Below are 144,179 nucleotides of genomic sequence, written 5' to 3' on the forward strand. Positions count from 1 at the left end.
CGAAATGCAGGGGAGTCAGGCTTCTGCAGACTCATGGAGCCAACTTTCTGTCTGCTTCCTGGTTGGCAAACCTCCTGGAGAGAGGGATTTGGGCAGTCTCATTTCTCAGAAGTTTCTGATTTTATTCAGATAAGAGGAGCTCCAGTAAGACTTCTGTCTGTGTGTGTTGATTTTTCTTTTTTGTCTGTAGCTAGTTTTACAGCAAATTGACATATTAAGAAACCAAAACTAGCCTTGGCCTGTGTGGCTCAGTTGGTTGAGTGCCATTCTATGCAATGAAGGGTTGCTGGGTAGGGCATATACCCAGGTTGTGGGTTCGATCTCTAGTTGGGGTGTGCACAGGAGGCAACCAATTGATGTTTCTCTCTCACATCTCTCTCTCTGTCTCTGTCTCTCTTTCTCTCTCCCCATCTCTCTCTCTAAAACCAATAAAAACACCCCAAAAACCCAAGACTATAACTAATACTACATCAATGCTTTCCAAAAAAAGTCTGAAATTTTTACTATCTGGGATAGCAAAATAATAGACTATGTATTTTATTTTTTGTTTTGTTTTGTTTCCTTTTTATTGAATGTATTGGGGTGATATTGGTTAACAAAATTATACAGGTTTCAGGCACACAACTCCACAACACATCATCTGTACACTGTATTGTGTTCACCTCCCCAAGTCAGGTCCCCTCCATTGTCATATATCCCCCCTATAACCTTCTTCACTTCCTCCCACTCCCTCCCCCTGTATCTGTTGAATCTTTAGCTCAAAATAATTATGCCAAAGTATCATGTCTTGGGGTGGTATACTCCAAACCCCTCCATTTCCCTATTTGAGTAACTTTAAAAAGTTTCATATATTAAAAACCAAGTTGGTAGCTGATGTAAAAGATTCAGGTTCGAAGCTGGGAGATGAGATCTGCAAAGGAGGGAGAATATAGATAGGAATAAGCAGAAAAGAACAAACTTAAGCACACTGCCCAGAGGCTTACTGAATCAGTCTCAGTCTGGGCACAGGCCAGGGCAGTTCAACAGCTGCTCTCATTTCGGGTGGCCTATGCTGAGCCTCTCCTGACAGGCCTGTGCTGCTGTCAGGTGGAACAGACAGCACTATGGGCAACGCTTGTAGCCCTGACAACAGTCATTTTCAGAGTGGCCCAGGGCCCCCCAGTGCTGGCTCAGGCATGGCCTCAGGGCTTTGGGCAAAGAGGTGGTGTCACTCCCACGGGTTGTTACTGGAGCGATGTTTTGCTGCCAATATGAATAAAGCATGTGCTGCCTCAAAGCCAACCTATGATGCACCAAAGTTCCTTCACTCTGACTTCAGTGTCTCTGGCCAAAGGGTGTTGAATGGCAGAACCACATTGCTTAGGGAACCTGGGCAAAGATAATGGGCTTTGAAGGAGGGGAGCCCTGAGGACAAGGCTATTTGTCTCTGACCTGCGGGCCTCTGTCTTTGTGCTTTGAGGTTAGTTGTTTTGTTTCCTAAATCTCTTGACTTTATTGGCACAGGCCTGCAAGCCGGGAAATGGTACAGAGCTGCACAGAATAAACAGTTCCCCCAATTCCCACTCTCAACCCAATGTTTTCTCAATCCCCCTTAGGAAGAAAAAGAAAAACAAAGAAAGAAAACAAAAAGCTTTGCTTACACCAAACACTGCCTCAGCAATGGGCTAGTGCCACAGAAGCCATGCCCTGGCAGTTCACTCAGAGTGCTGTTCCTGTCAGCATGCCCTCTCTTGGTGTTGTAGTAAAATATAGAAATGTTTAAAAATGTTTAAAGAATGTTAGGAAAGTTTTAAAATGTTTGAGTTAACGTTCCTTAAAACTTAAAGTGTAATATTAAAGACACATTCCCCACTGCCTTGAAGCGTGTGTACCCCAGAGATAAGGATTTGAACTGACGAAGAGTGACTTGTCAAGATAACCCCTTGCCTGAGTGACGTACTCTCCTTAACCCCCTCACCCAGTTTGAGATTAACATATGTGCATTGACGTAAATCATTGATAGCCACCTGAGCTGCTACAGGTACAGACAAGCTTTAAATATGGACCCCAGCCAGCTAATGTTGCTCGCCTGTTGAGACATCACAAAGGCCCGTCCCTTTGTAGGTTTGACAAGCGACGCTGCTCCATGCTCCTCTTCCTGCCAGATGACAGAAGAACGACCAGTAATCCCCGATTGAGATGTGACTGAGCTTTTGGGAGAGGAACGCCGGCCTCCTACACCCAGACCAGACCAGCCCAGCTGCCAGACCCCAGAGGACAGCACCATGGGAATCCCTAACTAAGTTAGTACCTGCAGCCACTCAGGAATTTGTGTGAGTAATAAAAAGCTGTGTGATTTGCAACTGCATCTGTTTCATGTGGTGTAATTCCTCTGGCAGTTAATTGAATTATTTTGTGTATGCTTAAAATTTAAATTAAAGCTTCTGGTCCCTCTGGTCCTAAGCCTGCCACTTGGTCCTGCTGGCATAGAGTAGTCCCTTCCTACCAACTACTTGAATGTCCCACACCTGCACGGTTAAAGTTTATCTCAAGTGACGCCTTAGATAAACACCCCAGATCCTTTCCTGGGATCTACTTGGGACACCTGGTCCAGTCCCTTGGGCCATCTTCTGACTCCCAGAGCCTGAGGCCCCTCCAGTCCGTCCCAGGACTCCAATCCCTTCTTCCTACTGAATGCTTTCCCAGCTCCCAAAGGATTTCCTTTCCTGAAACTGGTTCCCTGATTTTTGTTTTCACTCACACCACTTTCATAAAAGGCCTCTGCCCCATTCTCTTATAAACATTTAAAGAACACATTTTGAGCAACTCTTATTTCAAATACAATTGCCATCTCATCATCATTAGTGAGTTATTAATATGAATAAAGAGAAGAGAGCAAAGGGAAGCCAGACATTGTGAGCATGGTCGCCTGGGAAGCTTCCCCAGGAAGCTACAGCTTCACACACACAGCATTGCTCCTCCAAGGGGATTCCCACCCCTCCCTTCCCCCACCCAGTACTGGATTGTTGGGGGGAGAACAGGGAGATAGGCATATGTACAGTAGAAATAGGAGTGGTGCCGGGGAGTGCTGGATCATATGGTAGTTCTATTTTTAATTTTTTGAGGAAACTCCACAGTTTTCTATAGTAGTTACACCAATTTACAATTCCTCCAACAGTGCACAAAGGCTCCTTTTTCTCTACATCCTCGCCAACACTTGTTGTTTGTTAATTTATTGATGACTAGAGGCCCAGTGCATGACATTCGTGCACTCGGGGGCAGGGAGGGCAGTCCCGCAGCCCAGCCTGTGCCCTTTCGAAGTTAGGGAGCCCTCAGGGGATGTCTGACTTGGAGGAGCGGGCCTAAGCCATCAGTTGGACATCCTTAGTATTGCTGCGGAGGTGGGAGAGGCTCCCGCCACCACCACTGTGCTCACCAGCCCTCAGCCTGGCTTGTGGCTGAGTGGCGTTCCCCGTCCCACCCCTCAGATCACCGTCCCCTCTCTCTGCCTCCTGGCACCTGCCTTGGCTGGCCTGGTGCTGCTGCTTCTCTGGCCCCGCCCCCTGCCGACCGGTCATTCTGCCATTCGGTCAATTTGCATATTAGGCTTTTACTATATAGGATAGCCATTTTGACATGTGTGAGGTGCTATCTCATTGTGGTTTTAATTTGTGTTCTGCTGATGATTTCTGATGTTGAGTATCTTTTCATATGTCTGTTGGGCATCTGTATGTCCTCTTTGGAGAAGTGTCTATTTAGGCTTTTTAAAATTGGATTGTTTGTTATTTTTGGTGTTAAGTTGTATAATGTCCTTGTATATTTTGGATATTAATCCTTATTGGATGTATCATTGGTGAATATCTTCTGCCATTCAGTAAGGTTGTCTTTTTGTTTAGTTGATGGTTTTCTTTGCTGTGAAAAAACTGTAGTTTGATGTAGTCCTATTTTTATATTTTTTCTTTTCTTTCCCTTGACTGAGGAGACATATTTAAAAAAATATTACTAAAAGCAATATGAAAGAGTTTACTGCTGGAAGTTTTATTGTTTCAGGTCTCACATTTATGTCTTTAATCCATTTTGAGTTTACTCTTGTGTATGTTGTAAGAAAATGGTCTTGTTTCATTTTTTTTTGCATGTATCTGTCCAGTTTTCCCAATACCATTTATTAAAGATACTGTCTTCACCCCATTGTATATCCTTCCCTTTTTTGTCATGGATTAATTGACCATGTAGGCATGGGTTTACTACTGGGTTCTGTCTTCTGTTTCATTGATTGATGTGTCTGTTTTTATACCAGTACCATGCTTTTTTGATTATAATACCTTAAGAATAGCTTGATATCAGGTAGTGTAGTCCCTTTTTCTCAAGGTTGCTTTGATTATTCAGAGTCTTTGTGGTTTCATATAAATTTTAGGATTATTTGTTCTATTTTTGTTAAAAATGCCATTGGTATTTGGATAAGGATTTCATTGAATCTATAAATTGCTTTGAGTAGTATGAACATTGTAATGTTAGTTCTTCCTATTTATGACCATGTTATAGCCTTCCATTTATTTGTGTCTTCTTCAATATTTTCTTCAATGGCTTATAATTTTTCTAGTACAGGTCTTTTACTTCCTTGGTTAAATTTATTCATATATACATATATACATAATTTTGATGCAATTTTAAACTGGGCTGTTTTTCTAATTTTTCATTCTGATCATTTGTTATTAGTGTATAAAAATGCAACCAATTTCTAAATATTAATTTTGTATCTTGCTACTCTACTAGATCCATTTATTAGCTCCCATAGTTTTTTGGTGGATTCTTTAGGCTTCTCCACATATACTATCATCTCATCTGCAAATAATGACAGTTTTACTTCTTCCTTTACAATTTGAATGCCTTCTTTTTCTTATCTGATTGCTGTGGCTAGGACTTCCAATATTATGTTGAATAAAAGTGGTGAAAGTGGATATCCTTGTCTTATTTCTCTTCTTAAAGGAAAAGCTTTTAGCTTTTCACTATTGAGTAGTGTGTTAGCTGTGAGTTTGTCATATATGGCCTTCATTATGTTGAGGTATGTTCCTTCTATCCCCACGTTGCTGAGAGTTTTTTTTATCATAAATGGATATTGGGTTTTGTCAAATGCTTTTTGGCATCTATTGATATAATCTTATGACTTTTATCTTTCATTTTGTTTATGTAGCGTATCAACCTAATTGATCTGTGGTTATTATACCAGCTTTGCATCCCACATATGATCAAGTCCAAGTTCTTTTCACTGGGAAACACTGCCCCTTGATCCTCAGATGCAAATATGTATAAGATCATAGAAACCTGTGATGTGACCCTTGTGAAGTGAGCATGATGGTGGGACCCTTCTCGCAGGGAAGGATGGCTGTGTCCCCTTCTGACCAAGACACGCAGGATAGAAACTTCTCTGTAGGTAGCACGGGGCAGTTAAAGGAGTGCTGAGCCTGCATGGATCCGAGTTCAGGCTTTGATAATTAGCTGTGCCTCTTTAGCAGCTGCTCTGAGCCTCAGTATTCATCTGTAGACTGACGATGGAAATGTGGTCAATTTAGGGCCATGAGCTCTGTGAGCACCAAGATGAAGCAAGGTTCTGCTAAGCATTTGTAGAAACCACGAAGGCCCATGTGATTGCAGCCTTTGATGTTGGCCATGTGGGTGTGAAGAAAAGCTGTTCACTTAAGTAACTGGATGGGTTTTCTGCCCTAGTAAGTGATAGGGCTTCATTTTTTCTATCAGAGGTGAGTGGCCAGCATTTCCCTGGACTGACACTGGGACCCTTGCCTTGTGGAGGAGCCAGAAAAGGCATATCTTGGAGCCCAGCGTGGAAACGAGCTTCTTTCTCCTGGGAGGAGTGTGGTGCCAACTGTGCTCAGCCAGGAGGAAGGGCGGGGCCTGGAGGAAACCGGAGTGGTTGGGCCCATCTCCTCCCCCATCTTTGCTGGTTTCACTGGTGCCAGAGGCAACTGCTTCTGTGTCCATTAAATCTATGCTCCCAGGGTCAGCAATGCCTCCCAGGTCTTATCAGTGATGAGTGACACTGGAGGACAGACTGTGACAGAGGATGGTGAATTGTGTGAAAGAACAGGATGGAAATGTTTGGAATAGGCTGCCAGGGCCGAAGGCTCAAATTAATTTTCCCAAGTTGTTGTTATTAATGGCAAATGCAGCGTGGCATGCATGAGGATGCGCACTCCTGGGTACTTTAACCTGTGGCCTTTTCCTCAGCAAGCCCTAGATAGGACAGTCAGAGTCACCATGAATTGAGCACTTAATCTATTCAGCACTTTCTATGCATTTTCAATGGCGTCTCTATTTTAAGGTGGTGATCTGCCCTGCAATCCCAGCTTTTCTTTTAGCTTTCTCTCACTGCTCACATGAAAATAAAGCCACTTTCTTGGTATATGATTATTTTCAGATTCTCCCCTGCATGAGGACTTGGTGCATTAAAGACAGATCTTAACAGTTACCAGAAACCATGCAATGGAAGGGCAACTAGGAGAGGCATTACAGTTACAGGAACTGGCCTGCAGAGGCTCCAAATTCCAAAACAGCAGTGGGAGGAGGCGTGTCCTTGCTTGATTCAGAGTGACCTCCTTGTCCTATGTTGTGTACTATGGAAGTTATGGTGTTTCAAAGCAGAAAGAGGGTGTTGAACTCTCCCAGACGCAGCATCAGAACATGGTGTCAGTGGTTGTTTAAGGACAGCTCTGATCCATCGGGCATGCTGGAGCCACCACGGACCTGCTCATGGAGAAGCAGTTGTTCACCTTCTAGGATTCTTGTGAGCCAGTTGTTAACTACAGCCATTTAAAAAAATAAATAAATTAGCCCTAGCCGGTTTGGCTCAGTGTGTAGAAGGCCTGTGGACTGAAGGGTTCCGGGTTCGATTCCGGTCAGGGGCACATGCCTGGGTTGCAGGCTCAATCCGCAGTAGGTGGTGTGCAGGAGGCAGCTGATCAATGATTCTCTCTCATCATTGATGTTTCTATCTCTCCCTCTCCCTTTCTCTTTGAAATCAATAAAGCTTTTAAAAAAAAGTAAATTATATAAACACACAGTTAATAAACCACATTAAAACAAAGGTAACAATTACCCCAAATACATCACTTTCTATTTTACAAATTTTCATTATTTATGCTCTTAAGTTTAATTTTACTATTTTTGTCTATGTGGCCAGAATACTATATAGTGGTGGCTTCTGCATATCTCTTCCCTACTGTATTCAGTGCCATCATTTTGGTAACCTGGCCACAGTGGGAGCATTTACACCACAGAAATCAGCAAACCCTACAAATTGGGATTTTATTTTTTGTTTTCTGGAGTGCCAGTTTTCAACATTGATCAGCACCACTGCCTCCACCCCAAGACTATGCATCAGAACGTCTATGAATGGGCCTGGACTTCAGTCAAACCCATTAGGCAGAAAAAGAATAAAATAAAGGGAGAGGTGCTCCTAATTGAGTGGTGAAGGTGTAAGAAATGTTTTCTCCACAAATGGTGGGAATGCAAACAGATGCAACTAATCTGGATGATGAGTTGGTAATATCTACAGTCATGTGCAATACCAATGGCCATATAGTTTGACCCAGTAAATTTCCTTCTAAGAATTTATCATAAGAAATAACAAGTGATCCAGGATATGTGCATACTGATGTTCATGATGATGATTAAAATATTAAAAACAGAACTGACATGTATTGGATACACTGTTTAATACATTTTACACTATATACAGGTGGGAGTCTATGTGATGGTGATGCAGAGCTGCACATTCCAGAAGGATGAAAAGATTGGATCATCCAAAGCCAATAGCATGGGTGATGAGAACAAACTTTAATTCTTATATGTGGGAAAACTATGTTGAGTTCGCAATTCTGATGAATTTATGAGAGAGAAAGCAGAGAGGAAGCCACAGCCCTAACACTTTCTGAAGGGCAAAGCCTCAGGGGTAGGAGCTGTTGGAGGTTCCTAGCTCAGGGGTGCGAGAAGCTGGTGGAGCCACCCAATGTTCTTCAGGGAGTTTTAATGTGGAAACTGCATCTGAAAGCCCCAGCTGGTCAGCCCCTTCCTCAATGAGATACTATCTGTGGGGCGAGGGACAGAGCAACAGGCACCCCTACACCCAGTAGGGAGGAGTGGGAAGAAGGCAGCGTTCTTATCTCAACTACATCCAGCACCTGCAGTGCAGCTCCTGCTTTAGGCTAAAGTCAGCACAACAGCCGAAGGGAAAAGATCACCAAGTGCATAGGTGAGCACATTGGCCCCATGAAAGACAGGCATTGGGCTCAACCAATAGAAATGACACTTGAGGAAAAAGAGCAAACACAATGTGATTTTGGCATGTGTGCACGCGATACAACGTAATAATGGCATATGGTGAAAGTAGCTTTTCAAATACGTGGGGAATTTTGGTATATTCAATAATGATACTTCAATTCAATTACAATACTTAGATATACCTTTGGGGAAAATTCAATCCTTCTTATATCTTATATTATTAATATTTGTGGAATGTATTTTTGAGAAAGAAGTATAAAAACCAGTCTGTATTTGGAATGCATATAACATTGATATAAATAAAGTAAATCCATAAAAATTATTATGAAAAAAGTGGAAAGTTTGGATTACATAAAAATAAATAAATAAAATTTCTTTATGATTAAAGGCATTATAAACAAAGTTATAAGAAATTATTTTCCCAGTTTTTACATTTTATATGATACCTACATGATATACACATTTAATACAACTATTAAAAAAAGTTCAAAAATTATTTTACTCCCAACTTGTTGGCTCAGTTGGTTGGAGCATTGTCCCATACACCAAAAAGGTTGGAGGTTCATTCCCTGGTTGGGGTGTGTACAAGAGGCAGCCGATTGATGTTTCTCTCTCACATTGATTTTTTTTCTCTCTCTCTTCCTCTTTCCTCTTTAAAATGAATGAAACATCCTCAACTGAGAATTAAAAAAGATTTTAATTTGCACCTCTTGGATGTGATTAGTAGCATTGAGCATTTTTTCATATGTCTCTTGGCCTTCTGTATGTCCACTTTGGAGAAGTGTCTATTTAGATCCTTTGTCCATTTTTTAATTGGATTGTTGTCTTCCTTTTGTTAAGTTGTATGAGTTCCTTATATATTTTGGAAATTAACCCCTATAGTATGTATTATTGCCAAATATGTTCTCCCATAAAGTGGGCTCCCTTTTCATTTTGATGGTTTCTTTAGCTGTACAGAAGAAGCTTTTTATTTCGATGCAGTCCCATTTGTTTACTTTCTCCTTGGTTTCCTTTGCCCTAGGAGATGTATCCATAAACATATTGCTATGAGAGATGTCTGAGACTTTGCTGCCTATGGCTTCTTCTAACTTTTTGTTTGTTTCATGGCTTACATTTAAGTCTTTTATCCATTTTGAGTTTATTATTATATATGTTGTAAGTTGGTGGTCTACTTTCATTTTTTTTTTTTTGCATGTAACTGTCCAAACCTGGAGGGTATTATGCTAAGTGAAATAAGCTAGTCAGAGAAATACAAGTACCACATGATGTTACTCATATGTGGAATCTAATAAGCAAAATAAACTGATGAACAAAATAGATCTGGAGACATAAAAGCGTGGAACAGACTGACAGATCTCAGAGGAAAGACAGGGGTGGGTGGGGAGAGATTAACCTGGTGAACTTATATACATATATGCATAGCCCATGGCCACAGACCCTAGCGTGGTGAAAACCTGGGAGGAGCGAGTGTGTGGTGGAGGGGGTCAATGGGAAAAAAGGGAGGGCATCTGTAATACTTTCAACAATAAATTTTAAAAAATGATTTTAAAGGCTAACAACATAGGGGCCAGGATATGTCTGAGGTATTCACAGTAGAGGAAACTCACCAGCCAATGTAAACATCACTGGTGTTCAGGGAAATTCAAACTAAGGCCACCATGAGATAATAATTTTCACCTCTTGGTCTGGGAAACAGTAAATGCATGATGATTCCACATGTTAGCAGGTGTGGGAAAACAGCTGCTCCAATGGGAAGAACAAATCAGTACAGCTATTTTGAGGACATTTTGATGTATTTATTAAAGTAGAGAATGCTCACAATCTTTGACTCATCAGTTCTACTTCTCTGTGTCCACTCTGGAGAAAGCAGTATATGCAGAGGCCTCAGGAAGATGTCCACTGCAGTACTGTTTACCAGCATGAAATCACAGCCAATGGGGCATAAGTGAATGTGAGGCCCATGGGGAGGGGACTCTGCTCATTTTCATGTTGCTTGAGTCTTTTGCAATATATTCAGGTACCGATTAAGAAATAAATTATAAATTGCTAGGTGTGAAAAATAGATTACAGAATGAACTTACTTTTGTAATAAATTTATTCATTTTCTATCTTTTTCCACACAAAGTAAGGTTTTCTCTATACTATATAATTTCAATGCACATCATTGCTCAGGGACTGTAAGCACCCTGGTTCACTGCAGAGCACTGTGAGCTGTAGGAGTGATAGAGTTATGGGCAGACCTGGCTCAATGAGGGAAAGGCCGAGGCAGGGCACCAGAGAGGGTGCACCAGGGACACTGGGGGCTGTAGGATATCCAGACCCAAGTTCTCTGCCTGAAGCTGTCCTGCTTCCTCAGAGGTTAGGGCATCCTCTTCACTCCTTCACTTGGGGTCTGTGTGGGGACCACCTGCCTGTGCATTACACAGACTCCCTCCCCACCCCCTCACACCAGGTTCTGCCAAGGTCCGTTCTCTTGAGGGGTCAAAAATGCAGTAAAGCCAAAATCCAGGGTGAATATTCCTGAGGTGATAAGGACCCTGGCAAACAAACACCTGGCCGTATCCACCCCAGTGGCTCCCTGATGGTGGGTTTGAAGGGGGATGTCACCACCACCTCACTCACTCAGCCCTGTACCTCCTGGGGTTGTTGCTGGAAGCTTGGAGGTTCTATCTGCCAAGGCCTCTCAGCAGGAATCAAACAGAGGAGAACTGGACAAGGTGTTTAAAAGTCACAACCTGTGGTGAGGAGGACCTTGTCCCAAGATGACTATTTCATTTGCTGAAAAGTCTGGCCAAAGGCTTATGGGGAGTTTCAATCACCCAAAGGGAACCCAAGACCCCAGATCTGCTGTGATTCCAAGTAGTTTCCACTTCTTTTAAATGTGAGCCTTCACTGAGTGTCCACAGCTGGCCAGACAGATGTGGCATTCACACTCCCAAGAGGCAGGAAACATGGCTTAAGTGGTCTCTGGATGAAGCGCAGGCCTCTGGACTCCCGCATCCCAGAGATCAGAAACCACCACTAAAATGTATAACAAAAGAACACATTGTTTTGGGTCTTGGACAGAATTCTAAGTATTATGACTTCAGAAAACAGCTGAATCCTCTAGGGGCTTTATGCAGATGGGCTGTGTTAGAAATAGGGGTGCTAGGACAAGACATCTGCTTTTGTTTCCAGGACCAAGGAGATTTTCTGAAAACCAGAGCCATGGTCAGGAGTGTGATCAGGAACAGAGGCTGATCTCTTACTAAGTGAACCACTATGGGTCATCCTGCACCATGGGAAGTAATCAGTGAAACTCGGAGGCTAACTAAATCTAATCTTTTTTTTTTTTAATCCTCACCCGAGGATATTTTTCCATTGAATTTTAGAAAGAGTGGAAGAGAGGGAAAGACAGAGAGAAATATCGATGTAAGAGAAACACATTGATTGGTTGCCTCCTGCAACCAGGGCCCAGCCGGGGAGAAGCCTGCGACCAAGGTACATGCCCTTGACCGGAATCAAACCCAGGACCCTTTGGTCCGCAGGCCGACACTCTATACACTGAGCCAAACCAACTAGGGCTAAAACTATATAGAGAAGATTTTTCTCAAGTATTAACGCAAATTACGAACAAATGCAGTGGCTCAAGTAAAGGTGTATATGTGTCCCAGGGAATGTGAGCTGTGTGCTTAGAGCTGCTGATTCACACCCAGCCACTGTCAGCCCTGGAGATAGCAATCACAAATTCAGCAAATTCTTCTGAAAAACACAGGGTTGGACCAGAATGTCCTGTGGGGTAGACCAAAGGCCACTTCCATGGTCCTTTGCCAAAAGGTGGAGCCCAAAATTTCAGACCAAATTTAAGGCCCTGACCCTGGGACTGATTTTGCAAACTACAACCGAAGCTCTGGAAAAGCGGACGGCGAGGCCGGAGGGGAAGCAGGGGGTGGCAGAAGTAATGTGCTGCCGTGCAGGGCCTAAGTGGCCAGGGATGACTTCCAAGACCAAACCCTCCCTATAACCCTCAGTGAAAACTCAGCCCAGCCTCAAGCTGCGATGCAGACGTACCAAGTGGCCCAGCTCCACTGGCGTTCGGCATGTGGCTATTGTGCGCTGATCATGTTGTTATGCAGGGAGCCGCCTCTGCAGCCTGTTCCCTGCTCCCGTTCCGTTCTCCTCAATGGAAAGACTACACACATCTCTTTCTTACATTAGTCTCCTAGAAAATATTTGTGTCCTCCACTTCTTACAGAGCAGTGACCCAAAAAACAACAACAGGTATAAGAGCATAGTGTTGGTGACACAGGCCAAAAACTTGGGAGGGATCCAAGCAAGTGTCTCAAGAACTCTGTCTCTTGTCTGTAAGATGGGTTTGCAAACCTCATCTCTGAGGTTGTGTGTGGTGACCGCAGGCAATGAATGCCAACTCTGGTTTAGACTGAACTGTCCAGCAGGAATATCAAGTCAACCCTGAGGGTCAAGAAGGGTGTGGGTCAACCCCCTGTACCTATTTCACTCTCAGGAGACTTCTGCTTCTGCAATCACTCAGACATTTCTTTCCTTAAGCAGGTGTGAAAGCAAATCTCAAAGCTAAGGACGAATAGTGCTTTAAAAAAGCTTGGGAAGAAAAGCATGAGACCAGGTGCCTGGGATGGTGGCTGCTCTTAGCCCAGAGATTCTTGGTCTGGTGGCCTGATGGCAATGACATCTCTCCACCCTCTTCAGCCCACTGCAGACGTTCAACCAGAGGCTGCACAGAATACTGTGATCAAAGCTTAGGCCAGGGAGAGCTTCCTGACAAGCAGGATGGCCCCACACATCTTGAATTCATCATGATTCCATTTGCAGACATTTTCCTCACTACTTTCACAAAAGCCACAAGTCAAGACAAAGCACATGGGTTGTTCCTCTTGAATACCTGGTCAACCGACTTGACAGATAATTTCTGTATAATTTCCCTGGGGCTGAGAGACCGAAGAAAGAGGCTGACAACTCCACCACTACTTAATTGAGTTTATTAAGGGAACTTATGTTATATACAAGGCACGTCTTGGATGGTGGCAAGCTGGCATTGATATCTTATGCCCCACATGGCAGGTGTGAAGGAGTTCTATAGGACAAGGCAAGATGGATAGAAGTACCGGGGCACAACTCACCCCAGATAAGGGGTGAAATGTCTTACATACTTGTCCAGAGCAGGGTGAGGGCCAGTTCCAGGAACCAGCATACCTTGGGCACAGGGCAGAGGTCAGATTGTCTCTGAGGAGATTTATTTCCTGTTCTGGCCCGAATCTAGCTGGATCTAGCAGGAAGGTCTGGCAGTGGTCATGTCATGGAACAGCCTGTCCTCCACACCAATATTCTGCCTGCCCTCTGTGAGCAATGTCCCCAGGCTATTATAACTAGTCAGGAGCTAATGAACACATGTGCACAAATGCTATAAACTCTTTAATAATCTGCACATTAGATGTTAGAAGATGCTTGTTCACCTAGGGCAGTGGTCGGCAAACTGCGGCTCGCGAGCCACATGTGGCTCTTTGGCCCCTTGAGTTTTTAGCAAAGGCCAGCTTAGGAGTACCCTAATTAAGTTAATAACAATGTACCTACCTATATAGTTTAAGTTTAAAATATTTGGCTCTCAAAAGAAATTTCAATCATTGTACTGTTGATATTTGGCTCTGTTGACTAATGAGTTTGCCCACCACTGACCTAGGGGATTGCTTAGGGTAAGGTTCAGTAGTGATATTTTAATGCTAATTTTATTTATTCACTTTTTAATGTTATAAAGTATTTCAAACATTACTGAAAAATACATCAAGCCCTCACCAGTGTGGCTCAGTTCATTGGGCATTGTCTCATGCACCAAAAGGTAGCTGGTTCGATTCTTGGTCAGGGCACATGCCCAGGGTGCAGGCTCTATCCCAGGTGGGGGGCATGCAGGAGGTATCGAATTAATGTTCTGCTCTCACATTGATGTTTCTTTCTCCCCTTCTCTGTCTCTTTTTCTCTAAAAAAATCTTAAAGAGAGGGGGGTTCTATGGAAAGTAATCTCACAGGATGATCTGATTATAAATTCCTAACTGGGCATGGTGAGTAGTCATAGTCACTCCCCAGAAATATAACTTTTTTTGTACAAGGTTTATCTTTGTCTTAAGCAAACCCTGCCCATTGTTTCTGTGCATCTAGGTTAACACACTTTTGAAATAAGCCTTAACCACCCTCAAGAAAGCACATAATCTTATTAACTATCCTTTAATCCAATCTCCACTTTGTTTTCTCTCACCTTCATGTAACCTTCCTTTTATTCCTTCATTAATTTTAAAGGCATAAAAGAAGCTGAAAAACCATTATTCTTGGGAGCATTTGCAAACTTGCTCCCCTGAATATGTTATCAGTTTGGTTCAAATAAATTTTTATAAAAATTCTCTGCATTCTTACATTGACATTGTGCAACCATCTCCACCACCCATCTCCAGAATTTTTTAATCTTCCTAATCTGAAACTCTGACCCCATCAAACAGTAACTCTACATTTTACCCTCTCCTCAACACCATTCATTTTTTTTAAGATTGTGCCTCATAAAAAATATACATCAAACTACAAAGTTTTGTACAGCAAAGAAACCATCAACAAAATGAAAAGATAACCTACTGAATGGCTGAAGATATTCACCAATTCTATGTCCAATAAAGGGTCAATATTCAAAATATATAAAGAACTCATACAACTTAACACTCAAAAAACAATCTGATTCAAAAATGAGCAAAAGCCCTAAATAGACATTTCTCCAGAGGAAGTACTTAGGATAGAAGCGAGAGGAGAGAGCCTATGCATTGTTGTTTTGGTTCTCTAGAAACGTTATAGGAAAGAAGTGAGCCAAGGCTGAGCTGCTCTTAGCTCACTGGGAAGTGAAAGTCATATTGACAGAAGTGAGCCTGGGCCTGCTTTAGCTTGCTGGAAAGTCAGAGAAAAGGGGGCCTTGGAGACAGGTTCAGCGGTTAAGCCTGGGACGAGCTGTTGTTCATTTTTCTAATGGTTGTAAGTTTTGAGGGGACTTTTAGAATTTAGGAGAAAGAAAGCAAAAAGTCTGTGTATGAGAAGAGGCACGGGCATGTTCCAGAGAGAGCCTGAGCTGGCATTCTTGGTCTTGAGGGTTTTATCCAGCTTCTGCAGGCGGGAATCCTAGGGGAGGTCCCAGGGGAGGGTCTTAACAGAATCGTCATTAGTTTTCCTTCAATAGGTTGATTCATCAAAATGAGCATACAGGGAAGTTTGGGATTATTCTCTGATTAGCTTTACTGTTTTACTTTTATCTTGGGGTCTGTCTGGCTCGAATCGGTTTTTCTGTTATTTGCTCCCCTGATTTTATCCGTCCTTGGATTTGGCTGGCACAAATGGCACTAATTGGGTCTCTGTTGCCTATCTCCCTGACCAGGGTGATTCAAGCTATAGTATTCACTGGTGTTGGAGGAGAGGTATAAACCATTTGCTCTCAAGTGTCCTTGGTTAGGGAAGATAAGGTCTTTCGATTTGCTAGCCGGCTGTAAATTAGTTAAATTGTTTGGCATTGTTTAACTAACTTTTCTCAGTTTCTCCATTCCACTTGCCAAGGAATTTTTCTAGCTTTTCCCTAACCCTAACCCTAACCGTAACCCTAAAAACAAAATAAATAAACATGGAAAATAGAAACAAACTCATAGATACAGAGAAAAGATTGATGGTTGCCAGATGGGAGGGGGGTTGGTGAACTGGGTGAAAAAGGTGAAGGTATTAGGAAGTACAAATTAGCCCTGGCCGGTGTGGTTCAGTTGGTTGAGTGCTGTCCCATGCACCAAAAGGTCGCTAGTTCGATTCCTGGTTGGGTCACATGCCTGGATTGTGGGCTCAATCCCTAGTAGGGGGTGTGCAGGAGGCAGCCAATCTATATTTCTCTCTCACATTGATGTTTCTCTCTCTCTTCCTCTCTAAAATCAATAAAAAACATAAAAATTTATAAAGAAGCACAAATTAACAGCTAAAAAATAGTTATGGTGATGTAAAGTACAGCTTAGGGAATTTAGTCAAGAATATTATAATAACTATGTATGGTATCTAGTGGGTACTAGACTTATCAGGGAGATCACATTATAGGTTGAATTAATGTTTAATCACTATGCTGTACACCCAAAACTAATATAATATTGAATGTTAACTGTAATTTAAAAATAAAGAAATAAAAAAGACTTAAACATAAAACATTTAAAAGGATTTATACACACACACTTGTAGCATGTTAATTTTAGCCACTGTGCAGTGGTCCACTGTATGTGTATATCACAATTTACTTGCTGATTTTTGTATTGATGGATTTAGGTCATTTCAATTTTTAATTGTTGCAAATAATGCAAAATGCACACACATGCCATTCACATATCTTACTGTTCATGTATTTCAGATGTCTATATCTGGATCATCTAGAATTTAAATTGCTGAGTCATGGGCAAATCTAATAGTCAACATTGCCTGATATTTCCAGTGACTCTTCAAAGCTGTTCTTCAAATTTCTACTCTCCTTAGTAGTGTCTGAGAATTCACAATGTCCCACCAAGTCCCCAAAATTTGTCAATGTGGTATTAGACTTTTTTCAAGTTTTTAATTTCATATTAATTGATTGTAAATGGAAAAAGCCAATATTACCCTCCTGTGAGTCTTTCTCCTGTGTGTCCCTTTATTCTCACATTACCCCACACTCATGCAAAGACAGAACACTTCGCTTCTGATACTCTGGTCACTAGATGTATGAGTTTACCCCCCTCCCTGCTAAGTAATTTTCTGCAACATTAGTGGCGTGTCCTTTAATTTAACTCAATTCTGGCACCATCTACCTGGAGACAGTGTCAGATCCCGCAGATTAAGGGCTCAGTCCCACAAGTCCACTCCCACCCACTTCAGATGCCCATCACTACTAGTAGTTTATCCACAACTTCTGTCTGATTTGACTACCCCTTTCTCCTAATTTGCTAGAGCTGCTCACAGAACTCAGGGAAATCCTTACTTACATTTACCAGCTTATTAAGAGGCATGATAAAGGATACAGATGAACAGCCAGATGAAGAGATACATAGGGTGAAGTCTGGGAGGATCACCAGTGCAGGAGTTTTGGGCCCCGTGGAGCTATGGTTAGGGTGTCACCCTCCTAGTACATGGATATGTTCACCAGCTGGACGCTCTCCAAATTCCATATTGTTAGGATTTTATGGAGCCTCCCTCACATAGGCATGATCAATTAATCCTGTTTTTAGCCCCTGTCCCCTTTCTGGAGTGAAAATTCCAAGCTTCTAATCATGGCTTGGTCTTTCTGGTGACCAGCCCCCATCCACTAGCCCACTCAGAGTCATCTGAATAGAACAAAACATTTTTCTAGTGTTCTTATCTCTTAGGAAATTACAAGGGTTTCAGGAACTCTGCAGGAACTGAGGGCAGAGACCTATATATATTTTCTATTATCTCACACTAACAATTAGGGCAATTAAGAATTTTTAACAGCTAACACAACTGTATTCCTATTTCCATTTCCCATTGTTCTAATTGTCTAATCTTTTTGTGTGTGTGCTGGGAAGGTGAATCTGATTTTATTTTTGTATATTTTACCTTTTGGGGTGAGTGTATGTTTAATGCAAATTATCACACAAACTTTGAAGGTTCTGATGGGCGTATAAAGAATAAATGGGAGAGATAAAATATTCTGAATTATAAATTATTTAACAGAATCAGAATCATAAATTAAGCCAAAGCACCAGGATATGACCTGAACATTTTTACCTTCTAAATGCTTCAATACAATTGGATTTGCTGTATAAATATTTAATTTTCACTTCATTTTGGTCATTCTTTCATGTCTTTTTTTTTTTTATATTGGGGTCACAGGAAGAGCAGGAGGTGTGGTGTGATAAAGAAATGATCACATTGTCATCTGTTCAGATGCTAGGAGGTCCTAGGTGGTGCATTAAAATAGGGAAAAAACAAGAGGAAGTGTAAGGATGGGAAAGTGTGTTGGTTACACCGCTTAACACCACAAGCAAAAAGGAACACTTGACTCAAACGGGCCTGAGACAAAGAAGGCATTCTTCCAGCAGCTCTGAGCGTGGGCTGTGCAGGCCCAGGCACACTGTGTATCCCGAGGCCCAGGGGGACCCTATAAGCAGGTGCAATTAAGGCTTCATGTGCAAGCACAATAGCTCCTGTTTTCACCCACAAGGCCTATTTCCTTATAATGAACATCTCTGATTTAGGGGATAAATAAGATTAGTTATTAGAAAAAAACGTAATAGAAACAAAACTTTAGCTTTTGCCCAATCCAGCCCGAGGCAAGAGCTTGGCTCATTGCATGTTGTGCGAATGTCTTCTGAGTCACCCTGGACAACTGGCTTCCTGAGATAATCTCGGAACAGGGATCTACAGGAACCATTATTAGGACTAGTTAGTAACTGGCTCTTAGCAGAACTTATTCCACAGCTCACTTAACTGACCCATATTTATCTGGGAAAATTAAAGGGGTGAAGTCCCCCACCTCGTCCTGTGCCATATTCCAAGTGGGGAGTGCATACGGCATGGGGAAGGCAGGACGATGTAGCCTTGGGGTGGTTTTTGTGGCCAGACAGTGATGGGTTGGAATTCTGGAATGACTACTACACCTGGGTGTCTGTGGGCAGGAAACCCTCATTCCCAAAACTGTTGTTTCTGTATCCCTGTAGTGAGTTATCAAATCTAACCACCTCACAGGATTTGTGTTAAGGAAACAAGGATGACGATGCAAGGAGAAAATGGGCAACCTGTAGCACAGTGCCCCACAAATAGGCATGGTGACAATAAGAACAGCCAAGATGATGGAGAGCTCATTGTCTCTTTTTTGAATTGGCATAGACAGAAATTTGAATCCTCCCTCGTCCGTGCTCCTTCCTCCTTGGACACACAGGCAGGCAGCCACCACAGGTATTTTCTCATCCCCTTGGATGTCCTGTGTGAGCTGCTTCTTAAGATCTGGCCCGTGCTTTTAGAATGCGGTCCTCTGAGCGTTCTGAAATACCTCTCTGAGGTGGTGACCCCACAGCTCTTCGGCCTCCTTTGGGGGGAAGGCTGTGGGAGCATGTGGAGGATACTGGGGGAGGCAGCCCTGACCCAGAACCTCACATCTGCTCTCGTGACTGACTCCTTTCAGGAAAGGCTGACTTATCTGGTGTTTCAGTTGATGGAAATCCCTGCTACCTGGTACAGGAGACCCTGGGGCCTGACCAGGTTAGTAAAGACTACTTCAGACATCCTGAGCTGATGAGCATTGTTAGGTGGTTAGAGTTTTTTCCAAATACCAGTTTTAAATCCACCTCTTACAGGGAACGCTGATAACTTTGGTTGGTATTGCTTTTTTACTTCTCTAGCTTTTTAAGTACTTTTCTACTTGACACGTCATTAGTGACCTACTGTATGTGCAATGATTCCGTTGATCTTTGTGATTTAATGTTACATTGGATCAAATGCGGTAAATGTCACTGCAGTAGAATCTGTTGCTGTGCTGCCCATGTCTCCTCACCATCAACACTTCACCAGTCTTCTGACTGCTTGTATGGGCATTTCTTTGCCGGTAGACTTTCTCTGGCCGCCTGAGACAGCTTTGCTGGCCACAGACAGGCCCAGGAGCAACTCTCAACCCCCAGCTGAAGGGAGTGGGTGTGTAAATCCCCCAGCTCTCTCATCTCTCAGGGTTATATCAGCTGTCTGCTTTACACTGTTTCTTAGAGTTCCCCAGAAGAATTGTACCCCAGTTGCCCTCACGGTATCTTGCTTGATGAGATACCCTTTATTTGCTGCCTTCTCTTCTTGAATCAATTTCCCACCTCCCCTACCTAGGCTCCTGGGCTTACCTTCCAAATAAACTTGCACTTGGAAAAATTAAAACTATCATTAAAAGTGGGCCCCTATAATTCCATATATGAGCCCCTATAATTCTATCCTTCCAGTAAAGAAACCAAATGGAAAAAGATAGAGGTTTGTACAAAATCTCAGAGCTATAAATAAGCTAGTTATTCCCAGACATCCTGTGATTTCAAATCCACATACCTTGTTATCAGCCATTCCTGTAGACTGCCAATATTATTTGATAATAAATTTATGTAGTGTTTTTTTCACATTCCAGAAAAAAGACAGTCAATACCTTCTTGCTTTCCCCTAGATAGATTACAAGTTCACATGGACGGTATGCCCCAGGGATATATGAAGAGTCTCAACTAATGTCTTTAATACTAAAAATTGATTTAAATGATGTTAAATTTCTTAGAGATTTCACTCTAATCCAATATGTGGATGATTTCATATTATTCTCTAGAAAATTACTAGACTCCCCAAAGGACACAATGTACTTATTACAGTAGCTAGTTATAAAGGAACATGGATATTAGAAATAGGCTCTAATTCTGTTTAGCCCAGGTAAAATATTTTGGTTACCTCATATCTAAAGATGGGCTACTAATTAACCCTGGAAGACTCAGAAGAATCCTAACTCTTCAAAAACAAAAACAAGAAAGCAGCTTTGAGTATTCCTGGGTTTGACTGCATATAGTCACAATTGGGTTTCAATTTTTTTTATTAATGATCCAGCCTCTATATGTCTTAAAATCAAACTGATCTGATCCAATTCAGTGGAACCCAGAAGGAAAACAAAGTATAAAATCTCTAAAGAATGATTTAAAGCTTTCCCTCTGGGACACCTTAATTATAAAAATTTTGAGTAAAAAATATAGATCATCATGCTATTGTGATCTGAGAAGATGCTTGATGTGATTTCCATCTTCCTGAATGTGTAGTGACTTAGTTTGTGTCCTGCCATCTGGTCTATGTCCCATGTGCACTTGAGAAGATTGTATATTCTGCAGCTTGGGGTAAAATGTTTTGTAAGTGTCAATTAAATCCATCTGATCTAGTGTGTCATTTAGGGTCACTGTTTCCCTGTTGATTTTTTGTGTTCAAGTCCCCTGCTGTGACTGGATGGCTATTGATCTCTCCCTTCAAGTCCTCCAGAAGTTGATAAATACATTTAGGTGCTGCTATATTGGGTGCATATATGTTTATCAGGGTTATAGCCTCCTGTTGAATCAATCCCTTTAATATTATGTGATGACCTTCTTTGTTTCTTTTTTGGTCCTTGGTGTGAAGTATATTTTTTAAAATATAAATATTGCTATCCTCCTTGTCTTTGTTTCCATTTGCTTGAAAAAATTGTTTCTATCCCTTCACTTTCATCCTGTGTGTTTCTCTTGTTCTGAGGTGGGTCTCTTGTAGACAGCTTATATATGGGTCATGTTTTCTTATCCATTCAGAGTTATCCTATGTTTTATGATTAGAGCATTTAATCCATTACATTTAAGTTTATTATTGATAGGTACTTATTTATTGTCATTTTTATTCTTTATGCCTATGTTCCCCTTTTCTTCTTCTTCTTCTTCTTCTTCTTCTTCTTCTTCTTCTTCTTCTTCTTCTTCTTCTTCTTCTTCTTCTTCTTCTTCTTCTTCTTCTTCTTCTTCTAGACCCTTTAACATTTATTGCAAGGCTAGTTTGTGGTAACAAACTCTTTTAGCTTTTTTTTTTTTTGGTCAGGGAAGCTCTTTATTTCACCTTCTATTTTGAATGATAGCCTTGCTGGATAGAGTAGTCTTGGTTTCAGGTCCTTGCTTTTCATTACCTTGAATATTTTATGCAAATTCCTTATGACCTGAAGTGTTTCTGTTGAGAAATCAGCTGACAGCCTTATGGGAACTCCTTTGTAGGTAACAAATTGATTTTTTCTTGCTACCTTTAAGATTCTCTCTCTGTTGCCGGGCTGGCGTGGCTCAGTGTTTGAGTGTCGACCTATGAACCAGGAGGTCATGGGCTTGATTCCCTGACAGGGCACATGCCTGGGATGCAGGCTTGATCCCCAGTGTGGGGCATGCAGGAGGCAGCCAAGCAAAGGTGTCCCAGTCTGCTGGTATTTATTTAGCTTATTAATAAGGGAACCAACAGGATAATAAAACTGATTCAAAAGATCTGAAAAACGAATAGAGATAGTAGATAAAGGGACGATGAAATAAGATAGTAAAATTAGATACAAAATTGGTTAATGGCCCATAAAATAGTAAAACCCTTATCTTTGAGGTAATCTACTTAGCCAGAATAATTTGCAATTTATCAGTATTCATCAAGTTACCATCTGCTTTATGAAGTTTATTCTTAATCAACAGTAAGTGTAAGTCAAACAAATTAGTCATCTAGTGCTGTGTAACAAAGCACCCCAAACTCTGTAGCCTAAAACAGGAACGTTAACTCACAGTTTCTGAGTGCTAGGAATTTGGAAGCAGCTATGCTGAGTGGTCCTGCCTCAGGATCCCTGAGGAGGTTGCAGTCAAATTGTAAGCTGGAGTTGCAGTTTCTGGAAGGTGCCAGAGGACCCACGCCCAAGCTTACTCAGGTGGCTTTTGGCAGAAGGCTCCAGTTCCTTGCCACAGGGTCTCTCGATAGGGCCGCTCACAAGACCGGGCAGCTAGCTTCCTCGGAGGAGAGTGATGAGAGAAAGAGGGAGAGGGACAGGGACAAGAAGAGAGGTGTAAGAAGGAAGAAGGAGAGAGAGGGGGAGGGGAGAGGAGGAGAGGCAGGAAGAGGGAGAGAGAGAGAGAGAGAGAGAGAGAGAGAGAGAGAGAGAGAGAGAGAGAGGAGGGCAGGAGGGCCCTAAATGGAAGTCCTAGTCTTTTTATAATCTAATCTCAGAAGTGACATCCCATCACTTCTGCTGTGTTCCCTCTCCAGGAGCGAGTCTCAGGACAGCACATTCTAGGGAAGGAAAATTAAGCTTCACTCTTTGGGGAGAAGGGTCATCAAAACCAGCACATTACCTCCCCTGGAGAGTCTGATGCCCACAGGCAGGCCTCTAGACAATGCTCTGGCATGATTTTCAGAGAATCATAGGCCAACCTTTTGACTTATCTCTATGTTTTGTTCACTTTTTGTAGCAATGGCCTCTTTGGGGAACACCAGGTGGTCCAGCTGGGCTGGGCTGAAATGTGCTCCCCATACCAGCTGAGGCCCTGCCTGTCACTGGTCCCCAGTGTGGCTTTGTGACCTGAGAAGGCCTGGCAGCCAACCCATCATCAGGTCAGTGTGTTAAGAAGACAGGGTATATCGGGCCTCTGCACAAAGGGAGTTGAGAAACCAGGGAGAAACCTTGGCTGTGGAGCCTGAGGGAAGGATGTGGTGGAGGGAGCCTGGGAGCTATGGAGGAGAAGCTGGCGTTAGAATCACCAGGCACAGGGGCTGTCCAAGTGCTGTTGAATGTCACGGAGGGAGGGGATGACAGAGGAGGATGGCACAGGATGGCAGAGGAGGATGGCACAGGATGAAGTCAGTGGAATAGCTGGTGTCTCACACTGCCAGCCCAGGGCCTGCCTTCATTTTTGTACAAAGGGTGAAGGGAGGGGGAGCCATGAAGTGTGTCTGGGCAGCTGACTGAAGAAGTCCCAGATGGTCCAGACTATAAATGTGCTGATACCTTGAACTCAGGGATTCTAGAGTGCGCCCAGATTTCCTCCTCCCTCAAGGGGGAAGGGAGGGTTTGAAGGGCAGCGATTTTCCTGGGGTGAAGGGTCACAGAAAGTTCACTGTGACTGGAGAGCTACTTTGCCCCAGCAGCTGGCAACCAACAAGCACCCAGCAAGGCACTGGTACCAAGACCCCAAGGCTTGGGTGGAAAACACCAGGTGCTGGCAGGCTGTGGGCAGGGGCAGGAAGTTTTGTCTTGTAGATAAGGTGGAAACATTTCCTGCCAGAGGCAGACAACCGCTTCCCGCCCCGGCACATTCTGGAGCTGGTGGCACCTTTCCTCCAGCTGATGGAATTCCACCTCCCCAGTTCTGGTGCACATTCCTCCAGAAGATACGGCGGGAACCACTGTGAAGCCACAGGTAGCACATTCCTCAATTTTTATTTCCGGAGGAAGAAGAAGCTCATATGGTCGTTCAGACCACACCGCCAGGTGTCACTGGGAAGGAAGTTGTGCCCACTGGACCTGATGGTGTGTGTCTAACTTGGTTATTCTGCAAGCAGACCCCAGGGAGAGCGTTGGGGCAGGTAGTGCACCTGGGGTGGTTCCAGAAAGCAGGAAGGGAAGGTGGGGGAAAGTGAGATGGGATAGGGAGAGGGGCCAACATGGTAGGGAAGGTGTATGAGCAGGAACTTCGGGGCCTGTGGACAGAGAACTGGATCTCTGTTCCCCATCACATGTTGTTCATCATCGGTCCACCTGAACCACATGCTTGCATGGGCCTAGCACTGGGAATGTGCCTGCATTTTTATTATTTTATTTTATTTTATTTTATTCATTCAAAATATGTTTATCTACTTCTTACTGCCCCTGATGTCTAAAAGTGTTGTTCTCTCAGAGTTAGAGTGTAAATTGTCAAGTTTCAAGTTCATTTCTTGCTTTCCTTCACTTACCCCATCATCTCATTGTCAGCTTTCTGGACAATTAGGATAATCTTGAAGAATATCTGCTCCTCAAGTGCTGGCAGACCTAAGCGGTGTGTGTGTGCACATGCAATGTCTATATGGCAGGGAGAGCATGTGAGGAGGCCGGGGGTGGGGAGGGGTAGAGAACAGGAGGCGCTTCCTCCACAGACACCTGGGAAATAACACCCCAGGCCTGACCATGGGGTCCTTTTTCCTCCTTACTCAGGTAGCAGCATTTGTTTGCTTTGTCTGACATCTGAGGTTCTAACTTGGGTATCATCTGGCCCTTTAATCAAAATATAACCTCCAGGGATTTCAGGGCCAGGCAAGAGCAGGTAAGGAACAGGCAGGCCAGATCTCAGGTGAGGTGATGGCCAGGGAGCACAGGTGGGCTTCTCTGGCTATGGTCTGGCTCTGGACAGCCCAGAGTATGGTATCACATGTGGCTTCTTGTGGCCACCACTCAGTGGAACCACCTGGGCCACCATGATCCCTGAAAACCTAAAAACTCATCTCTAATATATTAACATTATATATATATATATATATATATATATATATATATATATATAAATATATACATATATACATATATATATATACACACACATGATATTCTGTATACATGACACTGAAGTAATATATTAGCTGATAATCAAACATATCTATATCTATAATAATAAAAGCATAATATGCAAATCGACTGAACAACCAAACAGCAGAATGACCATCCGGATGACCTATCAGACGATCACGCTATGACATGCACTGGCGCCAGGCCAGCCAAGGTGGTGCGATGGGATTGGTCGGGGGGGCCCTGCCATCACCCCATGATTGCCCCGCAGAGGGAGGCTCAGGCCACCCTCTGTGCAGCGATTGGTCATGGAGCCCCGGCCAGGTGGGCAGGGCCTCCCTCTGTGGGTGATTGATCTGGGGGCCCTGCAATTGATCGCCCCACAGAGGGAGGCCCAGGCCACCGGCCAGCGACACTGTGGTGGGTATGCAGGGCCGGCCAGCAATCGCCTCGCAGAGGGAGGCCCAGGCCAGCCAAGCGATTGTACCCCATGCCTGTCGCCTGCAGAGGGAGGCGACCAGTGGCGGGGGAGAGGGGGCAGCGCTGCACAGATGGCAAGCAGTGGCAGTGGTGGGGGCGGGGCCAGCTGCCGGCAGCTTGGGGAAGGAAAGCCCTGATAGGCCCTGATCATGGGCCAGGCCTAGGGACCCTACCCAAGGGGTCCCGAATTTAGAGAGGGTGCAGGCCAGGCTGAGGGAACCCCCCCTGTGCACGAATTTCATGCATGGGGCCTCTAGTATATATATAAAAGCCTAAGCGACCATTCGACCATTCAACTGGTAGCTATGATGTGCGCTGACCACCAGGGGGCAGATGCTCAATGCACAGGCATGGAAATATGGAACAGACTGATGAATCTCAGAGGGAAGAGGGGAGAGGGGAGGGCGGGAAGAGATTAACCAAATATCTTATATGCATACTAGAGGCCCAGTGCATGGATTTGTGCACCAGTGGGATTCCTCCGCCTGGCCAGCAGAGATCAGGCTGAAACCAGCAGTCTGACATCCCCCAAGGGGTCCCAGATTGCGAGAGGGTGCAGGCCAGGCCGAAGGACCCCATCGGTGCATGAATCCGTGCACTGGGCCTCTAGTATAAAATAAAAAGATAGGAAAAAAAGATGGCGGCGGAGGTGAAAGGCTGATCTGTTGCCTCGCATGGCAGTTTCGGAAATACAACTGAAACATGGGCTGGTGAGGGTGGCGACTGCTGCTCGCGTCTCCCCAGACTGGGCAGCTGCTCCTCTCAGTCAGTACCGCAGCCAGGGCCATGGACTCGTGGGCGCCGTGGCGGCTGCTGTGGCGGCTTAGTGGATAGAGCATAGGCCTGCGGACTGAAGGGTCACGGGTTTGATTCTGGTCAAGGGCACATGCCTGGGTTGGGGCTCTGTCCCCAGTAGGGGGCATGCAGGAGGCAGCTGATCAATGATTCTCTCTCATCATTGATATTTCTATCTCTCCCTTTCCCTTCCTCTCTGAAATCAATAAAAAAATATTTTTAAAAAAGGATAGAGCTTAAGGACATACCTACTCAGCCAAAGAGGACTTCCTGTTTTTAAGTTCAGGGATTTTCTTTAAAAACATAAACCAATGGAAGTTATTTTGGACTCCAGTAAATATTCCCCAAAAGCATTTTGCGTGAAACATGAATAAGCAACATATGGGCTAAGCTTCCTTCAAAATACACACACTTAAGAGGAAAGGGGCTTAGAAAAACACATCCTGGGCTTTTGCTGAGTGGAAAAATATCCGGAAAAATCACTGGACCTGATTTTCATATTTTATTTTGTCCGGTGGTTAAATACAGCATCTAACCTCAATTCTGAGGCTGGCATACCTGGGATGTCCATGTTGAAAACCCAGTCTGTGCCCTGTCCTCATTCCCCTGCAGGGTTTATGTTTGCTGCTGGCAAAGCTTGGCGTTGGTCCTAGAATCCAGGCCATTTGGAACTGGTGGGAAGGAGAGATCCACTTCCTGATTTTCAAATTGAAGAGAGGGACGCCCAGGGGCAGTGCCTGGCCTAGAGGGGAGAAGGCAGGGTTTGGTGGCCACTGAGCTGGTTCAGAACAAAGCCACTATTGTTTGCCATGTTTCAGCAGCCACACAATCAGGAAGACTGGCAGGGGTCAAGTTCTCCAGGCCAAGAGAGCAGCATAGCAGGATTGATAGCATAACAGGCTCATATGGGCCACAGTCAGGACTGCCAAGTGCCAGGCAGAATCCTAAAGTGCAGAGACATAGCCACTCAGACAAAAAAACATGTGTCCTTGTGCAGTTTATATACAAATAACCCAAATCAGCCCTTGTGGCTTAAAAGACATTCACTGTTTACTCATAAGGAATTCTGGAAGTGGGCAGTCTAGATAACGTGTGGGCCAAGGAGTCAGGTCATCTCCGTCTTAGGTTGCCCTATCCTCAGGTTTGACCTCAGGGATGCAATATGACTGTACTCCTGTCCCCAGGTACCATGGCCAATGGCAAGCAGGCAGAGAGAGAGCTCTCTGGAGGTAAAAGCCCTTCCCAGGAAGCACTCCACACCCCCTCTCCTACCTCCTGGCCCCCACTAGCTGCAAGGCAGTACAGCAGACACGTGTGGGCATTTTAGCCTCTGTAGTTGCAGGTGGAGCTGGAAATAGAGACTGGGCATCAACGGAGAGGGTCTGCTACATAGGAAAAGTGGGCGTTCTGCCTCATTCACTTTGGGGGAGTGAAGAGCCTGATTTGGGGTAGCAGGAAAAGGAATTGGATGCTTGGCTTGGTGTCAGCTCAGTGGGCAGGGCCAGTCGTAAAGGATGGACTCACCTCCATTCTCCAGCCTGAGACCCGGCATCTGTGAGGTCCGCCCGTGCCAGTGAGGTGTTCCCTGAGTGTCAACTTAATTTCCATGCGGCACTGACTCAGGGCTTCAAAACAAAGGGAGCTCTTGCACCAATGAGCTGTCAGGTGTCGGGGCTCACTCTTGCTTTGGGGCTTCCTGTGACAGCAGCACTGAGCTGAGGGAGAAGGCTGGAGTGTTCATCAGGAGTGCTTAGCAGAGCCCCAAATGTGACTCAGGCTTTGTCTTCCTGCTTTTGGCTAAATGAGGGGCCAGTTGCAAGATGAAAGAATTCTTCAAAGTAGATTTTAAAGTTTGAACAAAAGTGTCCTTTTTCTTCAAGCAAAAATGATAGCAGGCCTACTAGTGCCTTTGCGTTTCTCCAGTGTGTAGCATCCTTGATGTTCCTGAGGGTGATATCTGGTCCTACATTTTATAAACATTTGGATTTCCCCTAATAAATGAATACTGTTACTCTCACCCATCCTCTCAGCACACTGCTTGTTTGACATGACACAATTTAAAATATACCAGCATTCATTTCAACCCCAAAGTTTGAGGCCATTTGTTGGAGAGGAGATGAGGTTCTGAGGACCTCAGTGCTAGATCTGGGGCCTTTGGGAGGGGTTCTTTAAGGAGTCAACTATGTTTTTCCAATCCTGTGAAAAGAAGAAAGTGACAGCCTTGACTACCTCTTCCTTCCAGGCTGTTGTCAGGATTGAGTGCACTAGTGAGAGATGAAGGATATAGGGCTTGGTAAAAAGAAAAGGCTGCTCATTAACTACCCACTTGCCTGACTTCCCAAACCTTCCCAGCCTGAGAGCACCCCTGAGTTTTCTTTTTTTGTTTTTGTGTTTAAATGTGACTTCTCCTAACTGACCCAGTTGGCATGGAAAAGTGTTCCTTATCTGGGGATTGAAGCAGAGGCCAGTGGAATTGCAACTAGCAGAAATTAAAGCAAGCAAAGAAGAAAATTCACTGTAGAAATTCCGGAGTGTTTGAATCAATAGACATCATAACCTAAATATTAAAATTTACTATTTTAGGTTCTCAATTTTATCCAATTATTAGTTTCATGGGAAAGACATAAAGTACTTTGTAGGTACATCATGAGCAATGAAGCTTAAACCAGGAACTCTCGGCATGTCCTGAACTAGAGGCATCACATCCCCAGGGACTTGTTTGAGATAAAAATTCTCCTGCCCCGCCCCTAACCTGCTGAGTCAGCAGCTCTGACTTTGGGGGATATGGGAGCACAGATAGGCATTTTAATCAGCCCTGCAGGGGATTCTGATGTGCACACTGTAGTCTGAGCACCACTGGTTTAAAGAATGACAACATATTATCAAACAGTAGAAGTGTGTGTGTGTGTGTGTGTGTGTGGGTGTGTGTGTGTGTGTGGTGATGGGGGAGGGTTAGGGTACCATGCAGTCAGGGTTTGCCCCTATACCTCTGTTAAAGCTGACTGTCTCTTCCTCCTTTCTTTGTTGACTTTGCCCTTGGGCCAGCTCCCCTTCCAGGTAAAGATGGCTATCAGCTGCAATCAGGATACAGTGCTCCTTTTCCATGGCTAGTGGGGAGAGAATCAGTCTCCCAAACATGGAATAACAGGCTCTCCTTCCAGTGGGATTGGCCAGCTGGTCATGGCCTGCCTAGACCATGGGAGAGGGTGCCATGCACTGATTGGTCAAAGCCCAGATTCACAAGTCAATCAGTGGGGAGAGGAAGTGGGCTCCATGTTACGGATGAGAACCAGTCCTGGGGGCAGGTGGGGTAGAGCCCTGAACCCATTGGGTTCCAATGGGAGAGAGGAAGGTGGTGTCCTGCTGTGTGTGAACATCCATGTCAACTTTAGTACCTGGGTTTTTTCTTTCATAAAGTAACCCTCCCAGCAATTAGGAAATGGTTGCGATGATTGCCCCTTCTGCAGATGGCTGATCAACTTGCAAACAGCCAGCAAGCCTGCACTGCTCTCAGGCAGAGTGCAGGTGGAAAGGGAAGGCAAGGGTCAAGATTCCCGACCTGTGGGAGCTTGTAGTGTAGATGGCAAAACAGAATACAGGTGCGAGTGAGTGGAAAGTGGGTAATGCGGGTCCTGAGTGCCAGAGGATTGTCAGCAAAGAGCAGGTCTCTTCAGGTGGCCAAGTCAGGACTCACAGGGAGATCCAACCCACAGTGGGCACAGTCGCACTGAATTTGAGAAAATGTCTCATAAGCATCAAGACAATCCATATGTTTTAAACATTTTGGAAAGTGTAAAAAGAAAGTGCACATCAGACATACAAGCATGTGGCTTAAATTTGAAATGTGAAATTGGCTGACTGGCTAGTTTAAATTGGTAAGTACAGGGGAATGTGATAAAGTTTGTAAATCAGCACTGCAATGCTTAAGAGATCATTAATTTTCTACAGTTCTAAGTTTGACTTATTAGATTTAAGAGGGCTAAGTACTCTGTTAGTTTTTCATCGCTGCTGTAACAAATTATAACAAACTTAATGGCTTAAAACAACAGAGATGGGTTATTTTCCAATTTTGTAGTTCAGAAGCCTGGCATGGGTCTCACTGGGCTAAAACCAAGGTGTGGGCAGGGCCAGGTGCCCTTCTGGAGGCTCTGGAAGAGAATCTGCTTCCTGGCCTTCTCCAGCTGCTAGAGACGCCCCCAGTCATTTCTTGTTTGGTGGCCCCATCCTACCATCTTGAAGCAGCAACACGACATTCCTGTGAGCCTGCTTCCACCGTCCATGTCCTCTCTGACTCCTCTGTGTCCATCTTCGCTTCTAAGGTCCATTTTGTGGTACTATGTCATAAAAGTGGGATATTTTGTGGTACTATGACATTTATGATGTCATAAAACAGATTGTTTTATGATTATATTGGGCCCACCCAGATACCAGGGTGCTCTCCCTGCTTTGTGGTCAGCTGTTTAGCAAACTGAGCTTCATCTGCCACCTCCATTCCCCCTCTTCTCTTCTCTTCTCTTCTCTTCTCTTCTCTTCTCTTCTCTTCTCTTCTCTTCTCTTCTCTTCTCTTCTCTTCTCTTCTCTTCTCTTCTCTTCTCTTCTGCCCTCCCCTTCTCTTCCTTCCCCTCCTCTCTCCTCCTCTCCCTCCCCTCCCCTCTTCTCTTCTAATTTTCACCGGAGGGTATTTTTTTCCCCATTGATTTTTAGAGAGAGTGGCAGGGAGGAGGAGAGGCACAGAGAGAACATCCATGTGAGAGAGACACATGGTTTGGATTGGTTTCCTCCCACATGTGCCCTGACTGGGCCCGGGGATCAAGCCTGCAACTGAGATACATGCCCTTGACCTGAATGGAACCTGAGACCCTTTAGTTCACAGGCCAATGTTCTAACCACTGAGCAAAACCACCTAGGACTCCATTCCTCTTTTCAATGTAACCTAACATACAGGTTCTGGGGATTAAGATGTGGACATCTTGGCGGGGGGCAGGGGGGATTATTTTACCTACCACAGGCTCTTAGAAAAAAAATGACTGGGGAATTTGCAGTACGACCTGGACAGTTATGGGAAGTGTGGTGTGGTAACTGCTGTGGTTCTGCAGGGCTGTCACTGGGTGAAAAGAAGCAGGAGTGCGCAGCACACAGCCGGCAATTTTATGACCGTGTTAAACCAATTTGTCATCTCACGCCCAGGAGAACAAGCAGATGGTTGGAGAAAACAAGCAACAGATTCTTATTGCAGCTTCTAGAATAAACAGATTGTTTTATTAGACATTTTATGGACAACTATTACTTTCTTGATGAGTAGTCAAATAGCAAAGGGTTTTCTATTTATCCTGACAGCACACATTCCAAGCTGATATCATCCTTTCAGTATGAGTGTTGTCACTCCAGTCTTCATGGACTGTCTTAGGCCAATAAATAAATACATGAACAACAAGGAAAGAGAAAACGAGAACCCGCTTCCTAGAGTGGGCATGACTGACGTTGATGTCCTGGCACTTTTTGTGAGATGTCAAGGGTGATGATGTCCTACAAAGAGCTTAAACTTCTTTGTAGCAAAGTTTGTAATTATTCCTGCTCTCTAGAATTACAAGCAGCAGGCATCAGTAGCTGGCATGTATTATGGAAGCTGAGAGTCCTTAAACCACTACCGAGGCAAAGAGAGCTGGAATTTGGGCTATGAGCTCAGGCTTGGGTCTTAGCCACAGGTGTCACTGGCCAATTTAGCAAGTTGACCTCTGACAGCCACAAAGTGGGATATTTTGTGGTACTATGTCAAGAAGGACTAAAAGCCCTTGGTCCCAAACTCCCTGCAGAGGAGAATGTGAAAGTGCCTAAAATGCCCACCCTAAAAAATGCTTTTCAACACAAACCCCCAAGACTCCTGGGAAATTCAAATGTTATTTGGAAGAAACAACCCACCTACTGATGGCCACCTATTGACACCTGAGCTTGATCAGTTCAAAACTCTGAGCACAGTATGGATCCCAGGATGGGCTGTGTTTTGGATGGGGTTGGCGTCAGGGAGTCTGGGGTGTGTGCTCAGCCCTGAGGCCTGGCATGGGAGTAGAATAGGGGTGCCATGACTGCCTGAACATACCCTGGGCTCTTGGCCAGATCCTGCTCTACTCAGGAATGACCCTTTTCATTCTCACTCCTTAACATCATCTCCCTCTGAGCCCAGCCTTCAAGGAGGCTGAGTCCCCATGTGTGCAGGCCCAGAGGGAGATGATGTGAAGGAGTGAGAATGAGAAGGGTCATTGAGGGAGAGACCTTGGGTGGTGTGCCCTGGAAGGCTCTCTGAAAGGAGAGGAGTGTGCCATGTGAAATACGAAGGGGCGCCTTCCTATAGGCAGGGCAAAGCCCAGGGCCTAGACAACTTTGTTGGGCTGTGGAACACAGTAGCTGCAAAACAGCTCAATGGGTTATAGTTTAATTATGATACGAGGTGTTCTGGCAGGGCACCCCCTGTGTTACAGCTCCAATCAAGTGAACAGCTCCACTCCCCTCAGACTGCTCTGCCTTGGTGTTGCAGCTCAGTCAACATTGTAGCTCCAGTCTGGGAAGCTCAATGAAAACTGAAAATGTACTCCACTGGGACAGAGAAGAAGCTGGCCTATAGGGAGATGAGTGCCCACCCCCGAGTCTTTGATTGGTCCATTGCTATGCAAACGAGGAATCTAAATTGTCATAGTTTGATCGGTCCAAAAATTACTGTCCTTGTTGGTTGAATAGTGCTGCTCTGATTGGTAGGTGAAGATGCTAATGAGGATATAACTGCATAATTCCAATTGGATAGGGAAGTCTCAGTCCTATTGGTTGAAATATGATCCTAGGAGCTCTCTTATATGGTTAGACTCAGACAGCAAAAGCACAGTGCACGAGTGTTAGCAACCCAGTTGTGGTTTTATCTGATATGCAGCCCACATCAGGGACCTCTGCTAACAATGACTATGAATGAATTTTGCTATGAATTAACCATGAGGAGTCCTTCTTGGGATCAACAGAAGCCACTGAGAAGGCTCTGGATTTTATCATAAATCCAATAGGATGGATGCCTTGGAGGGTTTTCATAGGAAGAATGAATGGCATGATCTAATGTATGCTCATAAAGTACCAAAGTTAGGAGGAGGAGACTATGAGAGGGAAGAGGAGAAGCAGAGGAGAAACCACTGGAGGTGACTGGAACAGCCCTGGGCACAGGGAGAGGACCAAGGCCATCTCTGCAGGCAGTGGGATGGGGTTCCCCTGTACTAAATCAGGTCTGTCTCCCTGTCTGGCTTTGCATTGTCTCTGACACCAAGAACCCTGCTCCTTCAAGCTCTAGGGCCAGGACCTACATCCCTTCCCTATCCCAGTTCACCACTTGAAAATCAATTCTCATTATAGTTTCCATTGATCAAGCACTGGGGATTTTATATTCACATGTTATTCATACCTACCTACTAAGATCTGACAAATAATGAACACTGTCATCCTCTCACAGGTGAGAAACCATGGCTTGGGCAGCTCATTACCTTGTCCAACATAACACAGAGAAGCCATGGTGGAGGTGACAATGGAATTCAGATAGGTCTGGTCCCAAACACCCATCTTCTTCCTACAAATTGGTCTAAGACTGGTGGGGAAGTGTGTGAGGGGTGCAATTTTGAATGAGGCTGGGACACGTATACCCCCATCCTACACCCCATTGCAACTCTACCTTGGCATGTATTTCGGGTACAAAAAACTATCCAGTGTCAAATTGAAAAGTCATTTATTCTGATATATGTATAAATATGTATAAAATTGCTTGTCTAGTATATGCGTGGAGACCAACAAGCTCTAAGGTGCCAGGCCCTGGGAGGCCCCCATTCTATCAGGGATCTGCTTTGGTTAACTTCCCTTCACATTTGTTCCTGGAGGATAGAGCCTCCCAGCAGAAATAGTCACCAGGTTTGATGGCACAATGAGAACCCAGTGTCATGCACTGAGGGTAGGGATGAGCCACTGTAGAGATGGATTCATCAACTGCATCCATCAGAATGAGCAGATGACCCCACCACACATAGGCAGCATCTTATGCTTCTCTGTCAGGTTGGAAATCCCTTCTTCATGGGAATTCCACTGGCCAAAACTCCTTGGAAGTCCCATACCCCGAATGGTGGCCCCAGGGGAACTGTTTCTACCTGTGGATGGGGCCCTGTGCCACACCTCCCCTGCGGTGTGTGTGCAGCACAGGGTGGTGGGCATTGGAGATGGATCTGGGGGCCTTGGTTACTGCTTACCTCACCAGGGCCACCGATGGCCAAGGGGTCCATTCTGGCCTCCCCCATCCCATTACTGCCCAGATGACAGCTGTTTCTCATTATGTTTTGTGGAAGCATAAACCTGGATGCATTTTTCAAAGTGAGATTTTCAAATGTAAATCAATGAGATGTGGCTTGATTTATAACTGACTTTCTTATAAATATTGGTGAGCTTCACCTTAAAAAAACCTTGTACATGAAAATGCAGACTCATAAGAATAGCCAACATTAATGAACACCAAATGTTTGCCAGGCAGCATGCCAAGCATCTTTCATGCTTTTTCTCATTTTGTCCTTTCAGATATCCTGTGAGATACACATCATTATTGCCTCACACCCTCCATTTTTTTCAATGAATCCGGTACCTGCCAGGTGCCCAGCATTGGCTCATGGCTGGCCCATGATGTTAAGTAGTATGGCAGGATACTTGTCTCCATGTTATCAGGGAAGATAGACCAGGACGCTAGGTCTTAAAGTACAAGTCAGCTGCCGGGGTCACATAGTGAGAATTTTAATCCGGGCTGCTGGCAGGCCATAGACCACCCTGTGCACACCTTGGCCTCACTCTGGGCCCCCTTGGAATGTTACAAACTGTACAAGTCTCTAGTGTATGAGCTGAGAACCACTCCCCTAAGCTCAGCCATGGGTGGGATCTTTTTGTTTCTTGTTAATAAATAGCATAAAACTGATGAACAAATTTTCCAAGTTGTAAAACCTCTAACCCATGTCTGACAGGCCGGGCTAGAGCCCCAGGGAGATAAGAAACCACCCACAGCCTCTCAGAGTCCTCCAGCCCTCACCCCAGCAGCTCCCTCCTCCCAGGCTGAGCAGCCTCAGGCCTGAAGCTGCACTTCCCAAGCCAGGAGAAGAGGGTTCCCCAGGGAGCAGGAGGAGAGACAGTGGCCGTTGAGGTTCCCCTGTATGGAGAAGATCTTCCATTTGGGACGCATGCTCTTGGGGACAGAGCCACGGTAGCCAGGGTTTGGAGTGGGCCGGGAAGCAGCTTGGGCCAGGCCCCTGTGCTCTGTGGCAAGGGCCTCTCAAACCGGGACACGCACACGCGAATCATCTTGTCATAGTGCAGATTCTGCTTCCCGGGGTCTGTGGTAGGGCGAGGGTTTCTGACAAGCTGATGGATATTCTTGATATCTGATCCATGTGCATTTTGAGAAATAACTTTCTAGAGAATGCACAAAATATGTAAGAAATCTGTCACCCTCTGCAGGATCAGACACATGGCTAGCTATATGGACGTCAAGTGGCCCTACCTCTGGATCTCTAGGAGAGGCAGGAGGACAAGAGGAGAAGGCTGCAGAGGGAGTATCAGCCTGGCGCCTTCCTCTGCACAGTCAGGTGGGGTCAAAGAAGAACAAATCCGGATTTAGGGGAGGAGAGACTTCACAGGAAAGGCCTACTACAGTAGGGAGATGGATAGGCCCTGAGGTCTGCAGGCATCTCCAAGGGCAGGCAGAGACATTTGTTTTTTGAAAGGGAGGAGTAAACAGGACTAGAAGAAGCTGCATGGGAAGGTGAGTGGGATGAGCAGGTGGTGTGAGAGGACAGTGGAGCAGGAATGTTTTTCTTTCAGCCAATTCATGGGAAGAAATGAGGAGGCCTGGCTGTGGGAAGGGGAGAAGCTTACCTAAACTTGGGGTAATTCAAGGGAGCGTGTATTTTGTCTAAGCGGTCAGTGGCGACAAGCAAGTCAACTGATCCTTTACGAGGCAAGGAATGGGAATTTGGAAGGTCTGTGTGTGGCCTAGTCACAGGTAAACAAGACCGACATTCTTGCATCTGACCTAAGTAATGTGGGCAGGGCGGTTCTTTGTAGGGAGAAATTCCAGGAACAAAGGGTGGGGGATTTCTTAATGGTGAAACTCTGGGCTCAGGTAGAGCTTGGCATTGTTGGTGCCCATTTTCTTTATCGCGTCTTTCCTGTCAGTGTTGTCTTTAAAGCATTAAACATGAGACTCATACAAATATAGAATGAACTCCCAATATTGTATCTGGCTCATTAGTAAAGGAATCAGTAAGGTGGTGGGGCTGATTCAAAGAGAAGTAGAGGGCCAGGTTCCAGCCCACCGGAAAAAGTATTCTGAGTTAAGTTTGCTGATATAGAGCCACCGCTGGTTGGCTAATGTCCTGGGGTAATGAAACTGTAATATTTGGGTTTCTTCTTCTACAGGACAGAAATAACATGCATCTGTACTAGGTTTGGTCTCTAATTGATCATGTAATTCACAGTGTCTAACCTCACATAATAGTAAATGGTGGCCCAAGCACAGGTGTGTGTGTCCCTGAAGAATCCTAGGTTGCTCTTGCTTAAACATCATCCCGGTATGGTAAGTGAAGGTTGTACCACCCACCCTTTTTGGCATTCTTTCCATATTCTAAATACTTTCTTAACACGTCCAAGCATTTACAAAGGGCCTGCTTACGAGCTGACCAGTTCAAAGAATATCCACACTGTAGCCCTTTTCCAGACAAGCATTGCAGTGAAGGAGCTTGAGCCCTGGTTGTTTATACCCACGGACAGCAGAATGCTGATCATGTTCTTTTGTTATTTGGTGCCCCTAAATCTTCCATGGGGACCATTTTGGGAAACTTTAAAATATTAAGGGGGAGAAAAACCTGTTTCTATTAACATCACCCCACATAGCAAAAACAGCTTAGTAAGCTTCAAAACAAAAATATTTTCCCGAGGGCTACACAATACCAGGTATCAGAAGCCAAACGTGTGGAGGCTCCGAGGGGAAGTGCTTCCAAATGGAGCTATTATTAGTTCTCCTGTGAGCCAGAAGCCCTAGTCTGTACATCCAGATGAGCCCACATTTCCTAAAACCACGAAACCCCGCTCCAATGAGAAACTCGTGAGCCCAGTTACTTTGGGTCTCCAATTTTTGCCTCTGATCTCTGTTAACTCCATTGAATGTTATGTAGCAGGAGAAGTCCAAAGATTTCATTAACAAAAATAAGCCAACTTATCAGGTTTTAGCAGTCAGATTGAAAAACAGGAATTGTTTTTAATCTTTCCAGTTAGAGTGGGAACAATATGATGTTTGTTCTTGGCAACTCCTTAGGTTTTCTAAGTAAGTTAATTGCCAGTGTTATTTATAGAGAAAGTGTGTTTTTTGTTGCTGTTTGATTTTTTTTTTTAATTGACAGGAGACAAGGATGCTTCCCTGAATAGCTGAGCTCAACTCTACTAGGTATGGAGGGATGCACACATAAGGTATTATCACCAAAGGGAGATAAAGAGAGAACACGGGCTTTGCATCCGAGAGGTGACTGGCAAGTGAGGAAGTGGGGAGGGAGGAAGAGAGTGGTTTTGAGTTTTATTTCTTGCTTATTCATCCTCACCAGGCAGACTATTTTTTCACTTATCACCATCCATCTGGAATGGGAACTCCATGAGGGCAGACATGTTTAATTGTTTTATTATGGGTGTTGGGACCTGCCAGATACACAGCAGACTCTCCATGGATGTTTGCCAAATACTAAACAAAAGGAAGAAATGAGCGAAGCCATTCTCTGGAGTAAGAACCTAGAACTGGAAGTGACCACGTGGATCTCTGGGGATGGGCAAAAATCTCGAGGAGCTTGTGGCACTTGGGGTTTGAACCAATATCTGGGCTATGTATCAAATAAGTTGTTTTTATTGAAAAGAAAAAAATTATTTATAAGCCTGAGACAACCCTGGGGACTCTGGAATCAGCGCCGTCCCCCCTACTTCCCCCTACCTCCCCCTACCTCCCCCGCCCCCCTGCCCCGCAACAGCTGTGGCTCTCCCTATTTGTGGCTGGAGTGTTCAGTCCTGTCTGGTCATTTCACATCCTCAGTTAGGAGTCCCCCTCCTCACCCCTCCATCTGCCTTGCTGGACAGATGGGAGAGCTCTGCATTCCACACTGTTTCCTAATGTGCAGCCTCCCCTTCTGTTTAGAATAGTCTTTCCCTCCTCACCCGGTTGAAAAGACCTCTTGTTGAGACTTCAAAGCCTGGCTGTGAGTGGCCCTTTTGACCTCACCTGAATGGCTCACACTCCCCTTTGCGCCACCCCTCCGTTCTGTATCTTTGCCTATTAATACTGCTCAGAGAATAATTCCACTGCAAGTGATGGCAAAACCTCCAGATACCACTTACCAAGCCCTGCTGTGTGCTGGGCGCTGCGCTGTGTCCTTGACATTTGTCTCCTGTACTCCTCAGAGCTCCACTTCCTCAGGAGGTAGCCAACCTAGCGACACTTGACAGATGGCAAACCTGGGGTTCAAGGAGATTGAAAACTTACACATAGAGGCGACCCAGTTTGCAGGCAGGATCTGAAGATGTGTCTCACAAAGACCATGCTAGTTAAAACATGATAATGCTAAGTCCCATTTCCACCAGTCTCCCTGCCTGCCAGGATTGTTGCCATTAAGATTCACTCCAATTCCAAAGGCTCTTACCCCACCAATTATTGTAGGGTGTTGGCTCCTTCAAAGTCCCTCTAGGATCTCTGGGCGGGGGCGGGGGGTGTGTGTGTCAGAGGGTCCCTTACATGTGCTCATGAACTTGTCAAATCCCATGGGCTGTCACTGTTTCCTGCCACACACCTGCTGGGTCCTGTGGAGTCCCCATGTGGGCATCTCTCAGTTGGTCCTGGCTGTCGGGCCCCGGGTCTCCACCAGGTGTCATGCTTTCTCCTTCTAGGCACTGCTTCCTACCACTGGCCTGAGGTCTCCTTCAGGCACTTCCCCTTTATTTCACTCTGGGAAGAAAGGTCTCAATCTCATGTTTATTCCATCCTAATATTTTAGAGTAAAACACCTTTTCCATTTTATTACCTCACTGTTGATTGATTTCCATAAGACTCATACACATGCCCTGTTGTGAGGGCATGCCAGCACGTCCAGTGTTGCCATAATGAACAGAGAGTCCCTTGCCCCCATGGTGGTGGCTGACGTGTGGTTCCTGGGTGTGCTCACCAGCCCAGATCCTTGGCTTTGGGACGGACAGCCCCCAAGCAACACATCCAATTGCCCAGACTTATGTGGCCCAGCTTGGGGGCACATATTGAAGACTCCAGACTCCCTGTAGAGAGGCTTCTGGTGGGTCAATGCCATGGGTGGCTGGACTGGTACCCAAATCCCCAGCATGTTTATTGCAGCTTGCTGCATAGCAGGTGGTCTGCTTTCCCTGGGTGGGGGCTGCATAGCACCAGGTCTGTACAACATCCTCATGCACATGTGTCCAGGGAATGAGTGAATGAGGCAAAAACAACTGAATTACATGTCTGGTAGCTTTGAACTGGGTCTAACATGGAGGCTTATTTTACGTTGAGGTGCTTTCTTTATGTCTATTCTATCTAATAAAGATGGAATATGCAAATTGACCGTCACACCACCACAAATATGGCAGCGCCCCGTCCCCTCAGCCCCGCCGGAGATTATTATGGCAAGTGGACCAAGAGGGTTTTCAGCAAGTGTGAGAAGCAAGAGTGAGAACCAAGCCTTGGCAGGAATCGAGGGAGAGCTGACGAGCTCAGGGCCGCTGCCACCCGGGGAGGCCCTCGGAGTTTGGTTCTGAAACCGCAGGGACCCACTCCAACGCAGGCTGGAAAGGAAGCGCCACTGCTGCCCACCCAACGCCAGGTCCCTGGTTAAGAAAGCAGGTCCAAGTCACGGGGTCTGGCGGGGCTATCTCACCCCAGACCATTGTGGCTGAGCTCTGGCAGGGGCGGTAAGTGCCTCTGGGATCACTGTCTGCCCCCCGGCCACCTGCGGACACTGGTGGAGCGGGTGCAGGTTGAACATTTTAATGAAAATGGGACGCCTGCACCCTGTGCCGCCGCGCCCTGGTCCCCAGCAAGGAGAGGGCAGAGGGATAGGGGACGCAGACTTGGGACCCCATTAGGAGGCACTGGGGCTCGGGAGGGGCTGGGAGCAGAGGGCCCCGGTTGCTGGGCTGACAGCAGGATGGACCTGAGGTGCCTCCAGTTGCCATCACCTGCCCAGCACTGGGCCGCGGGTCCTCACTTCAGAGCTCAGCCATAGGAGGTGCTGGCCCTGGGATGTCTTTCCTGTTATCTGGCTGGAAGTACAGGAGGCAGTTGAATTAGAGTCATGATTATAATTTAATTTCTCCAAACTCAGCTATTTTCTTTCCAAATACATCAGGGACCAGGAAACGTTCAAAGAACTGGGGAACCATTCCCAAATCAGGAAGGGAAGTCACAGGGTGTATACTATTGCTACAAATACAGCATTTCCTACTACTTACAACATATACAATGTAATGTATTAGATGCCTTCCTATTGCATGAAGTACGATTCTTATAGAGTAATACTGGTAGATATGTTATAGTTATGGCGGTATGTCATATCCTAACTATATATATAAAAGCCTAAGGGACCAAATGACCCAATGACCCAACAACTGGTCGACCGATTGCTATGATGCACACTGACCACCAGAGGGCAGATGCTCAATGCAGGAGCTGCCCCCTGGTGGTCAGTGTGCTCCCACAGCCAACCTTCCACAGCCCCTCCCCCCAGCTGATCAACCTCCCACAGCTCCTCCTCCAAGCCAGCCAACCTCCTGCAGCCCCTCCACTCCGGGCAACCTCCCGTGGCCCCAATCGCCAGCCAGGCTGAGGGACCCCACTCATGCATGAATTCGTGCACCGGGCCTCTAGTCTATACTAATAAAAGGGTAATATGCTAATTAGACCGGAGACTTTCCAGGAGACCTTCCAGACGTCCTTCCAGACAAAGTCATGGTGGCGGGGCCGAGACAGAGGAGGTTAGGAGCCATCAGGCCAGGAGGGGAGGGCAGTTGGGGGTGATCAGGCTGGTGGGGGGGGTGGCAGTTGGGGGCAAGCAGGCTGGCGGGGGGGGGCAATTGGGGCGATCAGGCCAGCAGGGGAGCAGTTTGGGGCAAGCAGGCCAGCAGGCAGAGTGGTTAGGAGTCGGCAGTCCTGGATTGTGGGAGGGATGTCTGACTGCTGCCCACAGGGATTGGGCCTAAACCAGCAGTTGGACATCCCCCGAGGGGTCCCAGATTGGAGAGGGTGCAGGCCAGGTTGAGGGACCCCCCCATGCACAAATTTTGTGCACCGGGCCACTAGTAAAAAATAAAACATTTGTGTAGGTTACGAATTAGAAAAAAAATAGATCATCTCTGAGTTTCCTTTGGTCTAAGTAGAATTTCTAAGAAAGCACAGGTTTTGTGTAAACAAATGCAAACAAGCTAAAATATGAATCTATTTGTCAATCAATCACCACTCAGTCAAGAGTCACTGTGAGTCCTGGATTGTACAAACATGATGTGTTCACACAAGTGTCTTTACCACAAGAGACATGAATTTCTATTGATTTCCAACTGAATTGCAGTGTGATCAGGGAGTATATGAAACCTGCCTGTTGTATCTGCTGAACTTTGCTCTATGGCCTCGCATGTAGTCAGCTTTCATTTAAGTCCTGTCTGCCTTTCAGGAAGTAAGGTGTTTCGGATGCTCCAAGAGTTGTCATTTGGACCCTCAGACCTCTCTCCAGGACTCCCTGCTCATGCAGATCCCTGTGCCCTCCCCTCTCTCTTTCCTCTGCCCATTGCCACACTTGGGAAAGGCTCAGATTGCAAGTCATCTGCAGCTTCTTTGAGGTTATGCAGTAGACACAGCTATCACTGGGTCAAGTTATTTTATTTTATTTTTTGTTGATCCTCACCTGAGAGTATTTTTCCATTTATTTTTAGAGAGAGTGGAAGGGAGGGGGAGAGACAGAGAAAGAAAAACATTGATGTGAGAGAGACACATAGATTGGTTGCCTCCCACACTCGTCCCAACCAGGGCTGGGGATCAAGCCTGCAATCAAGATACATGCCCTTGACCAGAATCGAACCCAGGACCCTTCAGCCCACAGGCCGACACTTTACCCACTGAGCCAAACTGGCTAGGGCTCAAGCTATTTATTACAAAGAGAAGCAATGACAAAATCAACTTAAAAAATGCCACCGATGGAGCTCTCAGAGTGCTAGGTCCAGTAGATTGAGAACCAGCCTTCCTGCAGTTGTCAATCCAGTTGGGCAACAGTAATCGTGTTAATAATAATAGTCATAATAACTTACTGATGTTTGTACAGCATTTTATTCTTCACAAAGCATTCTGCATCCATTTGCACCTTGGCTCCTTGCCACAGATCTCTGACGTCTGTATACTCTTGCCTTAGGAATCATGGATTCTCCCTCTACCCCTGAGGCCTCTATCCTGCTCACCAGCATCGCCCTGTGGAGCACAGGTGGCTCTGATGTAAGACACAGAAGGTCTGGTTCTGACCCCAGATTGGATGCTAAACTTGCTGTCTGACCCTGATCACGTTTTTTTTTGGGTTTTGCATTTTCATCTGAAAATTAAAGCAGCTGGATCGGATCCGTAATTTTTCAGACGCAATCTTCTCAATACATGAAACAAGCTGCTTGGATTGGCACATGAAGGAACGGGCCGGTGTCTTCTCTATGTGTCCCCTCGGACCTCCCTACCTTCTGTAGCATCCTCTCAGCATTGCTACACCCCGCCCTCCCCAGGGCTCCATGCAAACACTTGACTTCATGACATGTCTCTGTTTACCCTAACATTTTGTTTCCTCTTCTGTATCTATGGGAACAAATGAGGCAGCCCTATGATGGCCCCATTCGCTGTCTTGAAAGAGTGTCCAGGCTATGGTATAAAAAGTGGGAAAGCTAGCTGGAACCTGGTGGGTGCCCTAACCAAACAGACAGAGCTGAGGATCCAGAGACCAAGGTGGCTAAAATTACAGGATAGAGTAGCAGAGAGGAGAGACAAGTGCTCAGACAAAGGGAACTTGGAGGATGTTCAGAGGGTCCCCATCATATAATCAACAGATTATTGATCAGCTCAAGCATGAGAAAAATGGCAAAGGCTAGAGAGAGAATTGTTTGAAAGGATTAGAACAGTGTCCAGTGTTTACACAGAGCTGGAAATAGTGCCTCTTCTCATAATCTGGATTTGAAAATCTCATAAAGTTAATTTCTGTATCTTCTTTGAAAAAAATAACTATTTCAAGTCCTTAGCCCATTTTTTCCCCTTTTTCTTCAACTTCTTGAGGTGACACTGGTTAACAAAATTATGCAGGTTTCAGGTGCACAATTCTACAACACATCATCTGTGCACTGTATTGTGTGTTCACCACCCCAAGTCAAGTCTCTGTCCATCATCATTTATCCCCACTATACCCTCCTCCATCTCCCTCACCCCCACATCCTCACCCCCTGGTAATCATATACTATTGTCAGTGTCCATGAATTTTTCCTGCTTCTTTTTTTCTCAATCCCTCCTCCTCCCTACTCCTCGACCTTGCTAACAGCTGTCAGCCTGTTCTCTATGAGTCTATCACTATTTTGCTTGTTAGATCATTTTGTTCATTAGATTCCACATATCAGTGAAATTATATGGTACTTGTCTTTCTCTGACTGGCTTATTTAACAGCATAATACTCACCAAGTCCATCCATGCTGTCACAAATGGTAAGGTTTCCTTCTTCTTTTAAAAAAAATCCTCACTGGAGGATATATTTTCCATTGAATTTTTAGAAAGAATGAATTGAGAAAGAGAGAGAGAGAGAGAGAGAGAGAGAGAGAGAGAGAGAGAGAGAGAGAGAGAAAGAGAGAGAGAGAGAGAGAGAGAGAGAAAGAGAGAGAGAAGAGAGAAGAGAAGAGAAGAGAAGAGAAGAGAAGAGAAGAGAAGAGAAGAGAAGAGAAGAGAAGAGAAGTGAGAGAGACACATCGATTGGTTACCTCCCACTGATACCCCTACTGGGGCCAGATTGGATCTGCAACCAAGGTATATGTCTAAGAATTTATCCATTTCATCCAGATTGTCCAATATAGTTGTACTTAATATTTTGTTTGGTGTTAGTTGTTACTTCTCCTCGTTAATTTCTGATTTTATTTATTTGTGTCCTCTCTCTCTCTTCCCTCTCTCTCTCTCTCTCTCTCTCTCTCTCTCTCTTTTTTCCTTGATGAGTCTGGTTTAAGGCTTGTCAATCTTGTTTATTTTTTCAAAGAACCAGCTCTTGGTCTCATTGATCTTTTGTATTGTTCCTTTCAACTCTATTTCATTTATTTCTTCTCGGATCTTTATTATGTACTTACTTATACTCATTTTGGACATTGTTGTTCTTTTTAAAGATAACTTTAAGTTTAAAGTTAGATTGATTATTTGAGATTTTCTTGTTTCTTGAGGTAGGCCTGTAATGCTATGAATTTCCCTCTTAGGAGTACTTTTATGGCATCCTATAGATTTTGCGGTGTTGTGTGCTTATTTTCATTTGTTTCAAAGTATCTTTCAACTTCTTTCTTGGTCTTATTGTTAACCCACTTATTGTTTAGTAACATGTTAATTAACCTTCATGTCTTTGTGTGCTTTTCAGTTTTTTTATTGTGATTGATTTTTCCAATCACTTGGTGGTGTGACACTTGTTCCCATTGATCAAAACAAGAGTTTCCTTTGGTCTGCAGCTGGGATTAGTGTGAGAAACCAAGCATGGATTTTTAGAAGTTGTATACACATTTCAGGTCACTGTTTGTTAAACCTCACTATTTGAAAATACTCTTCCTCTGTTGCTTAAAATTTTTTTTTGCTACATAGTTCAGATGAGGGAGAGAAAAACAATGAAATGAAGCCACAATCAAACATTCACTCCTAAACCTCTCTCTCTGTTGGTTTTAGTTTTAGTTTTCCTTCCTCTTTAGTCATGAGATTCACTTTTGTTCAGGTCATTTTAATCTCTATACTATTTTCTAAGCAAAAAATAGCAGAAAGATAAAAAAAAACTGCTCCTTTTTATTTTTAAAAAGTATGTTTTTATTGATTTATTTTAGAGGGAGAGGGATAGAGAGCTAGAAACAGACATGAGAAACATTATTGATCGGCTGCCTCCTGCACACCCCAATGGCAATTGAGCCTGCAAACAGGGCATGTGTCCTGACTGGGAATCGAACAGGTGACCTCTGGGTTCCTGGCTGGATGCTCTACTGCTGAGCCACACCAGCTGGGCACTGATCTTGCTCCTTTTCTTAAGTACATTTTTTTGGTCCCTTGTTTTTTGGAAGTCTTGGCTTTGTTCACTGTACCTGCTGCTTTATTTCTTTAGACCTAGCCAGAGAAAATTCCCCTCCCCCACACAAGGTCTCTGCAAAATCTGCTGTCCCACATGCTTGTGAAAGGCTGAGTGAGCGGCCGGCCGGCCAGCTGGCTTCACATCTGACTGGGTGCTGGTGAAATCCTTGGAGACATGTGCTTGGAGCCAGACACAACAGCTCTCAGCCCTTTCTGGCAGCCTCAACTTTCCCTGAGCACATAAATCTCCGGGTGGTGAGCGGCCCTCCTTTGGGAACACAGGGTGCACAATGCCAGCTCGAGGTTCCCTGCCTCCCCAGAGACAGGAACAAAACGTGGCAGGAGGGTTTGGGACAAGTACCTTTTCATCCCCACACAATTGTTACCTTCAGTCTCTCACGGTCTTGGCCCTCAGGAGGACTTACCTGGGGGACATGATTGCACTGCCCTGTGGTGTGCCCCTCACCCTCAGCACACAGGCCTCTCAAGAGAGACAAACTCAATGCAGCTAAAATTAGGGGTTTTCTTGAGTCCTTGTCACTCATGATCTTGTCAGGCAAGGATCTGAAGTCAGACTTCATTGCAGTATTTCCAAGCTCTCAGCCTTCTCAGAAGGCCTGGAGCTGTTACCAAACCCAATCACTGTTGGGGTGCTCTATTCAAGGGGATCACTGTTGGGGTGCTCTATTCAAGAGCTAGACATGGATGGTACAAGGTAGTGTTATTTACTTGCAATAAGTAAAGGAGACAGGGGATTCACATTTAAAGATCTTCTAGGGGCGACTCTGGCAGACTCACACGGTTTTCTGTGCCTGCTCTATGGTGTTCTGGATTCTTCCACTGGTGGTTTCCATCTCCCTTCTGATACCAGGTCCTGTCCTTGACCTTTTGCCTTAGGAGCTTTGGTTCTGTCCCCTGGTGTGTGGGCTGAATTGTGTCCCTCAGAAAAAGGTATGCCGGAGTCTTCGCCCCTAGTGTTAGTGGCAGTCAAGAGGGTCTCTGGCTGGAGATAAGCTCTAGCCAGAGACAGTACTCTGCACGCCCAGTTCTTGTCTTGCTTGTAGGAATGAATTCAAACAAGAGACAACAAATAACAGCAAAAGCAGGCAAGGATGTATTTGTAGGAAAGAAATACACTCAGATAGAACTTGAGCAGGCAACTCAGCTGGCCGAAACCAAACCAAGTGCCCAGATACTGGGAAGTTCAGAGGACTTATACCCCTAGACTGGAATGCCCCTAGGCAAGGAGCAAGTCAACCCCTCCCTCATGTCTCAAAAAAATGTACCTTTAAGCCATAAAGCTCCTTCATCTAGGTGTTATGCCACCAGTTAGGCCAGCGGTCGCCAACCTTTTGGACCTCACGGACCACCAGTGGTGCGCGGACCCCCAGTTGGCGACCGCTGAGTTAGTCCACATCCCAGAGGGCTCTGAATCTTTCCTGCTCACAGAGGGCCTGCCACCTCCATTGTCTATTTTCAGTTTGTCATGTCTCACACCTATCCCCGCCAAGCCCAGCTGCCTCTCCCAGCTCAGATCTTTCCGTCTGCCTAATCTAACACCAACACCTTAGAATGTGACCTTACTTGGATTAGGATCTTTACAGAGGTGAGTTAAAAATGGGGCCATTAAGGTGGGCATGAATCCCAAGAGAGTCCTCATAAAAAAGGGGCCATTTGGACACAGAGACAGACACTCATAGAGGGAAGATGATGTGAAGCGACACAGGGAGAAGACGGCCACTTGGTCGCCAGGTGCTGTCACCTGGGTTTTTGCCTGTCTCTACTTGGAGCTTCAGGTCTGGGGACACATTACGCGGCATGCATTCTTTATTCCTACCTAATCTAACCTGCCTGTACTAGTAGGTGCTCAGAAAATTTCTTCAGGAGATTGACTAATGATTCACAGCATGATGTGGAGATGGAGTGAGCACCTCTGTGCTCGCCAGAGGCCTGTGAGATGCCCACACACCTTCTCTCCTTCTGGAGGTGAGTGTGGCTGGCAGGGAGTGCGGCTCAGGCAAGTGACTCTGGCTATTCCTTAGTTTTCTCTCTTATGAGATGTAAAATATAATTCCCGCCTTTCTCGCCACGACCCAGGGCAGCTCTGCAAGCCCCTCTGAGTAGGGAAAACATCAGCTGGGGAAGTCACATGGTTGACGGCTTTACTGGTCATTCCAAGGTCAGTGTTTCTCAAAATTCTAGAAGCCCTTGGAACCTCTTGGAGGTCACCTCTGTGATGAAAAGAGCATGGACGTTGAGGCCAGACAGAGTTCAAGTTGCAGATCCATGACTCTGGCCAGGTAGCTCAGTTGGTTAGAGCATCGTCTGGATTTGTGAAGGTTGTGAGTTCGATCCCCGGTCAGGGCACATATAAGAGTCAACCAACGAATGCATAAATAAATGGAATGACAAATCAGTGCTTCTCTCTCTCTCCCTCTCTCTAAAATCATTCAATAAAAAAAATCAAGTTGGAGACCCCTGCTTCTTAGCTTTATATCTGAACAATGGGGTGGGGTTACATAAACACAGCTCTTATCGAGAGCTCTTGGCACAATGTGGACACTAAGCAATTAAAACTAATGTCATCACCAATAAATGATAACACCAAGGCAAGCAAGCAAGCAAACAAACAACAAATAAAACATTTGACACTTAAATGTGCTTTTCAGTATTTTACAAAACCACAGTGGCTGCTAGTGATCTGGAGGTAAAGCCCAGGCAGTGAGGAGGACAGAAAAGAAACTCACTGGGCCGCAGGAGGACCCGGGGAAGTTCAGGTGGGAACTTCAGAAAAGCATCCTAAGGTAGCCAAAGAAGATCTTCAGCAGGTGGGGAAAATCAGGCCTTTAACAAATGGCTCTCCACACCCTTGGCCCGGAGGCACAGGAAGACTCACTCCCTGATGTTTCTTTATTACAGTGAGGAGTTGACCTGGCCTCAAGATGAAGGAGGGAGGGTGAGTGGTCCACCCTGTGATACCTGGTCTATAAGATGCTGGAGGATTTTAACCATCTTTCCCAGTGCCACGCTGGGCCCTGGGTGACTGAATTCAGGTGAAATCCTGTTTTCTATCTCTTTCTTTTTTCTTTTAACAAACATGTGGATGACGGTTCATCTGTGTTCAGATGGTCTGGGAAAGAGGTCCAACGCATCAGCTGTTTGCAGCTGCTACATCTGTTCTTGTCTGGGAACATGGAGGCTGTCCTCACTCACCCTGCAAACAAAGGCATCTCTTGTCCAGGAAAGGAGAAGGGGCTGGCTGGTCCCCGGGTGTCTCATCACCCCCCTCCTCCCCCCCTCCCCAGCTCTCTGGGGTGTGGGCAGGGTCTGTTCTAGGTCTCCTGGGCTGGCCTTCTGGGTGGCTCTCAGGGGGACAGTCTTTCAACCCCCACTCTCACCCTAATGCAGCGATGGAGCCACAGCACACTGTGTGTGGTCCAGGATCTGGAAAAAGAGGCAGAGGGAAGGGGCTGGGCGGTGAGGAGAAGGCCGCTCCCCACGACCCACACATGATCCCCGACAGCTGCTAGGGTCTGAAGCTTTCTTCTGACCCTCACTGTGACTTGGCTATTCCCTTGGAAAGGTTTGTCTAGGTGGTTGCCAACATCCAGGATGGAGCCTCTGGGGACACCACGTCCAGGGTAGTCCACATGCAGTTCTATCTAGAAAGAAAAGAATAAAATGGGAAAAACAAAGCAGATTCCCTGTTCTTGGTTTGGCACAATTCCTATCATGTGCTGTCAATGGCGATGCTCACAGGTCCAGGCCTGGTCAACTCTGAGAGGACTCTGCACCTGGGGTCACTTGTGTCCTTTAGAGTCTGGACAGCTCACAGATGTCCTCTCTTCCTCTTTGGGGTCATTTGCCCAGACGCTCTGCTCCTCTTGGTTGTGGGAGGGGTGACTCTAGGGAGGACAACGTTTGCTGTGTGCAGTGGCAAATTTGAGCCTTGCAACCATTATGGAGCGCTTGTTCTGTGCTAAAGGCATGCTCGATGTGGAAGAAACACTTCTTTCAGGGAGAACTGGTCTCATTACCAACTGTCCACCACAGCCCACGTTGAAGCACAAATGTCGTTCCATGCCCACAAGCAGGGATGGGGCTCGGAGAACCTTCCTGGAGACATGATGGTGGAGCTGGGTTTTGAGGGATGAACAGGAGTCTGGGGAAGGGGAGATGGAACGTAGGAGGGATAAGGAGACACTCTAGGCAGGCCATCCAGCATATTCAATGACAGGAGACAGGCTGGCGTGTTTGGGAACAGGGGCAGCTCAGACTGCAGGAGGGAGCATTGTGAGCTGGTAGATGGGTCCTAGAGAGAATATACACTGGGCTGCCTGGTCTCCTTTTCCTTACATGCCCTCCTCGGTCCACTGTTCAGCCATTCATAGAGCTCAGGTTCCCAGCACCCTCCCTGCTGGCCATCGAGCCTGCCGGAGTCCTCTCTGTCCAGCCACCCTTAGTCTACTGTATTCTCAGCCTGGTGAACTCTCCACCCTCTCCTGACCAGGCAAATGCACCCACCAGCACAGCCAAATCTCCTTACATTCTGAGTCAGCCAGCACTTGTTGGGGGCCTCAGGACTTCTTACCTGAGTTATTTCACCTGATTCTCACATTTACTCCTGAGAAATAAGTATCCTGCACCCCATGTCTAGGTGAGAAAACAGAAATCAGAGAACATGACTTGTTTAAAGTCAAAGAGTCAGGAAGTAGGGAAGCTGTTTCTTGCAACCCAATCCTGGGAAAAAGCCCATTTCCTTACTGTGCACACCCACGGGTACTTTAGCATCAACAGAAGATTACTGTAGGAGGGAGGTATTTTCCCGGAAAGTGAGAGGGGCCCTGCAAGTTCAAGCTCAAAGGGCTGACACCTGGTGACAATCATAGCTGATATTTTCTGAATACTCAATACCATGAGTGCCTTCTCTAATGACTCCCAATGAACCGATGACGTGGGGGCTTTATTTCTCAAATCCTCAGGTGAGAAAACGGAAGCTTCGCCCTAGTCCATTGACATACCAGGTGGTCAAGTTCACTCATCAAGGACAGGATGGCAGCGCTTGCTGGGGGCTCTCCCGCCCTGTGGATCCAGACACCCCAGCTGCTGAGGCAGGCAGATAAGCAGCTGGATCCTGCCGTTGTTTCCCTGCAAGGCGAAGGAAGGGGAAAAGGCCCGCCTCTGTCGGAAACGCTTCTGCATTCTTCAACACTAGACCAGAGCCATCCATCTAGACGTGCTCTGGCTGGGATCCGGCAGGTTGCTAAGGAAAGGGCTGCTGAAAGCCTGGAACCCTGGGAGGACTTGTGCTTTGTCTCATCTACAACCCTTTCTTGCTTCAGGGTGGCTGGATACAGAGGACTGACCCTGTTGCAACCCATCCTCCCCGTCCCCCTTTTCCCCTCTCTTGGGGGCCTCATTGGCCTGGAACACATTGTGATCATTGGACAATTCAGATACAGTGACCAAGTGGTATGGATGGCATAACAATTGACCTTGATAGGTAGGGAAATTTTGGAAACATTGACTCTGCATGTGTGAAAGTGGTTGCTGCCTGGCATTCTGTCTCCAAGTTTAAGAATAATCAGGCTAGTGGACCTCAGATACCATGTAGGCTGCCTCCTTGCTTTCATTGTTGAAGCAACAGAGGCCCAGACAGTGCACACTACTTGCCCAGGGCTGGTGGGGATCCCCACTGTGATCAGGAAAAACCTGGTTGTGATAAAGATGTGAGAGCTGGAAGTCTGCCCCACTCCCACCGGCAGGCAGCAGGGTTCAGTCGTGGTGGACTGAGTGGGTAAGCACACGGACAGACGGATGAAGAAATGATGTTCTGTGGCTCCCGGAAAAGGAGCACATGGTAGCCACAGGGACGGCCCTTGGCCCCTTAAACAGCAGAAGGAAGAGTCCTCAGTGGACCAGAAAGGATGTGCAGGTTGAGTTCTCAGGGAAGCAAACCCTGAAGTGGGAATAGCATGCAGGATGCATCATAGGCAGGTTCCCCTGATCACCTTTGGGAAGGGGCTAGAACAACACAGGGTGGGGCTGAGAGGAGGCCGGCCTGCAATGCCAGCTGGCCAGTGGGAGGCTCCGGCACATCCTGTGAGGCATGAACCTTAACAGTTGTCCTAGGAGGGGCAAACACCCCATGCCTTTGATCCCCCATATTTTGGAAGCCACTTCTTATGAACGGGGTGTGACTGGATGATGAGGTGGCTCTCCGTAGCTGAGATAAACTACCAGGGAGCTCCAGGAAGCTGAGGGGGAGCTGGGTGTACCCCTTCATTGCTGAAGGGCATCCAGGAGTGTGTCTCAGCACCCTCTGCACCCACCCCTGCGGCATTAGCATCTCGCAAGACTGAATCACATCTAGCGGGGATTTGGAGCCAGCTGCCTCCCTGCAGAGGCCACTGCAACCTCCCCAGCCTTCACGCCGTGTTAGCACCACCAATTGTGCCCACCCAGAGCAACAGAACTTTGTCAGGATGCTCATTTGCTGACATCTTTCAGGGCTACTGTGTGAATGATTCTACTGGGGAATTGAGGGAGATGGGCCAGGCAGCCAGCAGCCTGTCAGGCCAGGAGCAGCTGTTTCTGGTATGATTAGCAGAACTGAACTTTGCCCCTCTCAGTGTCTCTAACAGGAGATCCTTAGGCTCTGCTTGGACCCAGGCAGCGATGGGAATGTAGGCACCAGGCACCGCACAGAGCTGGTCTCATGGGCAACATTCAAGAGTCGCTGGTTACTACTGAGCTGAGGTTTGCTCAGCTTCCAGATTGATCCTAGAACTCTCCTGTGGGGACAAACAGAAATCTGCCTGATATTTTTGTGTTGTAGTCTTCAGATACATGGACTGCATCTCTGATTCCATCTTGTTTTGTCATCAGAGCCTTTGAGGAGGAAGCATATGGAGAGGTAGCCAGGCGCTTGCAAGTGGCCAAGTGTCCTTGCCGATCAAGGTAAGGATTCCGGATTTCCCCCGCTAGCTGTGATGGGAAACCATTGGGGGTTCTTTCTTGTTTCTGTCTTGTTATTCAAATGTAATGTGCATGCAGAAAAGAGCCCAAATTAATAGATCTATAGCTCATTGGAGTAGTCTATTGATCTTAACGGTATTAAATCTCCCAACCCATGAATATACAATTCTTTTCATTTATTTAGGTCTTTAATTTTGTCTAGCAATGCTTTTTAGTTTTCAGTGTACACATCGTGATTGGTTGAATTTATTACCAAGTAGTTTATTCTTTTGGAAGCTGTGTTAAATATAATTTTTTAGTTTTATGCACTATAAAGTTTTTAAGTTTTCTTAATTTCTTTTTCAGGTTGTTAATTGATAATGTGTAGAAATACAACTATTTTTGTGTGTTGATCTTTAATCCTGTAATTTTGCTGTGTGTTTATTAGCTCTAAGAGTTCTTTTGTGGGTTCTTTCGGGTTTTCTACACACAATCATCTGAGAATAGAGATTATTTTACTTCTTTCTTTTTAAATTTTGGTATGGTTATGGGCTGAATTATGTGCCTCCTTCCCCAAATTTAGAGAGGAAGGGGGAGAGAGAAAAATTTATATTTTGAAGCCCTAACCCCCAGCACCTCAGTATGTGACTGTACTTGGAGATAGGTCTGTTAAGGAAGAAATTAAGCTGAAATGAGGTCATCTAGATGGGCTCTGATCCAGTCTGGCTGGTGTGCTTATAAGAAGAGGAAATTTGGACATAGGGTATATGTGACCAGAGAAAAGGCCGTGTGAAGCAGCAGCAAGGGCATGGCCATCTGCAAACCCACGAGGGAGGCTGCAGGAGAATCCCAACCTACTGACCCCTTCATCTTAGACTTCTAACTTCCAGAACTGTGAGTGATACATTTCTGTTGTTTAAATCCCCCCATTGGTGGTACTCTGTTATGCCCGCCCTAGTAAATGAACACAGACAGTTACCTTTGTTTTATTTTTGAATAGCAATATTGACCCCCCAAGAAATGGTGCCTTGTCCCTTTTGTGCTCCAGAAACCCAGATCAAGTCTGGCACATGCACCTTTGTGGCCTAATGGGGTCCTCTGATCAGGCAGGGGCTGGGGTGTGGCTCATTTTAAGTAAATATGACATTGGTTCTGTGTAAGCTACAGAGGACCTGCTTCCCTTGATCTGTCACTTCTCACAGGAATGGTTCAGTCTGCCCCCAATCCTCCTGCTTCCACATCCAGACTCCAGGATATAGAGCAAATGTGTCCCTCCCAGGGAGAGGTGCAGGGTGGCATCTCCTTTGATTGTTGCATCTGCTGCATGATTGTTGCGAGGTCACACACCAGGTCTCTGCCGAGTTAAGGCTCTGACTAGAATTTTCGGACAGAGAACGTATAGGTCTTACACTCATGTGGGGAGGAAACTGTATTCTGGAAAATGAGTTTTCTTGATAGAGCTGGCCAGAGTTATGCTTCCCGTGCTATTTCTCCTTCCTGTGAAATGGGACTAATGATACGGGCTGTCCATTCCCCCTAGGAGTCCAGAGGTGGCCAATCCAGGAGGTTGTAAGTGCAACAGGAAGAAAGGACAACTTGGTGAAGCTCCCTTTTTCAGACAACGCCCCCTTCTGGGTCCTTCGATTTTGGGCCGAGAAGCCATGTCCCAGTGTGGAGAGAGCCCTCCTTGTGAGAGCATGCATTGGGTCAAGAACAGGAAATGCCTCTGTGTGTGTCTGAAGCTGAAGTGGTCCCAGCTTCTCTGCATTTCCCTTTAGATCAGTGGTTCTCAACCTTTCTAATCCAGCGACCCTTTAATACAGTTCCTCATGTTGTGGTGACCCCCAACCATAAAATTATTTTCGATGCTACTTCATAACTGTAGTTTTGTTACTGTTATGAATTGTACTGTAAATCTCTGTGTTTTCCGATGGTCTTAGGCGACCCACAGGTTGAGAACCGCTGCTGTAGAGCCTAAGACCATCGGAAAACACAGATATTTACAGTATGATTCATAACAGTAGCAGGAAAGAGAGAGTGAGGGAGACGGAGAGAATGAGAGTGGCAATCGGAATCCTTGTTACTCTCATGGAGCTCAGCTGCATTTACCCCCAACATTATCACCAAGAGATGCTGTCATGTCCCACTAAGAAATTTCCTTTATGCTTGACATAGCTTCTATTCTTTGCAACCAAATGAAGTCTGACAAGACAATGATCCACTAACACATGTGGTTGAAATGCTTATTGCTGGGTAGAGATATTTCACATAATTGAAATTATTTTTCTAAACTTCTGAGTATTTTCTACATTTCCTACAGTGAGTATTCATGTGTTAGTTGTATTTAAAAAAAAAACACAACAGTAGAAAGGGTATCCACCTGGAAAATAGATCGACAGCTTTTTATAAAGTTAAACTTTAACTTACCAGCAATTCCACTCGGAGGTATTTACCTGAGCGAGAGGGCAACATTTGTCCACACAAAGACCTGTCTGTACTCGAGTGTCCACAGCAGCTCACTGCACAATGGCCCCCGCCTAGAAGGCCCAGTGTCCGATTGCATGTTTAAACCAACCATGAGACATGCTGAATGAGATACTAATCAGCAATAAAAAGCAGTGACCTAGCGAGGGTGCAACACCATAACACCGACCAAAAGAAGCCAGACACAAAGGACAAATATACTGCATGCTTCCATTCCTGTGAAATGTGGAATAGCTGAAACTTACGTGTGGTGGCAGAAAGCAGATGGGTGGTTTCCTGGGCAGGGGTGATGAGGTGATTTCTAAGGGACATGGGGGAACTTTTGGTTATAATGAAAATAGTCAATATCTTAATTGGGCTGGTAGTTACACTCGAGTATAGGTTTGTCAAAACTCATTGAGTTGGCCCTAGCCAGGTTGGCTCAGTGGATAGAGTGTTGGCCTGCGGATTGAAGGGTCGCAGGTTTGATTCTGGTCAAGGGCATGTGCCTGAGTTGCAGGCTTAATCCCCAGTAGGGGCTGATCCCCAGTAGGGGGCCTCCAGGAGGCAGCCTATCAATGGTTCTCTCTCATCATTGATGTTTCTATCTCTCCCTCCCTCTCTGTTCCTCTCTCTGAAATCAATAAAAGTATATTTTTAAAAAACCCACTCATTGAATTGTACACTAAATAGTCTATTTTATTGTATGCAAATAAAACCTATATTGCATTGAAAAATTAGTTACAAAATATAATAAAGTAAGAAAAACACCCTGGGAGGACACATTTGGTCATTATTAGTTGCTAAAATATCTTAGCATGCATTCATTGGGTTTGGATGAACCAATCAGATGTGGCCCAGGACAGGTAGGCTGGGCTCAGGATGGAGGTCAGGAAGGGAGGGAGAGTCAGTCTGGAGATGCAGAGGAAAGGGGTCGGTGTCGTTGTCATGGGTGGTCCTGGGCCCCCAGGCAGGTCAGAGGAAGAATGTGAAGCACACCATTATGAAGAGAAATGTGAGGATAAGACGTATGACCTTCCCTTTCACAGGCCATGCAGTACCTGTGTCAGTTCCCCCTGTCTCCCCTCCCCCTCACCAGATCAGGGCAAACAGGCTGGCTCCGCTTCCCACTGCCCGAACCTTGTGTCCCTGGGGAAGTCTGCTGGGGTACAGGATGCAAGTGTGGGAGAATTAACACTCCTCTCTCCCAGGAGCAGACCTGGACAATGACTCATGGGGGTGGGACAACTCAGAGGTGCATGTCTACACTGGCTCCTCGTGTTCCCAGAGGGATTGAGCCTCAGTTGCCCACCGTGGTGGCCTGCTTGTCAGCATGCCCTGTGTGGGCCATCTTCCCTCCCCTGTCTCACTTCCCCACTTCCCTACTCCTTTATCCTGTGATCAGATAACCTACTTACGCCCACAGCATTGTCTGGGATCTGCTTCTGGGAGTTGTATTTCTACACATCACCAACTTTGGCTTCTTTTCCCCTTTCTGGTGTCCCTGAAGACACGGCCTTGTGCAGTGACATGGGCTGTGGACTAAATGTTCATGTCTCCCCAAACTCACATGTTGAAACCTATTCTCCAAGGAGATGGTGTTTGGAGGGAGAGCCTTTGGGAGATGATTAGATCATGAGTCCTCAGGAAGGGGATTAGTGCCCTTATAAAAGAGACCCCAGAGATGTCCCATGTCACTTCTGCCATGTGAGGTCACAGTGAGAAGACAGTCATCTAAGAACCAGGGATAGAGCCCTCAGCAGAAACGGAATCTGCTGGCACCGTGATCTTGGACTTCCAGCCCCTAGAACTGTGAGGCCCGAATGTCCGTTGTTTATTTCCACTCAGTCTATAGCACTTCATCATAGCACTTCACCCGAATGGACCAAGAAGGCGTTGCCACCGTCAGCTGTCTGAGGTCGTTGCTATGACAGCCCAGGTCCTCACTGTCTTCTGCTCTGACAACTGCTTCCCAGGAGCACTTCTTGTGGTTTAGAGCAAAGATCTCAGGTTCTTCCGTCAGGGCTTGGACCTGTGGTTTAGAGGTCTGTAACCCCACGGGGAATCCCGGTGTCCAGCTACAGTGCCTCCTGTGGGGGCGCTGGGAGACTGCCCTCTGAGAACCCTCCGTCCAGATAAAAATTGATTTCAATTAGGTGCTGCTGTTGAGAGTTAGGCAAAAAAGGGAAAAGCCCCTAAATGTATTAGCAAAGTCCTTCCGAGATGCAAGCCTGCTGAGATGGAACTGCTGAAACAGTTTGCAGCATTTAACAAAGGAGAACGCAAAAACACAACACAAAATGAAACACAACAAACCCTGAAGCTGCCACGCATCCAACAATTGCTAGTTCCCCTTCTCCGGGGCTGCAGAAGGACCACGGCCTGGGAAAACCCCATGCGAGGACAGGACACCCTGCAGGCTGAGCTGCCCTCTGCATGTCAGCACATTCACACTCCAGATGTCAAGATGGAACTTGTTTGTCTTTGGTGGGGAGAGTCAGCAACATATATCTCGGCATGCCAGATGTCTTCTGCTTGCCCTTCCAAATTAGTGTTTTCTAAAATCAAATTTCTGACAAAGTAAAACCAAGAGGACTGGAGTGGTGGCAGGAATCTCATGAGATATTATTTTCCTATTTGACTTCTTTGGCCCACTTGACCTTTCCACCTGCCCTCTTATCCCTGCAGTGGCCTGATCACTCTGGGCAGCCTGGCCGTGACTTGCCCACCCCTGGCATCTCCACCTGACTCCCCACGGTGTGTGGCCTCTTCCCCGGGCCCTGGGAGGCTGAGCTCTGCACTCCTGGTGGTTCACAACCTGGTAGCAGCAGCCAAGCCCCAAGGGAGCTGGTCAGTACGCATCCAGCACCCTTTGCCTTCAGCTGGAGTAACACGGAGGCTCATGATTTGCGCAGTTGCTAGAGTTTTCCTAGGGATGAAGTTCATTGCCCATCTAATACTGGCTTGCTGGGCTCCATCACTGGCCGTCTTCCTCATGCTTCACTCCCCTCACTTCCCTGACAGCAGGCCTGCACTTTCCTAAGAAACTGCTTTTCACAGTCCTGGACCGGATTTGGGGGAATCCAAGGTAGGGCACACGGCTCTGATTTAGTTTCCTAAAGCAGGTCGGACCATGTTACATCCGGGATCACACCTGCAGGGTTGTCCCACCACTTCTAGGAAAAGAACAAAGCCCTTTGCTTGGTGCAAGGACCTTTTCTCATTTGTCCCCATGCTTCCCTACCAACCTCACCTCACGCCCTGTACCCCGTGGCATTCCAGGTGCCCCTTGACCCTCTCCTGCCCCTGCCTGCCTCTGCACTCCGCACACTCTCCTTGTCAACAAGAATGAGTGCTCTTGTCCTAGTGGACCCAACTCATGGCCTATCCATCTCCTTTTGTGGCCTCCTCTGATTCCCCAAAATTCCCGTTGGCTCCTCTTGGTTCCAGAACTCTCGGCGACTAAATATGGCATGTGTTCATGTGATGGTGTATTCCTGGGCTCATGGCAAGCCCCTCCACCAATGCCCGGGACTGGACTGTCCTTTCCTCATCCACTGGGATGGTCTTATTCCTCATATACCTCTGGGGGTGACTCTTTCTTTTTATTTTTTTTAAATTCTCACTCCAGATGTTTTTATTGATTTGAGAGAGAGGGAGGAAGGATGAGAGAGAGAGAGAGAGAGAGAGAGAGAGAGAGAGAGAGAGAGCACAACCACATGGACACAAGACTGACACTCAGGCCTCATTGTCTGGCACCCTTAGGTGATGAGTAAAACATTCCATACTGTTCAAGTTTAGAAATTTAAGTACATTTGAACAAGTCAAGTGCAGTACAGACATTGTTCTAAAAGATGTTAAAGACAGGCGTCTTAGTCTTCAGGAAATCAGTGCGCTGCACAGATGCCAGTCTTCCTGAGCGATCAGCATCAGGCCCACAGCTTGAGCATTGTTGTCGGGGGCGAGAGGAGGCCAGTTACTGCCTGGCCCGGTACACTCAGTGTGGCTGCCAGTGGGCAGAGGTCCCTGGGCAGGCTTCGGCCACAGCGCCTGTCCCCACCATGACAGGAGCTGCTGGGACAATGTATGAGGGTGGGAGCACACCCCAGCGGTGCCCTGAGCTGTTCCCTCTGCCCCTAGCACCATGACTCCAGCCCCCAACAGTCCACAGGGACAAGCTCCCTGTCCCCCTCTCCCCACCATCAAAGCCATCTTCTCCTCAGTGGGAAGGGTCACATCAGGTTTGTTCTGATGAGAAATTTCATGCCTCTTTCTCCTCAAAGACACAGACTGCTGCAAACACAGTTACAAACAATTTTAAAAGCTATTCTTTGAGCCCAGCAGGTGTGGCTCAGCAGTTGAGTGTCAACCCAGGAACTAAGAGGTCATGGGTTCAATTCCCAACCCAGTCAGGACACATGCCCGGGGTGTGGGCTCAACCAGGAGGTGGCGTGCAGGAGGCAGCTAGTTGATATTTCTCTCTCATCGATGTTTCTCTTTCTCTCTCTCCATCTCTCTTCCTTCCTCTCTCTCTAAAAATCAATGAAAACCTATTTTTTTAAAAAGCTACTCTTTGAGGCTGAGCATTACAGTGGGGAGGGACACAGAGGAAAGGGCAGGGACAGAGGTGGCACAGGGAATAAAACTGGGGAAACAGAGGAGGAGGAAGGGAGAGAGGCGAGGAGGGAGCAAGAGGGAAGGAGAGAGAGATGCGGCTGGGGTGGGCCACTCTTCTCTTCCAGAGCAAAGGGGAAATCATGAGCACACCCACCAGACGTTTGGCCGATTGGGATGGAGAAAGGAATAATATTTGTGTGTCAGATATTTCAGGAATGTGTGCTCTCATTCTCACAGCTGACAGCTTTTCCCTGGAGAACGGCCCAAATAGACAGGACTTTCAGGGTTAGAAAACACTCCTGGGCAGTCAGGGTCCACCCCTGGGCAGCCTTTCTCCGCTGCCTGGGAGGGGGGTGGGCAACCTGCAAAGGAGACATGTCTGGAAGGCCCAGCGCTGGGGCATCAGCGCCTGCTCATAGGCAGCAACTCGCCGTGTTCGGGGCTGAGAGCCAGGGACGGCTCGGCAGGAGCCGCGGGACTGGTTTGGATTTTCTTGACCTCTCGTCTTACTGTTCTACCAGCAGACAGGCTGCCGGGAGCAGGAGGGAGACACAGGAGGCTAAGTCCTGTCAGGTGCAGGGGTGGGTGGCTGGACCTTGTGGTTTCTGGTGGCCATGGGCCTGTGATTTGCTTGAGTCCCTGCTCTTGCGGCCTGTGTGTCCCCTGGCTGCCACCACTCAGCCTGCAGGTGGCCCAGCGCAGGTTAGAGGAAACGTGAGTATTGTCCAGGGCAGTGCTCTCAAACCTTGTTACTCATCAGAATCATCTGGATTAAATCCAGATGTCCAAGCTCCACCCCAGTCCCGAGAAATCAGAGTTTCAGGAGGGAGGGGGGCGAGTCTCAGCATTTTGGGGAGTTTGCCGGGTGATGTTGGAATGCAGACAAGGCTGGTGGGCAGACAGGCTGTGACTCTGGCTTTTCAGGGAGAAAGAACTGAGATGGCATTCCTGGGTTACGAACGTATGCCTGGACCCTGTTCACGTCACCTCCCTAGTGTTTCTCAACCGCCGGTCTCATTGCCACCCAGGGCCGCTCTTCTCCCTGGGCTTGGGCAGGGCCTTCCTCTTTGGATTTCCTGCCTCGCTCCTCACGTCCAACAATGTCACCATCATTTATGCAACCCCCTGCCCCAAGCTTAATAAACGTCAACTATCTCCCCTTGCTTTTAGGATAAAGACAAAACTGGTGAGAATGGCCGCCAGGCTCTGGCCTCCCTCACAGTGTCTCTGGTCTACTTTCTTCTCCTGCAGCCACAGTGACCTCATTTTTCAGTTCCTCAATTGTGCCAGCCTCGTCTGACTCAGGGGTTTGCACATGCTGATCCCCCTTCTCAGCCCTCTATTCCACCCTCCAGGCCATTTTACCGTCAGATTTCAGCACAGCACCATCTCCTCCAAGAAGCATTCCCTGACCACCATCCCTGCAACCACTCACAGGAGACACACTGCCCACCGGGGTCTCACAGCCTTTCTCACTCTGTGTGTGTGTGTGTGCATGTACATGTATGTGTGTGTGTGTGTGTCTGCATGCTTGCACACACACACATCTGGCTTTGTGACCAGCGCAATCCCCCTGGCAGATGTGCCAGCTCCGTGAGAGCCCATACTGGAGACATGGTATCTGTTTGTCTGCCACTGTACCCACAGCATGTGGCATGGAGCCTGGCCCATGGTAGATGCTCAATAAATCTTTGTTGACTGAAGAATGGATTCTTCTATCGGATCTGGTGAGAAGAACCTCACTGTTTGCCTCCCCATCTCTAACCTGCCTTGAGGGTCCGTCATGGACACCCCATGTGGCCCAGAGGGCTCATACGTGTCTTTATAGAGCCTTCTTTGGACTGCTGGCCTGGTGCCTGGTGAGGTGCCACTGCTAAGTCTTCCCAGCTGCCAGCCTGGGGCTGGGGCATGTGCGTTCTGGTGGGACCCTGCCCTCAGGATGCTTCTGGAGCTCCGTGGGGCAAGCTGTCAGATCTGTGGCTCCTTCTTTGGGATGTCCTCCCTGGGCTCAGCCTTTATCCTTGAATGTTAGATCTGCTTTTCGAAAAGTGTCAAATATGTAATTGCATGTCAAATAGTGTGTGTGGGGGGGGGGAGGGGGAGTGGGTACACTGGCTGTAAAGGATCTGAGGCTGTTAAACGGGCACAGCAGTGATTCCAAAGGGAAAAGATAAAGCTGTGCACTGTGATTCTGTTTGTAGTCCCACAGCCTCACTGCAGAGGTAACAAGCCACACCTGGCTGGCAGCCACCGCCTGCTGGACACCTGGGGGCCATGATGACGCTCACTCTCTTCCCCTCACAGGGGACACCTGCCCAAGACCCAGTGGGTTCCAATGCTGTCCCTCCTCCTCCTCCTCTTTCTCCTCCTCCTCCTCCTCAGACAAGGCCTTCCTCACCTGCTCGGGGAGAGAAGGGCCTCCCTCCTTGCCTTGTTCCTAAAGAAAGCTTCAGGTTCCACCAGTGCCTTCCCAGGGCTCCGGGAGCCTGGCCAGCAGAGGGCGCAGTGCCCTGCCTGTGGGAGCCTGGAGCAAGTGCAGCACTTCTCAGGGCCTTGGCTGTCCTAGCCTCACACTTGACCGGCTGCCCTAGCACGGGGGGGGGGGGGGGGGGGGGGGGCGCCTGTCAGGAGCTTGCAGAGGGACAGTGTCCCCAAGGGAATTCCCAGCAGGGACTCTCTCCCAGAGAGAGGGGTGTCATAAGTAGGGCTCCTCGAGCTGGGTGCCCAGATGCCTCTCTGCCTCTGCTTCTGCTATTAGCCCTGGCCCCTCATCCAGGCCCCTCTGTTCCAGGCACAGATCAAGGTCCATCTGATTCCACATCTGTCTGTGGGTGGCAGAGGCCGGGAGCGCTATGAGGCTCAAGGAGGGACCACGATCTAGCCTCCCTGGTTGCCGTGGCATGGGGGCAGGACGGGCAGCAGCCAGGTGATTGCATGTTAGCTGACAAATGCTGCTGAGCACCTATAACATGCCTGTCACAGAGCCAGGCACTGAGAGAATCAACACGTGTACCATGGACCGTGCTGTGTACCGTGCTGTGTGGGAAGCCCAGGCAGTCAACACACATTTGCACGAATTACTCTAAATTACAAATAGGATGAGCACAACAAAAAACAACACGGTGCGTGAGAGGATGACTTGGGTTCTGCCTGCTCAGGGTGGGGAGGCTGCTCAAGGAAACCTGCCTCCTTTTGGAGGAAAAGTGCCAGGGCTCGACCTCACTCATGCCAAGACTGACCCCTCCGTGCCAGCTGTGTCTTTGGCAGACGTCCTGGCTCCACGCTTCCTGCAGCGTAATTGCGTCCACCTTCCAAGCCCCGGTTAAGACCCTTTCCGTCCCTGCCCACACCCGCAGCCACTCCAGGCCCAGGCAGGATCCTTTCACTCGATCTCCACCGTCTCCAGCACTGTTTTCTGGCGACGTCACGCATGTTACTCTGCTTTCTACATGTTGTGTGTGAACGCCTTGAGGAAGGGTATTCCAGGTTGGAGGGGCTCTGGATGGCTCAGTATACCCAGCCCAGTGAAGGGCCTCCAGGACACACGGGTGAGCCAAGATGGGGTTAAAGCTTTTACTAAGGGAACCGTGTGTGGGGGGGAAAATGTGGAGGGAGCCGGACAGCTGGGTTTCATCATCTCCTCGCAGCCTGGGGTAAGGAAGGGGGGGCCCGCCAAAGGCAAACATCTGCCCCAATGTCGCATGTTTGCACAGACATTTCCTGTGCTCGTGCTCGCATGCCAGCGTTGCTCAAGAGCCTCCAGCTCAGTCACAGCGCATTCACCCGCTGTTGGAAGCCCTGTAACCTGAAAACCATGTCATCCCTGCTTTGTCAGACACCAGGCTGGGCTGTGGAGGCCCCTTTGCCCCCGCCAGGGCATCAGGGACCGGAGACGGTGCTGTACTTGCCTCATTCATCTTCCCGCGTTCATCTCTCCTCCCACACCTGCCCGGGTGCCAGCTGAGATGGCTACAGGCAGGGGTGGCACAAAAGCGACCTGAAACACTTGTTTGGTGGCACAGTCTCCTCCATGAATCTCCCCAGGCAAAGACCCTGGGGCATCCCATCCCCCAACCTTGAGACCTGAGAGAACGCAGGTGAAGGGTCAGGGCTGGTCAGCTCTCAGTGTCTCAGGGAGGTCCTGGAGGTGACACCCCCAGGATAGGAGACTGTGCGGAAGGGTTTGCCTGCGGGTGGAAGACACCCCGGGTTGGTACGCGTGAGCACTGGCTTTTCTTTGCAGGAATCTGCAGAGCTTGCCAAGGAAGTGCTATGGCAACAAGATTCATTCACATGAAAAATGACATTTCCAAATCTCATCCTCATGCTCCTCTCTCCCCCTGAGGCATTGCCTAGGAAGGAGAGCTCTGAAGGTTACATCTCGTGCTTGCTCCGCAGGAGGGCTATGCTGGACGGTCAGGTTCGGGATGCAGACACTGTGGAGAGGACAGAGAAAGATGAGCCTGGGTGAGCGGGAAGGCAGGAAGGGAAGGAGGCACTTGCTTCTTGGATCGGCCTCTGAGCCTTCCTCTGTTTTGCAGAATTTAGGTACTGGACCAAGAGGAGAGACAACTTCTCAGCCACGGCAAAATGCTCATAGAGGCAGACGGGGATTAAAATAGGACAGTAATCAGAATTTTACCATTTAAAGTGACAAGCTACAGCCCAGTCAGTGTGGCTCAGTAGCTGAGCATCGACCTATGAACCAAGAGGTCACGGTTTGATTCCTGGTCAGGGCCCATGGCTGGGTTTTGGGCTCAATATTCAGTAGGGGGCATGCACGAGGCAGCTGATGGATGATTCTCTTCCATAATTGATGTTTCTATCTCTCTCTCCCTCTCTCTCCTTCTTTCTAAAAAAAAAAAAAAAAAAAAGCCCAGTCGGTGTAGCTCAGTGGTTGAGCATCAACCTATGAACCAGGAGGTCACCGTTCAATTCCCAGTCAGGTCACATGCCCGGGTTTCGGGCTCGATCCCCAGTGGGGGGTGTACATTAGGCAACTGATCAATGATTCTCTCTCATCATTGATGTTTTCCTCTCTCCCTTTCACCCTTTGATATCAATAAAAATATTTTGATATCAATAAGAAATATATATTTTTTAAAAGCATGCTGTTTGGGCCAAGGAGGTGTCTTGTCTCTGCTTTAAATTCCAGTGAACCTGCTGCAGAAATAAATTATGAAAAGAGATACTCCTTCCACATCTGCTGCAGACAGCCCCAGCGTATATGCAGCCCGGTCGCTTCCCAGCTGCTTTCCGGGGACCCTGGAGGCTCTGGGTGAGAGAAATGCGCACCAGTAGTGCCAGGCTCCCTGGCACTTAGGACAGAACAGCCCTCCATGCAGCTGAGAGCCGACGTGCCAGGAAACTACACCAGTGACAAGATGGATGAGCCTCCCTGGCTCCCCGTGGGTGCCTCATTCTCCAGAGGAAAGGCCAACAATGGGGACTGTAAATTGTCCTTGGGAAATAATCATAAAAGTGGCTGTCCCTTCCCCTGTCCCTAGGCCAGGCCTCTCACCCTACTCCGGCCTGCTGCTCTCCCGGCCCTGGTAGCTCCCCAGGCCGGGAGTGGCCTCCTTCTAAGCAGCCCCTCCCAACGCGCTGCCCACACTTCCTCAGTATTTCCCTTCTTTAAACGAGGCCTCACCCCCTTCCTGTTTTCCTGGTCACTCAGGCCTCCAGCCCAGGGAAGGGAAATGTTATACTAAACCCTTTTCTTTGTTTCCACTCACGCTACATGCCTTAGCACTAGATCCCATCCAGGAGAGGAAGAACGCCCCCGTGTTTAAAAGATGGGGTGCAGCCCAGCCGGTGTGGCTCTGTAGATGAGTGTCGACCTATGAACAATGAGGTTACCAGTTTGATTCCCAGTCAGGGCTCATGCTTGGTTTTCAGGCTTGACCCCCAGTGGGGGGCATGCAGGAGGCAGCCAATCAATGATTCTCTCTCATCATTGATGTTTCTGTCTCTCTCTCCCTCTCCTTTCCTCTCTGTTAAAAAAGAGAGGGGGTGCAGTGCATCCAGGACTTGTCTTCTGAGGATCACAGGATACACTGGGACCCTAGCCTTCGGATCCACGTGGACTGCGCAGGTGCAGCGACAGCTGCGCCCAGGACAGGGTAGCAGGCAATCCCCACAGTACAAGCTTCGGTCACGTTTAAGGAGAGGGCAGTTTACTGGCCTCCAAACTCAGATGTTAAAATGAAACACTGTGAAAAAAATAATAAATAAAATGAGATTTCTATTTTTTAGGGTAGGTTCTGCCGTTAAAACACAAAATATTGCCCCAGGCAAACGTTGGGCACTCAGGCAGTGTACTTGCCCCCATTTGGGGGCAGCACTGTGTTGGCACCGGTGCGGTGTCAGTTTTCCAGAACCGCTTCCATGCCTGGTAGAGAATTACAATAGCTAGTTTCTCACCCAGACACACAGCTGGGGGTGGGGGCCATGGAGGGGTCTGGCCCCGAAGTTTGTTCTCCTCCATCGAGGAGGGTTACGGGATGGCTCTCCACGGGTGTGATACGTGGAAGCAGGGTACCTCCCTCAAGGGCTGCTGTGGACATGTTCAGACGGCCCACGGTGGCATCTGGCCTTTCCCCCTCTGTCCTCTTGACCTTCAGAGACACGGGCTGGAAGCAACTTCGGAGGCGGCCGGAGGCCATCCAGGATTGCTCCTTTCTCAGTCTCTTCAGATGAGCACGGATGCATTTCCACTGAGTAAATATTTAGGTGCATGATTGAAACAGAAGATGTTCTTGGGTCAGTGGAGACACAAGGTGGCAGGGTGAGGGGCCTCACTGGACGCCTTTGGTGGTTGTTTATTTCTTGACCTCGAGTAACGAAAACTCAGGGTCATGTGCTCTTTCTAGGGCTGCCTACATCGAGGGCATTTCCATGCCCTTGAATCTCATTTAAGCTACTCTCCCTATTTTATTGAAACTGGGGCTCAGAGAAATAAAATGATTTGCCCAAATTAACACATCCATTCAGCAAATATTTATGGACCATTTACTGGGGACCAGAGACTGTAGCTGTGGGCATATGGGGATGAAAAGCAGGGGAGTCCCCTGGCCTCACGCACCTGGGGCTTCCTGAGAGTGGGAGGATGTGACAAATTAAGCACAGAATGGAACTGGGAGCAGAAAATAACGCTTCTCTGCATGTCACCTTCCAAATAAACAAAGCTGCCCGTTAGAGATTTGCTGCCTCATTGAGACTCACATTGGAGCTAGGGTGTGGCTTTCATCACCAGCCAGGTGGGTGCTGTGATCCCCACAGGGCTGGGTGCGTCCTGGTGAGGTAACAGTCTACAGAGAACCAGGACATGGTGAAAAATGTTTAGCTCCACTGGAGGAAACATTACTTAATCCTTGGAAGATTCGGAAGGCACTTAGGGATTTTGCAGGGTTTTTTTGGGAAAAATTAAATAATGTATATGAAAGAGATTTTTTAAGGAAGGGTTAAAATATCCTTTAAATGCAATTTGTACTCTCCTATTTTTAAAAGAAGGATTCAAGAGAACTACGTAATAAAAGAAGTAGAGAGAATAAGATGAGTGAAAAATACAAATAAAAAATAAGCATCCTGCACTGAAAAGGGAGACAAAGCCATAAGTGAAATCTGCTCTAAGAATGACTGCTGATTTGTGCAGAGAGGTGGCGGCTGAGCTCCTGGTAGACAGGGGACCAGGGAAAGCGCATCAGGCAGCTATAGAGACAGACTTCCCATGTACGGGATTCCAGAGGGAGTTCTTCCCCAACGCTCCCTGGGAAACATAATGAACACAGAGGGGGACCTTCAACCGCTTTTCATTCAACTAGAAATACTGCCCATGTGGTCAGTTACCAAGCCTAGCATCATTTTTAGCAGCCTCTGCGTGTTCATGGTGTCTGAGTATGCTGAAATGCTGGCAGTGAGGATACCTGAATATCGAGGAGCTGTTTTTAGGGACAATGGTCAGGGTGACTTGGCTCTGTGTGTCTTTGCAGCAGGTGGATTCCATTTGTGGGCAACGTTCTAACCCCCATCGCCCATGTCTCTGGTTGTCATCTTGCCCTGGACAGTTCTCCTCCCACCCTGCCATGTGTCCTCATATCACCCACCCCTGGCACAAGCCAGGTGGCTCGAGCACTAGACCCACCTCCACATTCCTGATACCATACACCAGATTCACGTCTGTTGCTCCCCAGCTGGGTGGCCCGGGACAAACGGCCAACATCTCTGCAGAGATGGAGAGGTTGTGGTAAAATTTCCTTTCAGCTCAAATTGTCTGCCTTTCCTTTGACAATAGATTCTAGTCCCTAAGAGAAGGCCCCTGCTAAGCTCCATGGCTGCTGACATATGAGAACTACTTCTATGAAAGTTCTTCCATTAGACTAGTCCCCTGCTCTGGCTTTGGTTATGGCCCAACGGTGGGGCTGGGCTTTCGTATTTTAATCACAGTGTTGCTAATGTTTATTTGGAAATGGTGATGACGGAAGGACACTGCACAGCTGTGCCCAACAGCTGGGTCCCTACAGATTCTTAAATGCCTTGAGAAGAGACTTGGTGTGACTTCTCTCAGACTCAGCCAGGCTGAAACAACACACAGTCAGATGACAGGCTGGGGTCCACCTGACAGGAGCACCCCAAATTACTCCAGTTAGCTCTTTACCCCAGCGAGCTTTCTCCATGCTGTTTGATGAAAACTTTATTGTGAGAATGAGTGATCAGAAACCGCATTCATGCCCTTAAAGACAACAGCCCACTCTGCAGGGGGCTGTTTGCATAGGGCTAGTGTTTTGTGGTGTCCTGGTGGTTCGAGAACGCAAAGTAAAGGTCTCTGCCCTGGCTCAGTCCCCACTTCCGTCCAGCTGAAAGCTCCAGTGATGAGGACAAAACAATTAATGTATTAAGACTCCCTTATAAGGAAACAAATCCCCACCTGCTGCTGTGAAATTGTAGGTGAAAGGGACAGAGGAAGCTTCTCACTCTTTTCTCTGTTGAGGGGTGAAAGCAAAGGGGACCAGGTCTCTGAGTTGAAACCTTTTTCTATGAGCCGCAAATGGCCCTGGTTTTGGACTTCATTGTTTCAGGATTTGCAAGGGCCCAGGCAGAGCCTCATTCAGTGGGAACGAGGCTGGCCCCAGATGCAAGGGTGGAGATGGTGATAGTGGGTATTTCTTTTCTTTTAAAGTCCACAAGGGTGCACTTCTCATAGGGTGCCCCATCCCCATCCACCACATCTGCAGACGATCCTCTTATTAGTTTGCCGGGTAGATGGGACCAACTCTAACTAGGAGAGTGGTTAGTTACCTGGGTGAACTGTGTCTGGCTGGGGCTCTGCCTCTCCTCTGCACAGGCTGGCCAGGAGCTGCAGAGACAAGAAAGCCGCTTGTCAGGGCCAAGGCTTTCCCTTTCCTGGGAAGGGAGGACCCCTCTCCTGACCTAAAGCAGGAGAGGGGTCCTACCTTGCTTTGGGAGGATTTGCCCAGTTCCCTGGGAGGGATCGAGCCCACAATCCGGGCATGTGCCCTGACTGGGAATGGAATCATGACCTCCTGGCTCATAGGTCAATGCTCAACCACTGTGCCACGCAAGCTGGGCGATATATCCTCTTTCTATGCTGACTTCCAAAGAGGAATCCCAGACACTGCCGCCAGGTCCTGAGTCAAGTTCTAAGTTACAGGCTCCCTTGTCTTTTTTTCCAAATCAGTAATGTAGCATTCACTGAATACTGCATATAGATATCCCAAATGCTTACATTTTATTTCTAACTAAAGACAAGAATGGACTCAATCATTTTACTTAAGAGGGACATGCTTGATGCTTAGTAACTGAGACACCCTGAAGCCCTTAGTCATTCACACCTCACAAGTCTGTGTGCTTGAGGAGGGCAGCTGCAGCTGCTACTCCACAGGAAGGCTCTGTCCCCAGGGAGGCATGGATGTCATGGTGACGTTTGTGACACAAGAACCTGTGGTTTTTGCCTAAAAGTTGCTGTTCTGAGCCAGTTGTAGCCAAGTGACCTCAGAGCCTGTACAGGCTGGACAGTGACCCAGTTGGCCGCATCCGGTTCCCTCCGCCCTGTTCAGATGGGAGAACTCCGTCAGAGGATGACACAGGGTGACAGTGGCAGAGAACGGCATGTCCCCCATGCAAGGGCTTCCTGTAAAGGGAGGCGCGGACTCGGTGGCATTTGACACATAGTGAGATAAAACCCCGGACAGGGTCTTCAAAAATTTAATGACACTATAATAGAACTGTTAAGTAGCTAAGGTGAGAAATTGTCTTTTCCTAGTACTTTTAAAAATATATATTTTGTATTGATTTCAGAGAGGAAGGGAGAGATAGAAATAGAAACATCAATGATGAGAGAGAATCATTGATTGGCTGCCTCCTGCACACCCCTTCTTGGGGATGGAGCCTGCAACCGGGGCATGTGCCCTTGACCAGAATTGAAACTGGGACCCTTCAGTCCGAAGGCCGACACTCTATCCATTGAGCCAAACCAGCTAGGGCCTTAGTACTTTTATAATTCCTCAGGATAAGCAGACCTTTGATGATGTCACCGGCACAGTCTTATCTCCTTCAATGGAAGCTGGGTTTGTGTTGAGATTTGAGAGAGTGAGAGGAAAATTATTCAAAGGTAGCTTCCCAGTATGTATGCTCTTATGTCTCCCCTCCATAGTGAATCTGGGCTGGGCTGGTGACCAGTGGGCTACAGAGGAAGTTAGTCTCTCAGGCAGGGCTTGAACCTTTAGGAAGCTTTAGAGGCTTGGCAGTCTCCTCATTTGTGCTTTGGGAGGCTGAGCAGCATGACGTAGGTCCCTGGAGAGGGAGAGTCCTGGCTGAGGCAGACCCCGCTGTCTCCCGAGGTGTTGGGCTGTGACTGAGCTGCCTTGAATGTTCCCCTCCCAGGTGAGGCCTCCTAACACAGCCACCACTGAGCACGTGGTCGGTTGACCCCCACTTGTGAGAAATGATGAATGAATGCTGATTTAAGCCACTAAGTGTTGGAGTGGTTTACCTTGCTAAAGAGATCACTGAGACAGAGATAAAGCAGGCAAGTCTTAGGACAAAATTCAACCACCGCCCATGCAGTGGAGCAATAAACCCCGCTCCGCTGCCTGTCCACACTGGCACAGGTGAGAGGCTCCCTCCCTGGGACCAGGTGAGGTCAGGCCAGCAGGAGTCTGGGCTGGCAGCTCTCATGATGTCACGGATGGATGCAAACTTCACACTGGCTGTGTCCCCAATTCAGGCTCAATGACAGCAGGACTGCTACAGGCATAGAGACCCAGGTCTTGGGTTTATCAGGTCAAGGTGCTTCCGGGAGTGTCCTCGCAGGGCCCAGCACCCCCGACCAAGCCTACTATCTCAGGAGGATCCCAGGCTCAGCTCTTAAAAAACAGGGGCCAATTCTCTAACAGTTCCCCATGGCCACCACAGAGGGTAAGGTGGGTGGAGGGTGTGTGTGCTGGAGGAGGAATTCTTCCCTTGGTCAACACCAGTGGGACTGAAGACCAACCTTTGCGTTCCAACAGTGCAGCCAAGAGCAGACCCCTCTCCCTTAAACCATCAGGCCTTTCAGAGGAGAGCTGAGGCAAGGCTGCCCCTGACCCCTGGGCCCTGGGGTAGGAAAAGAGACAGCTTCCTGGTGCCGCAGTGAGGAAGTCCCCTGCATCTGCTGACAGGGCGGTGACTTCAGTGTGCTTCTCTGAGGCTTGGGGCCTGCTTCCGCCTGGACCTCCTGCGGGGAGAGGGCCAGGATGGTGCTGCCCACTGGCGGACTGAGCCCTGGAGGCCACACCTCAGTGCAGGAGCACAGCGGGCACCGTCTCCATCTCTCCCTCAGCTCTGATGTTGGCCCAGAGGCATCATGGACCCTGTGCAGCTTCCCCTTAGGAAGCCTGCAGGTGACTGCTAGCTATGGGCAAGGCAACTCATGCTAGTCCCCAAGAACACAGATCCCTGCCTCGGGGACAGGGTGGAGTCTCGCCTCCCCTGGGTGGCTAGCCTGATGGGGCAGCAGGTGTCCCTGTCGCTCACTACTTACAAATGTGGCTCTGGGGTAAAAAGACAACACGAAAAGCCTCCGCCCCGGAGCCTGATGGGACCCGTCCCTGCCGGCTTAGCTCCTAGGGCCCTCATTCACCTGACTTCTCTGTTAGTCAGTCACCTGTTTCTCAACTGTGTTCTCCGGGCTAAACCCTACCCTTGCCCTTGTGCCAGCCCACATGCCACCTGTTCTATAAGACACAGTGCAGGGCCACCTCCCGTCCCAGGCTCCTCCCTAGATGGATCCTCTCTCTTGCCCTCAAGGCCTCTCGCAGAACCTTGTAAGTCTGCTGTGTTTGTATATCTTCAAAGTTCCTGGAGGGCGGGGCCCCACATCCCACACAGCCCCTGGCATAGTACATTCAGCTGGCTTTTCAAAGGTCCAGTGAAATGTATGCCGCTCTGTTCAGAAGCCAGCTCCAGGAGACAGAGGAGGCGCTGGGCTCTGGTGTTGAGGAGGATTCTGAAGGGCAGAGTTAGCACTGTCTGCTGGGGTGTGAGCGGGGCGTGAGCAGGGCTCAGGCATTGAACATCTGCTCCCGCCTATCCTTACTGTCTAGGCCCAAGCCAGATGCTCAGGCCTCCTCTTTCCACTTCTCCGCTCAAGACTGCCTAGTCTTTGATAGGACTGCTGTGGATTAAGAGACGTGTCATGAACTGTCCAAAGTGGCCACGCTTTTAGGACATGCAACATAAAAGGAGGAGCTTAGACAGAATAATGGGATGTAGTTAGGCCAGCCCTCTGAGGTGCCAATCTTACGTGAGAATCAGGCCTGTCCTGGAAACACATTTACGGTCGGGGTTCCTGTAACTTGGCAGTGCCCACGAGGGTGACATGGAGGTTAGAAACAGAGATTGTACCACGAATAACAACAGTGAGTACATTTATTTCTTTGTGTATTTATTATTTTTTAAATCCTCACCTGAGGATATTTTCCCCCCATTGATTTTTAGAGAGAGTGGAAGAGAGAGGCAAAGACAGAGAGAAATATCAATGTGAGAGAAACACATTGATTGGTTGCCTCCTTCATGAGCCCCGACCAAGGCCTGGGCCAGGGAGGAAGGCACAACAGAGGAATGTGCCCTTGACCGGAATTGAACCCAGGACCCTTCGGTCAGCAGGCTGACGCTCTATCCATTGAGCCAAACCAGCTAGGGCGACAGTGGGTAAATTTCAAGTGAGGACAAATAAACTCCTAGACATAAAGGTCGGATTTGCCTCTCCCTGCCCGCTACGGGGGACACACATCCTGGGTAGCGCGTGGTCCCGGGTGTGAGCAGGTTAAGCGCCTGCAGGTGGTGAGTCCCGTGCTGAGGACCTGCAGCCCAGGCGGGTGTGGCTGGGCTGAGGTTCTCCTGCGAAGGTCCTGCCCCCTGGAGGCCTCCGCTCCTCAGACAGACAGCTCAGGCCAAGCCACTTTGTCCACATTTACTAAGATGAGGACTTGGGAGAAGTTTATCCGGAAGGTGGTCCCTGGGAACAGGAGCGGGACAGGGCGGGGCAGGCAGGGAGCACAGCACAAGGGCTGTTTTCAGGGACCTCCCAATGTCCCTCCCAAGGACATGCCTGCATTCACTAGCTCCTAACTGGGGGGCCCCACCCCAACATGCCCCCCAGGTGCAGGGTGGCACCTGCACTGGACTAAGTAGGGGTGTGCTGAGGAGGGTGAAATCAGGGAGCAGAGGGGAGCCCACCACAGCCGGTGTGACTGCAGTCTCCATCCCAGGTCCCTGTGGCTGTAAGGTCTCACCCCTCAGCCCCTCACCTCATCCTGACCCGAGCCTTCGGGGGACACAGCATGTGAATGTGGAGCCGCTGGCAGGAAGCTGGCAGAGCTCACAAGGCCGAGGCACGCACCGCCTCCCTCTGCCCCGGGAAGGAGGAACCTGGGTCGGCAGCAGGACCCTGACCAGTGTCCAGGCTCTGCCCACTCCTCACGGTGGCTCTCGGGCCTCAAGCAGAGCACACATCCTCTTCTGCCCTGGTTTCCCAGCTGTGCTGTTTGTTGAGTAAGAAGCCTGTCAGGGCAGCTCTAAGAAGATGTGAGAGCCACGTCCACCTTGCAGCGTTCCACACAGGAGGGGCTGGTGCTGTGCTGGCCGAGGACATAGCTAGTGACACAGCGGGGCACTCACCCAGGCGTCTGTTTTGCCAACCAACCACTGAGAAACCTCTCATAACTCTTGTCCTAACATTCCCCCATGAGAGAGAAGGTGGGTGTGAGAGTGTGTGTGCGAGTGTGTGGATGTGAAAGAGTGTGAGTGTGAGGGTGTGTGAGTACATGACAATATGGTACATGTGTGATATGTGTGTAGGCGTGTTAACTGGGGAGCCCTGTGTATGTGTGTGTGTGTGAGTGTATGTATGAGGGTGTGTGAGTGAGAGTGCATGGCAGCATGGTACATGTGTGACATGTGTGTAGGTGTGATAAGTTTGTGTGTGTATGTGTGCATATGTGAGAGTGTGTGAGTGTGTGTATGTGTGAGAGTGCATGCAGTATGGTACATGTGTGTAGGTGTGATAAGTTTGTGTGTATATGTGTGTGTATGTGAGAGTTTGTGTGTGAGTGTGTGTGAATGTATGTGTGAGGGTGTGTGAGTAAGAGTGCATGGCAGTATGGTACATGAGTGATATGTGTGTAAGTGATATGTGTGAGTGTGAGTGTGTGAATGAGTGTGTGGTTTTGGTTTTGGGACTCTGCCTTTTCCCCTTAGGCTCTGAGAATGGGGTAGAAATAAAAGAAAACATTAAACAGTCTGAAAAACAGTGTTTTCTAACGTGTGGTGCTGGAACCAGCTGCATCTGCATCTTCTGGGAACTTGCTAGAAATGCAAATCCTTGGCCCCCCCAAACCTGCTGGCTCAGAAACTCTAGGGGTGGGGCCCACTATGTGCGCTTCAACAAGCCACGCAGACGATTCTGATTCATGCTCCCGTGTGAGAACCACTCTTCCAAATAGAAGGAACATGTCTTTCTAACAAGGACGACTGTAGAAACTGCCCTACCTTTCCACAGACGGTAGTGCGTGCCACGTCTCCAGAAGCATTCTAGAGAAGGTTGAATCAGCATCAGGCATGTTGCAAAGGAAATGACCACATGTAGGAGTTCAACTGAAATCACTTATTTGGCCACTCACTCATTCAGCAAACATGTATCGAATGGTGGGACCTCGTAGTTTGCAAGGTGACCTGTGACAGGAATGGAAGTGTAATGTGGGCTCCCTGTCCCCACCGATATATACCCACGACCCTGTGAAGTCCCGCAGCCTGCTCTTCATGCTGTCTTTCTAGTCACTGCTGTCTGTTTTGACAACCAAACACTGAATCACCTCCCATGACTCCGGTCCTGACATTTCCCCATGGACCTCACACAGGATGGAGGATGAAGCTATGGAGCCCAGACTATGCATACCACACACGAAAGCCCGAGCGAGCGGACTGTGGCAACTTCCCGTCTTGCATATGATGACGCTACTTTCTTGGTCCTATGAGTCACCCTTGTCACCCTTGTCACATTAGTCATTCACTGAGGCTCGGGATCCAGCAAAGGACTCCTCGCCTAAGGGAATGGTGGGGGGAGGGAGAGGGACAGGATGAGGCTGAACATCTCATCATGGAGATAGTCCTGGGCAGACGATCTCTCATACAGATTAATGTTCTAGACAACTGAAACTAACCAGGTAACAAAACCTATATTTACTTCCATTTAAAAAATGAGTTATTGCACAAGAGATGCACATTTGTCAGAGGAAGGTTAGCAATAGAGATGAACAAGACTAAGACAGACTACTTACATTTCTCTAAACTCCACCACCCAGAAACAATTTTCTATCACCGTGGCGACATGGTGATTTTCTGGGTGTTTATGTGAGTGCATGCGTGAGCATGCGTGTCAGTGCAACTATAGCCTGCTTCTCCATGTAAAATATGTTGTGAATGTCTTTCTGTGTCAATAAATTTACGTCATCAATTTTAAAGCTGCCCAGCACTCCACTGGCATGGATGGAGGTTTGCCTAAAACTGCAACTTCTTTGAAATAAATCCTTCCAAAATGTGTCACCCCACACAGTCTCCTGCCTGCTTCCCCTCCTCTTTCCTAATCGGAGGGAGAACAGGACATCAGTTACTCTCCAGGGAGGCTCGGGTTCACCATTACTCAGCCTTGGGTTCCACCGTTATGCAAATCCTTGCCCCCCCTCCCCCAAACCTGCTGGCTCGGAAACTCTAGGGGTGGGGCCCACTATGTGCGCTTCAACAAACCTCGCAGGCGATTCAGCCCCACACGGAGTTTCAATGAGGCGTGTTCGTTAGGAAAGACCCCGGAGGGGACTCAGGAGGGGCTCTGGTCTAGCCACCATGAGCTCTGGCCCCTGGGCATGTAGCTAACCACTCCGGGCCTTGTTTTCCTTATTTTTTGTAAAGTCTAGTTTTATTTATTTATTTACTTTAATGAATGAATGCATTAATTAATTTATTTTAATTAATTAATGAATTTATTTATTTATTTATTTCAGAGAGAAAGAGAGAAGGAGAGAAAGATAGAAACATCAACCACGAGAGAGAATCATTGACTGGATGCCTCCCACATGCCCCACACAGGGGATTGAGTCTGCAACTTAGGCATGTGCCCTGACCAGAATTGAACCTGGGACCCTTCAGTTCACAGGCCGATGCTCTTTCCACTGAGCCAAAATGGCTGGGGCGTACAGTCTAGTTTTGTGTTTTTAATATGTTTTTATTGATTTTAGAGAGAGGAAGGGAGGGAGGGAGGGAGATAGAAACATCTACGAGAGAGAAACATGGATTGCTGCTTCCTGCATACCCCTATTGAGGATCGAGCCAGCAACCTGGGCACGTGCCCTGATGGGAATCAAACCGGTGACCTCTTGGTTCATGTGTTGATGCTCAATCACTGAGCCACACCAGCTGGACTGTTTTCCTTATTTTCATAAAGGGGCAGGCTCCCTAGCTGTGCCCCATTGCTTACTGCCAGCGACAGGCCCGAAGCTGCCCGCAGGGTCTTCTTTCTCCTCCCCACAAATGGAGGGCATAAGGCAACCATTGTGCTCTCAGTCTCGGCCAGTCCTCATCTCGGTTTCTGATTCTGGGAGACGGGAAGGATTTTGTCTAAAGTGATCATAGGTGATGAAAGGGACTCCAGGTCCCCATCATAAATGAGCCCCAGGAGACCGGCCTCAGCTGGTCATGAGCAGTACCTTCAGGCTTATCTCAGGCAGGACTGTCCAGGTCACTCAGACCCCTCTGCAGACTGGCCCCAGCAGCAGTTCTCCTTGGGAGATGAATCAATGGAGGGGGTGCTAACACAGTCTCAGAATCGCACCCCAGGCGTTGCATCTGCCTCCCGGGTACATTCTAAGCTGCTCTGCATTGGAACCTGTGTGGGTGAAGCTTTGTTCACATGCTGTAACCAGCCCCCTTACAGTTTGCCAGAGGGAAGGCAGGGTGTTAGACCACTGTGCACTCCTGGCATGTTATTTCTCCTAACGAAGTCTTTGTACTAGTAAGCACCTTAGTTGTTGCCGGCTTGCCGGCTGCTTGACCTGGAGCAAAGAGGGCAAACAGGAGGGAGAAGATGACAGATGACAGTATTTTTCTCCCAATGTTCCACACAGAATTCTTCTTTTATGTTTCTCTTTGGCCTTGCAGTTCTGCACAATAAATTTGTCTCCTTGCTTTTCTTTACAGAATGTCCTTTTCTATCCAAATACTCACGGATTCTAAAACCTGCCCAGCCCCTGGCCCAGACTAACCCCAGGTCTGACCCTCAGAAACGGTCTGTCTCCTGAGACCTGCCACTTCCCAAGGATGGGACAAGACAAAATAAAAAAAAAAATTGGTGATCCTTGTGTGAGGTGCCCTTAAACTGATCGCTTGATTAATTGGAGAGGATGTTATAGTCCTACAAGGAAGATTTTGCAAATTTGTGTGGTCTGAACAGACAAATCTATGTAGATTACTTTGGGTTTATCTTGGCTTTGCCCAGGCGATTTGGCTCTGATAAGAGACCTCTAGCTGAGTGGTTCTGGCTTCTGAGAAGTGGAGGAATTGTTGACCTGATCCTCCAAGAGAAGGGCCACATCTTATATGGCTCTGTTATTTCCTTGAGATCTCAAAATAGTACCTTTACTCATCCAATAACATTCATTTATTAAGCATCTGTTAAATGCTTGATAGAAGCCAGACATTGCAGTAGGTGGTCCTGTATTGGAACGAGTAAAGGATTGGCTCATTGCAGATGACCTTCATCATTCTTCAGAGAATTAGAGATATGGTCCAGCACCATTCAAATGAGAAGCAATCAATTTATATCTGTTGTGTTAATACTTAACTAAATAGGTAAAACAGTGATTATTCATTACTCACTCAAGATCTGTTTTCCCTCAATTTTCCATTTCAATCAAACTCTCCCATCTCTATAAAAGCTATTTCCATGGAACACTTTCGAAAAAGAATTGCACATTCCTGCTTTCTTAAACAAGGTGTTCTTGCTTGGGCTTTAAAATTTTATTTTACTTGTTTTATACTGTGCTGTGTTGGGTCAAATGAATCATATTGTTACCTCCCCCCACATTGTCCCTGCCCAGCCAGGATTAGGCCACGGTCCTTGCCTTTGTACTGACTCAGTGTTTCATTCATGCCCATCACTAGGCGGTCACCTAGCCTTAAGCACACACAGCACATGTGGTCTCCCTGCTAGCTCTCCCCCCTGCACCCCCCACCCCTGTGCCACTTCCTCCCAGCCACTCCATCTTGCCCCCACCTTTGGCCCCATCACTGTCATTGTCATGTCCCACTTCTTCTACTGCAAGAGCCTTCCAAGAGCCCTCCAGGCCTCCAGCACCTTCTACCTGTGTCCCTCCCTGGCCTAGCCTGTGGGGTGTCCACTGAGGAAGAGGGAGTCATTGATGTGAGCATCCCGGGAAGTTGGGAGAGATTTGGGTTGTCTGAGCAACAGCTTTCTGTCCAAAGGTTTAACACTTTCTGATTTGCCCACAGGGCAGCCCTAGGAGATTGGCCCACCCCTGCCTGCAGAAAGCCTGGCCTCCTACCTGGTGCTGGCCTGCTGCCTGGCCCCCTCTGGAGAAAATTTGAGAACCCTAGTCATAGAGCAGCATCTACCTCAGGGTGACAGGGGAGGGGTGTGCAGCAGCAGTTTGAAGCAAAGTGATTTTAGGGCACTGGGGTCTCCTAGGAACTTCAGCAGGGCTGGGGGATGCTGGACCTCCAACCCCAGAGAGAATATGTTTCCAAAACTTCTTGGCCCAAGGAATTTTATGTATCCACCCCACAGAGCCCTGCAAAGGACCTTTGTTCCGTGGCACACATTTTGGAAAACCCAGCTTTAAAGAAAGGAAATGATAGGGTGGCTGCATGACATGCTCTGAGCACACCTGGTATTTGGGCCTGAGGCCACCTGGGGTGGTCTGGCCACCACCCTGTGCTCTGGAGCTGGGCTCCAAGCTGTGGGTAACTAGGATCGATGCCTAGGATTTGGGAAGACACCAGTTCCACCTCCCACCTGTAGCCCCGCCGGGTGGCCTGTTTCCAGAGTTAGCAGCCCTGGCCTCTATGGCCCTAAAGTCTGAGAAACAGAGGCTGACAGTCCTGGGGGGAGGTCAGTCTTCAAAACAGCTCATCTGCAGCAAGTCCCTGTGCAAGGTGGTGGCTGACCCAGGTGTTACACCTGCTCAGGGCTCAAGTGTCACGTCTCTGAAGTTCCTACAACATTTCACAGGGACACACAGGACTTCCTCAGGGCCAGGAGGCTGGCTAGTCAATGGACATCACGTGAGAAAACATGAGAACTGATTTTGTCAGAGGTCTGACACGAAGCTGCCAAATCAAATTTCACTTCATTCTCCCACCAGCCCTGCCGCCAGGGCCAGCTCCCCACCTGGGAAGACGGTGGTGGGTGTGACTCAGACAAGAGTGGGGTTGCGCCGAAACCGGTTTGGCTCAGTGGATAGAGCGTCGGCCTGCGGACTGAAAGGTCCCAGGTTCAATTCCGGTCAAGGGAATGTAACTTGGTTGCGGGCACATCCCCAGTAGGGGGTGCGCAGGAGGCAGCTGATCGATGTTTCTCTCTTATCGATGTTTCTAACTCTCTATCCCTCTCCCTTCCTCTCTGTAAAAAATCAATAAAATATATTAAAAAAAAAAGAGTGGGGTTGCCACTAGGTTAGGATAACATCTCAAAAATGCACACACATATACATACACATGCACACACATGGACATATACATACATGCACATGCATGTTCCTTCTTTCTTCCTTCCCTCCTTCCTTCAGTCTTTTTCTAAAAAATGGAGTTTACCCAGTATCACTAGCTTCCAAGAACTCAACGGCTCTTAGATCTTTATTGTCTACTTGACCTTCAGTTTGGATAGAATCATTCCTGTTCCCATAAATCATGTACTTTCTATAAACACTTACTTTTGGCACAACATCAAAACTTGGTTTTGCAACTCATGAAAGAAAAGATATGCACAAGTATATGTATACATATACTTCCTTTTTTTTCTTTTATTAGGTAACAGAATCTCAAGGACAACTAATTTTCTGATGATTCAAAATAGTTTTATTTCAAAGTAACCATTTTCATATTTCCCACAAAAAGCCAGGATTCCCTGGTGTTTCCTCCCTCTAAAGGCCTTTCATCGAGACTCCTGTGTCCTTCCTGGGAAAACAAGCAGCCGCACCGCTCCTAACACTCGCTGACAGCCTTTATCACCACACGCAAGCGTGGAAGCAGGCGGCTCAACCTGCTGGACACAGCGCCGCCCACGTCAGTTGTGCCCAGTCATCTGAAGTTTTCCTGATCATTTTGGAATTTACTTTATGAAAATCAGGAGTGTTAGCATTTAGCAAGAGAGCTTCCCTTTTAAATGATGCAGGTTGAAATAAAAAATTCAAACAGTGGGGAAGCACACACAAGAAAGTGAGACATTAGATGTTCAGCCATCCAGAGGGCATTATCATTAAGCAGGTGACAGAAATTCGGGGCTTGTAATGCCTATTGCCAAGGAGCGAAAGGCCCTTATTGCCTTCAGAGAGGTCACATTTTCTTGGCCCAATTTGCTACCATAAACCATCAAAACTTAACCATGGTGCACACTGTTCAGCTGATGTGGACTTCGATTCTCATTAATGTGTGAGCCACAATGTAGGGGATAAATGTTAGTAGAAAAAACGGAAAAAACCCTATCACTGACTTGTCTGGCAAATATTTACTGGGCCTGTCTATGCCTTGTCAGTTGGCTTGGGAGCAATGATGTCACAGAGCCTCTGGCCCTCTTGTTGTGATGTCCCTGGGAAAGCCACCTGCTGGACATCCTTCACCTGACGCTGGTGGGCTATCCTGGTCAGGTGGACACTGCCCTGCAGTCCAGAGCCTGACTAGCAGCATGGCTCTAGCACAGTGATTTTCGAACCGTGTGTCGTAGTGTACCAGTGTGCCAGAAGAGGCACATCGGTGTGTGGCAAGAACTTTTAAAACATGCAATACCTGACTCCGTAGCCAGGGGCACCAACCTCTTTTCCCTTAGAGCAGTGGTTCTCAACCTTTCTAATGCCGCCACCCTTTAATACAGTCCCTCATGTTATAGTGATGCCCAACCATAAAATTATTTTCATTACTACTTCATAACTGTAATTTTGCTACTGTTAATGAGTCGTAATGTAAATATCTGTGTTTTCCAATGGTCTTAGGCTCTACAGCAACGGTTCTCAACCTGTGGGTCACGATCTGTGGGTCTCTGAAATAATTGATTTCAGAGAGGAAGGGAGAGGGAAAGAGGGAGAGAGAAACATCAATGATGAGAGAGAATCATTGATCTGCTGCCTCCTGCATGTCCCCTACCTTCCTCTCTGAAATCAATTATATATAATTGAGGGAGAGAGGGAGATAGAAACATCAATGATGAGAGAGAATCATTGATCTGCTGCCTCCTGCATGTCCCCTACTGGGGATCAAGCCTGCAACCCTGGGCACGTGCCCTGACTGGGAATTGAACCGTGACCTCCTGGTTCATAGGTTGATGCTCAACCACTGAGCAACACCGGCCAGGCCACTTTCCACTTTAGGAAGCCACAATGACAAGACCTGGTTGAAGAACCTGGCATGCTATCCCTTCAGCAAGGTTTGCTAGGCTAAGAAGTCATGTCAGGGGCCCCTTTTGGAGGCTGACCATCAAACCTGCTCTGTCACCTCTGCATATCTAGGGCTCAAACACTACTCAGGCCTTCCCTGCCCACCCTGTCCACAGCATCATGGCCCACCCCTCGGGAACCCGCTGCCCTTTTCACTTTTGTTTATTGCATTTACCTACATGGGGACCCCATCCTCATGTCCAGTTGCCTGTTGGCTGCCGCCCACTAGAAGGTGATCCCTGAGCAAGGGAGTGACCTAGTTTGCTTATTGCCTTTCCCATGAGGAGGGGTATGAGTAAATCCATCATTTCAGATGGGGTCTCTTGTTTTTCTCCCAGTGCTTCTGGGCTATAGTGCCAGGTCTGCTGACTTTGAGGAAAGGAGGATCCAAGTTCTCTTGGGTGGTTGAGCTGGTCACCTGAGTGCTTTTGTCTAGTGTCCTGTCTCAAAGGGTCCCAGCAGGAGGTACTGGGAGGTGGGGGCAAGAAGCAGAGGAGCCCCACTTTTCCCCCAAATGCCTGGTCATCTGCCTGCTGGGCCCTCAAGCCTCAGCTCAGCATTCACCTTCTACCTTCGGTGCCCCCTGAAAGCAGACACAAGGTCTTGTTAGCATCCCGTCCTGCACCTAAGGCTGCCCTTTGGATCTCTGCCTTTAGGTCGCTTACTTAGTGTCTGTCCTCAACATACTGTGAGGGCAGGAGCAGGTATCATGTGTATGTAACCCGAGCCCTGGACACAGATGTTTTGTGAGTGTCTATAGGCTCACATGTCCCTGAACAAGAGCTGGGCCAATGCCTGCAGGTGGATGGAGGCAAGGGAAGGGCTCTCCCCAGGACGGTTTCTCCTGTAGACTTCCCAGCCTGGGCCTCATCTACTGAAACGCAGCCTCCTCAAGGGCAGGGTCTTGGTTTCATGCAATGTTTCCACATTCCTCCCCCGTGTGGCTGCAAGGGCGACAAGACCGCTCCGTGATGAAGCTGCCTCAGCTGACCCGGAGCCCTGGGCTGCGTGCTGAGAGGTCATTGAGCTCAGTGGGAGGACAGGCCCTGGGTGTCCACACCTCACGACACTCAGCCCCCTGAGTCGCCCTGTGAGGAGGGGAGGCCAGGCCCGCACTGTTTTCTGGAAAAGCTGACCCTGTGGACACCTCCTAACTTTAGCTAATAACATTAGATCATTGGATTTATACCATAATGGCTCATGCCTCCCAATTTAACAATTTTTAAAGTATATTTTTGGATTTTCTTTTGAAATAATCTTCTGAGCTCTGCTTCGATGCTGAATACCTCAAAGATCACTACACCAACCCTGGAGTTACAAAGAAATCATTACAAGTTTGGAAAATCAAATACTACTTAGGGCAGAAGTAAACATCTGGAGAACTTTTTAAAATGACGTACTAAACCATGACTGGATGATGTAAGAAGCGGAAAAGTGGCAGTGCTTCGAGTGGAGTGAGAAATTCCATTTAAACTCAAGCTGCCTTGCCTTAAGGAAGGACATAGTCATGTAAGTCATAGCACGATTAACTAGAAATACAATTCAAAACTTTGAAATAATCAGAAGGAATGTGTTCACCCAAAATAAAGAAAACATAAATCACAAACCAAACAGTGTGTGGTTTGGTAGTGTTCATTTTACATTGTTGTGAAATCAATCTCCAGAAATCATTTCCGCTTGCAAAACTGACACTCATGTCCCCATTGCACAATAACTCCCCATTCACCGTTCCCCCAGCCCTGGCAACCATCATTTTCCTTTCTGTCTCTATGAATTGGACTATTGTAGGTACCTCATATAAGCCAAGTCAGGCAGTATTTGTCATTTTGTGACTGGCTTATTTTACTTAGTATAATGTCCTCAAGGTTCATCAGTGTTGTAGCACCTGTCAGAATTTCCTTCCTTTTTAAAGACTGAATGATATTCCATTGTATGTATATATTATATTGTGTTTATCCATTCATTTGTTGATGGACACTTGGGTAGATTCCACCCTGTAGCTATTGTGAATGATCTACACTAATAAAAGAGAAAGATGCAAATTGACCGCACCTTCGCGACACCCACCAGCCAATCAGGAGTGAGTAGGCAAATTAACCCAACAAAGATGGTGGGTTAATTTGCATACACAGGCACCTAATGGCTGGGGGCGGGACGCTTGCCTGTTTCCATGGTGCCAATGCAGGTGTTCCACACCTCCCCAGCCTCTCCGGGCCTCTGGGCAGTGTGGGAAGGAGGAAAGGTGGCTCTGGGCTGGAGCAAAGGTGGTGCTGGCAGCCAGGGGAAGGAAGGCCTATTCTTGCACGAATCTTCATGCATTGGGCCTCTAGTGCTGCTATAAACATGAGTGTACAAATATCTCTTTGAGATCCTGCTTTCCATTCTTTTGGGTTTATACTCAGAAGTGGAGTTGCTGAAACATATGGTAATTTAATTTTTTGAGGAGCTGTTTTGTATAGCAGCCACATCATGTTACATTCCCATAAGCAATTAACAAGTTTCTACTTACTCCACATCTTCTCTAACACTTTTTATATTCTATTGTTTAAAATTTGGTTTTGTTTGCTATCTTGGAGAGTAGCCATCCTAATGTGCATCAGCTGGCATCTCATTATGGTTTTGATGCATTTCCTTAATGATTAGTGAGTGATTCTGAGCATCTTTTCATGTACTTGTTGACCATTTGTGCATCTTTTTTGGAGAAATGGCTATACAAGTTTTCTGCCCATTTTTAATTGTTTTATTGTTGTTGAGTTGTAGGAATTTTTTATATGGTCTGAATATTAATCCTTATCAGATATAAGATTTGCAAATATGTTCTCCCATTCTGTAGATTGTCTTTTCACTCTATCGATTGCATCCTTTGATACACAATAGTTTTTATTATTGATGTAGTCCAATTTATCTGTTTTTACTTTTGTTGCCTTTGCTTTTGGTGTATATCTAAGAAATCATGTCTTGAAGCTTTCCCTCTATGTTTTCTTTTAAGCATTTTATAAGCACTTAAAGCATTTGATCTATTTTGAAATGATTTTTATATATGGTAGGAAAGAAGGGCTCAACTTTATTATTCTGCATGTGGATATTCAGTTTTCCAACATCATTTGTTGAAAATACTGTCCTCTCCCTGTTGAATGATGTTAGCATTCTTGTTGAAAATCATTTGACCATATATGTGAGGGTTTGTTTCTGGGCTCTCAGTTACATTTCAGTATCACACTGTTATGATTACTGTAACTTTGTGGTAAGTTTTGAAATCAGGAAGTGTCCTTCTTTCAACTTTGTTCTATTTCAAGATTGTTTTAGAGTCCCTTATTTTATATGAAACTTAGGATGGATTTTTCTATTTCTGCAAAAAATGCCATTAAGATTTTGATAGGTATTACATTGAGTCTTTGGGTAGTATTAACATCTTAAAAATATTATCTTACAATCCATGAACATAGGCGGTCCCCCCCCCCATTTGTATATTTTTTAACTTTTCAGTAGTTTCCTATAGCTTTTAGTGTACAAGTCTTTCACCTTCTTGGTTAATTGTATTCTTAAGTATTTCTTTCTCTTTGATGCTGTTGTAAATGGAATTGTTTTCATAATTTCTTTTCAGATTGTTCACTGTTAGCATGTTCTGTGTAGATGGGCAGGGTGGTGGGCATGACTTAGAACCCTGACTTTGTACAACTGGAAGAGACCAGGAAGCCTTGGTTAGAGCTCAGATTTTTCCAGAGAAAGGGACTCAAGTCCAGAGAAGCCCACTGTTTGCAGCATCTGTAGACTGACCCGTGCCAAAGAGCAGGGTTCTAGCTCCAAACTCTCCCACCCTGCCCAATTTCTATGCCTTCCAATAAAAGGTGCTGAAAACTCAATATCCACACCTGATAATGGCTACTGATGTTCAAAGTGAGTCTACACTGTGTCAGTGATGCCTGTGTAAGGCAAATACAATGAACTGATTCTAATGGTCCCTAATTCTTGGCCAATCTCTTTCAGGCTTTAGTTGGAATACATTGAATTGGTAGATAAACACCAGTTAGGAAAAACTTTAGCTGAAATCCCAGTGTGGCCCCTTAGAAAAAAGCCACACCATTTCCATCCACAAAGATGATGACAGTCACTGACCCAGCAGCCACATGTGACACTCGTCCTGGGCAATGAGGGGGATGCCTTTGCTGTCACTGACAATGGGCTCCTTACATGGCCTGTGTACTCAGAGGCCTTATCGCCAGGGCAAAGGTGGCCATTTCTCGGGGTGGAGAAGACACACCCTCTATTGTCAGTCCTGTCATCTCCTGAGTCTCTAAACTCTGCATCCCCAAACGGAAGCCCCCAAGGAGGCTGTGGGCATTGACGCTGGTGAGGGAGGGTCCTTATCTGCAGCCACACTTCTGGAGCCAGGTCAGTGACCTCACCAGCCGTGACCTTCCCCGCTGACTTCTCAGTTCCTGGAATTGTTAGGAAAACACATTGGAAATCTGAGGATGGCTGGGTCCCTTGGCGCTGCTGCTCGTGCACTGAGAAAGGGGGAGGTCGGCCTGATTGTGAGGCCTTGTGACCCTGGAGGCTTAGATGTCATCTTCTGTGGGTCTCGGTGCCTGGAATGTGGAAGCAGCCCAGGTCCTACAGATCTAGACTGTTACGTTCTTGGACCCCAACCTGTTAAAGCTTTAGTGTTGGAATACTATATACGTCATTAGAAAGCTACCCACTTTTCAATATGAAACCCAGAAATGGAGAGAACAGAAAGGAAGGCTAAAAGAAACATTAAAAGCCAGCACCTTTCCAGCTCTCATTATGCCCCTGACACTGTGCAAAGGACTTGACCTTCTGTGTCCCCACTTCATGATGAAAGTAACCCGTGAGACTGCCATTGCTGTTACCCCCATTTTACCGATAAGCAACGAAGGTGCAAGGCAGCTGCACATCCAGGACCAGCCTCATACACTTCAAGGTCCTTGTTCACAAATCATTAGTCATTTCAAGACGCTACAGCCAGGCATTAAACCCAGCGCAGCCCCTCTGGGCATGAACAGTGACCGCACAGGCCGGTGCCTGGCAATCCCTGCCCCAGGCTTGCCTTGGGGAATGGAGAAGGCAGCCTATGCGTGAGGCCTATGCAACGTGGTTATATCGTAACCACATTGTTATGTGGCAAGTTTCATTACCAATGGGTATTTTCCCCCTTCTGTGTGTGGGGTCTTGCAATCCTTTATTCATTCCACAAATATTCCCTGAGAGGCCGGTGACAGCGTGGAGCTGTTGTTGGTGTGGGAACTCTCCTGCCTCCCTTGGCTTGCCTGTCGGGCCCACGTCTCCCTGTTAGAGGACAGGGAGCAGGTCTCACCTGCCCTGCTCAGAGTTGAACTCTTTCCCACTATGGAACGGGGCCCACAGGGGTACAGACTAGTTCCAGATGCAAAGCCTGGGCCCAGCTATCCACTGGCTGAGAGCTGCTGGTTACTCTCGCCCTAAAAAAAAAAGTTGTCTGATCCTCTTGAAACATGGAGTAGGAGGCACTTTTGCTGGCCATGAAGGACTAGCCTTTTCTCTCCCGGGTTTGTGGTAAGTGCTTTATAAACGCTGTCCCTGTGGGCAGGAAGGATGAGCCATGTGGCCACGCCCTGGGTCCAAGCTCTGGTTCAGCTGTTGCCGCAAGATCAGTTCGCGAACTTGCTCCTGTCACTGTCCCTCCCCTGAAAAATAAGCCGGGGACCTTGGCAGCTCCTTGAGGACTAAATGGGAAGATTACGTTTCAGACTAGACTCAGTTTCATGGCCCAAATGCAGGACACACGTCATTTTGTGAGCTCTGGGCAAGTTCACTGGGACCCGCCTTCCAGGCCTAATAAATCCGTGCTGACTTGATGCATGGGTTATTTTTCTTGGCCTTGAGAAAAAAAGATAAGGACCAGAAAATTGCATAGTGCATAATCCACACAACCAGAAAACAAACAATAACTGTGCTGACAAGATGATAACGAGAAACAGGACTCACCGGATAAAGGGATACGGCCCTGGTAACATTATCTGCTGCTAGCGTAAGCAGGCAGTGGGTCACTTAAAGTTCTTTGTGATTCTTAGAACGCTTGACCGGTTATTTCATGTGCTAAATAAATTGTTGACCGTGTTTCCAACTTGAAGTCAACTTATCAGAAGGTTCTTGGGTTTAAGGTCAATTTCAGCTTGTGGGTGCCATGCCAGTCTGACAAACATGACCGCTGCCCACTGCAGGAAACACAGAATATGCTCATGTGGCTGAATCCCTGAGTTGCTGCAGATATAAATACCAATTTGTGGGGAAATGTAAGATTGGGTTATCTTCTCGCACATTTTAGGAACGCTTGAAGGAGATGATTGATACCCCCACAACCTCCTCCCAGCACAAACACCAGGAGCTGGCGTCTCTGCGCTTCTCCAGATGCCAGACATCTGGATGCAGACTGGGGTCCGAGCACCCTCGATTGCTTCAGTTACACAGAGCGAGCCACGTGCCGATCACACAGGCAGCATTTGTCGATCAAATCCATAGTATGATCTGTGAAGCTCAGTATTCCCCAAACTGCACTTCTTGGGACACCAGTGTCATATAGGATCTTAATGTGTTATTTAAAGAAAACAGTTTTCAAGGTTCATGGAATTGAGAAAATACTACTTTAAAGTAAGAAAATACTACTTTAAAGTAAAACAGGTTTCTTTAACATGCTAATATATGTGTAATCGCCCAGAGAGGCGAGTATACAGCTGCACTCAAACTCATTTGACAAACACCCCAACTTTTTTTTTTTTTTTTTTTTTACGGAATATCTATTTATTGACTTATGGTGGAAAATACAGGATTCAAGGACAACAGTTTACTGCTAGGAAAAGTTAAAGATGTGATTTCACACTTAGTTGTACTGTTTGTAGGTCTGATTTATTCTGTTGCATTTAAATACTTATCAAGGGAAGTTTTCTTAAAATTTATGTCCCTTGATTTTTTAACGCCTTTGTATCCTGTTTAGAAAATTCAAGCCCCATCCACGTTTTTTCCAAGCCTGTGTAGCGGGATGCTGGGCCACCTGAGGATGGGGCCTCTGGATTTTGCTCTCAGTTCGTCTGCTATTCTGGGGCTTCTGGGAAAGGGAATCACAGGAAGCCAAAAATGCTGGATAAACAGAGGAACCATGGAGCTTCGTAAGCCTGATGTAAGTTTTGGCATACAATTTTGCCTTCCTAGTGCTTTTTACTTAGGCTGATAAAAACATGCCTGTGAGCTGGAGGGCCTCGGTCCATGAATCCTACACAGGCACCTACTTCCATCCGTAGGCTCAGGGTGAGCTCTTACAGGATCTGTATCTCAAGTGGGGACCCCATAAGCTGCCCCTGAGATAAGCATGTTTGGGAGATGAACCCCTGAAGGATCAGTTGGGAAGTGGGACAATGAGATGAGGTGAAAAGAGCTCAGACAGGGTGTCTAGGTGTTGCCAGGGCATATAGGATTCTGCCAGAGTCGTGAGAAGAGCATTTCAGGGACTCACTCATAGAAGGATTTGAGCAATTGTGGTGAGATTTTTGGCGCAAAAACAAAGCACTGGCGTGTCCCCCCCCCCCCCCCCCCCCCCCCCCCCCCCCCGGTGCCTGATGTCTCATCCACAACCAGACGGCTCAGCTCTGTCTCACTGTGAGCGAAGTCCAGCCTCTGAAACTGCGGGCCCCTGCTTGTCCTCCCCAGTCCCAGGGAAGGGCCAGGCCTGGGAATGCTGTGCCATTTCCCTGGCACTGGCGTCTGAAGCTTCTGTGGCCTAGCTTAGTCTCTGTCCCTCTCTGGCTAGCTTGGCCTCTGTTCCCCTCCGGGCCACATGGCTGCCACAACCAGGTCCTCGTGGTTGCGACAGAGAGAGAGAGAGAGAGCACATGAACGAACCCTTGGCCTTTGTTAAGCTTTGATTATTTTTCCTTGGATTTGGGAAGGAGTAAGCTTTCTTTCAAACTAACCAGTCTTCTTCCCAATTCTCTGGGGACTTGTGCTGGGCCCTCCCCTTATCCAATCCCTTTTCTGGATCTTCCAGGTTTCTGCATCCTTGTCCTATCCAGTCCTTTCCCCAGATTTCCTCAGATTTCTCCCTCTTATATCGCCCTTTTGGCTCTTACTGTGCATGCCTCAGCAGAGGAGTTTTCCCCTTATTGTTTATCCCTCCCCCCAGTAATCTATGGGAAGGGGCCTGCTGTTCCCTGGGACTATTGGAAAGCCAGTCCTTGCTCCCTACTTGGGAGACAGAGGGATGATAATCCCCCTGGTGGGGTAATGCGGTTATCCCTTGCAGTGTCTGTGAAGCAGCCTCTTCCCAGTTAATCTGGTTAAATTAGATGTCTGCCTCCATTTGTTCTTTCTTTCTTTCTTTCTTTCTTTCTTTCTTTCTTTCTTTCTTTCTTTCTTTCTTTCTTTCTTTCTTTCTTTCAATGATAATAATATTTATTGAGTATTCATTATGTGCCATGCATTATTCTACAAACTTTATATACATTATTTTTTATTAAAAAATCTTTATTGTTAAAAGAATTACATATGTTCCCCTTATTCCCCCATTGACTCCTTTTAGCTCAATTCAGCCTCAGGCTCCAGGCCTTCACCACCCTATGGTCTGTGTCCATGGGTTATGTATATATGCATACAAGTTCTTTGGTTGATCTCTTCCTACCCACACACCCACCAACACCTTCCCTCTGAAATTCGGCAGTCTGTTCCATGCTTCTATGTCTCTGGATCTATTTTGTTCATCAGTTTATTTTGTTCACTAGATTCCACATATGAGTGAGATCATGTGATCCTTGTCTTCTCTAACTGGCTTATTTTGCTTAGAATGATACGCTCCAGTTCCCTACAAGCTGTCTCAAAGGGTAAGAGATCCTTCTTATTTTACTGTTGCATAGCATTCCATGGTGTAAATGTACCACAGCCTTTTTTATCCACTCATCTACTGATGGGCACTTGATGTGTTTCCAGATCTTAGCTATTGTAAATTGCACTGATAAGAACATAGTGGTGCATACATTCTTCCTGATTGGTGTTTTGGGTTTCCTAGAAGTGGGATCACTGGGTCAAATGGCAGTTCCATATTTAACTTTGAGGGGAAAATTCATACTGTTTTCCACAGAGGCTGCACCAGTCTGAATTCCCACCAGCACTGTACTAGGGTTCCCTTTTCTCCACTTCCATCCTCACCAGCACTGTCATTTATTGGTTTAGTGATGGTAGCCATTCTGACAAGTGTGAGGTAATATCTCACTGTCACTTTAATTTGCATATTTGCCTGCAATACCTATAGGTTTGTGTAAATTGCTCAAGTTCTTGAGGTCTCCCAAAATGTCTTGAGATTCATTCCTTGCCATCTCCCAGAAAAGCAACCTTTGTTCCTTACCTAGAAAGGCTGCCATGAACCATGTAAATAAGCAAGGTACCAAGCTATTTCTCCAATGGGATTTTATCAGCTTTAAAAGTCAATCTCAATTCCTTAAAGCTTTCTGGTGACATCCAGAGTCCAAGCATGTCTCTTTCAGACATGACATTCCATGAAAATCTTGGTTAAGAAAACTACAATTGGAACAATATTCTTACTGAATTCATACATATATTGCCATGACTCATTCATATTCTGGAGGGATAAGGTAGGGAGAAAAATATAAAGCAAATAAAATTCCTTGTCTTTTTAACAAAGTGGAAAAGGGCTAAACTCCAACTTTGCATTAAACAGCTAAAATTAAGCAGTTAGCATTCTTTAGATTGGCAAATGCATTTCATAACTTCTAAAAACATAGGCTCCTTGATTGGCAAACATACTCATACTTTTAAAAGACATACTTCTATTGGACAAGTATTATCAAGCAAAATTCACTAATTTAGAAAAAAACAGCTGAAATAAGTTAAATGGATCTGTTAAGATGGCTAAGGTTTTTCTCTTTTGATAAGAATTACTTCCCATAAATTTGCATTTTAAAAGATGACCCAGAAAAGAGTTTTTGAAGACCAGGTATTTCCATCTCAAAGGTACCTGGGAAGAAATGCAAGTTTCTAGAAGGACTTTAGTTTCCTAAAGCCAATTATGTCTTTTCCTTGAGGACGTAGGGTTAAATTTCTTCCAGTTGGAGAGTATGAGTTCCAAAAGGGGTCTCTCTGGGCTCTGTGGATGTGGGTGTTATTGTCTATTGTCTTTGGGGAGAAATATTTAATTGGGTAGCTAAGGGAGACATGAGCCTCCTCAGCTCTTCCCAGCCCCACGTTGTAAAACCAAAACCCGGGATAGTGTGCAAGCTTGATGCCAGCCTTGGCATCCCACTACCCATGCCTTGCCCCTCCCCTGATGGGGATAAAGGTCTTCCTAAAGATTGCAATATAGTTTATGTCCAGGTATGGAATGTTACCCGGTCTTCGGAGGGCAGTCTTACCAACCGTCACGATGGTGATCAGCCACTGCTTAGTTGGATTCGCTGCGCTTAGTTAGTTGGCCTTAATTTCACACAGGCAATTAGTATGGCTCATTTCTTCAATGATTTCCTAATGGCCTCTGGCCGTAGCTAGCTTTACCAGAGGTTCCCACCCCCTCATGTCTGTCTGTACTAGGGGTGCCTGGTACCTCTACTGCTTTGGGTAGAAAGGTGTGTCCTATGTCTCTGGCCTTCAGTAGTTGGGCTAGTAACCTGTTGCCCCTGCCTTTCATATTTCCAGTCCTGGTCCTTTAAAATGAAGAGTAGGGCGAGGGTAGCCTCCCTTAGGAGGGGAGGAAGTGTCCCTGTTAAGCCATCCCTGAAGCTCTTATGAAGGATAGACCTTTTTCCTGGTGACCTATGTATGTTAGCTGGGCTGGCCAGAGACAACACCCTGGGCTCTGGGGGGAAATCCGTCTGCCTTCTCTAGGAAGATCATAAATTGCTGGGAACCTCTGTGTATGAGAGGGTGTAGGAGTTGTGAAAAACAATTAACCAACGAGGAAAGGAGAGAGAGAGAGAGAGACATCCATGTGAGAAAGGAACATTAATTGGTTGCTTCCTGTACATACCCTGACAAACCCACAGCCTAGTTATATACTCTGATTGGGAATCAAACCAGCAACCTTTTGGTGTATAGGATGATGCTCCAACCAATTGAGCCACCTGGCCAGGGAATTGTGGAGGTTCTTCTAAAGTCATTATTTTCCAGTTGGTTTAAGCCTTCCCATTTCTGTAAGTACTTGCAAGTAAAGGCTTTCTATTTACCTGCAGGAGAATTAATGAGGGCTGGGGTCTGGGAGTTTTGGGCATGGGAGGCACAATTTCCCATGTTTAACTGGATAGCCTGGGGAACCTGGTGCTCTGGGCCCAGGAGGCTCCCGGGGCACAGACCAGCAGTCGCTGTAGGGTTCAGAGCTCAGCTTCTGGGGTTTGAATCCTGGCTTTGGTGCTGATTAGCTCTGTAGTCTTGCTAAGTCACTCAAAGGTTCTGTGCATCAGTTATTCCATATGCCTGATGGGAATGATAACAGAGGACAGTGTCTGGTGCAGAGTAAGTGCTGCTCAGCTTTTAGCCATCACTATTACCATTATTATTATTATTATTATTATTATTATTATTATTACTGATTTTAGGCCTCTTATAGACTTTATTGGGGAATAGCTTATGGGCAATAAGTTGCATCCATTTAAAGTGTTCATTTACAATGTACAATTCAGGGAATTCTGATGAGTTTACATACCTGTGCAACCACTGTCACCGTCAGGATGCTGAACATTTCCATTATCTCCAAAACATTCCTGTCTCCTTTGCTGATCACGCCTTCTCATTCCTGGACCCAGACAATCACTGGCCAGCTTTAGTCATTAGAGATTAGCTTTCACTCTGTGAATGGAATCACACATGGACTCTTGTATCTGACCTATTTCACTCAGTGTAATGATTCTGAGATTCTAATTGTTGCATGGATCAGTGTTACTACTGATTCAGTGTTACTACTGAATGTGCATGTCCCCCAAATTCATATGTACAAATCCCAACTCCCAATGTGTTGGAGGTGTCAGGAGATGGGGCCTTTTGGGGGTGCATAGGTCATGAGGATTCTGCCTAGGAGCTTATTAGTGCCTCACAAGAGAGATTCTGGAGAGATCCCTCCCCCATTCCACCATATGGGACACAAGGAAAAGACTGCAACTTGGAGGGGGGCCTTCACCTAAACATGCTGGCATCCTGGTCTCAGACTTCCAGCTTCCGGACTGAGAAATACATTTCTGCTGTTTAGAAGCCACCCAGCCTATGGCATTTTGCTTCTGTAGCTGAATGAACTAAAGTCTGCTGAAGACAAGGGGCTTGTTCTTTTTATTACTGCATGCACATTGAAATTCCCAGTGAGTTACCCCACATAGCCACCGGCACGCCTAGAATTAGGAGACTGCCCATGCCAAGCGCTGCCGGGACTGTGGAGCAGGCCTCCAAGGCTGTGGGGATGTACATATGTGCAACCACTTCGGAAAACCATTTGCAATTTCTTTACAGCTTACACACACACCTTCCCTCCCTCCGGAGGCTACCCTGATGGTTGGGAGGCAAATGAGTGCATGTCTTTATGACACGCACAACTTTTGCTGCTGTTTAGCTTTTCTCCTTGAAACTGGCCATAGGCATCTCAAATACTGTACGCAGCCCTTGCCACAGCATAGTCCTTGCCCGATCTTCAACACACTTTGGTGACTTGTCCAACAGGGTGCTGTGTGGGTGGACAGCAGTGGCCTCTAGCCCACGTGTGCCAGGCACCCGAGCTTAGTAAGGGAACTAAATTACACAATATTCCCACACCCAAACTGAAATCAAGGATATCAGCCATCTATAAATATTCCAGTTCTCCCATAATGCAGTTTTCACAGCTTTATTCCTGCAGACCAATTTTGAAGGTAAATTTAACAAAACTCAAATCAGATAAAATATTTAAATCTTTGGACTACATCATAAATACACAGATGATTTTCCCTCATTGTATCATTAATGCTCACTTATCTACACTAATAAAAGAGTAAGATGCAAATTGACCATACCTTTGTGATGCCCACCAGTCAATCAGGAGTGGGTATGCAAATTAACCCAACAAAGATGGTGGGTTAATTTGCATATGCAGGTGCTGAGCAGCTGGGGGAGGTGTGGGACGCAGGCATTCCACACCGCCCCAGCCGCTCCGGGCCTCTGGGCAGTGTGAGAAGGTGGAAAGGTGGCTCCAGGCTGGAGCGAAAAAGCAGCTCCGGCCAGAGCGAAGGCGGTGCCGGTAGCCAGGGGAAGGAAGGCCCGTTCTTGCACGAATCTTCATGCATCGGGCCTCCAGTAATTTATAATTGGCAATGGACCTCAACACTGAGGCAGCTGTGGGTCACTGGCCTAAGGACCACACTGTGATGTTTGGCAAGTTCCCAAAGCATGTTGGGCACATCAGCATGTTCTGATGATCTGGGGGGCGGCGGAGGGTGGGGGAGGTTGGGTCCCTGTCCTGACTCGGGGCCCCTTTACTCCCTGCTGCAGACCTTGATCAGGCCACCTTTCCTCTCTAGGTCTCAGTGGCTTCATCTATAAAATGGTAAAACAAAACGAGAAACCAAATGCAAACCAGACCATAAGGAAGTAACACAAGAAACCCTACCTTGCCAGCGGTGTTGGGGATGCCCAGTGTGAAGGGCCAAAACTCTGCATCTGTCAGCTGTGGGTGACTGCACCCCTCAAGGAAACCATAGTTTCATCAACATGATGGTTGCATTACTGGCCCAATTCTATACTTGACTAAATTCTCCTCCCTGGGCTCCTGCCCTCTGCCAGGTGACTTTGCTGTGCCCTCTTGTCGTGGGCAGTGACTGTCCGATTCCCCACCTGGCGTCGGGCCATCAGGCTGGCTCTGCCAGCAGTACTGGTGGTACATTAGTGAGCATGAAGTGACCGAGGCACGGCGTGGATATGTGCTCTGGGTTTGGTCTCAGCCAAGCGAGCCTAGAGCAAAGCCCCTGACCCCATAGAAGCAGAAGTGAGCCCAGCTGATATTGGCCAAGGCCTATCTGCCCCTCAGACACATGGGCCATAATAATAGATGAGTGCTATTGGAATTTTGGGGTGGTTTGTTACACAGCAATTGTGGACTGATATACCATGGGTATAAGACATTGTCATGTGCGACTATATTACGGGGGAGAAAATGAATAGTTATGTGTTTACAGGGGAACAGATTTATCATTGAATTCAGAAATCATGGAGGAAGGATCTTTGGAGTTGTCCTTGAAAGCATGTGGGAGAGGACAGAGGGGTGGAGGTGGGGAGGGCAATGGTTCTGCAGGTGCAGGGCTGGGAGCCTGTGTGTTCAGCCCAGGAAGAAAGGACATGACCTGATGTTGGGAGGCGGAGGGGGGGGGGGGGGGTGAGTGGGTGGGTAGGGGTCCATTGTGATGTGCACAGGGCCAGGTGGAACTGTGAGTTTTTACCTCTCATTATCTCTGAGTGCAGCCCTTCCAAGCCCTGTCTTCAGGGCAGCATCCAGGCCACTCAGACCAACATCACAACCTCGACCCATGCTGAGGTGGCCACGGCCTGCACCAATACTTCTGAAAGGGAAGTTTTTCACGTGTCTCTTTCTCCATTAGTTGATCCCTCAGGCCACCCCCTCATTCTACAAGATGAGGAGCAGCTTGAAGGATAGAGAAGGGGCTTTAGGAAATGGGACGAAAACCAGGAGCAGGTCCTGGGAGCCACGTCTGTGCCAACCCCTATGCCACCTGCTGTCCAGTGCAGCGCAGAGAACAAGCCCAACCCAAGCCTGAGCCCCTAGCTGAGGTGCGCTGCTGGACACGTGCGGTCGGGCTTGGTCACCCTCAACGCTACTTCTGGCTGCTGCGTGGGAAGGGGTGGGGAAGCCTTTGGAAACCTTTTCTTTCAACAGGAAGTCCTGAAGCATGCCAGCTTGGCAGCCAGCCTCCTAAGACAGGAGAAGGCTCAGGTTGGAGTGGCCAGGAGCCCGAGGCTGGGGTCCCCTCTTAGTTAGTACCCCCACCACCCACCTCCCCAGACCTTGAGACAAGGATGCAGGTGGTATATACCTGTGTGAGGCGGCCCCAGATGCACAGTGAGGGTGCAGTGAGAAGTGAAGCAGGCAGGGGGGAGTGGTATGTTACTATGTGGCTTGCTCCTGGGCCCTAGGCTGGGTGCCACGGGTCCCTCCGGGGAACTACTTGGTATGTGTCTGAGAGTTGTCTCTGCTAGGGGAAGTCTCCGGTGAACCCAGCCCTTGTTTGAGAATTGTCTTTGGGGGCTAAGTGCCTTCTGCCTGCCCTGCCCAAGGCTGAACAAGGCCTCACTGGGAAGCAAGATTGAGGGCCCCAGGGAGGCCAGCTCTGCCTCCACCACAGAGCAAGCCTCCTCCGGGGGAAGGAAGGCCTCAGGACCAGCCCCCATGGTGACTGCTCTGGAAACATGGGCATCAAGGCTGTGAGGCAGTGAGCTCCTAAATTCCTTCCAAGCAGGCCAGCGGCTCCAGGGACAGAGAGAGGGCTGTGCCTGCTACGTCGCCACTGGTTGGGGCATTGGGAGCAAAGGCCGGAGGGGCCGCATCTCTGCAGAATTTCAACCTGGGTAGTTCATTCATGGACTCAGCATAATGGGACAGCAGTGGCGGAGCACCTACCCCGCTGCGGACACCACAGGAGGCACAAGGACTCCCGCCGGGGAGGGGTCTGCACTCCTGGACAGCTCAGACAGTAACCAGAGAAACTGCGCAGGAACAAAGGCAGAGGACACTGCGGGTGACAGGCTCCTGGGGAGAAGGTGGTGGGCGGGCTTCTGAGCAGGTGCTGAGCTGATGTGTCTGGGAGAAGGGGAACCGGCGGGTCAAGGCCTTGTTGGTTCTAGAACAGTGAGGAGACGGTGTGTGTGGTGGGGCAGAGGGAGGCAGAGGGGAGGGGAGGGACCAGGTGGCCCCTGGGAGGGTATGGGATGCATCCTAAGTATGAGCAGAGAGGAGGTTCGGTTCCCAGTGTGATCTGAGATGCACTTGGAAGGGGTCGCTCGCCCTTCTTCTGGGGAAGGAGCTGCGGCAGGGGGAGGTGCACACTTAGTGTCTACGCCGCGGTCTGGGCTGGGTAGGGGGGAAGAGTGGTGGTGCCAGGGGGATCTGTGGGGACCGAGGCACTGGTTTTGCTAATGGGGCGGCTGTGGGAGAACAGTGGTCTCCGGGGCCAGGCTGTGCAGAGATGGGAGAGCCCCGGGGTGGAACATCAACAGGGAGCTGTGGGAGGTCACGGCTGGAGGTGGGGCTGAGCGCTTCTTGTCTCCTGTGCAGCTCTGTGAGGGGCATGGACAGCTGGGCTGGCAGCGCGGTGTGCCGGGGGCTAAGGTGGGCAGGGGTGTGTGCAGAGGGAGGCATCGGCCTCTGTTGGAGGGCACGGCACGAGGGGCAGACGCTATAGTGCCATGGTGCCGGCGGCAGATCTGACTCCTGACAAGTCCGCAGTTTGCCTAACGCAGTGCTGTGACGAGGGGGCTTTCTCGGGCTGTATTTCAGCACAGGACGGCTTCATTGTTCCAGGCACAGGAAGGAAGGGTGTTGCTGTGCAGAGGAGCCTGCCCGTGGCGTCTACCCACTTTGCCCCCGCCTCTTGCCCCAGTGCTCTCCTTCTGGGGCAGGTGGGCCTGGTCGGCTGGCTCTCTCGCTGTTTCTACTCTGCCCTCCTCCTAAAATGGTCAGGTGGACCAGACTGATTCCAAGGGCTTGGGAGAGAAGGGCGGGGGGTATATCTGCCTCATTTCTGGGAGGGGCCAGAGACCAGTGGGGAGTCCACAGGCATTTATGGACATAATCAGGGGTGGGGAAGCTTTTTTCTGGGCCATGTAGATATTTGTAACGTCATCTGTGGGCCATACAAAATTATCAACTTAAAAATTTGCCTCTATATTTGGTCAAACATTTAATTAACGCACCCCTAATGCCTTGGCAAGGTCAGACCAAATGATTTCGTGGGCCGGATGTTCCCCACCCGTTGACTAAATGAAGCCCTGCCCATGCCTGGGTAAAAGGGCCAGTCTGCCAGGCAGCAGGACAGTCCAGGCGAGGGAGCCAGGAGAGCCTAGCGACAGTGGCCAGGACATCAGTGCCTCCTCCTCTTTAGCGTTGGTCCTGCCCTGAGAGTGAGCAGCCACAGGCCCCGCGGCCCCCAGCCTGGGAGCTCACGTCCACGTTACTCTCAGCCAGATAAGAATGTGGGCCCACGGAGGATCCCAGCATAGCAGCACCTGGTTTGGCCTGATGCCTGGGCTCAACCCAGGCTGCTTCCTTCTGGTGCCCCTCATCGGCCTTGGCCCTCTTCAATCTCCTCTCCTCTCCCAGGCTCCAGCCTGAGGCGCCTCCCCGGGAGTCCACTGGGTAACTGACTTTGGCCCCACACCCCTGCTTCTCAATCTGGATCTACCCACTGCGCCCTGGCAATAAGCCCCAGAGACCCACGGGGCTCGGTGCTTTACTCCGGCTTCGACGGCATGGGTTAGCAGACACTGCACATGTTGTTTCACTGTGGCATCTGAGTCAGGTCTGTTCTCTAAGAAACGGACACTAGGATGGGATGGGTATTGTTATGAGTTAAATTGTGTCCCCACAAAAGTCACAGTAGATGCAATATTCGGGTGACAGGCATGGACTGTGTTGCATCTTTCCAGCTGAAGGTGGGTGGGCCTCCAGTGCACCCAGTCTCCTGGGTCACCCAGACCTTTCCTTCATGCAGAACAAAATTTAAAAGGCTGTGATGGAAAGACTGTGGCTTTGGTGCTGCATCAGCCAGAAGTCAGGTCTTCACTGGTTGTGTGGCCTTCAGCAGGCTACCACTCTTTTCTAGAGTGAAGTGTGCTCAGCTTTGAAATGGGCGCAGCAATAACCTCCTTGCAGAGTTATTGCAGAATCAGGGTGAGGTAGGAAGATGCTGACTGGCGAGGTGCTTGCACATGGTGGTCACACAAGAAAGAAGCTCTAGGAAAATGACTATCCCTTTTCTCACAGAAAGGAGAGGCCCAGCAGGTGGAAAAGCCAGAGAAGGTCTGACTGAGGGCCCCAGTCTGCTAGGGCTGCCATAGCAACACACCACAGCTTGGGGGCTTACCAACAACAGCAAGGTCTCACAGTTCTGCAGGCTGAAAGCTCCAGGTCGGGCTTCTGGAGTGGTCAGGGTTGCAGGCAGCTGACTCTGCTGTGTGCTCACGTGGTGGAAGGACTAGGAATCTCTCTGGTGTCTCTTTTATAAGAGAATTAATCCCATTCCTGAGGGTGGAACCTAATCGCTCCTCAAAGGCCCCACTCCCAAGCATGGTCACACTGGGCCTTAGGTTTCAGCTGGTGAAACGTGGGGAGACACATTTGGGCTGCAGCACCAGCATTCTCCTTTGGCAACACAGAGCGAGGCTAATGGTATTTTCTAAAATTGGCCCCAGCAAATTTCTGGTTCTATGCTCTTCTCACATTTCATCAGAGCTTACGTCCCTTCCCCTCGCACCCCAACTGCTACCTCAATGAACAAATGCTGTAGAAGTAAGTAATGCTGTGTGACCTCCCAGGCTCGGCTGTAAAACTGCTGCCTGGGCCTCTCAGGGCATGTGCCTTGGGTGACAGTCCTAGGTGGCAGCAGGAAGTCCAGCCTCCTCAAAGCTACTATGTTTCAGAAACTATGTGGAGAGAGCACATGGAGAACTCCCCGCTGATAACATGCCCTCCTTCCCCAACACACACACACACACACAAGCCCAGACACCAGACCAGGGAGCCAGGAGCCTTCTGATGACTCCAGCCCAGCTCCAGCTGTCACTGAGTGGAGCAGACATGAGATATCCCCACTGAGCCTGCCCAGATCTCATATTTGAGCAAAATCAATGCCGCCGTTTCTGTATCTGAGACTTGGGGAGGGTTGTTAGGCAGCAGTGCCCGACTGGAACAAAGGGACCTCAGTTAGAGGCATGATCATGAGGGACTTTCTAATGTACCAACATGGAATGTTTCTTCCCAAAGCCAACTTTACACCTACATGAGGTAGATAATTTTGAAAATGAGGGGGGTTCTCTGGAGTCAATATACTATCCTCACTGGCCTTTGATGTGTTCATTGTAACTGTAGAATGTTGTTCACTGTTATTCCAGTCCCAGTTCCTGAAAGCTATAGCCAGTCATTTACACTTTAGTATAACTGAGTGGAGTATTCTTTTCAAAGCGGGGGTCCTGGGTGCCAGGAGAGGGTATGAGAAGCCCATGGCTTGTGCAGTGCTAGGGGCTCTCAAGGATGAAGCATGATAGACCTAGACATTGTGTTTACCCTTCCCAACATTTCCGAGGCTGACCTGGGAAGTCTCCCTGCTTTGGTCTAAGCCAGTGCCCCCTTTGATGGCAAAGCTGCTCCGAACTCTCACTCAGCGCCCGCAACTTTTCAAACCCACATAGCCCTGTGGGGAGCTCCCTCCTACTCAGGTCCAAGCCACAGTTTTTCTGAGAACACTTCGCACCCCACAGGTTCAGGGCCCACCCTTCCTGAGCCTCCGGGCTCGCTGGCCTCCGTGAGCCTGCCCCCAGGTGCGTTCTCCTCTTTGCTGTTCCCTTCACGAAGACGGTGTATTTGTTGCAAACTTCCTGCTTTGGAGGTTTGGAATAAGCTGCTGCTCACATCACACCTGGCTGCCCCCTACCCACCAACCTTCCCACCAAACGTAGCCCAGGGTGCCCTATGCAGGTCAGGGCCCCACCAGAAGGTAAGAGTCTGCCCAAAGCGGACAAGCCCTTGGCCAGGGCAAGCCCATCACTTCTCCACCACACCAGTCAGGTTGCCATCCCAGGAGATGCAGCCACTGGTAGGGAACATTTTTAAACTGCAGCTTGACAGACCCCCAGACAAGGTTAGAATATTCTATTTATACTAGTACCCATCCATTGTGGCTCAGTGTTTGAGCATTGACCTATGAACCAGGAGGTCACAGTTCGATTCCCCATCAGGGCACATGCCCGGGATGCAAGCTCGCTCCCCAGTGTGGGGTGTGCAGGAGGCAGCCAATCAATCATTCTCTCTCATCATTGATGTTTCTATCTTTCTTCCTCTTCCTTCCTCTCTGAAATCAGTAAAAATACGTTGTTTTAGAAAAGAATATTCCATTTAGAAGTTATGGACTGCAGCTGGTGGTAAAAGCCAGGTAAGGTGCCCTAGCGAGCGCCACTGCTGCTATGCTGGTGAGCTCACAGCTGCTATTCCAAGTCCCAGTGTGCCCTCCCCCCAACCCAAGCCTCATGCTCTACCCTGGGACCCTGACTCCAGAGCTCTCTGTCATGGGCCAGGGCTCAGATACTTGCTGCAGCCTGTACTCGAAGGCTCAGTGTGGGGTATTTTCATGTAACCTTTGCATATCACAGCACCACACCTGCAAAATGCCACCTTTTCCCATGGGAATGCCCTGGGACTGGCGGCCCTCAGCCCAAACCTTCTCTGTGGTCTCAGCAACCCTCCCCGGGACCATTTCTAAAATCAGGCTCTTTCCTTCAAGCACTGACACATAATATGACTATGGCCCCTCACCTCCTAGGGACTTCAGGAGGCCAAACTTTATTTTATTTATTAAAAATATATTTTATTGGGTTTTTTTTTGTTTGTTTGTTTTTTTACAGAGTAGAAGGGAGAGGGATAGAGAGTTAGAAACATCGATGAGAGAGAAACATCGATCAACTGCCTCCTGCACACCCCCTACTGGGGATGTGCCCACAACCAAGGTACATGCCCTTGACTGGAATTGAACCTGGGACCCTTCAGTCTGCAGGCTGATGCAGGTGAGCCAAACCAGTTAGGTCCAGGAGGCCAAACTTTAAAAGGAAATGCCTGGAATGAAATGATGAGAGAGCATGAGAGGCAGGTATGTCTGTGATCTGTGCCCCACTAAATCCAACTGCTCACCCTGGGGCAGCATCTCCACGGAGTGACACATCCACCAACTGTCTGGAGATGACGTGATCACAGAGTGCGAGCCAGTTTGATGCACCCCATACGAGCAGGGTTTATGGTCAGCAGCGACCCTTGCTGCAGAGAGAGGAGGATATAAAAGCACAGGAGAAGAACTTAAAATGTGAATGAAAAGTGGGCTTTGCAGTGCTTAGAGTCAGAGGATCATGAGGGCCAACTCCTTTATTTCTGGGGAGAGTTGGCCCAGAGAGGTGAAATCCCCAGTGCACAGTCCCCAGTTTTCTCCAAGCCCAGCACCCCCTGTCTGAGGGACCGGTGCATGGCCAGACAGGAGAGACGAAGCTCCGGAGGCCAACACCCAGATCAGGAGACCTGGGGCCAGTGAATGAGGGAATGCAAACACAGCGGCCTCCTTGGAGCCGTCCCGTGTACCGCACACCTCTGCGGCCTGTCCACACCATGCTCAGAGGCGCCCAGCAGGACTGAGCCCTTTGCCCGCCGCAGCAGCTCACCAGCCCATCTGTGTTGGCTCCTCCCTTCCCTGCCTCACTTCCCCAGGCCCCTAACGATGCCTCTGGAATCCCCTCCAATTAACCTACAGGCACGTGAATCTGCAACTGGAGGAACTGAACCCAAGCCACTTCCCTTAGAGCAGGGCTGGGGGACCTTCCTTCTGCCAGGGGCCATTGGGATGTTTATAACACCATTCGAGGGCCATACAAAAGTATCAACTTAAAATTTAGCCTGCTCTATTTGGACCAACATTTAATTCACTCACCCCTAATGGGTGACAGGGTCAGACAAAATGGTCCTGCAGGCCTTATACGGTCCCAGGGCCGGGTGTTCCCTGTCCTTGGCTTAGAGGATGGCGAAGGCTGAAGGCCACACGTCTGGAATCAGTGTGGCCCCCAAAGCTTTCCTGTTATTCACTCTGAGCCACTTGCCTGACATCCCACTGCTCTCAAGAGACAGAGACAGGATTTGAATCACTGGGCCGTGGAGTCCACACTGTTTGTCATTCTAGGAGAAACGTTTCCCCGAATGCACATGCACAAGAGTAGGGAAAGTTGCTGAAGGCACATGACACTAGAGAAAACAGGCATGACCATGACCAGGGTGTGGAGCTGGCCGTGGGGAGCGGGGTGTGCACTGAGTCAGCCAACCTCTCCTGGGCACACCCAGATGATCCAGCACAGCATGATTTTGGGAATGATGGTGGCTGCTTGTGCAATACACTTGTTTTTTTGTTAAGTCCAGACTCTAAATTAGCACAGGCACAAGTATGACACTGGAAATCAGGAGACTGGTGTCCTGACCTAGCGATAACGTTGCCACGTGACCTTGGGCCTTGGATGCTTTGTGAACTACACAGTGTAAACAGGGGTCAGGAAAACGAGGCTGCTGCCTGATGGTTAGAACTGCAGCATTCGTGTGGGTGCCCAGAAATGCCATGCCTCAACTATAAGTCACCCACAGCCAAGATAACCACTATGGGGAACGCAAAAGCAGAGCCTTCACTTAGTCTGGGCTTTTGATGTTTATTCTGGGAAAAACTTCTGGAGAAATGACTGTAGCCAATCACTCTCACACAACAGTAAAGACATAGCCATTTTTCAAAGAAAATGGAGTTCTAGTCAAATTAAGAAGATTAATATAAGTAATTAAACAACTTCCTGGAGAGAATTCATCAATTTGAATAGACTTTTACTTTCATTTGAAACATTAGTAGAGATAAGTTGATGGTTTTGGCTTGATTATTTTTTCTTGTATTAAATATAATGCTCCCCAAACGACATAATAATCATTTGGGGAAAAGCTAGAGGTTAAAACCTCAAAAAGAGTAAGAAATCTAAGTCTAGATCAGTGTCTCACAGACCTCAAGCTCAGATTCAGGGATGATTCATTTTCTGCAGAAATGTTTTAGCCATGGGCTATTTTTTAAATTTTTATTTATTTTTGGTGATAACACAGAGCTAGGAATAAGAGTCGTTTCTGTTTGTTCTGAGTCTGCAGTGCAGCTCAGAGCTGCGGCAGCCCATGCAAGGGCAGCCATGTTTTCTTTGTAAGGGCCACAGGGGGTGCTTTCTCTGGGGCAGGCATCTCAGAAGCAGTCCTTCGGGTTATAAGCTACTTCCTCTTCAGGTGAGGGGCATATGGGGCCATAGCTACTAGGTGATAAATGAGGGTTTCCAATAATTTAAATGGGGAGGAGCACCAAACCCCAAATTCATGGGAAACTTCCACAGGCCTTCTGCCAGTTGAGAGTTAGTTTAAATAATGACAACTTTTCTGTTGTCACATTAAGTCAATGTTGTTAAATGGGACCATTTTGATTTTTGAGACTTCCTTGTACATTTATTTGTAAATGTTTTAGTTTAATAGTTATATGAGAGTTAAAGTGTACAGTGATGATGTTTGCTTTTTAATTTAATTTTAAAAAGTATTTTAAAATTTATTTCAGAGAGGAAGGGAGAGGGAGAGAGAGATAAAAATATCAATGATGAGAGAGAATCATTGATCGGCTGCCTCTTGCACGCCCCCTACTGAGGACTGAGCCTGCAATCCCCTACTGAGCCTGCCCCCCTACTGAGGGGCAGACACTGTCCGGGACCTCCTGGTTCATAGGTCGATGCTCAACCACTGAGTCATGCCGGTGGGGCAACGCCTGCTTTTTTAGAAGTACTATGGTACTTTTCTACTTAAGTATTGGGGTGAGAAATATGGCCTCTAAAAGCCCAAACGTTACTGGGTACATTGCAGTGGCTCAAAAAGAGCCTGTCCTCTCAGATTCAGAAAAAGAAAAAAATGTTTCTTTGTTCAAGGACTAAATAGCTCAGTTTGGTTCAGTGGACCCCCTTGGAGCAAAGGGCCAGCACCTGGGAGTGGGTCCTCCTTGGGGGGGTCACGAAGCCGGCACTGGCTCCTCTCTCCTCCCTGCCTCCTTTCCCACCTCCTCATGTCCCAAAGAACCCAATGGGAATGGATGGGGAGCAGTTCTGCAAAAGGAAGTGTCCAGCTCCCTTCCCGTGGTCCCTGCACACTCTGGACTAGGAGACACGGTGCTATCTTAAGTCCAGAAACCAGAGAAAGCATGTGGTTCGCAGAGAGTCTGCTCGAGCATAAGAGGTGGTAAGCAGATTCAGGAGAGCTTCTAGAATGGCTCCTAAACAGCAGAGGAGAGGAAGGGCCCTGGTTTGGAGCTGGAAGAAGCCAGCTTGTACTTTAGCTCTGCTACTCACAGCTATGAGACTGTACAGAAAAGTCCCTTTCACTGTCCAAGCCTTAGTTTCTTCACCTGTAACATGGGGAGCAGGATAATCCTATATAATAAAAGCCTAATATGCAAATCGACGGAACTGCAGAACGACCAGTGGAACAACTGGTCACTATGACCACCAGGGGGCAGATGCTCAATGCAGGAGCTGCCCCCATCCCGCAGGCCCCAGGCCAGCCAAAGGGGTTCCAGGGGAGACCCCTCTATCACCCCACCGGTCACCCCGCTGAAGGAGGCGACTGGTGGCAACGGCAAAGGGCGCGGCTGGTGAGCAGGCGGTGCCAGGCTGGTCAAGGCAGGTGCCAGTGGGGATCCCTTGATCACCCCGCCGGTCACCCCACAGATCAACACTGATCTCCAACCAGGCCTAGGGACCCTACCTGTGCATGAATTTTGTGCACTGGGCCTCTAGTAATAATAATAATAGAGCTCACTGCTCATCTGGTTGTAAGAATTCGATGCCACCACAGATGTGAGTGGTGTGTGCCCCTGGCACAAATTAAGTGGGTCCACAGGACAATGTCTGGCTTTGTCTGGCTTCTGGGTCCACAGGACAATGTCTGGCTTCTGCATAAAGCTAGAAACTCTACACTCAACCAGGGGCCACCATTTCCTCTTTAAGACTGCCTCTTCGTGTCTAGTATCTGATTTCATCAGGACAAAGGGGTGGAGGGAGGTTGCTCCATTTGCCTGGAGCTTATAGTCTCAGGGATGTCCCTGCCCTGGTTCCTCCCCTCCTGCCTTACTTCCCAGATCCCTGTGTCCCAGATAAAACAGCTGTATCCAGGGTGTTTTATCTTTCATCTCAGGGTCTGCTTTGGGGGGAACCCAAGCCATGACAAGTAATGGAGTGCAAGCACTTTGCGAACTGGATATGGCAGAGTGAAGGTTATAAATATTATTATTGATCAAACACAATACGTTATCGTGCCCAACTCTTGCTGGTCCCAAGCCTGACTCTGGAACCTTCTATGAAGCCAACCACAGACATGCTCTTTGATTGCCTGGAGCTCGGGGCATTTATTGGGAAGATACCAGCACATTTTCTACTTCTTTAGAGCAGCACTTCTCAAACTGGAGAGCTTGCTAAAGCCTGATGTTCTGATTCTGTGGATGGAAGGTGTTAAGAACTGTATTGTGTCTCCTGAAAGGATACGTTGAAATTGAAGGAAACCAAAATTTTCCACCCTGAAGCTGCTTTTTGAAATATCAATTTTCAGCTGTTTATTAAGAAACAAAAGACTCAGGAAGAACCTTTGACCTCACCCCCTTTTCTGCCCAAGAGATTCAGACAGAGAAAACTGCTTTAGGAAGAGAACCTTGGCTTAATCACCTTAAGGATTTGCGCCCTCACATTAGTCATGAAGACTCAAAGCCTGTTAGCTAGATACCCCCGGGTCCCATGGTTTCTGAGTTGCCTAGCAAGAATCTGTTTGCCTTTTATGTTCTGCTCCACCTCAACTACCTGTAAATGGCCTAGTCTCAGTTCTGGAATCTAATACCCCATCTCCCCTTTCTCGTCTGTCTAAAAATGTCATATATTCCCAATGTTGCCTCACTGCCTTTGGACTTCTCAGGCTGTGTGAATTCCCCATATGAATGTATTAAAATTTGATTTTCTCCTATTAATCTGCCTCCGATAATGTGATTATTAGCCCAGCTGGAAGAACTTAGAAGGTGGGAGGAAAAGTATTTTTTTTTTTAAGTCTCTATAAAGTCCTAGCACCCAGGGCCTGTAAATGTGACCATCCTTGGAAATAGAGTCTTTGCAGATGTAATCAGGTCAGGATGTGATCATTAGGGAGAAGTCTAATCAATGTGACTGGCGTCCTGTATACACAGTGTGAAGACCGGACACGCGGAGAAGAAGGCCAAGGGGAGACAGAGAGCCAAGGGACCCCAAGGCTGCCAGAGCTGGGACAGGAGAGGAAGGTCCCTCCTGTAGGAGCTTGGAAGGTGTACAGTTCTGCCAACTCCTTGATTTCATGCTTCCAGACGCCAGAACTATGAGAGAATGCATGTCTGTTTCTTTGAGCCACCCAGTTTGTAGTGCTTTGTTATGGCCATCCCAGGAATCTCATGCAGGAGTTCTAATTCGCATTTCCATCACAGTCTTCGGTGAGCTTGATGCTGCTGGTCAGACCTCTCTGAGGTCCACTGACCCAGGTGTGTGTGTGTGTGTGTGTGTGTGTGTGTGTGTGTGTGTGTGTGTGTGTCGGGAAAGGGGGGATGAGAGGGCCAGCCCTGCTCACTGCATCCCTGCAGGAAGAGAGAATTTCCATCCAGGTGTGCCTTCAACTCCAAGCCTGCAACTGGCTTTGTCTCCACCAGACCCTTCCTCCCCTTGGGACCTTGGTGGCCCACCCTCCATGCATATGCACACACTCTCTCCTCTGCCTGCAAACCCTTCCTCCCTAGTCTGAGATGCTCCAACTAGTCTTTCAAATCCAGCTCAGGCCTCACCCCCTGAAACAGCCTGCCTGCGTCCCCTCTCCCCATAGAGTTCATGGTCTGTGCTGCCAGGAACCTGCTGAGCGTGGCCATTGCCACATCTGCCAAACTCACTCTCCACACATCTGTCTCTCCTTCTACCTGGAAACTCACTGGTGCCCACATACATGGCAGAGCACCTGGCACATCCTGCAAATGCATCAGTGTTTCTGGAAGCAGTAGGAGAGCAATGAAAAACGTGTCCAGCTGTTTTCCAGCTGTTCACTGCTACCACAATCCATGGTGCACACATTTCCCCAGAGCAAGCAGTTCAGGTCAAGGTTGTTTCAAATAACTTCCCTGGCATTTAAAACTAGCTCCCTTTCTGTCCCCCCTCTCCTGCCCTGTCCTCCCCGCCTCCCCCCCGCCCCCCCCCCCCCGCCCCCCCCCCCCGGCATACCATTGGTCTAAAGTAGGAGGGTTTGTTAATTATGTCGGAGTCCCTGCATCCTGGGCAGTATGTGGGTTTATGGAGAAGGGCCTTTCGACTAGCCTTCCAACAAGCGCCTGAGCCCACCACGGAACATGCGTGATGACTAATAAAGCACTTGGGCCTGTTGCCTGCCCAGAGCAAGTCTCTCCAAGTTATGAAAATGAAGAGCAGAGACTGCAGTTGTTAACTAACAAAACTCAACTTTCCCGTGGCCTACTCAGACCTCAGGAAAGGACCAAGTTTTTACTCAGCAGGTGACCACAGAGTGAAACTTATGACTTTCTATCAGGCGCCAAACTTATGTGCAATAAAGGGAGAGAGGGGAGAGAGCCCTTTTCCCTGAATGCCTGGGGCCAGGGTGGAGACCACTGAGTCAGCCCTGCTTTCTACGCCCTTTTTCAGGGCACTGTGCTTTCTAAGCTCATTAGAGGTCACAGCAAGAGCGTGAAGCTTGTAAATTCTCAAGATGGAAATAAACAAAGCGGAATTCAACGTGAAATGTCTCTCCAGAGGCCTGGGTAGATGTTTGCCTGAGGCCACCATGCATGGTCGTGGAGGTGTGGCCAGGAGAACTCGCCAGAGGAAGTTAGGAAAATGGGATTTTCAGTCTCAGGAAAAACAGGACTTTCATCCTTTGCATGTAAATACATGTTAGATTCAGGATAAAAGCTGTGGACTTTCCAAGAAAGGCCCAGACCCGCCAGGTGGCCCCCTCTCTGCCTCTGTGTACCCAGGAGCGTCTAAGGGTTGATGAGAAGTTGGACACAGGTGTGTTGCCCAAACTGCTCCCAGTCAGAGGGCAGCGATGCGAATCTCCAGTTACAAATTCTCATTTCATTTCCAGACTAAAAAAGTACTAACTATGTATATTATAGAAAGTTGGAAAGAACAGAGAAGTATTTGGGACAAAGTCATCCTTACGACACGACCCAGAGAGAGAGGGTCACTGAAGGCAGGTCGGTGGATTTCTGTACAGTTTCAGACCTGATTGAGGTTTGTCTGCAGAGTTCTGAACCTTAATTGTTAAAAAATAAACATTTCTATCTATGTGTATAAACTCTCTGTGAACAGAATTGAATTTGTGCACAATACATCATTGTGTGTTTGCATGAGAGTTTATTTAACTATTCTATTATTGTTGGATTGTTACAATACCTTATGTTTTTTTGCTTCAAAAATGGTTCCATGGTATCATTCAGCTATTGCCTTAAGACAGATTCCCTTAAAAGCAATTGTATGTAAAAGAGCATAAATGTTATAAGCATGTACACACATGAACACACGTGAAACACATATGAACACGCTCTCACAGACTTGCACTGGCACATTCTCATAGATACATATACACACACATGCACACAGACATACACACATCTTGGATTCTAGTTTGGCTTCTGTTGCTAAGATTGGGTTCACGTAACTCTCTCCATGGTAGACTTTCACAAGGCACCTGTGCTCTTTGAGAGTTTCTGAGTAAGCTCCTCTACCTGAAACATTTCCCTCCTATGCACTCACAGTATGCCAGGGCTGACCGGCAGACCCTGAACGACGGATGAATCATTTCTCTGACACATGTTTCTGTGAAAGAGAGGCTAAGGGACTACTTGGCTATCACCACCAAGTAGCCCTGTTTGCCTGCCTCCTTTTGCTTTTATTGTAACAACAGCTTGAACTGAAATTAACTCTTAGATACTATCAGCAGGGTAAGCATCCTTGAGAAAATACATGCATCCTTTAAGCAAGGACGTTTTGAAGTCTAAACATAAAGATTCTAGTAAAACACCCGGGGGTCAGACTTGTTTCGAAAAGTCAATGCAGGGGCTGTCGCCTTCAGCAAGGTCCCCCAGAGGCCTCCGACCTTTCAGAGATCCTCCTTACAGACTTCCCAACCAAGTCCCATGCTTCCTTACACCAGTAGATGTGCATTTGTTAATAACTTACAACCATGTACGCCTGTCTCTCCACATGTTGAAATTCAGTAATGTGAAGTTTGTGCCTTATTTTTTTACTTAGAAAATAATAGCCACCGGCTTGCACTCCCTGCCATGTGACCTCAGCCCTGCTGCCTTCTTCTGGGCTTTCCAGGACAGTGCCCATTCCTCAAGTGCGATGGCCAGGACCATGGGTATGGGAAAGACAGTGGCTTTAAAATCACAGCTGCCCAACCAGCATGGCTTAGTGGTTGAACGTCGACATATGAACCAGCAGGTCACAGTTCAATTCCAGGTCAGAACACATGCCTGGACTAAGGACTCAATCCCCAGTGTGGGGTGTGCAGGAGGCAGCCAATCAATGATTCTCTCCCATCATTGACATTTCTATCTCTCTCTCACTCTCCCTTCCTCTATGAAATCATTAAAAATATATTTCAAAAAATTACAATGGAAGAGTATGCAAACGAAAAGCCCAGTTCTATCACACATGCTGAGCTACCTGGGCCTGGTCCGGCCTTTCCAAACCTCCCTCCCTGCAGACCTCAAGTGCATTCAGGATGGCTGGCACTTGTGACACTGACCGTCTGAGGAGGAGGGTTTGAAATAAGTGCACTACTAGCTGGCACAGTAGGAAGTACTAAAGATCACTTCAAATGGCCCATGTCCCCTTTTCACCCTCTTTTGACCCAATATTTCATCCTCTTTTGACCTGAATCAAGGCCAGAAAGAAAAGAGTTATCCAAAATTCTGGAGGCTTTTTACTTTAAACCTGGTAGAGAAGTGAACAGTTTAAAAGGTACAAAGTGTTAGTGGACTTGTGTGGTTATGGACTTGGGAAGATTAATCTTGGTGGCCTCACTGAGCAGGGCAGGGAGCCCACATTCCGGGAATACTGGGGAGAAGTGGGGGTTCCCCCAGGGAGCAGCCCCTTTAAATTCTGGAGTCCAGTATCTCATGAAGGGACTTCTGGGGCCTGACATCAGCCTCAACCTGGCTGTCCTGTTTGCCTGCAGCCAGCTCTGTGCACCAGGGCTGGGCCACCTCCTTTCTATAGCCCCGGGGCCCAGGGCCATGTTCACTCTCTCCGCAGCGTTGAGTGCCCTCACACTGGTCTTCTGCTGAAAACTGATGGAGCACACAAAAGCTGTCCCAGGTGACACTATGGTATCCCTAGGTCAGGTGCCAGAACTGGGGTTCCTTGATATTCAATGAACTTGCTCTGGGTCAAAAGCAGATGAAGCTGGTGTGGGCAGTAGTGAGGGTGAGAATAACTAATGGATCTTAACACAACTGAACCCAAAACGTGTCCACATCTTGCTAGTTTACTCTCAGATCAGGGAGTTTGATCTTATCGAGACCTTTATTGGGTATCATCGAAAACTGAGGCTCAGAGTAGAAGCAAGCCTCCTCCAACGTTTTAAAATCACCACCAGTTTGGTGATAAGCTGGCATCCCTGTTTCCTAATATAGTTGTCTTTCTGAAAGTAGATTTAAAAAATATATTTTTATTGATTTCAGAAAGGAATGGAGAGGGATAGAGAGATAGAAACATCAATGATAAGAGAGGATAACTGATCGGCTGCCTCCTGCATGCCTCACACTGGGGATTGAGTCTGCAACCTGGGCATGTGCCCTGATTGGGAATCAAACTGTGATCTCCTGGTTCATAGGTCAATGCTCAACCACTATGCCGGCCGGACTGAAAGCCAAACAAGTGATGTTTGATGAGAGGACAATTAGGCAGAGTGAATGCAGCCCTAAGTTAGGGCGGGGCAGGCCTCAGAGACCTGGTGTTGGCCAAAGCACTCGCTGAGCCGCACCCTCCTCCCTACTCTGCTTCAGACACATGCTGTCTCCAGTTGGCCTCAGGAGCACTTGTCACCACTTCCCACCTCTGCTCAATTCTTGGGGTCTCAGCAGGGTCCACAGGCCTGGCAGACAAGCTGAGAGACAGGCATTGTGTGCCATAAACAACAGCTGATGGGCAAGGCTGACAACATTTCCGGACCCTTGTTCTAATTGAATGAACAATTGGACAAACTTCCTGCAAAGGAAAACCTTGGATATCTCTAGGAGGCTTGACCCATGAGCAGCTCATTAGCTGGGCCGATGTTCTTGTCCACTCCCGTCTGCAGGGCTGGAATGATTGCCTCACACTACGACTCAGTCACTCAACTCATATGCATGCTATCCCTCTGTCACCCAGCACCAAACACATTTAACCCGTAATGGTTCTCTGTTGTACATGCTACCTGCTCTGCCAACCAGATTCTCAGAGCCCTGTGGCCCCTTTACAGTGTGCTGGAGCCCACTCTGGCTCCTGTTTGCTTGTGAGAGCTGATGGCAGAATTTCAGGAAGTTGAACTAGCTGGTTGTTAAGTACAAGCATAATTAAAAATAACTATGTAGCCTGACCAGCGTGGCTCAATGGTTGAGTGTCAACCCATGAACCAGGAGGTCACGATTCGATTCCGGGTCAGGGCACATGCCTGGGTTGTAGAGGCTCCATCCCTGTGGGGGGCTGTGCAGGAGGCAGCCAATCAATGATTCTCTCTCATTATTGATGTTTCTATCTCTCTCTCCCTCTCATTTCTTCTCTAAAATAAATGAAAACATGAAAAAATATTATGTAAATATAATTAAATAAATTCTAAAAGCAAAGGTAATAAATATTCAAAACTTAGGACCTCCTGACTATTTTTACAACAACCTGTGTTCTTGAGGTTATTTTACGACTACAGAGTCTGAATGGCAGAACACTCTATGATGTGGCTGCTTGCCTCTCTTCCTCCTCCAGGCTCGGTGCTGTCTCCCGGCCCTGTGAAATGTCCACCATTGGGGCGTTCCCACCACAGAGAGGGGCACATGCTACCAATAGGGGCTTTTCTTCCTGGAGAGCAGGTAGGGAGTAATTTACCAGGATCCCTCTGTGAGTCTGCTCACAGGTCATGGCTGTGCTTTATAATACCCAGCACAGTGCTGAGCATTCCCTCACATTCCTTCCAGGGAAGTTCCTCTGAGCTTTCTCGGAACTTTCTTACTGTGGAAGAACTTGCTGGGCGTCTCTGAGGTAAGTGGTGGGATGATTACTTGCAAAGCCATCTCTACCAGCACGGAAGCCACTTCAGCTTGTCCCCGGCCCTGTCTGACTATCCCATGTTTCTGGACCTCCTGCTTCAGGGGTCATAGACCAGATGGTGTAGGAAAGGAAAAGGGCCTGGGGTTCAAAGCCCTCCTTGGCCATGACCTTGGCACAGGAACCTGGTTCCCACTTATCCCCTCAGTCTTCTCATCTGTAAATGGGATGATCTCAGCACTCCCTTCCCAAGGTTGGTATGGAGATAAAAAGCATGAAAAGGAAATGATTAAAGTAGTCATGATGGGTCTTCTTGATGCCCTGGCTCCCCTCACCAGGGCTGCCTTAACTTGAGGACACCCTCCCTGGCTTCCAGGGGTGTGATGGGCGGTGCTGGAGGTGAGTGAGCCTGGGGGTCCAACCAGGTAAGGTACACTACAGGTTTTTGACTTAGAGGAAAATTGGATAGGAGTAAACTAGAAGACAGAGATGGCTCCCTGCGTTTGGCCCAAAGTGGACTTCAGCAAGCCTGGGTCATACAGAGCAGAAGTTATTTGATTGGAAAACTGGAGGGGTGAGTGTCAATCAGATGATCCCATAGACACTGATGATGCTGGCCACAGGCCATGACTCTGGAGCCACATCAACATGGAGACCCTCACTCTGCATTCTCCCTCCACCCCCTAACCTCTGCCCTCCATCCTCTGCCCCCAGCCCTGACCTCATCTCACAGCCACTTTCCTCCTTGGACCTCCCTGTCTCTGATAGTTTCTGTCCACTGGAAGCTGACAAGTGATGTACACTTGAATCAGCACTCAGCTTCTACACCAAAACAGACATAACATTTCCAAAACACCTTTTATTAAAAAACAAAACAAAAAAACTCCCTTGTTCTGAAGTAAGATTCTGCAGAGATATTCAGTTGTACAACAGGCTGTTACAAAAGTCAGAACAATTAAATGAAGAGAAAACTGAAGACTTACAAGCAGTCTGGGAAGAGAAAGAAGCTTTTACACAAGTAATTCCTAATTCCACACTAAAGTCATTATTCAGTCACTCCTCATTTCATATAATAAATGTGGCGCAGTGTGGTTGGCCACACAGATTTGTTTTTTCAGAGAAAATCTAATTTCTCCACTTATTTCTATGTTTACTTGGAGGAGAACATTTTCCTGGGAAGAAATAATTAGTCCCTTAAACTCTAGTCCTATAGGACAGTTTCTTCGCCAATTTTCCTTGCAATTTTAACTTATTATGGGCAATTTCAATCACATATAGAAGTCAAGGGAACCAGATAATAATAATTCATAATATAATGACCTTCATGTACGCATCACTAGCTTCAATAAGTTTACTGCACAGCCAATCCCATTTCATCTGCACCTCATCCATCGCCCCAGCCAATTCTTTGGAATCAAATCCTATACAGGATAATAATTCATCTGAAAATATTTCAGAAAATACTTCTCACAGACAACAAATCTTTAAAAATAGACTTACATAACTACAAATTATAATCATCATCAAATATCCAATCAGATTCCTATTACCCTAATTTTTCTATGATCGGGTTTTTCAACTTGTTTGAATTAGGTTGACATGTGTAGCTTTCCCATTCCTCTCTCTCTCTCCCCTCTCCCTTCCTGGCTAAAGAAATGGTTATTTGTCCTGTAGAGTTTTCTACAGTCTTGCTTCTGCTGATTGTTTATCCATAGTGTTTTTTACTATGTTCTCCTAGCCCATGTGTTGTCTGCAAATTGGCTCTGGACACTGGATCCGCTTCAGGAATGAGCTTGTTTGGTTGGTTAATTCCTTGCAATGCCACTTCCTAGGAGGCCTGGGGCATTCTCTCAGGTGGCCCAGAACGTCCACTTGTCTCTCTCTTTGCTTTGTTGGCAGCAGTTGGTGGTCATTGCCATCACTTGTTTAGGGGGCAGCAAAATAGTGACATTTTCAATCTATTATTACTCTTGTTTCTAAGCTGGGATGCTTTCACACAGAGAAAATTGGCTTCATCATATACTCTGTTGCCTTAAGGTATAGCTCCTGTAGGAAAAGCAGGATAAATGTTTTGGTCTATCCTTTTATTTACTTTTTTTTTTTAAAGGAGGCATTTCTCTAAAATGCGTCTACTGCTGGGTAACATATGACCACAAACTTAGCAGCTTGCGGCAACACACATGTGTTATCTCCATTTCTGTGGGCTCAGAGTCTCACCGGATGTGGTGAAGGTGTCGCTGGGACTGCTGCCTCATTCAGAAAGAGGCTCAGCTGTGGAAGGACCTGCTCCCAAGCTCGCTCACACTGTTGGCAGAATTCATTTTCTGTGGTTAGAAGACTGAGGGCCTGGCTCCAAAAGGCAGAGACTAATAATTTTATTTTATTTTCCAGTTTGTTTTTAGTATGGTTATGAACTTAAACACTTAGACTTATACATTTTTTACGTTTTTCATTTCATGCTTACTTTAAAAAAAAATCCTCACCTGAGGGCAAGCTTAGAGAGAGGGGAGAAAGCGAGAGGGAGAGAGAGAGAGAGAGAGAGAGAGAGAGAGAGAGAGAGAGAGAAAGATGGATCAATTGCCTTCTGTATGTGCCCCGACTGGGGATTGAACCCACAACTCTTCAGTGCATGGGACAATGTTCAGCCAACTGAGCCACTCCGGCCTGCCTCATGCTTACTTTTTAGCTAAAGAAGTCTTTACTCAATGCAACCTTCTTCCTTTCACCTTATTTCAAAAACATACATATTTGTCCCCAAAACTTGCCTCCACCACCTCCCTCTGGATGCGACATAAGCCTTGTGAGCACTGCTGGCCCAGTGTGTTTCCCTGGCACAGTTCCCGTCAGCTTCCATCAGGGTCACCCGTGGCACTAACTAGATGGGCAGGTGCCTTGCTCCAGCCGCCTGGAGTTGGCTCTTTCAGGTGTGACTTGGAGGCCAGGCATTTGCTTCTAGAAGAAACCCTTTGTCATTCTGAGGCACATTAATATTTGAGAACCTCTGACATACTATTCCCCAGAGAGAACATCTAAAATGGAAGGCATGAAATGAATGTGATGGTTTTGTTGATTGTTTAATTTTAGTTCAACGGAGAAGACATGACCTCAGCTAGCCCGACTAGAACCATTATTACATCACGGTCTCCTCCAGGGAGTTAACTATTGTGAGGCAGGCTAGTTTACTATGAAACATGTTGTGGAGAAAAGTGTCAACTGCTACCTGCTGGATTTCCCTCCCACGTAAGAAGAAACACACTGTACGCAGAAAGAGGTGCATTGCTCTTTGTTAAGACACTGGGCTAAGCCCTGGCTGGTGTAGCTCAGCAGTTAGAGTGTCAAGCACTGAAGGGTCTCAGGTTCGATTCCCAATCAAGGACATGTACCTGGGTTGCATGTTCAGTCCTCAGCCCTGGTGGGGGCACGTGCAGGAAGCAACCAATCGATGTGTCTCTCTCACACCAATGCTTCTCCCCACCCCCCTTTCTCTCTCTCTTCCCTCCTTTCCACTGTCTCTAAAAAATTAAAGGAAAAAAATTTTCAGGTGAGGATTAACAACAACAACAACAACAACAACAACAACAACAACAACAAAAGACTGGGCTGAATTCCACCATGAGAGAAGAATTTCTAGTGAAGTGTAGTCATTTAAAAAAAGAAAACAACAAAGACAGAAGGAGCCCCCTCCCTCCCCCCAAAAGCGGGGACCACTATTGCAGCACAGATGGGCCAAAGTGAAGACTAATTCATTCTGGGAGCCTCAGTCGGGCAGATAGACTTGTATAGCCATTCCTTTGAAAGCAGTCCATGAAGTCTCATCACTTAGTGCCGATGGTGCAATCCTGGGCGATATGCCTTCTGGGCCTCATATAAAGTAGCTCAGCTGATTGGCACAGGGCACTTTCCCCCTCACCTCTCAAGGCACCGGTCTTCCTACTCGAAATGATATTTGCAAAGCAAAGAAGTGCCGAGGCACCTGGGCCGAGGTTGGCTGGTGAGGCACCAGGCTTCTGAACTCCCTGGACTCCACTGTGTGCCCCTTACCTGCTGTTGGTGCCCCCACAGCCCTCTTTTCCAGTCTGCTTCTAAGATGTCTGGGGCCATCTGAAGCAAGAACACAAAGAGGCCCATTTACTGTAGGTTTAAATATTTTAAATTCCTAAGTTGAGCTAACAAACTCTTGAACATGGCTTAGTTTACTATCTTGATAAATATACCTTCTTAATGTCCTGGAAGCCCGAGTCCTGGACTTCTCCACATTCCTGGAGGAATAGGATAGTGTGGGCAGGGCTGCCTGGTCCTCAGCCTATGGCTACCTCCCTGCTCTTCCCACCCAACTGTTCTGCACCTCAAGGTCTTATGTGCACATGAGTGACAACCCAGCCTGCCCCCCCCATGTGCAGACCTGCCCACAGACATCCCGTGAAAAGCTGTAGCCACCTTTTGGAGTCAGAGTGCACACTCCCAGGGCTGCTTCCCCACAGGAGGAATGGCCGCCTGGAAAGAGCACATCAGCCCTGGACATGCCACGTGCCCAGAGCATAGCCTACAGGCAGGGCACAGGCTCTGGGTGGACTCCCTTTTTCCATTGACTCCTCGCCCTTTGGGGAGACAGACAGGCAAAGTAGTGACCCCTCATTTGTGGGGCCCAGGAGAGAGAGGGAGATATCGATGTGAGAGAGACACGTCGATTGGTTGCCTCCTACATGTGCCCCGACCAGGGCCAGGGATCGAACCTGCAGCCCAGGTATGTGACCTTGATGGAGAATCAAACCCATGACCCTTATCAGCCTTCATTCTCTTACATGAGTTGGAGAACAGACTTCTATTAGACTGGCCATCACTGGACTCTGCCAAGGATGTGAACCTTGTGAATGAGCACAGAACCCTTCATCCAGGCAGCGCACCTGCAAGCTGTGTGCACTGTCATTCCTGTAACCGTGTGGGGGCTTTCCAGGCTCCAGTGCCCAGGTCGTCTCTTTTTCTTATCTCTAAACTGGAGAAATAATGCCCTCTTCATTATTCAGATTAAAGGCTACAATAAGATCTGTGACATTTTTAACACAATACCTGGCATTTAAGCTACCAAAAATAGTTAGCTTAAAAAGAGTAGGAGATGGTGTCTCCATGGGCGAAGAGGGGTAATGAGGATGCCAGGGAATGTTTGGGAAGTGTCTGTTCCTGGTGGACCATCACTTACAGGGATTACAGGCCTACAGGGACTGACCCCAAGGCTGGTGCATCTGCGGGCTTCTCTCTCCCTGGGCATGGGGCCACGTGTGTGGTCCTGTCCCTGAAAAGCTCCGAGTGTCTTCATTTGTTGAGGAAAGTGAGTAGCAGAAGGGCAAGTTGCCAGAAGGGCAAGAGCCTCTGGTCCTATGGGAGAACCTGGGAGAACCTGGGACTGGGTAGTGCACAGACCCCAGAGCTTTCCCACTGGAGGGCTAAGCAAGCTGGGGTTCTCACTGGCTGATGCCCTGGCATGTCCAGCCTGCTGTGAACACAGAGGGGTGTAGTTGGTTGGATTCAGAATGGCATGTGGAAGGGAAAGTGAGAGAGTACATGAGGGACACTGGCAGCATCTGCTATTCCACTGTATTGTAACCGAGATCTAGCAGTCTGAGAAGAAACACCCACTCTGTAACAGGAAATTTACTTAACTCTCAGGAAACCCATTGGCATATTAGTGAAAGAACCTTCTATCCTTGCGTGATATTTAGAGACCAGCTGAATGGCTTGATAAGGAGCGAGAGGAGCGATGTTCTCTTGGGTTAAGTGCTGGGGTATTTCCAGTGTTCTGGGGAAACGCAGCACATGTGAGCTACAATTCCCATCTCTTTTATGGGCCAGGTCTCTGTAGCCCTCAAGCTCCCCCTGGGCCTCAGTTCCTTAATCATGGGTATGAAGGAAATAACTACTTAATGTGGTTGTTGAGCAGGTTCAAGGAGACATGGGTACAAGAGAGCCTTCCATAGGTGGAGGGTGAGGGGGGAAGGACTCCTTTTACACAAAGCTCAGACCCAGGAAGGTCACTCCCTCCTTACTGCGTCCTTCTCCTTAACCCGCGTCTCCAAGGGTGCCCCTGCCTATACCTTTTGACACATTCAGCTCAGCAAATGTGGTGGGCCTGAATCCCAGGGGATGTGGGAGTGGCATTTGGGAAACAATATTTGGGAGTTGTGAAAGACAAAATAATACTCCCCTCCAAAAGGAAGCCCCATCCCAAACCCCACAACCTGTGAACATCTTGTGTAATATGACAAGAAGGGACTAAATTTGCAGAAGGAATTGAGGTTGCTGACCCACTGATCTTGAGATGGGGAGAATATTTTGGATTATCTGGAGAGCCCAATGCCAAAACAAGGGTGACTGAGAGAAGGAGGTAGGAGGGTCAGATTCAGAATGATGCAGCATGGGAAATGCTCAACCCTGCAGTGTTAGCTTTAACGATGGAAGGAGCTGTGAGTCAGCACTGCAGGCACCGTCTAGAAGCTGGGAAGGCCAAGGAAACCATTTTTCCTGATTCTCTAGAGGAAACATGGCTCTCCGACATCTTGATTTTAGCCCCCAGCGACCCATTTCAGGCTTTTGATATCCAAAACTGTAAGATAATATATCTTGTGTTGTTTTAGACCATTAAGTTGGTGCTCATTTGTTACAGCAGCCATAGGGAACTAATGCAAGGGCCTTCCCAGAAGTGACATCCGAATAATAGCATCTGTGTCCAGCTACTCTCATTAAAGCCAACTGGAAACATCAAAGAAAATGAATATCAGAAAACTCCTTCTTTGAAGAAACTAAATCACACAGAACCCACAAACCGCAGTGTTGGAGACTAAATCACTAGCTATTGAATTCAGTGAAAAAAATGTGTGAATTTGGGTGTGTGTATGTATGTATCTGCTCATATGTATTAGAATGGGAGTGAGAGAGAAGAGGTAAGAAAAACAAAAATACTTCATTAAAAAAAGATGGTAACTAACATTAAAATAGCATTGATATTATCCAACTTATGTTGACAATATATATATATATATATATATATATATATATATATATATATATATATATGCCTAAACAGATTGTGAAGAGAAAGCCACTGAATTGTTAATAATGTCATCTCATAGTGATGGAATTTTGAGAGATTTAAAAACACACACACAACAAAATTATTTTCATATCGGGAATAAAAAGGGAAGCACAGAACACAAAAGCAATAATGATAATAAGAAACTAAAATAGGAATAAAGAAAAGTAACATAATTTGAGAGAATATTTAATTCCATGCAAGAAAAATAATGTCTGTGCACTCTCTCTCTCTCTCTTTCTATATATATATATTTTTTTTTCTTATCTAAAAAAAATTTAAACAATATTTCTGACTTTAGAAGAATTAGACTATCTAAACAGACAGGTAACCATGGAACAATTGAGAATGTGACTAAAGATCTGAACCCTCTGCACCAGGTTCAGATAATTTCTACAAAGCTTGATGAAACTTCCTAATTCAAGTAACAAGTAAACCTAGGGCCATTTTAAATCTAGATCAATGAAAGAGAAAGCTTCACAATATTTTTATTCAGTACAAAAGAGATTGAATCCCAGGAAAACACAAAAACAATAAATGAATCTTCCTTATAAAAATTGGTGGATCGATCAGACTGTCAAACCTCAGAGGGAAGGTAGGGGAGGGTGGGGATAAGGGGGAGAGATCAACCAAAGGACTTGTATGCATGCATATAAGCCTAACCAGTGGTCATGGACAACAGGGGGGGTGGGGGCATGTGTGGGGAGGGTTTGGGATGGGACTGGGGGGAGGAGGACAAATATGTGATACCTTAATCAATAAAGAAATTTAAAAAAATTGGTGGAAATATTATAAATAAAATACTAGCAATAAAACCCAGGAACATATTAAAGACATAATAAACCCTCACCAAACAGGGTTTCCCCTCCTAATGCAAGCCTGGTCCAGGTTAGGAAGTCAATGACCATCCCTGCAAGCATTCAGGAGAAAGCTGGAGGGCAGGAGCAGGCAGGAGATTCGGATGGTTAGGAGGTTCCCTTGCAGTCCAGCCTTGCCTGATCCACAGGGGTCTGTCTGGAGCAGGAACTGCATCTGGCTGTCTGCTCCACCTGGAGGCCGGGAAACTAGCTTTTTGTAACTGTTACAGCCCATCGAGGCTGTGGCTCCACCAGCTTCTCCCAGCAGGTCACAGGGGGAAAGACCAATCATTTCCATAGAGGTCAGCGAGGGGTTGGATAAAATTCAGTATTTTTCTGATTTTTAAAATTAGTAAGTAGAATAGGAATAGACATTTTCTCCCATAACATAATGAAATTATTTATGATAAAATTCATACTTAATGGTGAAAGGCTAGAAACATTCCCAGAAAAGTCTCAAACTTGGACACCAATTAATGTCACATCATGTATCATATTCTTGAAGTGCTATTTAGTGCAACTAATCAGAAGAGAAATATCGAGTTCATAAATGTAAGAGGAGGTGTAATTATGTTTTGCAGATGGAATGTATTATACATGGAAGACAGAGAGAATTGATTGAAAAATTATTCGAAACAATGAGCAGTTCAGTCAGGTGCCTGGTTACAAGTTTAATTTACAAAAATGAACAACTTTATAAAAACCAAAACCAGTCAGAAAAGAAAATGCAAAAAAATATTCCATTTATGACAGCAATAAAAAAAGACCTTAAAAACACCAAAGAATCAACAAAGTGCATGTTCCTGTGACAAAAGCTTAAAACACCAATAAAGATGAAAAAATTAATGCTATGACTACATAGAAAGATACAATTACTTCTGGGATTGAAAAGCTCTACATTGTGAACCTGAAACTCTTCTCCAATTAGTCTATATGTTTATGGTTGTCTAAATAAAACAGCAAGAAAGTTTGGTTTCAACTAGATAAACTGATTTCTATCTATGAGAAGTTCTTACATAAAAGGAAGGATGAGTAAATGGATGGCCAGAAAAATTCAGATCAAGAGTAGATTTAAATGCATAAGATTCCAACATAGTAAAACATTGTAAACCACAGAGGTGTAAACAGTGCAGAGTTTGGGGTATGAATAAACACGCAGGCTGGGGAAGAGAACCTAGTACAGGGTATATCAGATAACATCAGAATTTAGTCTGTGATAGAAATGGTGTTTAAAATCATTAGAGCACGAGATTTGGTCATTAAGAAAAGTCAGGCAACTAGATAACCATTTGGAATAACATTACTAATCCAGACAGAAACTGGATTTCTAACTATAAAACTACTAAAAATATAGAAGCATTTTTTTTGTTATTGGATAAGCAATAACCAAAAAATATTTAGCTAAGCAAAATACAAATTCAGAAGCCATAGAGGACATGAGTAACAAATTAAGTTAGATAAGATTAGAATTTTCTGGAAAAAAATTACCATAAATTAGATCAAAAGCAAATGACAAATTGAGAAAAAAGAATGTGAGCGAGCACATACACTCACAACACACACACACACATCCCGCACGAAAGGCTACCTTTAAAGATATGCTTCACATTTCAGTAAGGAAAGCAGCAAAAATATCAACAGGAAAAGAGACACCCTCACCCTCTTCCCCTCCAAGAAAAACCCAGTTCCCAGGGTCTGGTTAAAAGAATGTGCTGGGCTAGATCACTGAACTCGGAGGGAAGAAAGTGCCCGAGCTGTGGGGCTGATAAGGAACACTCTCCAAGACATATTTCTAAGTGACAAAGTGTGGGCTCGACAGGACTGCACATATATGGATATGTTTATATTGAAGCAAGAAGTGTGGAAGGATGTGCTGGCCACTCCGTGGGGAGCCTCGGAGAGGAAGCCTGGAGCTCTGGAGGAGGAAGGGACCTAATTGCATTGCATCCTCCTAACAAATGCTGGGATGGGATTTCAAATCCCATACACATGTTCCCATCCAACTTTCAAAAACTTGGGGATTTTTCAGACCATATGGAAGAAACACATGGCCACCAGCAGTCACCCAACACGTTGCCAACAGGACCCCTCGCTGTTGGAGGCGGCCCCTGCAGGAGCCCTGTGTGAGCTGCCCACAGTGGAGATCTTTGAGTTAGAGGCCACCGCTGCCTGCGCCTCTGGAAAGGCCCTGCAGAGCTCTGTCCTGTGAGCCATGCTAAAGGCAGCTCACAGGAAATGGAATCATTGGTTCCTGTTCTCAAACCTGGGGATGGGGACCACTTCCGGAGACCGTGCCCTTCACATCAGCATTCCTGCTGGTGAGACACAGGCTTCTTGGGTTCCAGGGTAGGTGGGCAGCTTCCAAGAAGAAGAGAAATGGCAGGAGCAGTCTTTCAGCAGATAGCGGCTCCGGATGGGCATGCAGGTCGGCCAGTTACCTGTTTCTGGAGCTGAAAGCAGAGCGCAGGCAGCCGGCTCTCAGAGTGCCAGCCCACCTCTCAGGACCACGGTCCTATGCCCATGCCTGGGGCCTGGCTTTGCTCCATACATGGGAGCATGTACCCGTAACACCCTGGGGCATTGGGGCGAGTTTGCATCTGAGAGGAACATAATTGAGTCTATTAGGCTCCACCCCATGTCTACTCCAAGATGGGGCCTGAGTTCCAAATCTGTCATGTTTTTCTTTGTCCTGAATAAGACAGGGGTCTTAACTCACCTTGTGCCTGGTCCAGATCCACAATGTCCTTCAAAACTCAACTCAGATTTAAGGCCTTAAGGCTTTTTCTGACATGCCTCCTTTCCCCTCCTCCCAGACTCTAGTCACATGTTTTCTAATTATATCTCTCAAACTCTGTTTTGATTTGAAAAACCTGTCTGTGAGCTCCTTGAAGGCAACACTTTCTATTTTCTCTCAAACCCTCATGGATAGTGAGGTCTTCAGACTGTCTTGAATGGGACTGAGGTGAGGGTCCAAGGCATCATGGCTCAGACATACTAGTAAGTGGGTGCAGAGCTGGTCCAGTGAGTTGAGGAAGGAGCCAAAACCAGCACCAGTTGCCACTCCCTTTGCCTTAGGCTACAAGGAGAGTCCCCTGGAACTCAGAACAGCAAGGAGCTGATCACTCACGTGGCCCTCCACAGGGATTCGTTCTCACTAAGGAGGGCACAGTGAGAGAGATGCAGACCGAAGGATTTGACTCAGGGCAATGCATTTCAGACAATTGAGGCAGAGGATTCAGTCTTCACCTCCCTAAGTCACACACAACAAAATCCAGAATCACCCAGCTCTCCTCAACAGCAGAATGGTTTTCTGAACTGTAACGCGTTCACACAGTGGGACACAACTATCTACAGCTATACACAACATGGCTGGATTTCACAGACACAACGTGGAGTGAGAGAAGCCAGACCCACAAGTGCACACCCCAGTGATGCCCTTGCTGAAATCGCCCCAACGGATCATCACACCATCAGAGTGAAGAGATGTCACCCTTTCTGTGTCTGAAGGGATGCCAGAGCTTCCGGGGCACAGGGATATTCTGTTTCTTGTTTTGGGAGCTTGTTTTCCTAGAGTTTGGAAGGTAAAAACTGATTGACTGTCAGGCATGCTGTGTGTTCCTTCCTACAGGTGAGCTGCACTTCATTAACAAGTTAGGGATACAGTTCACAAAAGACATCACCTAGTCCATGTTTCCAGAAGGCATTTTCACCATTCTGCCCCCCACCTACCACCACAGAAGACAACTGTGCCCCTCGGAGTGGATGCTGGCAGCACTGATAGGAAAAAACGGTGTTGGTCATATGCTCTCCTTATTGTCTTAGTTTGCCTTTCACTATTTATTGTTCATTTAAAATTTTATTAAATTTATTAGAGCGACATTGGTTAATAAAATTTTATAGGTTCTACGTGTACAATTCTATGGTACATCATCTGTATATTACATTGTGTGTTCACCACCCAAAGTCAAATCTCCTTCCATCACCATATATTACCCTTTACTACCTTTACTACCTCACCCCCACCTCCCTTCCCTCTGGTAACCACCATACTATTGACTGTGTCTATGAGTTTTTGTTTGTCTGTCTTATTTATTCGTTTGTTGTTTTCAGTTTTGTATCCCATGTATGAGTGAAATCAAAAGGATCTTGACTTTTTCCTTCTGATTTATTTTTCCCAGCATGATATTCTCAAGATCCATTCATGTTGTTATAAATGTCAACATTTTCTCTTTTTTTTTATGGCTGAGTAGTATTCTATTGTATATGGGTAGCACATCTTCTTTATCCAATCATCTACTGAAGGACACTTGGGCTGTTTCCATGTCTTGGCCACCAGGAATAATGCTGCAATAAACATAAGGATACATATATCTTTATAAATAAACTAGAGGCCTATTGCAGGAAGATTCCTGCAAGAATAGGGCTTCCTCAGGCCTATTCCTGCAAGAATAGGGTTTCCTGCGGCCGTCTCTGCCACCCTGCCTGCTTCCCTCCCTTCTCCGCTGCCCTGCCTGCTTCCCTCCCTTATCCGCCGCCCCGCTTGCTTCTCCACAGCTTTGCTCCCTTCTGCAGCACTTGGCTTCCTTCTACTCAGTCTTTAGTCTTTACTCTGCACCTGGATATGCAAATTAACTGCCATCTTGGTTGGGTTATTTTGCATACTCGCTCCTGATTGGCTTGTGGGCGTGGCTTGTGGATGTAGTGGAGGCACGGTCGATTTGCATGTTTCTCTTTTATTAGATAGGATTTTTACAAGCTTTTTAGGTAGAAACCTAGTAAAGGGAGTCCTGGATCATATGTTAACTCTATTCTTAATTTGTCTATGTACCTCTACACTGTTTTATAGTGGCTTTACCAATTTACATTCCTACCAGCAATGTATGAGGGTTCCTTTATCTCCACAGTCTCTCTTATATTGTTATTTCTTGTCTTGTTGATAATAGACATTCTAACAGGTGTGAGGTGGTATCTCATTGTAGTTTTGATTTGCATTTCCCGAATAGCTAGTGAAGTTGAGCACCTTTTCATATATCTGTTGGCTATTTGTGTGTCTTCTTTTTTTTTTTTATTTTATTTTAATTTATTTTTTTTTCTCAATTTTATTTATTTATTTATTTTTAATGAATCTTTATTGTTCAGATTACAATTGTTTCTCCTTTTTCCCCACATATCTCCCCACCACCCAGTTCCCACCCCCTTCTGCCCCTACCTCCCCCCCGCTGTCCTTATCCATAGGTGTATGATTTTTGTCCAGTCTCTTCCCATACTCTCCACACAGACACCCCTTCCCCCCTGAGAATTATCAATCCACTCCCATTCTATGCCTTTGATTCTATTAAGTTCACCAGTTTATTCTGTTCCTCAGATTTTTAATTCACTTGACTTTTAGATTCACTTGTTGATAGGTATGTATTTGTTGTTCATAATCTTTATCTTTCTTCTTCTTTTTCATCTTTTTAAAGAATACCTTTCAGCATTTCATATAATACTGGTTTGGTGGTGATGAACTCCTTTAGCTTTTTCTTATCTGTGAAGCTCTTTATCTGCCCTTCAATTCTGAATGATAACTTTGCTGGGTAGAGTAGTCTTGGTTGTAGGTTCCTGCTATTCATCACTTTGAATATTTCTTGCCACTCCCGTCTGGCCTGCATGGTTTCTGTTGAGAAATTAGCTGATAATCGTATGGGAGCTCCCTTGTAGGTAACAAACTGTTTTTCTCTTGCTGCTTGTAAGATTCTCTCTTTGTCTTTTGCTCTTGGCATTTTAATTATGATGTGTCTTGGTGTGGTCCTCTTTGGATTCCTTTTGTTTGGGGTTCTGTGCGCTTCCTGGACTTGTAAGTCTATTTCTTTCATCAGGTGGGGGAAGTTTTCGTTCATTATTTCTTCAAATAGGTTTTCAGCATCTTGCTCTCTCTCTTCTTCTGGTACCCCCATAATTCTGATGTTGGTTCGCTTGAAGTTGTCCCAGAGGCTTCTTACACTATCTTCAACTTTCTGAATTCTCTTCTCTTCATACTTCTCTGGAGGAGTGTCCTTGGCCTCTTTGTATTCCAAATCTTTGAGTTGATTCTTGCAATCCTCTAGTCTGCTTTTGGGTCTCTGTATAATATTTTTTATCTCAGTCAGTGTATGTTTAATTTCTAGTTGGTCCTTTTTCATATCCTCGAGGGTCTCATTGAATTTATCGGCCTTTTCCATGAAATTCTTGAAAAACCTTATAACTGTGGTTTTGAACTCTATGTCCAGTCGCTTGTTCTCCTCCATTTCTTTGGTTTGTGATCTGTTTCCTTGCCTTCTCATATTCTCTGCTTCCCTGAGTTGGTAGGGTAGCTTTTTGTACTAGATGTCCTATTGGTTCAACGGGTCAGCCTCCCAGTTACTTGAGGTGGACACTCTTGGTGTACCCTTGTGTACTGTGTGTCCCAGCAGGAGCTACAGCAAGAACTAGTTTTCTCCTCCTTTGCTTGGGCGGTTTTGGAGCAGTCTGACTGGAGCTGCAGCTAATTTGGATGAGCTGCCACAGAACAGGCTATTTATATGCAAAAGCCGCTGTGTGGAGCCTGGGCTGGTTTGTAGAATGTGCGGGGCGGGGTCTCAGGGCTGGGCGGGGTCTCAGGGCGTCACTAGGCTGGGGCGTGGCCAATGGCGATGGCTGGCGTCAGCCGCTGTCTCTGCCTTTCCCGTTTCCAAGTCCCTGTGCCCCGTGCTCCAGGGCAGTAAACAATGATTGCTGGACGCACCACTGCAAAAAAGTCACTCTCACTTTCCGACCCGATGGCCAAGAGTCCAGCCTCTCCCCGTAGGTGTCTGGGTCCCCCGAGTGTCCCCAGAAACTGGATTTCAGAGTGATCGGGAGCTTGTCTCCCTGCGGGTTGAAGAAAAACCGCGCGCCTAGTCGCCCGCTGCCAGCCCGATTCGCGTGCCTCCGTACCTCAGCTCCCCAGCGTTTGTGCTCCTTTCTTTTCCTAGTTGTAAATCTTCCACTCAGCCAGCTTTCCCGTGGTTGTGGGTGGTAGACGCTCTGTCCCTTAGTTGTACCCTCGAAATTGTTGTGTGAGGCAGCAGATTAGCTGCTTAACTATGCCGCCATCTTGGTTCCTCCTCCTTGTGTGTCTTCTTGGGAGAATTGTTTTTTCAGGTTCTCTGTCCATTTTTTAATTGGATTGATTGGGTTTTGCTGTTGAGTTGTATGGGATATATGTATGTATGTATATATGGTATTAATCGCTTATCAAAGTTGTTCTTTGGAAATATTACCTTCCATTTGGTTGGTTGCCTTTTTGTTTTGTTAATGGTTTCTTTTGCTATGCAGGAGCTTTTTAGTTTGATATAGTTCCATTCATTTATTTTTGCTTTTATTTCCCTTGCTTTGAGGTCAAATTCATAACATCCTCTCTGAGACCAAGGTTCATAAGTTTAATACCTATGCTTTCTTTTGTGTATTTTGTTGTTTCAGGTCTTATACTTAGGGCTTTGACCCATTTTGAGTTAATTTTTGTATATGGTGACCAATGGAACAGAATTGAGGGCCCAGAAGTAAAACCACATGTATATGGGCAAATGATTTTTGACAAAGGAGCCAAAAACATACAATGGAGAGAAGCAAGCCTCTTCAATAAATGGTGCTGGGAAAATTGGAAAGCCACATGAAACGAGACTGCTATTTTTGTTCTTGCTTTAAATGAGCCCCCCACCCCCACTTTTTTTAAACTTCCTTCCTGACTTTTGAGTCATTTCCTAAAATCTTTGTCTGCTTGAGCTAAGGAACTTAGTACCCAAGATGGTTTATAAGATCTACTCTTTGTTTCTCCAGGGGCCTTCTGTCCAGATATAGGTCTGAGCTGGACAGAGTTTTGGAGAAAATCAGGTATGAAAACGGTGACTGGAGTTTGAACTAACCCAAGATTGCATGCATTAGTCTTTACTAAATCTCCTGTTGTGGACAAAGAATTGTGTTGTGTAGTGATGAAAGCTCCTTTTCATGACATGAAGTATCATGTGACTCAGGGAAAGTACTTTTAATCTGCCCTCATTTTCCAACAACACCAAATGGAAAGTGGATGCTCCAAGCTCACAGAGCCAGTGAAGATCCGAGATGGAGATACATGGGTTTTTGCCCCAGTGACGTGTTTTTATTTCCTGATCCATAATCCCAAGAATCAGCCTGGGTTGGAATCAATATGAATACACTCACCCTTAGCTGGCATGATGGAGAGAAAGAGATGGGTCTCCTTCATCACTGTTTGCTGGTAGATAAAACACCATACCCCGCCCTGGCTCTTTCCCAGCTGGTTCTAAGGATTCCCAACAATGTGGGGCATCCAAGTTGGCTTTCAAGTTCCCTTCCTGGGTTCCTAGGACCCTTGAGCCTCCTAGGCTTCCCTCCTGTAAGAGAGGTTCACCTCTGAGCTCGCTAAGAGTTATCCATGCCCAGAGGTAGTGGCTGGGTGGACATGCTGTGCAAACTGAGAAAACATCATTTAAATATAGTAAGCAGGAGTTTGGCAAACCATGACCTGGAGGCCAAATCCACCCCTCTGCCTATTTTTGTAAATAAAGTTTTATTAGAACACAGACCTATTTACTTACACATTGTCTGTGGCTAATTTTGAGCTACAAAGACAGAGTTAAGTCATTGCACCAGTGTTCATATGACCCACAAAGCTGAAAACATTTACTATCTGGTCTTTCACTGGAAACCCTTGCAAGCCTTGATGTTGTAATAGTAGTTGAGCTATTTTGTCTCTGTAATGTGTTACTATTTTCACAGGAACTTCTGGAGGCAAGGCCCGCAGAGGAGTGACTGTTGTGCTGACAGTGGCACATCTCAAAGTAGTGCAGGTGATGCTGCCACTGTTGCTTTCAGTGGCCCTGGCAGCCCCATTTGATGGCTCCCTGCACTTCTCTGCATAGGCTGGTCCCCACCCTTCCCAGGGTCAGTAGCTCTGGTCCCGCCAAAGACATCTGGGAACCACGGGACTAATGCTGTTCTTGAGATGTGAGTGGATGCTGACAGGTCTCAGGGGATGGTTTTGGCTTCCCTGCAGCTAACAGGTGATGGAGCCGCTTCCATCCAGGCCTCACACAATATGGGATAAACTTGTGCCCTAGACGTCTCCTCTTTTTTTTTTTAATTGACCTTTTTATTTCGAGATTATTCATTTTGCAAGAAATAAAACAGTGATTTCCCATGTAACCCTTTTACAGTTTCCCCACTGATAACACCCTGCAGACCTACAATGCAATATCACAACCAGGATGCTGACACTGATCAGTCAAGACGCAGAGCATTTCCATTCCCATGAAGACACTTCCCGTGGTCCTTTTCAACCACACCACCCACCTCCTGCCCCCATCTGCTCCTCAGCCCCTGGCAACTAGCAACCTGTTTCTCATTGCTATAACTCTATCCATGAAAACATGCAGCATGTAATCTTTGGAACTGGCTTTTTCATTGTTAATGTTAATCCTCACCTGAGGGTATTTTTTCCACTGTTTTTTTTTTTTTTTTTTTTTTTTTTTTTTTTTTTTTTTACAGAGTGGAAGTGATGGAGAGAGAGAGAAGGAGAAAAATATCAATGTGAGAGAGACATTGATTGGTTGCCTCTGACACATGCCCCGATCTTGCCTTCCACATGCACCCCCACCGGGCCAGGGATCTTCCCACAACCCTTTGGTGCAAGAGCCGATATTCTAATCACTGAACAACACAGGTCAGGACTGGGACTGGCTTTTTTTTTTTTTTTTTCACTCAGCACAATGCTCTGGAGATGATGCATGTGTTGATAGTTCTTCCCTTGACACTGAGTAGAATAATGCTATTGATGGACCACAACTTATTTAACCATTCAGCAGTTGAAAGTATCTGAGTTGTTACCGGTTTGTTTGTTGTTGTTGTTTTGCTATTATGAATAAATATGGTATAGACATTTGTGTACAAATCATTGTATGGACATGGAATTAATACAGCAGAGACTCAGTAGGGGTCTGACGCAGAGAGGGTGAAGGACTCTGGCTGAGGATGCTCTTTCCTGATAGTCTCCATTAACCTGTGAATCATCAGGTAGAAATGAATGATAAAGAACCCTTGGCAAATGCTCATCTATGTGTTCCCACTCACCCACCCCCAGGTCTAGGTTGGAATCCTGCCTCTTGCATCAATCCTATCACCTCCATCACTCTTGGTCCCATCATCCCCTGTTTTTTCATCACTCCTTTCCTAACTTCTTCCTCACTCCTGTCTCCTCCATCACTCTTGGCTCCTCCATCATCACTCCTGGCTTCTACATTATCACTCTTGGCTACATCATTCATTGTTTTTCCATCATTTCTGCCTCCTGTATCACTCCTGTCTCCTCCATCACTCCTGGTTCCATCATCCCCTGTTTTTCTGTCACTCCTGCCTCCTCTATCATTTCCGGCTCTTTCATCACTCCTGGCTCCTCCAATAGTCCTCCTGGTGCTGTCTTGGGCAGGATAGTCGATCCAAAAGAGGATTGCTGTCACTTATCTCAGCATGTGATTCTAGAAGGACCTGACCTGCAGGTTAGCAAGGGGAGTAGTGAGACAAGGTGAGGGAAAGCATTTTGAACCCCCAGGTACTACACTGTGCACTCTGCTCAGGATGTCCTAGTGCGCAGCCTAAGGGCCCTCCGCACCACAGTGCCCACACATCCAGGCAAATGCCAGTGGTTGGAAAGGAGCTTCCAAGAGAGATGCAGCTGTGTTCCTCTCTGAGGGGGAGACCGCAGCTCGATTCAGAGTGTGCTGACTACCCAGAAGGTTCCAGACCCTGTACTTCTTAATGCTGTGTGTGTGTGTGTGTGTGTGTGTGTGTGTGTGTGTGTGTGTTAGAGAACATCCAGCCCAGGCCTCACTCACAACGAGTTTGATTTACCTCACCTGGTCCAGGCTGGTGCTTGTCACTGTGGTTTTTCACATTCCCAGGGTGATTCTCACGCATGATGGAAGGAGACCCATGCCCAGCCGTCACCTGGGAACTAGGAAAAGTGGTGTTTGTGGAATTGCAGTCCCTGGGCTTCTTACCTGCAGACTCACTGGCAGCCTTGGGAGAACACTTTACTTCTGCTGCTCTTTCTGCTTTTAGAGGTGAGAACACAGCGGCGCACTTCCCAGCATATGGGGCTGTCTTAAAGGCAACACAGCCAGAGAGCGACTAGGTCACATGCTTGCTGTTCCCCGCAGTACCTGTTCAGATCACCACATTTGTGTTGCTATTATTCCTTTAGAAGAATTTCCTAGTGCATTTCAGAAAGTGGCTTTTCATGCTTTGTAAAAAGACCATGACACAGAGGGAAGTCAGGGAGGAACACTGAGTGGTGGCCTTGAGAATCATATTGCCGTGTCCGTGCTGCTTGGGAAATCTAAACACCCTGATGTTAACAAAGCGAGGAAACCATGACGTGGAAGGACAGCGCTCCTTGGTGTGTCCTTGAGGATGCACATGCCCATCCTGACAGATGGAGAAAGGGAACTGGATGTAGAGAGAAGGGTCTGGTGAGCTGTGGGAAGGCCAGCCCTCAGCAGCCATGGGTTTTCTTTCATTCGCTTTCATTCCGAAAGACTTGCCAGCAGCAACCCTGGTGCTGGGGGTCCAGGAGCCACAAACCCTCCTCCATGTTTTTTGAATTTGAACACAGCTCTTCCTGAAATGGAAATACCTCAGACCAATTGGCAATGCACTTTGTCAATGCCTGTTGGGTTGACCAGCCTTCCTCCCTGCTTGATCCTCTTTCTCCCCTACCCTATCCTGGGGATTTGTGAATTCATTCAGTTACTCACCACCTACTCCCTATTATAGGCACTGGGGAGCCAGCAAGGGCAAAAACACGTTTCCATCTCTGATGGGGTTTATAGTCACTGGAGGGAGACTTTATCAAATACACATATGTGACGTTGCAAATATGCTGAGTTCCAGGAGCAAAAGGTGCAAGGTGGAGAGGTATATAGTGAGAGCAAATGACAGGGAGTGTGGGTCTATTATGGGAAAATGGGCAAAGCTTCACCAAGATGTAAGGAGTTAAAAGAGTGAACTAGTTTGTCTCTCTGTGTGTTTGTATGCACAAATGTGTGGACATGTTTATGTGTGTGTGGGTGTACATAACTGTGTTTGCATGTATGTGTAGGCTAGTGTACATAGCATTGCAAAGACCCCATGGAGGGGACCAGGTAGCCCACAGAACTGTGGCTAGAGAATGTGGAAATGAAAATAAAAAGGAGAAAAGCACGGACTAGGCCATGTTAAAATTTTGGTTTTTATCTGGAGAGCAGCAGTGGAGAGGCCCAGCAGTGTTTCACTGTGGTGTGTGTTGGTGGGGAAAAAAAGGACCAGGTTTAGAGTTCAGAACAATCTCCCCTGACTGTGCAGAGGATGGAGGGAAGGCATGGGGAGGTGGCCAGGAAGGTAGAAAGAGAAGTCTGTAGGGCTCAATGATAGATTTTCTGTAAGAAGCTTTGGGAAGTGGGAGGTTAGGAGGCTCCTTGTGCTTCCTGTGTGACTGGTTTTAGAGGTGGAGATGGGGTGGAGTGGGGCAGAAAGTGAGTGAGAGTTTGGTCTTGGTGACTTTGAGATGTTATGTGAGGAGGAAGCAGCTGTTCTTTGGCTTTGGAGTTGAAAGGACAGGGCTAACGTGGGTCTGTGGGAAGAGGTGATGGGGATTTGGTGTGAATGACATTGTGTGGACACATAGGACATGAGGGAGATGGGGCCCAGGAGCGGACTCCACAGTGGTTTAGCCACAGAGAGGTGGGAGGGATCCTTGAGGATGCTGATTACCGCAGTCCCTGAGGGAGGATTCCAGAAGGAACGTCTGAAGGTCCAGTAACTGAGGACTAATAGGGGCCATGTGATCTCTCATGATCAGGGAGCCTTTGTGAAAGCAATTTCAGGACATCCAAGAGGCAGTCAAGAGAGAAGTGAGAAAGGGGGGAAAGCGGAGGTGACAGTGCCCAGTGTGAGAGTGTGGCTATGGCAGGAGGAGAGGCCATCTTTGGCTGGGGCCACGGCAGCTTCCAGGTGGGTACAAGGACATGGCGAGGCCGGCTGCACCTGCCACCTGGCTGACAGTTTTCCCAGGCCTGAGGAGGGCAGCTAATCTTCTATCCCTCTGTGTCTTTAAGAATCAGGTTGCTGCATTACAGGGAGAAGAAATCAAGCGTAAACCTTAGAGCAGGTCACCCACATCCTTTACGTGCTATATTGACATATTCAGTTATGGAATTTCCTAGTAAAAGGAATTACTGTTATTCTGCACCCTTCACTGCCCATAACTTGCAACCTTGAGTTGAATGAAAATATGTATATATGTTTATTTGTTTGTTTATTTACTTATTTAGTTAGTTATTTTAAAACATGTTTTTATTGATTTCAGAGAGGAAGGGAGAGAGAGATAGAAACATCAACGATGAGAGAGAATCATTGGCTGCCTCCTGCATGCCTCACACTGGAGATCGAGCCTGCAACTGGGGCATGTGCCCTGACCAGGAATCGAACCATGACCTCCTGATTCATAGGTTGACGCTCAACCACTGAGCCATGCCGGCGGGGCTGTACGTTTTATTGAATTCTGTGGAACCTGCTGGTTTTGCATGTGGCAACCCAACTCTTAAAAATTAGTCACCATGTTAAATTCCAATTGTTTTCTTTAGACTCAGAGATGAGTTTTCAGCACACCAAAGTCACTTCTGCCTTTAAAACACAAGAGCTAAGAGAAACAACGCACACTCACTGGACTATTTAGGGGAACGCGGGCAGCCCTGGGTGGTCTGGCTCCGCCATGGGGAGCCCTGTGGAACCATTGCTCTGCAGGATGTGGCACCGGCATGTTTTATCCTGAACAGCAGAGGACGCAGGGTCTGAGATGGCTTCTTCGTGTTGGAGCCTGCTGCACCTTGGTGCCTCATCCTGCTTTCTGCTGCCCACTTTATTCCCGTGGGAAAGAGAAGTGACGGCAGGGATGTGGGTGTGAATGCAGCTCAGCCACGCCTGCTCACTGCCCTCCTGTGCCCTCTACTGCTTCTGCTTGCCCTGGGCCCTGCGGTGTAGGGCAGGCTGTGGGAGTCTAGACAAGCAGGCAAAAGCCAGTCTCTCCTAGTGTTTCATTGTCAGCCATTCCAAGCCCCCATCTCATCTGTAATATCTGCGTGTAAAAGCAGCCTCTTCCTGCTCCACAAAGCTGCCTTCCTCATCGCCAGCCCCTGAAGAGGGAGGCCCACTCTTCCACCAGAAATACTTCAACTAGAAGACTTCTGTCTTCAGTCTGTGTGAGAGGAGCAGAGTCTGACCCCTAAACTGTTGTGTAACTTTAATCCAGCAAACAGCCCAAATGTCTGGAGGCCCAGGAAGGATTTGAGTGGCCTTCGGGTCAGAGCTGGCCCTGGAGAGGAAGATCTTTTGGACTCCAAAATCTGGAGAGCATGCTTTCAGCTGCAAGTAACAGCCAAAGTGTAACAGTTGCTCAAACCATTAAAAATGCTAATAATTTCTTACAAGCAATATCAGGTGGGGTGATTGGTGTGGCTCAGTCAGCAGTTCAATGCGGCCTTGGAGGACCCAGGCTCCTTTCCTGTTTAGGCTCCACCTGTCTGAGCAGGCCAGCTTGTCCTGACTCTGCCAACCAGCACTCAGAAGACCATTCAGAAGCCTGGAGGACTGCTTGTCGCCTCTCTGTTGCAGGGCAGAGGGGAATTTCCCAGAAGCACCCAGTACTTCCCCTCACACTACGTAAGTAGAGTCCCATGTCTGAGCTGCTCCACGTGCTGGCTCAGACCCATCCAGGTTTATTCCTGGGACAGAGGAGTCTGCTGGCATCTCCTAAAGCTTATTGCCCACAGATGCACAAGTGAGCTGCTCTCGGGAAGAATAAGAGAGGATACGTATTGGGGAGGCATGAAGGATTCATAAGACGTTATAAGTAGGACTCTCTACCCCCCCGCCCCCCACTTCATATAGAGAGAAATGCACACAGAATCCCAAATAGACCCCAGATCAATTCTCGCTGAAGAACTTACTCTTGTGGCTTTAGATGGAAGGCAGTTGGGCTACTGGGTTGATATTTAGTGAAGTGGAGCCCCCCTGGGCTACAGAAGCTAGCAAGGCAGCACCCCTGAGGGTGCTGGTGTGGCCACTGATTGCCAAGTCAGAGAGGGGCTAATATTGCCAGACACTTTGATTTTTTTTAAAATATATTTTATTGATTTTTTACAGAGAGGGAGAGAGAGGGATAGAGAGTTAGAAACATCGATGATAGAGAGACATCGATCAGCTGCCTCTTGCACAATCCCTACTGGGGATGTGCCCGCAACCAAGGTACATGCCCTTGACCGGAATCGAACCTGGGACCTTTCAGTCCACAGGCCGATGCTCTATCCACTGAGCCAAACCGGTTTCGGCAACACTTTGATTTTTTAAGAGAAGCCAGAAATCCAGATCTTCATGTAAAACCTTACACTTCTGAGATAGTGATAATTAATTCAAAAATTTAAGAACACTGTGTGGGTTTAACAGAAAATGTCCCAGAGCTGGACCCAATCTGGGACCCACAGTCCTTCTCATGCAGACAAAGAGGCCAATGTCTAGAAGTCGTTACGTGGCTTTACTGCTACTTGTGTTCACTGACTAGGAGTGATGCCTCCAGATGAGAGAGATCAAATACTCTACTGCTTGTTATACAGAATACTGTTATACACTCTAAGACCTGAGGTTCAAGTCACTGTCCAACTTTTATCTTCTAGAAAGAACTGAAAAAGGTAGACGAGATAACCAGGGTTCTCAGGGAATATAAATGTTTCCTTCAAAGAGGAGTATTTCCCTCATGGTGTCGGAGGAAGGTAGGGTGTGGACAGTGTGATTCAGAGTTTCAGAGGGAACCCACGTAAGCACGGGCATTTATGGGAAATGAGGCTCCTGTTTCCTTGGATGACGACACTCACCTACCAGTAAGGTAGAATTGGACTAATGAGCCCAAGCTTGGGCAGGCACCTCTGTGCTCTGGGCAGCCACGTTAGCAGATGCTTCCGGAGATGCAGAGGCGGAGCCCCTGCACGCTACGGGCCTCAGCACTTGGACTCTCGTCAGTTTCAACGGGATTCGTGCTGGCACTGGGGTCTCACTTGTGCTTTTTTGTCTTGGAGAATCCAGTCATGGCTAGGGTGCCTAATTGATGAGGACTCCTCTCTGTCATTGTGCACATGGACAGAGTCTCATGTGCCCACCCCACCCCCACCCTCACCTTGTCGCCTCAGCTGCCACTGCCAGCACCTGCCTGTGTCATTCTGGGGACTGGGGTTCCCACCTTGTCCTGTTTGCCCTGGCTTCTTCTCCTTAAACCCTTCCCACCAGGAGATGGAGACGTGGAAGCTGAGCAAAACAAAGAAGCTTGTAAAAAGGCAAATTTTTGTTATTTCAAGGAAATGGGCATAAAAATGCGACCTGGTGTTAACATAAAAAAGCATTCAACCTGTAAAGAATTTCTGTGAGTTTATTTGAGCCAAATTACCGACAATTGCTAGGAAGCAGAATCTCAACGGATTGGGATAATGCTCCGGAGAATGGCAGTTTTTTACCTTGTTTTATACATTACAATAAAAAGAGGAGATGTAAGTGGGTTACATAAAATCATTGGTGATAGATTAGGGAGGTGGGAGAAAGCAAAGCAGGGAACCCTCTGGCATTGGATACAAAGTAAAATGAGAGACACACACTTCTTTCAGTTAGGTGGGTGCAGGATAGCTAACAGGCAACTATTAACTCAATGACAATGAGGGGATTTGTGGTCTTCACAGAGTGCTACTTGTGCTTTGAGGGGTCCGGAAAAAAGGGAAATTACTTTGACATTCCGAAGATATGTTATTGTAGATACAAAAAGACAATAGGCTCAGTAAAGGTAAAGATTGACCTTTGTCAGGGAAGATACTGGCCTAGCACGTGACTACCTACCATAAACTGCTTTTAGTTAAAGTTTTAATTTCAGACCTTCCTTTGTGGTTACTTTAGGTCTCTGAGTTTACCAAATTGCCATGCAGGTCTTCCCTGAGTTAGTCAGGTTAGGATGTGGTCTTTTTTTGTCCACACTGGTTTATTTTCAAAATGACTGCATTGGACTAAATTCAGTCAGCCCATTCTTTTTCTTTAATTTTAATTTTAGTTGATTTCAGAGAGAGGAAGGGAGAGGGAGAGATAGATAGAAACATCAATGATGAGAGAGCATCACTGATCGGCTGCCTCCTGCATGCCCCATACTGGGGATTGAGCCCACAACCTGGGCATGTGCCCTGACGTAACCTCCTGGTTCACAGGTCAACGCTCAGCCACTGAGCCATACCGGCCAGGCCCAGTCAGTCCACTCTTCATGGGATGTGAGAATAGGAACGCTTCACCTCTTTGCCCACTAAGCACCCAGATCAAGGCAACGGCTGCAGTCTGCGCTGGGCTTGTCTTGCTTTGCTCCTTTGTGGTCTGGCTTTCCTGCTCCACCTCCTCCCACTGCGTGAAGAGGGTCAGGCTGCCACACTGGGCCTTTTATAGATGGGAAATCAGGGCACAGGGGAGCTGCACCATTCCCTGAAGTCAGAGCTTGGACCAGGCATGACAGCAGAACTCACAGGGCACCTTCACCCAGAACCAGGGGCTCTGACCTCTAGCCTTGCACTTCAGGACAACAGGGAGGGCTCCATGTTTCTGAGGAATGCCCGAGTTGAGTCAGATTCTAGAGCCCCGAGGGTGCTCAGGGAGCCTCATGACCCTCCAGAGTGGGAAACCCAGTTCCTGACAGATGCACCTGAATGCTGCACTGCCCAGAGACAAGCCCCGCCCACCTCCAAGGAAGACGGCCTGGCTCGGACCCAGGGCCTGCACCTGGCATGTCTGTGCTCCAAAGCCATGGGCCTGTGAGCCTCCTGATGGTGCCTTTGGGTGAAGGTTAAGATGGAGTGTACCTGCCGCCTCCGCTATCCCTGTCCCAGTTATGGGGCCTGGGCCTCTGGAGGTGTCAGTGTCCTTGCAGAGCTAAAGCCCTGGGCGCCCATATGGAACTGGCTGGTCCTATATGCTCACAACAACTTGTGACCCGCGAGCAGGGAGATGGATTGGCATGAAGATGCCCCACCGATGGACCACAGGGTGTTGGAGCCTTTGAGCTGGGCATGGACTCTGCAGCCCCAGGGCAGGTGGGGAAAGCTCACTGGGCACATGTTGAGGTCCTAGGTCACAGTGCTGGCTTGGAGAACATACACATATCACCCCCTGCTCTACCTACATCGCCCTTGGTTCTTGGGTTAGGGACACCTATGGCCATGCCCACTACTGCGAGTATACCCCCACGTCCCATGTGGTTCAGGGTTCAGGTTCAGGGTTCGGGTTCTGGAGGAGGCTCACACAAATGAAAGAGACTAGACAAGAAAATACTAATTTTGGAATTGGGGGCCAGGCAGAAGCCCAAGAGAGGACTCGGCTTTGCTCTGGCCTTAGGAACCCTTTTATTCAGGTTTTGGGATACACCCATAGCCCTTGGACAGGCAATTTCCAGTAACAGGCAAACTATCTTATCAGTAAGGATTTACATGAGACTAAAAGGTGGAAGTTGCTTCAGCTCCCTTTGTCTCCACCAGACAGTGGGTGTATGGCTCTCACCCTTGCCAGAGCCTCAAGGTTGACCAGCCTTCCGGGTTCCTTGTCCACACCTCTCTGCTAGTGAAGGCAATGGGCAGCTTCCAATACACCACCATCTCTCTGCTCTGAGCAACCTCTCTCCGTGTGCCCCCCAGGTCACTGTGGCAGGCAGTCAGGCCTCTTCGGGTGACAGTGTGGTGCTGTCAGACACGATTCTACCTTGGGATTTTAGAGAAGGTGCCATGGTGCTGACACTTCATCCATCTGGGGTGTTCTTGGTGGCTCCCCTGAGAATCAACGAGGGCAAAGGATAACCATAAATGTCAGAACTGTTAGGTAGTGAATTATGGCAAAGGCGGTGAAGCATGGACAGTGCCCAGCACTTTACTAGGTCATCTCAAGTAACTCATATACCCCTGTGCACGGGACACCATTTACACATTAGGAAACGGAGGCCCAGAGAGGAGAGATACTGGCCCAAAGTCACAGGGCTAGTTAAGTGTCACATTTTGACAAGTGTTCATACCTACAGAAGGTGGGAAGTATCATTTCCGTTTGTTCTAAGTCAGCTACTTTTAACCAGCATGCCGCAAGAATTTTTAAAACATGCAATACCTGACTATTTAGTCAAGGGCAGTGACTTCTTTTCCCTTTGATTGTCAAATAAAAAAATAGGCCATGGCCAACACAACGATAACAATGTGGTGTGAATGAATAAAAATTAAAGCAATTTTTTGGTCAGATTGGCAAAATATTTTTTTTGGTGTGGTGCAGAATTTCAGTAATTAGTTGATGCCTGCCATGATGAAAAAGGTTGGACTTCGCTGCTCTCAGTCATTTGAGTTTGGCGGTGCCAACCGAAGCCAGGCCAGGCAAAGGCGGAGTTCTGACCTGGGAAGATGGGGTCCAGCTTTTCTGAGTGCTCCTGGAGCAGGATGCATGGCCTCCAACCCAGGGGGTCCTGGGTGTGGACCTGGGCACACCTGGCACTGGTAGGCTCTCAGTGGGTAATGGATGCTTGAGATGTTTGCTTCTCTAGATCTAGTCTATAATCCTCAGGAGTCTTCAAGAGTCCCAAGTTAGCTTTCAAGAAAAAGAAAATAAATCTTCTCTAGTCAACCTACTAGACCTTTTTTCAAATAACTGTTGTGTCATTGTTCTCATTTCATGGAGAATTGAATCTGGTATGTGAGGTCAAGTAGATCATTTTTATTTCTATAAAGTTAGATCATCTAAACAGGGCTATGAGAAGTGATTGGAACCTCTGAGAATGCTGTAAATGCCAAAGGAATCCTGAACACCACACGTGCCAGCCCCGTATCAGGATTTACAACCTTGCGTTTCACCCTTGGAGCTGTGGCTGGAGATGCGATGTGTGAAGAGATCCTGCGGAAAGTGTGGTTCCTCCTTGTGATTTATCTCTTTCCAGATGCTGATAAGCAGCCTTTGCTTATCAAAGCCAGTTGCCAGGAGGCCCAAGTTAACCTTAAAAACAACATTCAGAGGCAAGACAGGGGAGGGTGGGTGGTGGTGGTAGTGAGGGGGGCTTGGGTTGAAGAGATCAACCAAAGAACTTGTATGCATATAAGCATAACCAATGGACACAGACAATGGGGGTGTGTGTTTGAAGGCTGGGGTGGGGGCAGGCTGGGAGAGGACAATGGGGCGCGGGGGAGGGGAAGGGACACATGTAATACGTCTAATAATAAAGAATTTTTTTAAAGTAACAATAAAATTAAAAACAGCAACAACAAAAATAAACAGCATCCAGCCAGGCAAATTTTCTACAAGTGTTGTGCATGATAAATTCCATTGGGAGACTATTCGGGAGAAGTGGAAAAATCAACAATGCTCTGTGAGGATGCTAACCCAGCCAAGTAGCCAGACAGAGAAGGTGGAGAAGTCTCTGAAAAAAGACAAGCTCCTAGTCTCCAGCAAATGTAACAGGGGGTTTCTCCTTGTCATTTTTGCCTTTGTCTGTTTCATTACCATCATAGGGACAGGCCTCTGGTCTGTGCACCAGCCCCCATAGGAAGTGTTCACAGCTATTGTCTTCTTTAATGCAATCCTCGCAGCAGCATCTTGGCGCCACGACCCTTATTCTTCCCATTTGACAAATGAGGAAGACAAGATCTCTGGAGGTGAGGAGGTGGGGTCTAATTCCAAAGCCAGCAAGTGGTCAAGGTGGGGCTTCAGTTTCAGTCACTGGAGGCAGAGTCTTGGGAGTTCTCAGCTCCTGGGCCTCCTGGCGTGATGGCTGCTCACACCTCCTGCCAGGCACTCTTCTGAGAGTGTTCCAGGTACTGATTTATGCAATCCTCACAAAGCCTCCTGAGATGCGAAGTTGCACTGTCCCCCCTTGTTTCAGTTGAAGAACCAGTCACAGATGGTTGTGCTGCACAACATGAACAGAGTGGTTCGGTAGCTTGTCTAAGGTCACACAGCTAGTGAGTGTCAGAGTGGGATTTGAACCCAGGGTAGATGTGTTCTATCCCTTCAACGAAGAACAGTCAGAAAATTGGCAAGCTGCCCCACCGGGAGAAGTGTGTCCTAGTGTGGTTTTGCACTCCTGGCATACTTGTACCCCAGGTGCGTTGGTGCAGCAGCTCAGACCTCGGTATAATGGAATTACTTTCAGAAATAATCATGTCATAATCAGCATTAATAATTTTTAATTTTGTTCTTTAGTTGTTTTTTTGTTTGTTTTATTTGTGTTTTTTTTTTTTTTTTATTGATTTCAGAGAGGAAGGAAGAGGGAGAGAGAGAAGGAAACATCAATGATGAGAGAGAATCATTGATCGGCTGCCTCCTGCATGCCCCACACTGGGGATTGAGCCCACACCCCAGGCATGTGCCTTTACTGGGAATCAAACCGTGACCTCCTGGTTCATAGGTCAATGCTCAACCACTGAGTCATGCTGGACAGGCTTGTTCATCAATTTCAACACAAACTATTAAAAAGGATGACATTTCAATTTGTAAAAATGTTATTCAGGTGCAGGCCAACTAATATTTGCACTTACTAAAGATATCATGCCTCACTATTCCCACTCTTTTCCCTTGTTTTAAACTTTCAACCCAGAAACTCCGAGCAATCACAGAGGATGATGAAATTGAAGTGAGTCTGGTTTTATTTCTTTCTCCTCACAGTCTCTACCATCATTGTTCATGGCAAATCAACTGTGTCTGTGCAGGGATATATATGTGTGGCCCATCC

This window comes from Eptesicus fuscus, chromosome 12 (genome assembly GCF_027574615.1).
Source record: "Eptesicus fuscus isolate TK198812 chromosome 12, DD_ASM_mEF_20220401, whole genome shotgun sequence".
NCBI lineage: Eukaryota > Metazoa > Chordata > Mammalia > Chiroptera > Vespertilionidae > Eptesicus > Eptesicus fuscus.